Raw genomic sequence first — 126,688 nt, 5'->3', positions numbered from 1 at the left:
ACGTGACCATAAACCAATATGCAAACCGGGAATCTTTTATTTAAACCGAAAGAGACGTTAAAAGATAAGTTTGGAGGGAATATGCTGTCACAATACCCCTTGCTTGAGATCATCCTTGTCCTCAAGGATGGAATTGAGGATGCTTGGCGATGAAGTCTTTGTAAAACTCCCAAGTGGCTGACTCAGGTGGCTCGCCATTCCATTGAACCAGAACCTTAGTGACAGCTTCGTTGCGACGCTTAGCCATTTTTGTCTGCAGTATCTGCTTCGGTTCTTTTGAGGAACCAAGATCAACACAGAACTGAGGTAAGCCAGAGGAAGCAGCTTGAGGGTTTGGGCATAGCTTCAACTGGCTAACGTGAAAGACGTTGTGTATTGCAGCGTCAGAGGGGAGTTCCAAGCGGTAAGCAGATGAACCCACAGTGTCAATGACACGGAAAGGACCGTAGAAGCGAGGTGAGAGCTTGTGTGGTACCTTCTGTTTCTTAAGAGAGTTTTGTCTGTAGGGTTGGAGCTTGAGATAGACATAATCACCAATAGCAAAAGACCGAGGGGAGCGATGAGAGTCAGCGGCTTGCTTGTTTCGGTTCTGAGCTCGCAGGAGGTGAAACTTTAGCATAGAGATGATCTCTTCACGTTTCTGCAAGCTCCGATCAACCAGTGTAGATTTGCTCTCACCGGGGAGGTATGGGAGGTGGTTGCCCATAAACAATTTCAAAGGGCGTGCTCTTGATAGAGGAGTGGAAAGTAGTGTTGTACCACCATTCCGCAAGAGGAAGCCATTTGCTCCATGTGTGAGGTGCCTCAGCTGTCATACACCGCAGATAAGTTTCCAGTGTCTTGTTGGTTACCTCTGTCTGCCAGTCGGTTTGGGGGTGATAGGCAGTAGAGTAACGAAGATCAACACCATGTACTCGAAACAGTTCCTTCCAAACTTCGCTAAGGAATGTTGGGTCGCGGTCGCCGATGATGTCTTTGGGGAGGCCATGGAGTTTGAAAACGTTATCCAAGTAAGACTGAGCTACCTCGATCGCTGTGTAGGGGTGTGAAAGAGCAATGAAGTGAGCTTGCTTGCTCAGTTTGTCGATAACAACCAAGATGCAGTGTTTTCCTGCAGACTGCGGAAGCCCTTCGATGAAGTCTAAGCTTACTGATTCCCAAACTCCGTGAGGAACCGGTAGAGGATTTAGCAGGCCAGGCTTAGCAACGTTCTCATATTTGTTCTTCTGACAAACATCGCAGTTGCGTACATAGTTCTGCACTTCAAGACTCATCTTCGACCAGAAAAAGAGAGATTTAATTCGGTGAAGAGTAGCGTCTCTACCTGAGTGGCCGCCCACAGCAGAGTCATGTAGCCAACGAAGAATGTGTGTCTTTAATCCGACGTCATTCCCTACAACCAGCTTTCCTTTGAGGCGGAGCTCATTGTTGATGAAGGAGTATGAGGGATGAGACTTAGGGTCAGCTTGTGTAGCTCAGATATTATCTTGCTCAGTGTAGGATCACTCTGCCATAGCAATCTGAGAGAATCATAGAAGCCCTGATGTGCTTGAGACAGGGTAATGTTTAGCAACTGAGAACCAGAGACCCTTGAGAGAGCATCAGCGGCAACGTTTTCTTTACCCAACTTGTACTGGATTTCAAAATCATATCCCATCAGTTTTGAAAGCCACATGTGTTGGAAAGGCGTTGTAGCTTTCTGCTCAACCATGTACTTTAAGCTCTTCTGATCAGTTTTGATGATGAACCGCCGGTGAGCGAGGTAAGCGTGCCAAGCTTGAACGGCGTGAACAACAGCCATTAGCTCCTTCTCATACACAGATAAAGCTTGGTGGCGAGGGCCCAGAGCTCTACTGATGAAACAGATGGGATGGTTGTCCTGCATAAGCACTGCTCCGATCCCAGTGTTACTAGCATCTGTTTCGACCACAAAGGTTTTCTCAAAGTCTGGCAGGGTGAGGACCAGAGCTGTTGTAAGGGCAGATTTGAGGTTTCTAAAGGCCGTCTCTGCAGCTATGTTCCAACAGAACCCATCTTTTTGTAGTAAGCTGGTGAGGGGGCGAGACAGGAGGCTGTATCCTTTGATGAACCGTCTGTAGTAGTTAGCGAGGCCTAAGAAGCTTCTTAACTGCTTAACAGCGGTTGGAGTTGGCCAGTTGGTAATGGTAGAGATCTTAGCAGGGTCGGTGCTTACTCCCTCAGCAGATATAAAGTGCCCAAGGTACTCTATCACCGTTGCTCCAAAAGTGCATTTAGATGCCTTGAGATAGAGTTGTTGTTGGCGGAGGATAGAGAACACTTCATGAAGGTGTTGTAGATGAGTCTCCCAATCAGGGCTGTAGACCAGGATGTCATCGAAGAAGACCAAAAGGAACTTCCTAGAGATGTCGCGAAAGACATGGTTCATGAGGCTTTGAAATGTACAAGGCGCATTGGAAATGCCGAAAGGCATGACCAGGTACTCGTAGTGACCAGCATGAGACTTGAAAGCTGTCTTGTACACATCAGCTGGAGACATTCTGAGTTGGTGAAAGCCAGCGCGGAGATCGAGTTTTGAAAAGTACCTCGCGCCTCCAAGCTCATCCAGTAAGTCCTCTAGCAGTGGGATAGGGTACTTGTCTTTCACGGTTTGATTGTTGAGCCCTCTATAATCAACGCATAGGCGCCATGATCCGTCTTTCTTCTTCACCAGCACAATTGGTGAGGCGTAGGGGCTCGAACTACACTGTATTATCCCTTGCTGTAGCATATCTTTCAGCATTTCGTCAATGGCGTCTTTCTGCAGAGAGGAGTACCGGCAAGGGCGGAGGTTAACTGGATTAGAACCCGTCTGCAAAGGTATCTGGTGATCGATACCTTCTCGGAAAGGAGGGAGGTCAGTTGGTTCTGCGAAGATATCAGCAAATGACTCCAGTAGTTGTTGTAACTGTGGATCATTGGAACGTGCACTCTGAGGGGCTTCAATATGGCAGAAGAGCATCTCAGGTAGCAGTGGTGGTAGAGAAGAGCGAGGTTCAGCTACTTCACGCACTTGGAGCATTGCAATCTGAGGTTCTTGGAGCATGAGCTTGTTCAAGCTGGCGCCTTTGATCAGTTTGCATCCTGCTTTGGTAACTCCTCTGAGGTAGTGCCTGATACCGTTGAGAGTGAACTCCATACGTAGATTGAGGAAATCCCAAAGTATGGGTCCGAGGGTCGACAACCATTGAACACCGAGAACAAATTCGCAGCAGTCGAGGGGTAATGTGCGAATCTCTGAGGTGAAACTGTAGCCTTGAACTGACCAAGTAAAGTTACTGCACTTGAACTTAGTTACCAAGCTGTTGCCGTTTGCTGCAGCCACCGTCATTGGGCTGAAAGCCTCTAGGTGACATCCCAACTCCTGAGCAACCTTAACGTCAATGAAGTTATGTGTACTGCCCGGGTCTATTAGGATGAAGAGCTTGCGTTTACCGTACTGGCCAATCACACGCATACAATTAAATGTAGTTGAGCCGCTTAAGGCATTTACTGATATGGTGGGTGTTGGTTCAGTGGTTGTCTCTTCGAGGTTCTGTTCCATCAAGAGCTCAGCAACCTCGATGTCGATGCTCTATGCTTCATCTTCATCACCTTCCATTACGAAGATCTGAGAGCGTTTGTGTTTAAGTTGGTGACCTGGAGTAAAGGCTTCATCACAGAACATACAGAGACCTTTGGAACGTCGGTCTTGCATTTCTTGATAGCTGAACTTTCTTGCGGGTTTATCATTGTTGTTGCGGGGAATGAAAGAGGGTTTATTTTGGGTAGTGGGTAGTAGTGGGGTGGTGGTGGTGGGTGTTTTATAGGGTAGGTTTGTGGTGGGTTTTTGGGTGGGGAAATGGTTGAAGGGAGCTCGTTGGTACTTATGCGGTGTTTGGGCAAGTGAGGACTCGTGAAGGCTAGCGATCCTTGCTGCGTCAGATACCGTAGTGACACTGAACTGACGTACATGGAGGGAGAGGTGAGGGTTCATGTTGGTGAGGAAGAAACTGAGGGCGTGGGTTTCAGGTAGTGTTAGGCGGGTTCTGATGTTCTCGAACTTATCAAGGAACGTGATGATTGAGTCAGAACCTTGGTGGAGGGCCACCAGATCTGCAAGAGGGTCGTCAAAAAGAGCGCTGAAACGACCGGAGATGGCGATGACGTAGTCGGTCCAGGAGGGAACGATCCCGAAACGTTCCGTCATGAAGTTACGGTGCCATTGAAGGGCTCTTCCCCGGAGGTGCATTGCAGCAAGTCGAACTCTGAGCTCCGGTGAGGTGCTATCAAGGTCAAAGAACTGCTCGCACTGACAGATCCAGTCTCGAAGATCTGTACCGTCAAAGGTGGGGAAACCAACCTTCGTTAAGCGACCCGCAAGGCCGTTAGGGGCCTGGGTGGGTGTCTCTCTGCTTGCGCGGTGGTGGAACCCTTGTAGATCCGGTGGATCTGGGGGCCGATTTGACTCCGCCGAGACTGGGTCCATCATCTGAGAGCCGCCGGCGTCAGTGAAAGCTTGCTTTCCTGCTGCTTAAAGCTGAGAAATATGGTCAAAAACCAGTCTTTCCAGCTTGTTGTAGCGATCATCGAGCGAGTCAGAGCGTTGACGGAGCTCGTTGGTTTGTCGCTCTTGACCATTGCGTATCTCTTCGATCATTTCAAGCATCGATTTTTCTTGGTTTCGTGTCTCAACCATCGCTAGATCCGAGGATGTGAGAGGCTCTGATACCAAAATGAGACAGGAAAATGGATAGATAGGTTATCTTTCTGTAGAATCACCGAGAAACTAGAGAGAGATATAAATCAGGACCGGAAGGTGAGCTATAAGGGAAGAAAAGCCACACCTTGAAGTACAAGATTCAATGGAGGTAGTAATGGCGTAAGAGAGATTGATAGATTTGAGAGAATAACTGTTTTGATTGATTCCTTTAGGAAAGAAGACAAAGATGTACTTAAAGGCAAAGCTGGAATTGGTTTAACACGTGACCATAAACCAATATGCAAACCGGGAATCTTTTATTTAAACCGAAAGAGACGTTAAAAGATAAGTTTGGAGGGAATATGCTGTCACAGCACCAGAAACGAGTTGCGATGATTCTGCTTCCGTTCCACAAGCATCAGAGAGTAGACGGAGCGATGGAGTCGATAGGACGCGTTCCACGAAGTGAACAAACGTGTCTTGCAGCGAGCTCCTTTCTCCGTTGGGATTCTTGTGGATAGAGGACTCGGAGGAACGTCGCACGTTGTGACCAGTGAAGTTGAGAGTTTTTAAGTGAGTTGATGAACGATCCGAGAGGGAATGAGTCGTTGGCTTACGAGGAGAGAGTCGTTGAGAGCAGAGATGATGTCAACGCGACGCTTAAAGCGATGAGCAAATGCAATCTTTTCATCGTGGGGAGAAACGCGGCGGTTGCGTCGTTGGTTAGCAGTACGGATTGTCCGGAGTTAGGACCAGTTGGAGGTTTGTTTTCGTCGTCGGATTTTTCAACCACTGCGTCGGTGCTCGTAGTTTAGGGATACGATCCTGCGGCAGCTCATAGAGGAAGACGTTGACTACGAAGGTTCTTCCAGAGATATTTCAGACTCGACCGTCTGAACGAATCTAATCAGCTTATTATTACAGTGTGAAAACAAACAAAGAAACGTGTGTGTCTGTGTTTTTACGTTCGCCTCATGAAATGTTTTGGTTGGGACATGTTCTTTTCGTTGTAATGGTTGTCATTCTATTTATGCACATGAAAATCGACTTGGAATTTTTTAAAACTGAAATCAAACCTGCAAGTTTCTCTTAAACAACCAATTTGTAATGTTATTTTAATACCAAACTAGATATCGAAGCGCGAGTTATTTTGGATTATAATTTTTTTGAAATAAAATAGTATATTTTAATACAGATTTGGGTTTGGTCTAGGTCTAGAGCAAAGTAACTATTAGATATTTTTTGGACCCGCATGTGTTTGTCGAGTTCATATCTTTTTTTTTTTAGCAACTGATAAATTAATAGTAAAAACATGAACCCAAAGCATTAGTTCATACAGAGGCAGACTTTTGCCAAGGCATCAGCAGGCCCATTGAAACTACGGGAAATGAAAGAAACAGAAACAGATTGAAAATTAGAGGAGATAAGCGAAGCGACATCCGAGAGAATTCCAAAGAGTTCCATCGATCGTGTATTCAAAAATACCCAAAATATTTCGTGTATATTAGTTATATTTGAGAATTTCAACGAATAATTTTAGTTAACAGGTTTGTGTTTTCGGTTATAGTTTCGAGTTTCAGGTACAATTTCAAATTTTAAAATATAATATTAGGTATTTTTCGTTCCTCGGATCCGATTTCAGGTAAAATTTTGGATCTTTTTTGATATTTGAATATTTTGGGTATTTGTTTGAGTATTCGGATATGTCTTTGTGTTGTATGTTTTTCGATTTTTCAAATATTTTTGGGATTTTGGGTATTTCAAGTCTTTTTCGGGTATTAGATATCCGAACCGATCTAGACCCGTTATGTATCCAAAAAGTACATGTGTTTCACAGGTATTTCAATTATGGATTTGTACCGGAAAGGAACCAATCCGAACCTAAAATTTTCAAAATTAGTTCTAAATACATAAATTATTATATGAATATGTCTGAATATAATTTTGGTTTTGGTGATGTATTGGCCATCGATTAAAATTATAATATAGACACTACAAGAAAACAGCAAGGATACTGAGGGAAAAAATCGTCGGAATTTCGTCGGAATAACGTTATTCCGACGACATACCGACGAAACAAGTCCTCGGAAATAATTCCTCGGAATTTCTTCTTTCCTCGGAAATCCCTCGGAATTTTCCGACAGAATTCCGAGGAAACAAATTTCCGAGGAAATTCCGAGGATCACTAGTTTGTCGGAAATCTCCTCGGAATATACTGAGGGAGAACTTCGTCGGGATATTTCCTCGGAAGTTCATCGATCGATGCGTTTTTGGACATATATCCATCGATCGATCCGTTTATAAAAAAAAAGTTCGGAATATTCCGAGGAACGTGTCCCTCGGTATATTCCGAGGAAAGGTGTCCCTTGGTATATTCCGAGGAAGATGTCCCTCGGTATATTCCGAACGTTTTTTATAAACAGATCGATCGATGGATATATGTCCAAAAACGCATCGATCGATCGAGTAAAAAATATAATTAATTTCCTCGGAATGTAAAAAATATTAATTTTTTTTTAAAAATAAAATTTTTGAAATTTAAATTCGAAAATATAAAATTAAAATTAAAATTGAAATCATATTAATTAATATTCAAAGTTTCACAAATAAAAATAAAACATTCCGAGTTTTTGGAAAAAAAAAACTACGGGTCTGGCACGTCCGGGAACACCTCGTTCGGGTACATCCTCTGCATCATCTCCATCATTTGCTGGTTCAGCCTCCTCTGTGCCTCATAGCCCGCCAGTTGAGCCGCCATCTGGGTCTCCAACAAAGATATGCGATCATCCTTGTCCTTCAACTGAGCCGTAAGTACTTCTGGATCAACAAAAGGCGGTGGTGCAGAAGAAGGAGGAACCGACCGGGTGCGACGACCCAAACCGACCAAACGTCCCTTCTTCTTTGGAACCGACTGAATAGAAAATAGTCAAATTTACAAATTTAAACCAAGAAATAAATAAATACAGAAATATATAAATTAATTTTTTTTTAAAAAAAATCCCAAATAATTTAATCACAAAAAAAGATTTATAGATATTAAAAATATTTAATAAATATATAAAAATAGTTCTAATAAACAAAAAATAGTTTTAATAAATAAAAAATAGTTTAATAATTACAAAAAAATAGTTTTAATAATATATATATATATATTTAAAATATTTTTAAATCCCAAATAATAGTTTTTAATCACAAAAAAAGTTATATAGATATTAAAAATGTTTCGTAAAATCCAAAAAATCGAATTTATATACAAAAAAGATTTTGTAAAATCCAAAAAATCGAATTTATGTAGAAAAATCGTTTTGTAAAATACAAAAATCGATTTTATAAATACAAAAAAAATAAAAAAATTATAAAAAAATTCTAAATCAATTCAACAAAACAAATTATTCAACCAAATCAAAATTCTAAACCTATTATACAACCAAATCACAATCCTAACCAATCACCCTAACAAAAATCTATCAAAACTACACAAAAACCTAACAAATAGAACATAAGAAAGTGGGATAGGGTCATTACATGATTTGTGTAAGAGAAGGGGGAGATCGCCGGAGATATCGTCGGATTTCAGGGGGAAATCGCCGGAGAGAAAAGAGGAGTCGCGCAGAGGAAGAAGAGAGAAATGGGGAAGAAGAAGGGGCTCGTGGTTATAAAACCTAGGGTCCGACGGACATTATCCGTCGGAATTCCGTCGGAATTCTAATTTCAATTTTCGCGAAATATTTGCCCGGTAAAATGAAAATATTCCGAGGAAATTCCGACGGATAGTAAAATATCCGTCGGAATTTCCTCGGAATATTCCGAGGAAATATCGAGGAACTAGTGTTTGGGGTTTCAAAACATCAATTTTTTTTGCCGTATTTCATTTCTTATACAATTGTAATGCATACCAATGAGGATTCTTTGTATAGATGAGCATAAACCATGAAATAACAAATTTCAAAACTAATTGAAAGTATTCCCTTTACCGTTCATTAAAAGGTATAAGTGTTTCTCTTATGTTGTGGGATTTCGTTCTTACAATCGGAAAAGTGTTAATTATACGGTAAGGAACAAATTTTTGACTTCATAATGAACGTAAGACACTTAATAAGAGTTATATAGGTGTTATTCAAACCGCAAAACGTTGTTTTCGGTTTAAAAACCCTATTTCCTCGGAATTTCCTCGGATTATTCCGAGGGAATTCCGCGGAAACCCTTTTCTTCCTCGGAATTCCGTCGGAATATTCCGAGGAAATTCCGAGGAACTAGTGTTTGGGTTTTCAATACGTCAATTTTTTTTAAACGGATCGATCGATGGATATATGTACCAAAACGCATCGATCGATAGAGTATATCAGGTGTTCCTCGGAATTTTCTCAGAATATTCCGAGGCTTTTCCGAGGAAACAGGGTTTGGGGTAACAATGTGATCGATCGAGAACAAAATCTCGTACGTTTTTTTATAAACGGATCGATCGATGTATATATATCCAAAAACGCAACGATCGATCACTAAGATGGACCAAAGCGTAACAATGTGATCGATCGATTAGATTATCCCATCGATCGATCGAGAATCTCAAGCGTTCCTCGGAATGTCCTCGGAAAATCTTGTAAGTTTTTTTATAAACGGATCGATCGATGGATATATGTTCGAAAACGCATCGATCGATCACTAAGATGGACCAAAGCGTAACAATGTGATCGATCGATTAGATTATCCCATCGATGGATCGAACAAAATCTCGGGAGCCTTTTTTAAAACGCATCGATCGATCCGTATTTGTACAAAAACGCATCGAACGATGCGTGTGCGGGAAACAGAATTATATGGCAAAACCCGAACTTTTTGGATCAAAACCTCAGAACTCTCATCCCCTCCGATTTCCCCTATAATTCGACCCCCCCCCTTTTCTCTCTCTATAATCATCCGATTTGAACAATTTTTGGCTCTAGTTCCATTTAGGAATCTGCCATAACTTTTTCGGTTAATTTTGAACTTAGTTTTTTTTTTATTTTTTTTCTTAATTATGAGTTCGTATTTCTTTTACATGGTTTCTTCGTTTTATTTGGTTGTGTTTTGAGTAGTTTTTAATTCGTATTCAGCTTTGCCTTGCTAGATAAACCAAATAACTAATATCTGAGTACCATTCTTTCAGCTATCAACTGCAGGCTGTGAAACGTGGAAAAGCCACAAACATTGATCAACCAACAACATCCATGCTTTTAAGAATGTTCAAAGGATTCAAACTGACTGGCCACTCAATCTACTCAAATTTTCTCATCTTGGGGCTTGGTATACACTAGGTTCGCTAGTACTACCATGTTCATAATCAGTTTCCCCATGATGATACCAAATTTTGTAACTTCGTGTAAACCCACTCAAATATAGATGAGTCCAAACATCTCACTCTTTAATAACCTTTCTATTTTTACAATTAGAGCAAGGACATCTTAACATACCTGTTTTTGCTTCCGGTTGTCGGTGAACTAACCCCATGAATTCGGTTATACCTCGTTGGTATTCTTCCGTAAGCAATCTCGTGTTCGGATCCAAATGAGGTCGATCGATCCAAGAACGAAAATAATTTGAAGAAGGCATGTTTTTTATGAATCAAATTCGTGTGTAAAGAGAGTAAGAGGGAGGATGAAGACATGGAGTGAATGAAGAGGAAGAGGGGTGCTTGTATTTGTAGTTGAAATCCTGCCGACAGACCGAGGAAATTCCGACGGAATACCGACGGCAACGGCTCTTTCCTCAGAATTTTTAAAATCCTCCAACGGCTCTCTAACGGCTATAATATATCCTCGGAATTCATCAGTTTTTTCCGAGGAATACATAATTCCTCGGTATTCCATAAGAATATTCCGACGGATTGATATTTCCTCGGAATTCCGTCGGTATATTCCGAGGAAACCAAATTTTGTGTTTCCTCGGAAATTCCTCGGGATATTCCGAGGATTTCATTTTCCGTCGGAATGTCCGTCAGAATACCGTTGTTTTCTTGTAGTGAGACAATATGATTCACGTGAATTAATAGTGTATTATATGTTAACCATATGACTTAGTAAAATAAAGGTAATACTAAATAAGAATGATATTCTATGGATATTATCGTAGATTTTTATAGATAATATTCTAAAGATATTAATGATGCTCTAGATCAGAATCTTACATATAGGAGCTAATATTATTAGGAGATATTTAGAAAGATTATTTAGTTGGTCTAGGTAAATTAATGAAATGGTAAAACAACTTTGCTTAAGTAAATTTTTTAAAACTCCTTGTCTATTAATAGTATAGATTGACTAAAATTACTGTATATTCGGATCGAATCAACCGGTCTATTATATTCATTTATGAAAACTATTAATTTATCAGTTTGTTTCTCAAGTTTTCTTGTTTGCCAAGTTACTCTAGTTTCTATATTAAACTTTCTTGTCAAGTCATATTCCTTATATAGCCTTCGTTATTTCCTCAGACAATAATTTCCCTATTTCTCTTCTATATTTACAGGGAAAACTTCCTTTCCTATCGCATGGGCAGTAATAAAATTCTTTATTTTTATAAGCATTTTTTTACATTAAATTTCGTGAAAAGATTTAGTTTAATGAAACGAAAGAATTTTTACAAAAAAAACATATATTGTTTGATTTTCCCTAACAAGAAAAGGAGATATGGGATCATATATTAAATATTGTTTCCTTTTTAACAAGCATGAAATATATATAAATCGAATCCTATTATCAGAGAAATAATTTAGTAACTAGCTAAATAAAAAAAGAAGACCTAATGGATCTGCATGTTAGCAGCCTTGGGAACTAGAGTAAATACTCTCTCGTCTTCCACCTCAGTCTCTTGTTCGGTTCAGAGCCGTGTCTAAGAGATGGAACTCTCTTTTAAACAACAAGAGTTTCATCAACAAGCACTTGTCTCTCTCCCGTCCCCACTTCATCTTCCTAACCAAATCAAAGATTTGTTCAATAGACATCATCGATCAAACTATAGATGTGCGTGAGCTACACTCTTCTTGCAGCAGGGATTTAATTTCTGTATATGGAACCATCACTACTTGCGATGATGTCTTGTTCTGTAAATATCCATTCTTTTCGAAGAAGGAGACAGTGATATCTTGCATATTTACATTGTTTTAATTATCCTTTCTTGTGCACATTGGTCTTTTGAAATAGCATTTACACATGTTTAGGTTGCATTTCCATGCATTAGTCCTTATCAGGTGTTGGAGGGAGTTTCATGATGAACTCTGTGCCCCAAGGAGTGTTTTGATGCCCAAAGAATGTAGATGAGTCGTTGAAGGATCCTAGCGGCCAGGCGTATCGGCAAAGGCTGGTCGCTACAGAAGATAAGTACCGTAACGGGCGTGTGTAGCGGGATGGAGAGGCCGCTAGATTTGAAGCGCCTTCTACAGCGGCCAGCCATAGCGACTTTACGAGGTCGCTATGCGTTCAAGACTTCTAAAATTTCCCAAGTATCCTAGCGGCCACACGTAGCGGGCATGACAAGTCGCTACAGAGCGTAGTGACCTCTGGTAGCGACCTTTTCTGGTCAATACGGAGAAAAATATCTATGTTTTTGTGGGTTAACCCAGGTTTGTTGGGTTAACCCAGCTCGTTTTTAGACATCTATAAACACCTTTAAGACCTAATCTGGGGATTATCTTGTTTTGTATGAAGAACACAAGAACTCTTTAGAGAGAAAACTTGAATCTTTAGTTTCTTTTCTTCTTGTTCTCTTGAATTTGCTTGACTATCTTGATTACTAATCATGATTAACACCAAATCATCTTTGATTCTTGGGTTTATCATGAAGAGTAGTGAGTAGTTACCTTTGGATTCATGGGTTAAGGTAGATTAAGGTGATTAAGTGTAGATCTAGGGTGTTTTGTTGTAGATCCTTCTTATTCCTTGCTAGTAGAGTGATCTAAATGCTATTTTAGAGTTGGTCTCTCTAAGGTTGAGCTCTAGACATTTCATACCTGAAAAGTATTGATGAAATGTCTGAACCAACACTCCTAAGCTTTTAACACTCTTTACCAAAGAGATTTGTTGTTAAAGGTGTTAAGATGGCTAATAGACTTGATTTTAATGATTGCTTTGATAATATTCAACCAAAGAGATTTGATGCTTGAGTTATCTTAGTGAATGAACATTCATCTAGAGATAGAGTTTGTTTAGGATTGTGTCTAAGCCTAAGGTTGATAGATTGATTGAAAGGTACCACCTTTAGATTGAAACTTGATCACCCAAGGTCAATTCCCTTAGCCCATGGATTCTCTCATCTCATAAAACAAAAGAAAGCTTTGTTCTTATTTGCATTTTAGTAATATTTTAGTCCAAAATCATCTTACCACTTGATTGCACTTAGATTAAGTATGAACTTGTATTCTCTTTGATTCAGAATGCTTAGAAATGGATTGACATCTTAAGTACTACTTTGATTTGAAACATTGGACCCGAGAAAAGTCCATTTCAAATTTGGCGCCGTTGCCAATTCTAAGTTGTTTTGACATTGAGATTTGGTCCTTACTTGAGACTAAGTCTTACTTTTATTATATCTAGTTACTGATACTCTATCCTAGCCCTTTCGTATCTCAGGTGCATGAACTTGAGGAGCAGAGGCCCAACAAACCTAGTTCCACCAGTTGAAGACATTAAAGCACTTGAGAGGGAGATTACAAGGAGAAGAAGAGAAGAAGAGCAACAGTCTCACCTAGACAGATTGGGGTTTGTGATGGATCAACATCAGAATCAGCCTCAAGAAGGAGAGGCCATTACCCAAGGAGCTGCTAACCTTCGGCTACAACACCCACAGCGACAAACTAGAGCCATTGGCACCTATGATCAACCTAATATCCATGGGAACAGGATGGGCATTAGAGCACCAGCTGTGGAGAACAACAACTTTGAGATCAAATCTGGTTTGATCAACATGATAGAGAACAACAAGTATCATGGTCTTGCTTTGGAAGATCCACTTGATCATTTGGACAGATTTGACAAGTATTGTGGTTTGTCCAAAACCAATGGTGTTTCTGAAGATGCTTTCAAGCTGCGACTGTTTCCATTCTCATTGGGAGACAAAGCTCACACATGGGAGAAGAACATCTCAAGTGACTCTATCACCACTTGGGATGAATGCAAGAAAGCTTTCCTCACCAAGTTCTTCTCTACTTCAAGGACTGCCAAGCTTAGGAATGAAATCTCTGGGTTTCAACAAAAGAATCTTGAAAGCTTTGGGGAAGCATATGAGAGGTTCAGAAGCTACTTAAACAAATGTCCACACCATGGCTTCACCAAAGAGAGCCTGCTTAGTACTTTCTACAGAGGTGTCCTACCCAAGTATAGAAGCCGGCTTGATACCGCCAGCAATGGTTTCTTCTTAGGAAGAAATGAAACAGAGGCTGAGGAGCTTGTAGAGAACATGGTTCAGAGTGATTCAGTCTACAGTGATGAGCATAATAAGAGCAACAGAGGCAGTGGAGGTGATGACTCAAACACAAAGAGAGAGTTGAAGGCTTTACAAGACAAGATGGATCTACTTCTTATGGATAGAGCCAAACAAGAGAAAGTGAACTTTGTTAGTGAGCAGAAACAAGAAGAGATTGATGTTCTTAATGAAGTTGATGGTCTAGAAGGTCAAGAAGAGTTGTGCTTTGTGAATGCTAATGGGACATGGTACAAGAAGGAGCCTCACTTTCAATATCAAAACAACTACCAACAAAAGCCCTTCTACAACAACCAACAAGGAAGTTATCAAGCTAGCCAAAACTACTCTCACGGTTTCTCCTCCAAAGGAAATCAGTCTACACAAGGCCAAGCCGGATCTTCTACTCCTGCTCAACAAGAAAGTAGCACTGATGCAATGTTGAAACAGATCTTGGATTCTCAAACTACAAGTGAGAAGCACATTGGATATGAGTTGAAGAACCTTCACACCAAAGTAGATGGAAGCTACAATAATCTCAACAACAAATTCTCAAACCTTGCTTCTAACTTCAAGGCTTTGGAGAATCAGTTTACCTCTATGACTTCAACCTCCAAGCTCCCAATGGGATCTCTACAAGGAAAATCAGAGCAACACCCTAAAGAGTATTGCAATGCTATCCTCTCTACTTCTTCTAAGAGTGAGTTAAGTGATCATAGGAGAGAAGTAGATGAGCTTGAAAGACTCTTGTATGGAACAGAAGTTCTTGCCACGGTTGAAGCACATATTGTGGAGAAGGTTGAACACAAGATTGTGGAAAGGGTTGCGATACAAACAGTAAAGAAGGTTGAGGAAAATGTTTTGCAACCAGTTAGACACAAGGCTGAGAAACCGGTTATTGGGAAAGCTCTCACGCAACCGAAGGAGGTCCAGCTAGAAGAAGCTAATGCGGTTGAACAATCACCTTACGACAAGCTCCCATTTCCACAACGGTTCCTCACTAAAGCTCAAAAGAAGGTGATCTCTAAGTTCAGAAAAGACATGGGAGATTTAGGAGTCAAACTTCCACATATATCAAATAGGCATGAAGCTCATGTCCAAATGATGCTCATCAAGGACATTCTAGCTCATAAAGAAGAAGTCGGAGAGCTCCTAGACATCTCTACTATGCAGCTTGATCCACCAGTCACACCAAAGTCCCTTCCCAAACTAGAAACCCAAGGGAAGTTCACCTTGTCTTGCTCCCTTGGTAAGTTCACACTTGATGATGCTCTTGTTGATTCTGGTGCAAGTGTGAATGTGATCTCAATAGAGATGGTGAAGAGTCTTGGGATTGAAAACATGGAGCCAAACACATCTTTACTAATGTTTGGGGATTCCTCTTTTACAACCCCAATCGGTCTCATCAAGGACTTTCCATTGAAGATTGGAGCTTGCACCATTCCTATTGACCTCACTGTTTTGAAGATGGCAACTGAGAAGAGAGTCCCATTGATCCTTGGAACACCATTTCTCACAACAGTAGGAACTTGCATTGACTTTGCCAACAAGAAGGTTACACTTCTAAATATCAACAAAGCTGTCTCTTACCCAATCAAGTCTCCTTTGATGAATGTCGAGTATTGTGGAACCATCACTTGTGGAGAACTTCCACATGAGAAGATCAAAGATGAAGTGATGGCTAGTGAAAAACAAATTCTTGATGGAGATTCATCTCATGAGATATGTGATGAGCACTTGGAGGAGGTGGGTAGAACCACAAAGGCTACTCATGACAAGAAGAAGATGATCAAAGAACCTCATCCCACTCCTATTGAGAAATCTTCGCACATTCTCACTCTTTATCCAATCAAGATCAAAGATGGAGTGATTGAGTACAAGATCAAGTGCAAGGGAGAGTCTAAACCATTCTCAAGTGCAAGGGCCATCATAACTCCTCAGCTCCAAGATGATCCAATCAAGCTACAAGAGCTCCTCTCTCAAGTCTTCACCATCACCCTTGAAGGTGGGAAAGATCCTCCTCTTCACTAACCAATTGGAAGGAAAGTCAAGCTAAAGACTTAAAACAAGCTCACTTGGGAGGAAGTCCCATGGTATCCTTTGTATATATTTTTATATATGTTTTTCTTGCTTTAGTGTGTTTGAATAAGCTTAGGGACAAGTTTGGGGAATTCTCAAAAATTCCCAAAGATCATGTCAAAAATTCCAAGACGACAACAAGTCCTCCCTCCTCATTTCCCTTCTATCATGACAGCCAACTTCAAGTAAGTGCATTCCACCCTTGTAAATACTTAGTTCTTTCATCTTTTATTTCTCCTTTGATCTCTCTTTCAAGTTTACTCTCACACAAGAGACTGTGTGAAGTAAGTTTGGGGGAGAGTCTACTATCTCATATTGTGTTTTGTTTTGTCTACTTTTCATTGAGTCTCATGCATTCCATTGTGCATACCTATAAAAAAAAAAAAAAAAAAATGAAAAATTTCGAAAATCACAAAAAGAAGCATTTTGTTGCATCATTTGCATCTGTAGGATTGAGTCTAGAAACATTTAGATTGCATTCATGCATAGGGAGAAACCTTGTAAAGAACACATGTCTAGAACTCGATTTGACATCCTAGCTAAATATATCAAGTAGCTTAAGCATCTTTTGAAAAAGCTTGTAAGCTTCGAGCCTTGAAAACTCTTCTTGAAACATGTTGTTTGCTTGATGATTGACATTGTTTTTGAAACCAACTCCAAATGAACTAAGGCTTAATGAACTTAATTTCTCTTGCATATGGGCATTTGCATACTTGATCATGGATATTATACACATTTGGGTTATCTTTCTCTCCTTGTACCAATCTTTGTTAACCCAAATGGCACTCTCATACCCATTAACCCTCACCATTCTTTGAAGCCAACATTAATTTGCTTGAGTGAGGTCTTTTATTGATAGCATGTCATGTGCAAAATCTTTAGAGTATTAGGAGCGACAATGGGGTTGTTCTAATCTTTGGCTAGCATTGGGACTTCATTTGAGCTAGCCTCTAGGATTGTTTTTGGGTTTGTAAGCTTAAATTCTTTTGATCTTGGGAATGAGAGAGATTGAGCGAAAGAGATGAACCAAAAAGAGTGTTTAAGGTAAGGAACCCCTAGGGACAAAGAAAATTAGAAAGGAAAAGCTCTAAAGTATCAATAGAACCCCCTCCCAAATATAAAAAAAAAGGAATCAAAGAAACAATAGTTGAGTGGGGGAAAAGAAAAGAAGAGAGCTAAGTCTAAAACTTTAAATTCAAAAGAACAAGTCCCTAGTTAGTTAAATCAAAGGAAAGAAAGAAAGGAATTGTAGAACTTAAAGCTACTTAAGAAAAGGGTAGAATGATGAGAACAAGCATTGTATGCATGAATTGCTCATTTTCTTAGATAAAATTTGCATAATGATCTTGCTCATATTCTTGAGTGTGAGCCACTATAAATGATGCAATTGAAACTCATTTTTCTTAACACTAGACCACTCTTTCTCACCAAACCAAATGATTGAGATCAAATATCCATTTGCAAGAATTCACCTTGTGTGTGTGTGTGTGAATGAATGTGAGAGTTGGCTAAGGAACTTGTTGGTTGGATGACAATGAGCCTTGTGTAGAGATAAAAGAGTCTTAATAGGCCTTGAGAAACTAGAGTGCACTAGAGAGTTGCTCATGCTATTTGCTATGTTTCTTTTAGGATGTTGGGTTGAAGGCTAGAAAGTGTCTCTTTTGGTTATGTGTTTCCATTTTCAATTCCCTCCTCTTTAATTGATCTTGAATGTTTACTTGAGGACAAGTAAAGAACAAGTTCGGGGGAGTTGATATCTTGCATATTTACATTGTTTTAATTATCCTTTCTTGTGCACATTGGTCTTTTGGAATAGCATTTACACATGTTTAGGTTGCATTTCCATGCATTAGTCCTTATCAGGTGTTGCAGGGAGTTTCATGATGAACTCTGTGCCCCAAGGAGTGTTTTGATGCCCAAAGAATGTAGATGAGTCGTTGAAGGATCCTAGCGGCCAGGCGTAGCGGCAAAGGCTGGTCGCTACAGAAGATAAGTACCGTAGCGGGCGTGTGTAGCGGGATGGAGAGGCCGCTAGATTTGAAGCGCCTTCTACAGCGGCCAGCCATAGCGACTTTACGAGGTCGCAATGCGTTCAAGACTTCTAAAATTTCCCAAGTATCCTAGCGGCCACACGTAGCGGGCATGACAAGTCGCTACAGAGCGTAGTGACCTCTGGTAGCGACCTTTTCTGGTCACTACGGAGAAAAATATATATGTTTTTGTGGGTTAACCCAGGTTTGTTGGGTTAACCCAGCTCGTTTTTAGACATCTATAAACACCTTTAAGACCTAATCTAGGGATTATCTTGTTTTGTATGAAGAACACAAGAACTCTTTAGAGAGAAAACTTGAATCTTTAGTTTCTTTTCTTCTTGTTCTCTTGAATTTGCTTGACTATCTTGATTACTAATCATGATTAACACCAAATCATCTTTGATTCTTGGGTTTATCATGAAGAGTAGTGAGTAGTTACCTTTGGATTCATGGGTTAAGGTAGATTAAGGTGATTAAGTGTAGATCTAGGGTGTTTTGTTGTAGATCCTTCTTATTCCTTGCTAGTAGAGTGATCTAAATGCTATTTTAGAGTTGGCCTCTCTAAGGTTGAGCTCTAGACATTTCATACCTGAAAAGTATTGATGAAATGTCTGAACCAACTCTCCTAAGCTTTTAACACTCTTTACCAAAGAGATTTGTTGTTAAAAGTGTTAAGATGGCTAATAGACTTGATTTTAATGATTGCTTTGATAATATTCAACCAAAGAGATTTGATGCTTGAGTTATCTTAGTGAATGAACATTCATCTAGAGATAGAGTTTGTTTAGGATTGTGTCTAAGCCTAAGGTTGATAGATTGATTGAAAGGTACCACCTTTAGATTGTAACTTGATCACCCAAGGTCAATTCCCTTAGCCCATGGATTCTCTCATCTCATAAAACAAAACAAAACTTTGTTCTTATTTTCATTTTAGTAATATTTTAGTCCAAAATCATCTTACCACTTGATTGCTTTTAGATTAAGTATGAATTTGTATTCTCTTTGATTCAGAATACTTAGAAATGGATTGACATCTTAAGTACTACTTTGATTTGAAACATTGGACCCGAGAAAAGTCCATTTCAGACAGCCCTCTGGAATCCATGGTTGAGACAGGTTAACTGGATCAAGTTGTACGTGGACCAAAAGTTCAAAGTTGTCGGCTTAGAATACCAATACTGACAGTAGTGGACCACAAAAGTTTCACAAGATTTTACTCTACACAGGTTACGACCGCCAGAGAGTTGCGGTCTACGAGTGTGGTCCGGTTCGTTTGCTCACCCGGGTGATCCATCTGGGTGAAGATGCAATCGATGTTCGTTTTGTGCATTATAATGCTACATCCAGATAGATCACCCTGAATTTTTAAAAACTCATCTCAAATTCCCACTTAAATGAAAGTGTTTGATGGTGCATCTGGATGCAGATGCATCTACTTCAGTCCAAAATGATAAATAACAAAAATGACCTCTTAAACAATCAAAATATTATTTTCAAACCGTAAATTCTATTTTTTGCAAATACATTTTTCCGCCAGAACCAAAAAAATACATTTTCCCGCAAAACAGAAAAACACACTTTCCCGCCAAAACTGCAAAATGCGTTTTTCCTCAAAAAATGTAAAACATATATTTCCATAAAAACAAACTTTTCGGCCAAACCAGTAAAACTGCACTTTTCGGCCAAAACTGGAATAATACATTTTCCGCCAAAACCGAAAAACGCATATTCCTGCCAAAACCCCAAAAAGCAATTTCCGGCCAAAACCGCAAAAAGCATTTTCTCGTCAAAACCGGAAAAACGCAATTTTCCCGTCAAAACCGGAAAAACGCATTTTCTCGCCAAAACCGGAAAACGCACTTTCCTGCCGAAACTGGAAAACACATTTTTCCGCCAAAACCGGAAGAAACGCAGTTTCCCGCCAAAACCAAAAAACGCATTTTTCCGCCAAAACTTGAAAAACATATTTTCCCGCCGAAACCACAAACAATATTTTCTGCCAAAAACGCAAAAATGCACTTTTCCCGTCAAAAACGCAAAAAAATGCACATTTCCCGCCAAAACCGCAAAAATGCATTTCCCACCAAAAATCGCGAAAAAAACTTTTTCCATCAAACCCGCAAAACACACTTTTTCGTCAAAAACACATTTTCCGCCAAAACCGCAAAGCGTATTTTTTTCCGCCAAAACCGCAAAAACGTATTTTCCGCCAAACCCATAAAAACGTATTTTCCGCAAAAACCACAAATTGCACTTTTTCGTCAAAAACACAATTTTCCTCACAAACCGCAAAATGTTTTCCGCCAAAACCGTTAAAATGTTATTTTTTCGCCGAAACATAAAAAATATATTTTAGTCATTTTATTAACAAGTCCACCTGAATGCAGATGCATGCAAGTTAAAAAATAAAAAGCAAACGAACATAGCTGCATTCAGATGATTCATCTGGATGCATGGACAAAATGAAGAAACGAACAACACCTGGATAAGACATCTAGATCATCTGGATGCATCTTCCACTACAAGAAAACGTAGCAGTAACAACGGCGGTTTACGGCGAAATTATTTCCTCGTAACTTTACATGGGCTTTACAACGCAATTACGACGAGACATTATTTCGTCGTAAACTCCATGGTAATTTACGACGAAAGGATTTCGTCGTAAAGTCAATGTAAGTTTACGACGAAAGTACGTGGAATGCGAAATAGTTGTAAACGTTACATCTACATTACAACGAATCATGTTACCGTTATATAAAGGTGAAAACGTGTATTCAATGTGCTTTAACTTACCTAAATTCGTTGTAAAGTCGTTGTAAATGTTCCATGTAAAATCCATGTAAAACTTTTCTTGTAAAATCATTGTTATATTTCTCTATATATATATGTCATTTCCCACAACTCTCTTCTTCACAACACACAACTCTCTTCCTCTCGAACCTGATGGCGTTTAGACTCTGTTCCTCATTCAGCCACCAATTACTATTTCGAAGATGACGATAAGGAACATGAGTCATTCGTCTGTCTGCCAATTCAGTGGAGCGACAAGGAGAAGTGGACGGAAGTGCAGTTGGTTTATACTTGAAAGGAACCTCCGACCATCGTCAAAGGTTCCTCTCAAGTACAAACCAGCTGCACTTCCGTCCACTTTCTCCTTGTCATTCCACTGAATTGGCAGACAGACGAACGACACAGGTTCCTTATCGTCGTCTTAGAAATAGTAACTGGTGGCTTAACAACGCAATTACGACGAAACCAACGAAACCAAATTTCGTCGTAAACGCCATGTAATATTACGACGCAAGTACGTCGAAAAGTAAACTTTACATCGACATTACAACGAATCATGTTACCGTTATATTTAGGTGAAAACGTGTATTCAATGTGCTTTAACTTACCTAATTTCGTCGTAAATTCGTTGTAAATAATATGTTAAAACCATGTAAAATCCATGTAAAATATTCCTTGTAAAATCGTTGTTATTTTTCAACTACCCAACTCGAAAATTTCTCTATATATATGTCATTTCCCACAACTCTCTTCCTCACAACACACAAACGGGAGAAAAAAAATCCGAAAAAAAATCAGAAAAAAAAAGATTTGAAAAAAAAATCTAAGAAAAAATGGCCGGTGGCGGTGTAATATATGTCTCTGATGTTGTATTTCTCTATTGTAACGTATGTTTAAAGAAATATTGTTTTTTTACCATCCTAATGTATGTGTAACAAATGTTGTTTTATATAATATGTATTTGTGTTAATTTTAAAAAAATTATTTGGAGTTTTAGGGTTTTAGAGTTTAAGTTGGAGAAAGAGCACAAAGTAGTAGAGAAGAAGAGATATGATGTTAGATGATATGTGACTTTGGGGTTTAGGGATTTCATTCTCGGTGTTTAGGGTTAAGCGTTGTAAAATCGTCGTAAACCGATTTTTCGACGTAATTTCGTCGTAAATGGAAAAACGCGGGCCTGGTAACTTCGTCGTAAACGTGGGCCTTGTAAATTCGTCGTAAACCAATCTTTCGACGTAATTTCGTCGTAAATCGAAAAACACGGGCCTGGTAACTTCGTCGTAAATTAAAAAACACGGGCCTGGTAACTTCGTCGTAATGTTACGAGGAAGTTACGAGGAAACCGTTTTTATATATATGGGAGAAGTCTTTCAGACGAGCACTGCTCGTATCTTCCTCCCTAACTCCTCTCCCCCTCTAAGGTAACTTTCTCTCTCTATCTCTTTTTTTTTTTTTTTTATAGTTTAGGTTGTTAGTTTAGGTGATTAGTTTAGAGAATTAGTTTAGGTGATTAGTTAACGGAATTAGTTTAGATGATTAGTTTAGAAAATTATTTTAAACAATTCGTTTAGGATATATATTAATTTTTATTTTTTTTAATTTTTCTAGATGGCTCCTAGACCGAGACCAGCAGCTCCTGCACCTACGTATGCGGATTTGTTTGGCGATGGATCTTCCTCTAGCGGTCCATCGTCTTCTTCCGGGACAGTTCCAGACTCTCACACATCTTGGAGAGTTCCTTCGACCCCTCCTCCTCTTCCATCTCAGATGCCTCCCCCACGAGCTCCACCTGTCGCCCCGGATCAGCCTGCCCCACCGGCTGCAGTTCATCCCGATTTGCGGGTGCCAGCTCATGCACCATTCGCAAGATACACCGTCGAGGATTTGCTTGCCCAGCCAGGACGAGAGGGTTTACACGTTCTGGACCCCGATAGACCCCCGGGTACTTATTGGTAAGTACATAAAATTATTAATTTTAAATTTAAAATCTTTGATCAATTTTTTTAACAAATTTGTTATATTTGCAGGTTTGGGGCTAACAACCGTGTTAGCCGGAGCGTTTCAGAGACGATGAAGGGATATTATGACGGCCCTTATCCCAACTGGACCATGACTCCCGATCACGTCAAGACGACGTGGTTTAAATGTTTTGCGGTAATTATATTTACATATTATTAATATTTATATTGTTAATTAAATAATTATTTTTTTTTTTCAAATCTTTTAAAATGTTTGTTTTTTCAGCAAAGGTGGAACTGGTCCGTAGGAATCACCGAGAGGGTGAAGAGCGAATTTATTGCAAAGGCGAAAACTCGTCTTTGCAACACCGTCTCCGATTGGAAGGACAAGTGGGAGATTTACGGCTATGAGGGGAAGCCGAGCGGGGTCACAAAGGAAGCATGGGATGGCCTCATCACCTATTGGAACGAACCCAGCTCCATCCGCAAAGCCAACTCCTGTTCCGCTTCCCGAAGAACGAGTGATAAAGATGGCCATTTGCCCATGGTTCATAGATCCGGCCAAAAACCCCATGCCGGAATTCGTCTCGAAGCTGTAAGTTTTATTTAAATTTATAATTTTCATTATTTTAAACTTATATTTATTAATTATATTTAATTTATTTATTATTGTTGTTTATTAGTTGGAGAAGACGGGAGTTTTGCCATCTCTCTCAGACTTATTCAAGATGACTCACGCCTCACCAGATGGGGTTTTTGTGGATCCTGCATCCGAGAAACTCTTCAACGCTGTGGCGTCTCGGGTTGAAGAGCAAGAGACGCAACTTACCCAACAGTCTGCTGATGGATTACCCGTCAAGTTGTCAACCGTAGAGGTCGACCGGATCTTCGAGGAGGTAAAATTTAATAATTTTAATTTTTTTTCTTTATTTTATTATTAACTCTAAATACGGTTTTATATATATACATATAGGTGGCTCCTAGAAAGAAGGGAAGGACGGTTGGAATAGGTTCCGTTAACGAAGTTGCAAGGGCGACTTCGTCATACTATTCGAGACGGGACCAGGACAACGACCGGATGCAGGCTCGCATGGATACCCAGCAGCAGCGTTTGGACTCTCTCGAGGGTTTGCTGGATGTGATGGCGGTGGGAAATCCAACTTTGCAGAGAGCTTTGGCGGAGAGACGAGCAGCTCTCGGGATGAGCCAGCCGGATCCCGAAGCAGGAACGTCTACAGACCCGAACCCCTCAGCCAACTACTTCGATGACCATGATGTTGGCCTTTAGTTTCCTTTTTTAATTTCTTTTGTTTTGTATAAAAAATTTAAATTCTATTTAATTAATGAATTTATAGTTTTTTTAAAAAAATTATTTGGTTTCATATTTAATTTTATTTCAAATATTTTAAATTTTAAAATTATTGTTTTATAAAATTTATATAATTATTATAATTAATTAATATTTTAAATATGGAGATGTAAATTCGTTGTAAAATTCCATGTTAAGTCCTCGTAACGTTTACGAGGAATTTACATGAAGTCGTTGTAAAGTCCTCGTAAAATTTACATCGACTTTACGTGGAAGCCTTACGTGGCTTTTACAACGAACTATTACGAGGTATTTACATCGTCATTTACGAGGGCATTACGACGAATAGTTTCCTTCCGCTTTACGAGGAATTGACTTCCTCGTAAACGTAACTAGGACTTTACGACGAAACCTCCGTTACGACGAGCGTTTAACAACGAAACGCGTATCGATGTTAATTCGTCGTAAAGCCCCTATTACGACGAATTTACAACGAATACCGCCCTTGTAAAAAATATGTTTTCTTGTAGTGTTCCATATGTACAAACGAACAGTACCTATGCCTCTCACGCGTTGAGGTTTATTGAAACTATAGAACTTAAGAACTCAAATATAAGAGACACTCTTTCTTATTAATCACTTCGACGCTTTAGAAAATTAGCTCAAAACTAAAGCTCAATCACAATTCACTTGACAAAGCCATTGCTCGACTTTGTCTATTTATATATATCTATAAGTAAATCCTATTCCTAGTAGTAAAACACACGCACACGTTATTGATCCTTATCTCTAAGAATCCAAATCAATCTAGGAATAGATTTACTTGTTGCTCAAGTCTTCAAGCTAACTCCAACATTCCCCCCTTTAAGCTTGAACTCACTCACATCTTCAATGCCAATAAGACTCCTCATCTCCTTGAACTTGATCCTACCAAGTGACTTGGTTAGTATGTCTGCTCTTTGTTCATTGCCGGGCACATGCTCCACTTCAACTTGTTCGTTCTCTACACACTCTCGTATGAAGTGAAACCTCCTATGTATATGTTTACTTCGACCATGAAATACAGGGTTTTTAGTAAGTGCAATTGCAGACTTATTATCGACCCGTATTGTAATCTTTACACAAGCCTCTCCGACCACCTCACTGAGTAACTCTTGTAGCCAAATAGCTTGCTTAGCAGCCTCTGTAGCAGCCATGAACTCAGCCTCACATGATGACAAGGCTACAATCTCTTGTTTCTGTGAACACCATGTGACTGGAGCTTCATCAAGATAGAAAACGTGGCCGGTAGTGCTTTTTCCATCATCATCGTCAACATTGTGTGAGGCGTCACTGTATCCTATCAACTCACGTCGTGTTGATCGCTTGAAGTGAAGTCCAAGCGAGGTTGTACCACGCAGGTAGCGTAACACTTGTTTCAATGCAGCTCCATGAACTTCCTTGGGCTCTTGCATGTATCTGCTGAGTACTCCTACGCTATAGGAGAGATCGGGACGTGTGTGTAGAAGGTAGCGAAGGCATCCAATGCTTCTACGGTAGTCTCGCTCGTTGATGTTTGTTTCTTGTGTTGCTTTGGAGAGCTTTACGTTTATATCCATAGGTGTTTGTACAAGATTGCAAGTACCCATACCAGTTTCCTCAAGAATCTTACATGCATATCGATCTTGTACCAACGTAATTCCTTCTTTTAGTTCTCCATGTAAGAACGCAGTTTTAACATCGAGGTGATGTATTTCCCAGCCTTTTGACGCAGCAAGCGCAATAACCAACCTGATTGTCTCAACTCGTGCTACTGGTGCGAAAACTTCATCGTAATCAATCCCATGCTTTTGAACATATCCCTTAGCTACCAGTCTTGCTTTGTATTTGTTGACACTCCCATCAGCATTCCTTTTTACTTTAAACACCCACTTTAAGCCTATTGGTTTAAAACCCTTTGGCAAGTCCACGAGCATCCATGTATTATTACTTTCGATAGAGGATATCTCCTCTTTACATGCATCAACCCACACTTTCAGTTCCTTTGCTTCATCGAAATCCCACGGTTCATTATTGATCACCATCAACAGTTTTTCACACTCTATATCTGCAAGTAGAACATAATCCTCAAGGTAAGATGGCTTTGAAGTTACTCTTGTTGATTTTCGAACGGCCATTGGTTCATCATGTTCTTCTCTGTCTTCTTCATTATTTTCATAATTATTTGTATCATTCTCAGTCTCAGCATTACTATCTTCCTCAAGATCACCTATATCAAGCGTAAAGGGTTCTGAATTCTCGACAAAACTCTCATTGCTCCAGTCCCATTCCTTGTCTTCGTTAAATATCACATCACGGCTTACTACTATCTTCTTAAGAGAAGGGTCGAGTAGCCTATAAGCTTTGGTACCGGGTTCTGTTCCTAGATGTACTAGTATTCTTGAGCGATCATCAAGCTTTTTCCTTCCTGCAGCCTCAGTTCTCGCGTAACAAACACAGCCAAATATTCTGAGATGTTGAAGATTCGGTTTCTTCCCACGCAAGCATTCGTATGGCGTCATTCCTTCCAGTGATCTTGTCCCAATCCGATTGATCAAATAGGTAGCGTGTCTAGTTGCTTCTCCCCACAAGACATTGGGAACATTTCTATGCTTCAAAATACTTCTCGTCATCTCCAACAAAGTTCGGTTTCGACGCTCAACTACCCCGTTCTGTTGTGGAGAATATGGGGCTGTCAAGTGTCGATTGATTCCGTGCTTTTCACAGAAGCTAGCAAAGTCGTGTGATGTGAACTCACCTCCCCTGTCTGTTCTGAACGTTTTCAGTACCATCTTTGTTTCTTGTTCTGCAACTGTCCGAAAGCGCTTGAATTTGTCAAGTGCTTCGCTTTTCTTTTCTAGCAACACAGTCCACATGTACCGTGAATAATCATCAATCAACACAAATACATAGCGTTTCTGTCCTGGTGTTGACGGTGTAATGGGTCCACAGAGATCTCCGTGGACTAATTCGAGAGGACAAGATGCTCTGTACGTGGTTGACTGTGGGAAGGACTGCCTCACCTGCTTGCCTCGCAAGCAGGATACACACGTTTCTTTGGTGACTGCAATCTCCGGCATTCCAATAACCAGTTGCTTGTTTATCATAACCTTCATTGTATCTGTGTTGACGTGACCCAAACGAGCGTGCCATCTCGACGACTCACTACCGAGTGATATCTGTAGGCATTGAATATCAGCCTGCAAGACTACCTTATATAGCCTATTCTTTGCACGTGTGGTCTGGATCATTAGGTGTCCTGTTTTATCAAACAACATTAGCTGATTATCCTTCATCTTTACTTCACAGCCAACCTCTGTTGCTTGACCTAAACTTATGATATTGCTTCTTAGCTTCGGAATATAGTAGACATTGTTAAGTATTTTCTTTTCTCCTCCATCAAGTAGGAACAGAATTGATCCTTTTCCTCGAATGTCTACTAGTGAATCATCCCCAAAACGAACCTTTCCTGTGATGTCTTGGTCAATCTCTTTAAAGAACGCTTGATTCCCACACATATGATTGCTCGCTCCATTGTCCAGATACCATAGATTGCTCATATCCTGCTTGTTCTCAAATAAGCTAGGGTTTACCTTTTGTTCGTTAAGATAAACTACCTCTTGCATCATTAGTTCATCGGCCTCCTGTGTATTATCCTCCTTCTTCTCCACGGTTTCCTGTATCTTCAGCAGTCTATCGGGACAGTCCACAGCATAGTGTCCCTGTTTGTCACAACGAAAACATGTAATGTGAGCCGTGCTTTTCTCAGAGTTTTGTCTGTACGCTTCTCTCTGGTTTTGATACGAGCCATAGCCATATCTTCCTCTCCCACGTCCTCTCCAGTTTGATCGTCCACCTCGCCCTCGACCTCTACCTCCATTAAAATTTTCTGTCTGCGACTCTGTATTAGCATACATTAATTTTCCTGGATCATCTTGTTCTTCTTCCTCATCTTCGCATATTCTTTCTTCGTACGCTTTGAGTCTGCCAACAATATCCTCGAAGCTAGTTGAATTTAAGTCCAAGACTTGCTCGAGTGAGGCTACCATATGAATGTATTTCTTTCTTGGCAAACTCTTGAGAAATTTCTTTACAAGCTTCGGTTCCTCTATGATTTCACCAAGAGAAGCGGATTTAGCCGAGATCTCGGATAGCTTGCCTACGAAGTAATCGATTGTGTCAGCTTCCTTCATCTTCAATCTATCGAATTCCGCCATTAATGTTTGCAATCGAGCTTCTCTAACTCTCTCTGCTCCAACGTGTCGAGCCTTAATGGCGTCCCAGACTGCCTTAGCATCCTCCAGATCGCCTACCTGCAATGTCAACGCTTCTGGTATCGATTGGAACATTAAGGCAATTGCCATGTTGTTCTTTTCTTCATGTTTGCTGCCAGGTTCAATGGTTTCCCAGACTTTATTGACCTTGAGTGCGACTTTCATTCTCATAGCCCATACGGTGTAGTTGGAGGAGTTTAACATCGGGAATTTTATGGAAGAGGGTTTGGTTTCCTTGATAGTCATATCGATTGTATCTTTGTCATCCGCCATTGTTCTTACTTGATAAGAACGGTTTTGTTCTCAGGTTCGTAGATGGCTCTGATACCAAATATAGAACTTAAGAACTCAAATATAAGAGACACTCTTTCTTATTAATCACTTCGACGCTTTAGAAAATTAGCTCAAAACTAAAGCTCAATCACAATTCACTTGACAAAGCCATTGCTCGACTTTGTCTATTTATATATATCTATAAGTAAATCCTATTCCTAGTAGTAAAACACACGCACACGTTATTGATCCTTATCTCTAAGAATCCAAATCAATCTAGGAATAGATTTACTTGTTGCTCAAGTCTTCAAGCTAACTCCAACAGAAACACCTAACAATAACATGCACATATCTGAAAATGCTAAACGGTCACATGTGTCCTTGAATGGAAATTTGTATTGGATTCGCCAGACTCATGAATATTTCATCCAAAGCTTTGATTTTACTTGGGAGATTTTCCAACCCGTTTGTCTCGTTCCCTTTCAAGATAACCATTTGTCTCGATGAACATCTCCTTGCGGTTTGGAAAGGAGATCGGTTTTCGTTGTTAAAGCAATCCTTTTTAACAAGAGAGATTGAGATTTGGGTAATGAAGAATAAGATTGATGATAAAGAGAAAGTGGTTTGGTAAAACTTGATGACTTTAACAGCAAGTAACTTGCCAAAGTTTTTTGATAAGATTTATGGCTTTAGTTATTTCATCTATGGCAAGACCCTATTTAGGTGTTGTGGCGACGATGAAACTAGAGAGCCTTGCATCTACATATTGAAGGGAGACGTGTGCAATAAGATTCAGATAGGTTGTGGCCAGGTCGGTTGGTTTTCTCACTGTGCCTATGTTCCAAATTTGATCTCGGTTCCTTAGAATTTCAGATTTTGAACGAATTGTTGCAAGTAGAGTGTTATCAGTTTTTCTTCTAAGTTGTTGCATGTCTTTTGTTATTTGAAGTTTTAATGTGATTTGTAAGGTTTATGATGTCTCAGTTTGATACAAAGACTAAACAAAAGATCTTTCTTGGATGATAGTACACATGACATGTTGAAATTTAAAGTTGTTAAACGTCTGTTAATATTAGCTAAATATAGTATTAACTTATATGTATCATCTTCACAAAACTTTACAAAAGGGAATTATGAGTTAAGTCGAATGTTTTTTTCTAGTCGTCCCCCAACACGGTAAAACCGAATCTCATCCATCTTCGAAGTTACCTCCCGGAGAGTTTTGAATGCAAGCAAAAGGGACCACAACCGCCATTTTCACCCACAAGAGTCCAAAGAAAGCGTAATAAATAAACTAACACATTTTCGGACAAGAATACATAACGTAACGTTAACATTCACTCACTATGACGCACTCTCTATTTGTTCATTATAACTCTCTCGCACGCCCTATACTCTCTTTCTTTAAAACCTTTCACCAAACTAAAACTAACAAAAAGAAAGAAGAAGATACTTAAAGAATTTAAACCATGAGCTACACTTTCTTCCTTCTTTTGCTCACTCTCATCCACTCTACTTTCTATTCATTAGCTCGTATGGACCGAGCCGATCTTAAATCCATCAGAGACTCTTTAACCGACATGCCAGGCTCAGCCTTCTTCTCCACTTGGGACTTCATAGTCCCTGACCCTTGGTCATCCTTCTCTAGTCTCACTTGCACTTCTCTAGGCCGCCTCACCGCCTTAACTCTTGGCCCCAATCTCTCCGGTTCGCTATCTCCTTCTATCTCCAAACTAGCCCATTTGACCCAAATCGTTATCAACCCTGGTTTAGTCACCGGTCCTCTCCCTTCTCGGTTCGATCTCCTCCCTCTCCTTATACTAATCTCCTTGACTAGAAACAGCTTAACCGGTCCTATACCCAATTCTTTATCATCTCTCTCAAACCTCCACAGTCTTGACCTTAGCTATAACCAACTCTCAGGCTCTCTTCCTCCTTTTCTTACTACACTTCCTCGTCTCAGAGTCCTTGTTTTAGCCTCAAACAACATCGTATATATACTAGATTGTTTTCTTTTTGGACAAAAAAGATATAATAGGATATAAATGGTGACGGAGGGAATTAAAATGAATAATCAATTCCTACTCGTTCTTTAAAATTTACACAATTTATTAAGAATATTTGTTGCGTATGATTTCTTATCATTCCTTAAACTTTAAAGAACTAAAGAAAAATAATATTTCTTATCAAAATAGATATGACACAAAAATAATAAATATTCATTTTCATTCATTTTATTTTGTTCATGTTCATTTTTTTCATGCATGCTCATTCTTATTCATATTTAAATGGTCACCAGTTAGAGCATTTGTATTAAAAAAAAGAAAAAAATATATACTGAATCTTATATGATATATTGTTCCCTTTTGAGAGAAAAGATATATTGTATATGAATATTGGATCTTATATGATATATTGTTTCCTTTGGGAGAAAAGGATATATAAGACCCTATTATATCAAAGTTTAATAAAAAATCAGAATATCTAATGGTTCTGCATGTTATGCTTCCATGGGAACTGGAGGAAGAAATACTCTATCGTCTTCCACCTAAATCTCTTGTTCGATTCAGAGCAGTGTCTAAGAGATGGAACTCTCTTTTCAACAACAAGAGTTTCATCAACAAGCACTTGTCTCTCTCCCGTCCCCAGTTCATTTTCCTAACCCAATCAAAGATTTATTCGATAGACATCATCGATCAAACGATACATTTGCGTGAGCTGCACTCTTCTTGCAGGGAGTTAAATTCGGAATATGGTACCATCAGTACTTGCGATGGTCTCTTGTTCTGTAAATATCCATTTCACTGGAAGAAGGAGACAGCGCTTTGGAATCCATGGTCGAGACAGGTAAACTTGATCAAGTTGTCTGTGGACAGAGACTTCACTGTTTTTGGCTTAGGATACGACAATAGTGGACCCCAAAAGGTTCACAAGATTTTACTGTACTACCCCCACCCCGAGGAAGTTGCAATTTACGAGTGTGCCTCTCACGTGTTGAGGTATATTAATACACTTGAGCAGGACATGTACATATGTGACATGTCTAACGAAGCCAAAGGGTGGCCACATGTGTCCTTGAATGGAAATTTGTATTGGATTGCTTACAATCGCCAGACTTGTGAGTATTTCATCCAAAGCTTTAATTTCTCGAATGAGATTTTCAAACCCGTTTGTCTTCTTCCTCCATTTGAAGATGACCATTCTTGGAATGAACATCTCCTTGCGGTTTGGAAAGGAGATCGGTTTTCGTTGTTACAACAATGCTTTTTAACAAGGAAGATTGGAATTTGGGTAACTAAGGATAAGGCTGATGATAAAAAAGAAGTGGTGTGGATAAACTTGATGACCTTGACAGCACCTAACTTGCCATTCTTGTGTAATAAAATGTATGGGGTTAGTTACTTCATCTATGATAAGACCTTATTCATGTGTTGTGGCGATGGAAGTAGTCAGCCTTGCATCCATATTGCGAAGGGAGACATGTGCAATAAGATTCAGATAGGTTATGGCGAGGATGGTTGGTTTTCTCACTGTGCATATGTTCCAAATTTGAACTCGGTTCCTTTAGAATTTCAGATTGAGTGAACTGTTGCAAGGCTAATGTTATCAGTTTTTCTTTTAAGTTGTTGTATGTCTTTTTTTTTTTTTTTGTCAAACCTTGTATGTCTTTTGTTTATTTGAAGTTTTAATGTGATTTTTTGTAAGGTTTATGTCTCACTTTTGCTCACTCTCGTCCACTCTACTTTCTCTTCATTAGCTCCTATGGACCGGGCCGCTCTTAATCCATCATAGACTCTTTAACTGACATGCTCCGTTTAGTAACCACTTGTCCCTGACCCTTCTTCCTCCTCTAGTCTCACTTGCACATCTCTAGGCCGCGTTGCCACCTTATCTCTTGGCCCTAATCTCTCCTTGTGTCTCCAACTTAACCTATTTGACACAGCTAGCTTGTTCTCTGCTCTGGTTTAGTTACCGGACCTATACCCAATTCTTTCTCATCTCTCTGATACCTCCATACTCTTGACCTTAGCTATAACCAGCTCTCTTCCTTCTTTTCTAACCACACTTCCACGTCTCAAAGTCCTTGTTTTAGCTTCAAACCAATTCATCCAATAACCTTAAACATGTGTCTAGTCCCTTGTTCCATTTAGACCTCTAAATATGAACCAAATCTCCGACTAACTCCCCCCTTCTTTCCCCATCACTCTCAGGTATTTAATTCTATCCAAGAACTCAATGAAAGGCACGATCAACGCCCTAAACAAAGCTAATATACATCGATCTTAGTATGAATCAATCCCTAACTCACTCTTTGGTACCACTCTTATCAATGTTCCTACAAAGAAACAACTCACGTCAATCTAGACAAACAAACAAAAAGAAGAATAGTGTTTATGTGTTCTTACTTTCGCCTAACGAAATGTTTTGGTATGCACATGATGGCCTTGAAATTTCTTAAACCTAAATCAAACCACCAATTTTCTCTTTTGAAAGCAATTTGTAATGTTATTTCAATACCGAATTAACTAAATTTCCTTCAATGTAAATATATTCGGATTCAATCAACCGATCTACTAAATTCATTTATAAAAATGTAAATTTACTTATTTTTAAGCTTTCTTGTTTCCCAAGTTAATTAATTTCTGTACTTAACTTTTTCTGTCTAATCATATATTCCTATATATAGCCTTCATTATTTATTGAGAAAATAATTTCCTTAAATCTTCTATATTTATAGGGAAAACCTTCTATAAAATTTGTTATTCTTATAAGCATTTTTAACATAATTAGTTCGTGAAGAGATTTGGTTAGTAAAAGATGTGTTAAAAAAACATTTATTGACTAATTTTCTCTAACAAGCAGTGTTTCAAAACACGGCATGTATGTGGTTGAACTGGCAAATCCAATAAGCCAATATGTAAATCTAATTTGGGTTTTAAGGAAAAACTATTTTTAAAACCCAATAAAAATCATTAAAACCCGAGATCAACTGATTTGGGTTCTTTCTTAGAATTTTTTAATTATGTTGTTAAAATCTACTTTTTATTCTAAATAATAAGTTAGACATTTGTAGTTTTGCTTTTGTTTTTATTTTTGATTTTTAGATTTTGACGAAGGTTTCATTATGTCACACGAAAAAAAATGAAATGAAAGATTGGAGAGAGAGAACCAAATTTAGTTATGTGATTTGGTATTAATGAATACTAGTTAGTGACATGAACCTGCTCATGATGAGATATTTTAAAAATTATTTATGTTACGTAATTATAGTAACGTAAAATATAATTTAGTTTTACATCATAAATTTTTACAGTTATTAAATGTTATAATATTGGACTTTTTGCAGAATTGACCTATAACTTAAAGTCAAACAGAAAACTAACCTCTTTTTTTTTTAAAATTGGTTTTGCCCTATTCACCCCACAAGTTCATATAATTTACGAAAATGCCATCAATTTTTTTTTTCTTTTTTTTTCCGAAAATGACATTTTTACTCTCTCACCCTCATCATCTTCAAGTAATTACAAGATTGCCATTGTCATCAATACCACAACCACCATGAACAACCAATTTGAAGCTCTTAATGCTCCAAAAATCGATTTACCCTTCTTCTTTTTCCATTCTTGTGAACTAAACACCACATATCTCTCACTTTCTCTCCACAATGAGCTAAAAAAACCCAAGATTTTGATTCTAAATTTTTTATGGTTCATAGAGTCATAGAAGCTAACGATTCTGGGTGGGTTGTTTTCGTTTGTGATTCTGTGTGCTTGGAGAAGCCTTATGTATGCTAAGGAACTTATCTCACCAATTTAAGGTCTGACATCGAGTTTTTTTCCAGATCTGTTCGTCAGACGACTTACTTGGGAAGTCGTTTGGCTGTAGACAACTTACCTGGAAGTCGTCTGGTCAACGCAGAGGTTATTTTTGCAATTGACTTTGAAATCTGTAACCTGAGACGACTGAAAGTTAAGTCGTCTGTTTTTGTTTGGTTTCAAAAAAATTTCCAAAGAACCAAGACGACTTACATTTCAGTCGTCATAGGTTAATTTTGCATTTGACTGGATAATTTCAGAAGTTTGACTTCCCCAGACGACTTACATTTCAGTCGTCTGGCGAAAATTAAAATAATAATATATTTTTAAAAGTAGACGACTTACAGTTAAGTCGTCATAGGTTAGTTTTGCAATTGAAAAAAAAAACTTCAAAATTTAATTATACACAGACGACTTATAATTCAGTCGTCCACGAGACGACTTACTTGTAAGTCGTCCAGGATTTTTTTCCGAGATTCTGGTCAAACCTCGTAAATCCTGGACGACTTACATTTCAGTCGTCTCGTGGACGACTGAATTATAAGTCGCCTGTATATAATTAAATCTTGAAGTTTTTTTTTCAATTGCAAAACTAACCTACGACGACTTAACTGTAAGTCGTCTACTTTAAAAAAAATATTATTATTTTAATTTTCACTAGACGACTGAAATGTAAGTCGTCCTGAAAAGTCAAACTTCTGAAATAATCCAGTCAAATGCAAAACTAACCTATGACGACTGAAATGTAAGTTGTCTAGCTTTTTTGGAGTTTTTTTTAGCCAAACAATAGTAGACGACTTATTTTTCAGTCGGCCGAAATAACAGATTTCAAAGTCAATTGCAAAAATAACCTCTGCGTTGACCAGACGACGTATAGTTTAGTCGTCTGGACAACTTAGATTGAAGTCGTCCGCGTCTTCTCCGCTAGTTTTTAAGTCTTCTACGTTAGTTTTTGAATAACTTGTATTTTTAAGAGTGATAAGTAACTTCAAGATATGTAAAACTCATATTTACAAAATATGTTCTCTCCCTTAGTTTTACTAAATTTGACTAAGTTTTTCAACGCAAACTTATAATAAAATATGATATGCTTTGACTAGTTACTATTGTTTGTTTCCATCTCTTAAGTATTATTGTTATAGACAATAATGATGACTATTTTTATGAGTTGGAAGAAGGGTTAAAATGCTTCTTAAAATGTTGTATCAATATAAAGCTACCAACATTCTTGTTTATTAAGATGAGAAAAAGGCCATTGGAGTTTATTATTGCATATGAGAGATCCAAAGATAAGAAAAAGGCTACTGAAGTCTATTATTTCATTGATTTGTAAATGTGTAAACACATTGTCAGCACATTTAATACATCTTGGAAAACATTATTACTGATTTTACAAAAAATTCACAACTAAAAGAGTAGACATGCAATTCACAAAACAGACCACAAACAAAACTATTATAGATCATTCCTCTACAAAGACAAGCTTGGATTCCACTTGAGTAGACAAGACCACACGACTTTTAAGAAGTCCAGACGACTTCTAAGAAGTCCAGACGACTTCCAGGAAGTTCAGACAACTTTGTCAGAAGACTTTTAGGAAGTTCAGACGACTTCCAGACGACTTTACAGGAAGTCCAGACGACTTTGTCAGAAGACTTCCAAGAAGTCTAGACGACTTCCAGACGACTTCCAGACGACTAACAGGTAAGTCGTCCCAGAAGTCTTCCAGATCTGAAAAACCTGCATATTAAATCCAGATCTGAAAAACCTGCATATCCAAAAACGTTCAAATGGCTTAAAAACAGAAAAAATGAGTGAAAGATTAGATAAATCTACCTTTACAGAACACACAAAAATACATATCTAAAAATAATATATCTACCTTTAAATTAGTGGAAGATGAGTACCATCTAATTAAAAACCTGCAAAAAAGATAGATTAGTAAGAAAGACATGAGACAAAACTGGAAAATTCATATAAAGTTTGGTGTTTTCAAGTCAAAGAGATTAGAGTGGGTTTGGAGAGTTTTAGTTTGGGAAAAAAGTAAGAACTTTATACAACAAGAAGTTACCAAATGAAGAAAAATCAGACATAAGAACTTACTAAAACGTTCAGATCTATTATGAAAGGGAGACTTCGTCAGAAGACTTCCATAAAGTCCAGACGACTTCCTGGAAGTCCAGACGACTTTGTCAGAAGACTTCCCAGAAGTCCAGACGACTTCCAGACGACTTCCGGACGACTAACAGGTAAGTCGTCCAAGAAGTCTTCCAGATCTGAAAAACCTGCATATCAAATCCAGATCTGAAAAACCTGCATATCCAAAAACGTTCAAATGACTTAAAAATAGAGAAAATGAGTGGAAGATTAGATAAATCTACATTTATAGAACACACAAAAATACATATCTAAAATTAATAGATTTACCTTTAAATTAGTGGAAGATGAGTACCATTTGATTAAAAACCTCCAAAAGAGATAGATTAGTAAGAAAGACATGAGACAAAACTGAAAAATTCATATAAAGTTTGGTGTTTTCAAGTCAAAGAGATTAGAGAGAGGTTGGAGAGTTTTAGAATGATGAACATTACATTTTTGTTGCAGCCATTTGAGAGGAGGAGAGAGAATGTGTAAATTTTTCTTTATATAGGGAGACAAAAAATCCAATTAGGTTAAATATTTTTGACTCAGACGACTTCCTGGACGACTTACATTTCAGTCGTCTGGTGAAGAAATTAAAACAGACGACTTACATGTAAGTCGTCCAGAAGAGTTTAATATTTTTAGCGGGAAATTAAATATTTTTAGCGGGAAACTAAAATAGAAGACTTTCCAGACGACTTACAAGTAAGTCGTCTGGTTTAAATTATTTAAGCGGGAAAATAATTTTTTTAAAAAAATTTAGGCGGGAATATTTGGACGACTTACATGTAAGTCGTCTGTTTTAATTTCTTCACCAGACGATTGAAATGTAAGTCGTCCGAGTAAAATGATCCGGTTAGGTTAAAACGTGCATTGGTAAAATTAAAGGTTCGGTACGATGTGGACGACTGAAATATACGTCGTCCGAGTAAATTATTCAACAGACGACTGAAATATAAGTTGTCCACACCCTAAACATAACTCCTAAACTTAATTATCTAGTTAAAGACTTCATAAAATCAAATCAAACTTGAAAAGTGTTTACTATACACATAAATAAACACATATAGGTGAAAATTAATTTTTGAAAAAAACATTTTAGTTTTCCAAAATCTAACCCTAACAATACATACAATACTACAACATATGTTTGCCAAACTCCTAAACCAAAGTATTTCATGATTCACTACTTCCACTCATCTATCTTCAAAACAAATCAATTTTATCATATCTTAATTTATATCACTTAAAACTGTTTATAATTACTTGATTTTTATTTTTCACGCATCAAAATATTTTTTTACAAAATTTATAAATTATTTTTAAAATAAACCGGTACCAGACGACTTACACTTCAGTCGTCCAGGCGACTTCCAACATCTCAGACGACTCAGACGATTTACTAGGGCTATATTCGTAAAAATGACTTCTGCTTTTTTGTTTGGTCACAAGGGGCTGAGCTGTAATTTCACTAGGCTTTTAGGTTAATTTTGCATTTGATTCAAGTTTGGGTATAGGTTTGGGTTTAAATCAAGTTGTGGGTTAGTTTTGGCAAAAAACCCTATAATATTTGGGCTTCTAGTACATATAAGACTACAAAAATCATATGACCACACAGATATTTACGTAATTGTTACGTACCTAAAATTTAGTGATTAATATATAGATTACAAATATATGGTATGTATTTAATGTGAAATCTCATTCTAAATTGCTTGGATACTACTCCAAGTAAATATAAAGGATATACATATTTATAAAACCACTTGGAAATATGAGGAAGTCATATATCATATGATTTCTCTAGAAATTGAATTTTGGACTTAAATTTTTTTCAATTGATTCATATTCTGCCACGTAAGCCAAATTGACATCCTAATTGAGTGATACCTCCTCAAGTCTCTTTTGTAATTAGTACAAAATATATGTTACAATTTTTTTAATGATTCTCTATTAATATATAGGAGATTGTTATCGATAATCTATGGTCTATCACAATCCTAACTTGTTACGAAAAAATTGTTCAGAAGTCTAAAGTAATTTTTGATATTTTGTATGTGAAATTAACAAAACTAAATTTAAGTATTTTTTATATTTTTTAAAAATATTAAATATGTTTTATATTTTCAATCAATCAATCTATCTATATATATAAAAGAAGGTTTATTCTCTCCTGTGAAGACACGTCAGCCCCGTATCAATAAGTCCAGTTATCTGGGTGCTAAATGTGTCCAATCTCTTTATACTCTGCTTTTCATTAACGTAACCATCCACAGCTGTGGGATATTTTTGGATGTGGGTTTTATGTTTGCCTCAAGGAATCCAGCCAACGAGAAACCCTAATGATCTCATTCAAGATTTCATCCCAATCTTTCTTCTCAGCCATCCGAGAGATTTAGATTTTTAGTTTGCATGATGAAGAATCCTGTGATGAATCTCTTCGTAGGGTTTCGATCGTGTCGCTTGATCTTCATTTTCATTAACCAAAACGTCTCAGTTACAGATTCATCGCTTTAAACCCCTTCTTAACTCCATCAACCACGATCTAGACTTCAATGCGATTTATTCTTTTGCTAGGCGGTGTATCTGCGATTACAAGTATAAATAGGTTAGCCTTCCTCCTCTCAAAACCATCTTCTCAGCGAAGTAAACTTATTATTCTTTCTGATTTGAAGTCTGGTGGGTGTTCTTTCACTGTTAAGGTTAGCTTGCTGCAATTATGTGAGGCCACAAATGTCAAACGCGGTAGGGACGTCTTCCTCGCGTATTTAAAGCCTTAAAGGTACATCCTCTCCCACAAAAATCATCTATCCAATCCTCTTCAATCATAAGCTTCTCAGAAAATCCAGAGAAAATTGCTAACTTTGCTGTCCTTCTCGCAATTAAATCGGCGCCGTTGTAGCTCCTCCATCGTGGTTCGACGACTCACTCTTGCGACAATCATTGAAACCTGTCACAACTTCCTCATGTGACGATCATTGAATCACCTCCATCTTGCGTAAGATCTCTATCTATCAGTTCATTATAATCCATATATTTTTTTAAACTTTATTTTTTTGCCTGAGAAATTATGCTTATGAGTTGCTCAATAGATGCTCACCAATTTCGTCACTGGAACAATTGCAGAAGCATCTGAAAAAATAACACAGGCTGAAACAAGGTTATTGTATGTTTCTGTAACTCTTCAACTATGTTATTAACTGAACCATATTAGATTTGAAAGGGCTGACTTTTCTAGAAGATAGATCTGGAACTTGTGTGTTGGTACATGCTGAGCATGCTCTTGACCCCTCACTTGCTAAAGTAATCTGTGTAAGTAAATACAGAAAACCTACTTCTATCCCATCTTAATTGGTGCAAACAAGCTCTTATTCTTGTGGACCCTTTAATCCAAATTGGTTCGGTTGATGTATTGTCTCTCACTGTGCAATTAAGGTGATTAATTTGAGATGAATAATGGATCGCTGAGTTTGGTTTGAGCTCTGTATTTCTCTTCTCATGTCAAGTTTTTTTAATTTTTAATAGGGGCCCTTGAGTATGAGATGTGTGATGCTCATATTGCTATCCTAGCTAGAATGATTAGCCAAGCTTTGCATAAAGTGAGCCACTCTTTGTATAACACTTATCATCTTTATAAATCAGGTATAGAACTTTTGTATGTAATATTTAAAGAACTATGTTAGTTTCAAGAGCTCGGTATATTTCATGGTCGCTCCCCCGCAGTGTTATCATGTAGTCTGAATGTCTGATGCGTCTTCTGCTAGTAGCATCAAACATTCTTACAATTTCAAATGTCTTTTTTTTTGTCTTAAAGCCTTTAGTCTTTGATTTTCAGACAAGCTATTCTCTGTTCGGAGACTTCATTGCGGCCAGGTGTGAGGAACCAGTTTATCGGAGGTAAATCATAAGAGGCAGCGTGAGGTTGACTCAGTCATGGCAATTTATTTGCTGAGGTTCTGATATTTAAGGCACATGTTTACGTTTCGTTACACCAGAGATTTTGGTCATGCTGAACCACTCTCCCTCGAAATGACAGACTCATATAAATAATTTATATAAAAAAAAATTGAACAAGGTTCCAGTTCCTCACACCCGGAAACAATGACACTTTTGTTGTACTCTACATCTGAGGATCATATTACTTTATTATTATAAAAATATCTGGGTTTTGTTATTTCAGTTGCTCAGATTTTCAAGGTGGGTATAATCAAATGGTCTGAGACTCTGAGGATCAACAATACATTGAAGATTTTTCTTACTCTGCTGATCAAGTGTCTGATGGAATAGCTAAAAGATTTTATTAGTTTTTGATTTATCATGTTGTCTTAGGGTGTTGTACTCTTTACTGGTGTACGAAATCTTACTGCCTTTTCGTTTTTTTCTCAATGATATTCGATAGGTTAGTTAATGTCGATTTGCTCCTCATCATTTGTTGCAGGAGGGTGAAGGGTTATGCTTAACCTGCGTCGAATGCTAAAAGATTGTTGAAAAGGATGAGCCTTAACAGATTCTTTTTTGGTGCCAGTACTATTATATTGCTTCTTTCGTTTGTAAGGCCATTTGTGTGTCAGAAAAAAACTTATTTTAAGTGACTATCCATTACATGATATTGGTAACTTGCTTGACAATTTATGAGGGGGTTGGTGATGCTTTTGTTTCGTAGTACATATTTTAAACCGGGGTAAGTATATATTTAATGTTATGACAAACACGAGACTAAAGTCCAAATTTGGGTGAATAAACATTGATTAATCTGAAGTTTAGTAAAATTTATTTTAACATGATATATATGTATAAAAGAAATAGTATTTTAAATAAATGATAGTCTAATAATTTTTTTAAACAGAATACAGTAACCTTATCTTAAAAATAAATTAATTATATATAAGAAATAAAAAATACATAATTAATGAGTAAAATATTTTTACAAAACCTAATCGGGTTATTGGATGATATTGTTTATTTAGTCATCAAATATTCAGTCATATATTTATTTAAATATTAATAATTAGAACTATGTTTTCACCATGTCTTTTTTTTCTTTCAAACGGACAGTTCCCTATTACAGCGAATTATATATTCATTTATGCATTATTTAAATTAGTAATTTTCAAAAAACAAAACTACAAATACATTCACAAATATAAAATAATCAATGTTTGGAGTGTTAAATTTAACCACAACAATAAAAAACTCCATTCTATTTACCATATATATATATATATATATATATATAAAGAGTTGAAAAAATATTTAAGAAAATGTATAACAATTGCAATAATTGAAAATCGTTTCATACTAATATAAAATTAGAATAAGTAAATATACAATATAAGAAAAAAAAAAGTAAATATACAATATAAGAAATTGAAAAACTAAATTAAAATCTATGTGAAAGTCGTATAGTAAAATAAATAATAAATATAAAATATAAGAAATAAAATATTACATTAAACATCTATTATACTATTAGAATAAGTAAATATAAAATATAAGAAATAGAAAAACTACATTAAACATCTATCTGAAAAAAATGTATGATAAAATAAATAATAAGTAAATATACAATTTAATAAATAGAAATATTACATTAAAAATCTATCATAATATTACAATTTGATAGAAAAGCAAAAAAATTAGAATAGGTAACTATATAATATAGTAAAAATAAATAATAAGTAAATATATAATATACGAAGTGGAAAAATTACATTAAATATCTATCTGAAAAATTTATAGGTTTATTTCTCAATATTTTTATATTTAAATATAAATAAAAAAAACAAGCACATAATATATAAAAAAATATATTACATTAAACATCTATCATAGTATTATTATTTGATATAAAATCAAGAAAGCTATAATAAGTAAATATACAAAATAAGAGAAAATAAACAATAAGTAAATATACAATTAAGAAATTAAAAAAATTAAATTAAACATCTCTCTGAAACATGTATAGTAAAATAAATAATAAGTAAATATACAATATAAGAAATAGAAACATTATATTAAACATCTATTGTAATATTAGAATATGTAAATATACATGATATTAGGAGTTTTCAAGGCTCCTAAGACAAATGTTGTAGTATAAATGATTGTCGAACCAATTCCAAGGGATTTCAAGCACTTAGAATGCAAGTACTTACTTAATCTAAGTGCAACCGATGATTTTAAAGGTTTTCTAAACTAATGATTATTACTAATGCAGTTTCAGAATAATAAAAACGGTTAATGAGTTGACTTTCTTAACTAAGGAAATGAGAACTCATGGGCATAGGAATTAGACCTTGGGTGATCTAGTTTCGAACTAAGGATGGCAAACGAACAATCAAACTATCAACCTTAAGCTTAGACACGATTCTAAACAAACTCTATGTCTAGATGAATGTTCATTTACTAACACATTTCAAACAACAAATGTCTTCGGTTGAATAATATGGAAGCAATCGTTACTAACAGGTCTAAGGCTATCTTAGCATTTCTAACAACAAATGTCTTTGGCAAAATATGCTAAAAGCTTAGAAGAGTTGTTTCAGGCATTTCATCGAACACCTTTTGGGTGGGAAATGCCTAAAGATCAACTTTTGAGAAGCTAACTCAGAAGATGCATTATGATTACTCTACTAGCAAGGTTTTGTAATGATCTACTCTAAAACATCCTAGCTCTAACCTAATCACCCTTAATCTTCCTAACCCATGAATTCAAAGGGTGATTACTCACTACTCTTCATGATTCCTCTTAAACCCATTTTGGATTTCAGATTAATCATACAGAGGGATACCACAACGAATTGGAAACACAGAATTGCAATAACTAGATGAACAAAGATGATTCAAGAGATGAACTTTCCAAAGGTTTTTTTCTTAGAACAAAGATAATTTGTCTGATGGCTGCCAAGAGTACTTAAAACATAGGTTTTCAGAAGTAAAAACGTGCATAATAAAATGACCAAAAGGCCCTTGAGTAGAAATGAATTCGAGTAATCAGACGTCGTGCAGCGACCTCCAGTAGTCGCTCCGAGAGGTCGCTCCGAGAGGTCGCTCCAGGCTTCGGGAGCGACCTGGAGGGGTCGCTGCAAGACGTCGCTCTGGGTCGCTCTTCGCGAGCGACCTCGCTGCGTCGCTCCGAGTGATGGAAACGCGAGCGACCTCGCTGCGTCGCTCCGGTCAAGTTGCTCCGGGTGATGGAGACGCGAGCGCCCTCGCTGCGTCGCTCCGGTCAAGTCGCTCCGGGTGATGGAGACGCGAGCGACCTCGCTGCGTCGCTCCGGTCAAGTCGCTCTGAAAGGGTGTCACAGCGACTTCACGGTGTCGCTCCGGTGAGGTCGCTCCCATGCACTGCTCGTCCAATGATAACCTTTTTCACCTCTTTTGAGCTCCAAATGCACCCAAATGTCTCCAAGAACTCCATGTGGTACTCCAATACCTGATAAGGACTCATGTATGCAAAATGCAACCTAAACATGGCTAAATCCTAGTCTATATGATCAAAATGCACATGGGTGAATGTATAAGACAATGAAAATATGCAAGATATCAACTCCACCAAACTTGTTCTTTTACTTGTCCACAAGTGAACTTTCTAGAACTCATAGGGAGAGAGGTTTGAAGGTGGGAGCTCATAGCCAAAAGAAACACAACTAGCACTCGATTCAACATCTAATCTAACATGAGCACACTCTCTTATTACACTCTAGCTTCTCTAGGCCTATCTCAACTCTTTTTGCCCTTATACTCATCATCAAGCATCCACACATTCAAATCAACCAACTCTCACATTCATTAAGCATAAAACATCAAGTAAATTCTTGCAAATGGTCAATTGGTCCAAATCATTTGGTTGAGTAAGGGAAGGCTTTTATTCAAGTGGGTCAAGAGGTTCGAAATCCATGATCTTTTAAAGTGGTTTACTCTCGAAACGAGTAGCCTTGACATTGCACATAATATATCTAAGAAAGGGACCAACTCATGCATACAATGCTCAATCTCCATTGTTCTACCCTTTTCCCAAATATACAAGTTACACAATCACTTCATAATGTCGAACCCAACTCCCATCTCTCACCAAAAGACCTCAAGAACACTTTGCACATAAAACTCTTTTTCTTTGAAATCTATAAAGGATTTTCTTAACTTCTAAACAAATCTTAGCTCTAAACGACTTTGCTAGCCCCCTTTTCTTTTTTTTTTCTTTTTTTTATTCTTTTCTTCTTTCTTTTTCTTTTTTTTTCTTTTTTTTCTTTTTTTATTTTGTTTTTGTTTGGGGGCCAAGACTTTTCACAAATCGAGCTAGAAGTTTCTCTACTTATCCCATAAAGACTAGTCAATTAAACACAAGAGTTCACTTTTTTCCTTCAACTTTCTCATACTCCCAAATCGAACTTCACAACACTCACCCCCATCCTATGGCTAGACAATAATGTGCCTAATCTAGCAAGAATGAAGATCAAGCATCGTCGTTCCCGATACTCTCAACATTATGTGCATTTAAGACTTTCCGAAAAAGACCTCACTCATCAATCAATGAAGGCTTAAACAGAGGAATGGATTTTGGGGAGAGGTCTACCACTAGAGGTTGTCAAAAAAGATTGGCATAAAGGATGTGACAACTCAAGTGTGTATATCCATGATTCAGTACAAAAGGGACCATGAGCAAGATGCATTAAGTTCGTTCAGTTCAAATAAGGTTGTAGTTGGCTTTAAAGACTGAGTTTCAGCAATCAACAAGTTTCAGGAAGAGTTTTCAAGGCTCGAAGCATACAAGTCCTTTTGAGAGGTGCATAAGCTACTCAGGTGCAAAGTAGTGTTCTTTACAAGGCATTTAAAATCATTGCTCCCAATGCAAGTGAATGCAACCTATATGTTCTAGACTCTCCTAGAAATGCAAATGATGCAGACTAAATGATTTTTTTTTATATGCAAATAGATATGCAATGCATGACTCAATGAAACAACATCAAAGCAAACATGATCAAATACTTGGTACCTCCCCCAAACTTAAATGACACAGTCTCTGTGTTGTCAAGGAGAGGGAGATACCCAAAAAGAGAAAACTAATATGCAAAAACGAAATGGTATATACAGGGGAAAGTAGAGAAATACCTTCAAGGATAGTAAGTGGGGGCAGATGCCCCAGCATCATCGTCGTCCGGTGGAAACGTGGCGTAGTAACCTCCATGTCCTGAGCTGTAGTCTCCATACCATTGTTGGCTCTGAACTTCTTCAATCTCAGCTTCACTTTCTGAAGAGGCTAGGGATGGAGACTTGTTTCCAGAGGCGGAAGGCTGAGTGGGTGGGTTCCTCCGTTGTCGCTGGAGCTGTCTATCAGTGAGTGGGAAACCAAGATCAGTGGGGTGAGGTGGGGGCTGGGGGACTGATGTGTTCGCGAAGGCGAAGTCCGCTGAGCTACATCCAGCTATTCCTCCTCTGGTCAAGACATCGGCCACTTTCTTCATGAACTTGGCTGAAGTCTTTGCTTGCTTCTTCACCGTCGCTCAGCGCCTTGCACTTGTCCTTCAGCTTTTCGATCGTTCTGTCTTGTGCCTTGTTCCATCGCTGAAGTCGGCTAATGTGTTCATGAGCATCACGAAGCGCACCAGGGGGAAGGACTCCATCATGCGGCTTGAAGTAGTAGCGTGGAGGTCCATAGATGGGTACAGATTCTTCCCTAGGAGGTTCTGTGAAGTCGTGTCTCGTCGGAACACTCCTTTTCCTTGGTGCAGCAATGGGACCGAGAGACCTGTGTTCTCCAAGAAAGTCTTCTTGGGATAAGTTGAAGCTGATAGCTCCAGGTCCTTCCCATACATCCCACTGAAATAGGTGGCAATCCTCAAGTAAGTGCCATCGATGAACTTAGGCCCTGCTGCGTCCTTTCCCAAAGGAACATTCAGAAACTGGAGCAGTGGCGTGATCATCCCGCCTATCCCGACCTTTGGTTGCGAATCAGTTGTGTACCATGCCCAGTCTATGTAGTGCTTGAGACGATTCACGAAGAAACTGACCATCCCGAAGGAAGCATAGATGTCGTTGCTTGGAAGGGGCAACGTTCTAGGTGGGGCATAGGGGCGGATAGCCGGGCAGAGCAGGCGCATGTCTTCCTCGGTGACACTACCAGCTTGCTTCCGTGGGTAGAATGCATGGACGAGCATCCTATGGAGGTAGCGTACAGACGGGTGCCGTATATGTGAGTTCTTGTCAGCCCCGGTAGAGTGTTTGTTTCCAGTGATTAGCTTCCAAAGCTGAGCGGTGAGGTTTTCACACTTGGGAAGGGAGTACTCTGCCAAGTCTTGGAAACCCATGACTCTCCCAATGTCTTTGAAATTCATGTTGTACTCTCTCCCATTGACCCTGAACTTTATTTTGCCCCATCCCTGCCTCACGTGCGGATCGTCATGGTAAGTGACCTCAAGGGAAGACAAGAACTGACAGGAGACATCCCGGTAGGTGGGGTAGGCCATGGTGAGGAGTTTGGGCATCTTTCAGGTGCCCCAGCATTGCCTCAATATCAGAATAGAGACCCACCTCTTTCAGCAAATCAAGGTCAGCGAATCTGGTCGGAGTCCAAGTTACCTCATTCAACAAATGGTGATACAGCTCTTCCTCTGATGAAGTTTTCGTTCTGTCTCTATCCTCAGCAACCTCTTCCCCTTTGGACATCTTGGCCCTCTTTGTAGGAGCCTGCTCATCTGCACTTTCATCGCCACTCTCTTCATCTGTGGCAACTGCTATACTCTTCCCTGTCCTCATCTCTTGCTCCTTTGCCTTCTTTGCAGCCACGGTTTTCTGTCGAGAAGTCTTTTGTGTCCCAGAACCAGCTCGTTCCGAGGCTAAAGCCTTTCCTCTCAACGAAGACTCTTGACTTTCAGGTTCCTGCCTCTCAGCATCCAACTTTCCCTTTGTTTTCTTAACCATTGTACCTGAGAAATACAAAACTTGGAAAGGAATAAGTCGATTGATTTTGCAAATGTAGACTTCAAGAAGGAACGTAAAAAAAAACACAATTCTCAATCTTTTCATCATGTGAAAATTATAATACAAGTAAAATTCAATAATCAAAGTTATTCTAGAATGAGAGGGTTCTCTAATCAAAACTTTCAACACCTTAACATACTAACTCACCCACTAACACACTCAAATAGGATCAATTTCGAAAAACCCCAAATCCATGAACCCTAATTTTGCCAAAGTTCAAATTAAGCTCAGTTCCACCTTCAATTCAACAACCCAACTTGATATATAAGCTTTCCCTAGTCTATTTCACCACAATCAAGCAAGAAAATGACCAAATTTCGATTTTCAAATTCTAGGGCTCATGGACCTACGAATTTGAATTTAAAAACACAATACCTTGCTTTGGATGGAAGGAAATGGGGAATGGGTGGTGAGGAATAGACTGTTGGGGCGAAAGCTTAGATTTAGAAACAAGAACTAGGAGATTTGGGTGAGAATTGAGAAAGTTAGGAGATTTTTGGTGTGGGTTTGTTTGAGAGAGTATGAGTGTTTGTGAGAGGAAAAGAGAGTGAAAGAGATGAAGGTCGTGGTATGGGTAGTTCTAGGGTCGTCCGGTTAGGTTTAGGGCTTGTTAACTCGAATTAAACTGGACAAAATTGAAAAGGGACTTACCTGGACCGGTTCGGGAGCGACCTGGAGTGGTCGCTCTTATGGGTCGCTCCGTGTCGCAGTAAACGCGAGCGACCTCACTTGGTCGCTGCGTCACGTCGCTTCCAGCGACAGAAAACGCGAGCGACCTCACGTGGTCGCTGCGGGACGTCGCTCCGAGGGCGATTCTGGAGCCTCGGAGACATAAAACGCGAGCGACTTAGCTGAGTCGCTCTAATCACGTCGCTCCCAGCGACAGAAACGCGAGCGACCTCACGGGGTCGCTGCGGGACGTCGCTCCCAAAGCGACTCTCGAGCTCCGGACACCGAATGTGCGAGCGACTTAGTCGAGTCGCTCTGATCACGTCGCTCCCAGCGACAGAAACGCGAGCGACCTCACGTGGTTGCTGCGGGACGTCGCTCTTATCATGTCGTTTCCAGCTAGAGCGACCTCGTGGCGTCGCTGCGGAACCTCACTCCCACGCTCGAGTCCTTGCCTTGACCGGATCGATGAACCACCTGAACAATACTTCAACACTTTCCCTTTTTTTTTATGAAATATGAAGAAAATGAAAATAACAATGCAATATGTACAAGGATACGCATGAGACTTCCTCCCAAGTGAGCTTGTTTTAAGTCTCTAGCTTGACTTTGCTTCCTTTTGGACTAGGCTGGGGTAGGATCAGATAGTGGAGTTGAAACTCCATCTTCCTCAGGTGCATCAGCCATGTAGAGCTTAACCCTTTGCCCATTGACAGTGAAGTCTCTTTCATCTGTACTCCACAAAACTATTGCTCCATATGGCTTAACCTCTTTGACTTTGAAAGGGCCGGACCACCTTGACTTAAGCTTTCCTGGAAACAACTTCAGTCTTGAGTTGTGGAGAAGAACTTGATCTCCTTCTTTAAACTCTCTCTTTAGGATATTCTTGTCATGGAAAGATTTAGTCTTCTCCTTGTAGATCCTTGAGTTTTCGAAGGCATCAATTCTTATCTCATCAAGCTCATGTAGCTGAAAAAGCCTTTTCTCTTTGGCACTCTTGATGTCAAAGTTCAGCAACTTTACTGCCCAAAGCGCCTTGTACTCAAGCTCCACTGGTAGATGGCAAGCTTTCTCATACAATAGGTTGAAAGGTGTGGTCCCCAGAAGTGTCTTGTAAGCTGTCCTGTAAGCCCAAAGCGCATCATCAAGCTTAACTGACCAATCCTTCCTTGTAATCCCCACAATCTTCCCCAGAATGGACTTGATCTCTCTGTTAGAAATTTCAATTTGACCGCTTGTTTGAGGATGGTAAGGAGTTTCAACCTTGTGCTTAACACCGTTCTTCCTGAGAAGTCCCTCAAGCAGTTTGTTGATGAAATGAGACCCTCCATCACTGATTACAACTCTTGGAACTCCGAACCTTGGAAAGATGGTGCTCTTGAACATCTTGATTACCACTCTTGCATCATTGGTGGGACTTGCAATAGCTTCCACCCATTTTGAGACATAATCAACAGCTACCAGGATGTACTTGTTGCCATGTGATGATGGAAATGGCCCCATGAAGTCAATACCCCACACATCAAACACTTCAACTTCAAGGATTGGATTCTGAGGCATCTCATTCCTCTTGGTGATGTTTCCCCTCCTTTGGCATGAATCACACCTTGAAACAAAGTCTTGTGTGTCCTTGAACATGTGTGGCCACCAGAATCCAGTTTGTAACACCTTAGCAACAGTCTTGAAGGTGGCAAAGTGGCCTCCATAAGATGATCCATGACACTGTGTAAGGATCCCATCAATCTCCTCATTAGCAACTACTCTCCTATAAAGTTGATCTTTGCAGAGAATGTAGAGGTAGGGCTCATCCCAATAGTATCTCTTCACATCCTTGTAGAACTTCTTCTTGGCATAACCCACAAGATTCAAAGGCTCTTTTCCTGTGGCTAGGTAATTCACCAAATCAGCATACCAAGGTTCTTTCTCTTCTGTTGCCTTGACTTCTTCAAGCTTCCTTCCAGTCTCACAAACTGCTATCACTGCTCCAATAGCCATGATCTGTTCCTCAGGGAGTCCTTCGTCAATGGGAATGCCACACTCCACTCTCAGCCTGGAGAAGTGATCAGCTACACCATTCTCAACTCCTGGCTTGTCCTTGATCTCTAAATCAAACTCTTGCAGCAAAAGAATCCATCTCAAAAGTTCAGATAGCTCAGTTTCAGTAAGTTCACTACTCACAATGACTGGATAAGTTCCATTAGGACCAAGAAATGCATACCTTACACCATTGGGGAGAGGTTTAAGCTCCACCTTAGGCGCCTTAAGTTCGCTCCAGTCGTTTTGCTGGGTGTTTCCTTGTTGAATGACCGAGGCTTCCTGATGGACAATTTGAGGCAGTTCCTCATACTGATCCTTACTACCAAATCTTCTGTGTGAATCCAACATCATCCCATAGGCAGCACTCTCCAGGTTCTGAATCACTTCAGCTGGCCTCTCTATCGTCAAAGCATGCTGTAGAGGGTCTTCTATTGACAATTCTTCAAGGAGCTCATCAGCAAGGGCATCCATCTCTTCAATGTAGAAAACTTGCCCTTGAACTGTTGGTTTCTTCATTACCTCCTTGATGTCAAAGTGAAGAACATGCCCTTTACCCAAGTGGAGATCAATCTTGCCCTCTTTCACATTAACAATTGCTCCTGATGTAGCTAAGAAAGGTCTTCCAAGGATTAAAGGATCTGCAGCTTCCTCACCCATCTCAAGCATCAAAAAGTCTGTAGGGATCTCCTATTTTCCAACCATAACGGGGAGGTCCTCCAAGATACCCACCGGGTACTTCACTGAACGATCAGCCAATACCAGAGACAATCTACACTTCTTGTACTGAGTGAAACCAAGCTTCTTAGCAACAGATAAAGGCATCAAGCTGACACTAGCTCCCAAATCGCAGAGACATCTATCAAATACCATAGGTCCAAGAGCACAAGGCAATGTGAAGCATCCTGGATCTTCTAGCTTCTTTGGAACAACAAGCCTTTGGATGATGGCACTGCACTCATGAGTGAGAATCACCATGCCCTCCATCTCCTTCTTCTTTGCAACTACGACATCTTTCAGGAACTTACTATATTGAGGAATTAGCATGAAAGCATCAATGATGGGCATTGTGACTTGAACTTCACTCATTTGCTTCTCAAATAGAGCTTTGTACTTCTCTAGCAGCTGCCTCTTGAATCTACCAGGGAATGGTAGTTTGGGTTCATAAGGAGGAGGAACAAAAGAATTTTCACTTGCTGGAGCAACAACTTCACCATCTTTCACTGTTGTCTTCTCTTCCCCAACCTTTCCTTTACCTTTCGCTTCCACAATCTTCTCCAAGATTTCATCATTGATTTTCTCATCAACAATCACCACTTCATCATCTATGTTGATGGCAACGCCCTCACCTTGTTTCTCAGCATCCTTGGTGAGAGCTTTCTGAGGTAACTCCTTACCACTCCTGAGGGTGATAGCTTTCATGGTCTCTTTGGGGTTTTGCTCAGATTTTCCAGGTAAAGAACCTTGTTGGCGATTTTGTTGAGTGTTCATGGCAGCAAACTGGTTCTCCAAGGTTCTGAACTTGTTGTTGAGCTCATTGTAGCTTCCATCAATCTTTGCGTGAAGGTTTTTCAACTCATAGCCAACATGCTTCTCACTTCTTGTCTGAGACTCCAAGATTTGTTTTAGTAGGGCATCAGTGCTGCTGACTGGAGGAGTAGAGGTAGAAGTAGTAGGTTGTAGTTGGGCAGGTTGTTGTCCTTTGTTGTTGAAACCGGGAGGAGGGTTTTGTTGAGGCTATAGCTGCCTTGCTGGTTGTTCCGAGGCTGATAACCACTCTGTTGGTTGTTTGGGTAAGATCTCTGTTGGTAGATGTTGTACTGAAAGTTTGGCTCTTTCTTGTAACAGCTACCATTGTTGTTGATGAAGCACAGCTCTTCTTGCCCTTCCAAACCATCAACTTCCTGGACAACAGGTGTGGCGTCTTTGTTTGGGTTACCAACATAGTGCAGCTGCTCTTGGGTGGCCTTATCAGCAATGAGAATGTCAATCTTATCCTGGAGAGCCTTTAACTCCCTCCTCATCTGCTTGTCATCTGTTCGACTGCCTCTGTCGTGGTCTCCACTGTAGACAGCATCACTCTTTACCATATTGTCAACCAGCTCTTCTGCATCTTCCTCAGTTCTCCCCAAGAAGAACCCATTGCTAGCTGTATCCAGTCTGGCCCTGTACTTAGGAAGAGCACCACGGTAGAATGTGCTCAGCAAGCTCTCTTTAGAGAAGCCATGGTGTGGGCATTGAGCTTGGTAGCCCTTGAATCTCTCCCAGGCTTCACTGAAGCCTTCCAAGCCTTTTTGTTGAAAACTGGAGATCTCATTTCTCAGCTTAGCAGTTCTTGAAGTAGAGAAAAACTTCTCCAAGAAAGCTTTCTTGCAGTCATCCCAAGTAGTGATTGAGTCACTTGGCAGAGACTTCTCCCACTGTCGTGCCTTATACCCCAGAGATAAAGGGAATAACTTCAGCTTTAAGGCATCCTCAGACACACCATTGGTTTTTGACAACCCATAGTAGCTGTCGAACCTGTCCAAGTGATCAAATGGGTCCTCTAGAGCCAAGCCATGATACTTGTTGTTCTCGATCACGTTGAGGAGTCCTGATTTGATCTCAAAGTTGTTGGCTGCTACAGCTGGTGCTCGGATTCCCAATCTATGACCATGAATGTTGGGACGGTCGTAAGTGCCAATGGGTCGAGCTGCTCGCTGTTGGTTTTGAGGAACGTTGTTGGCATCATTTTGATGTATGTCTCCCATATCAGTATCCAATCTCTGCAAGTGAGACTGTTGCTCTTCTTCTCTTCTCTTTCTAGCACACTCTCTCTCTAAAGCTCTGATGTCTGCGGCTCTTGGAACTAGGTTTGATGGACCCCTGCTCCTCAAGTTCATACACCTGTAAATTAAAGGGAGGTGAAGAAGGAGAATCAGTAACTAAAGAAAATTAAAATGACTTAGTCTCAAGCAAATGACTAAATCTCAATGTTCAAATCTACTTGGAATTTGGCAACGGCGCCAATTTGATATTAGGAGTTTTCAAGGCTCCTAAGACAAATGTTGTAGTATAAATGATTGTCGAACCAATTCCAAGGGATTTCAAGCACTGAGAATGCAAGTACTTACTTAATCTAAGTGCAACCGATGATTTTAAAGGTTTTCTAAACTAATGATTATTACTAATGCAGTTTCAGAATAATAAAAACGGTTAATGAGTTGACTTTCTTAACTAAGGAAATGAGAACTCATGGGCATAGGAATTAGACCTTGGGTGATCAAGTTTCGAACTAAGGATGGCAAACGAACAATCAAACTATCAACCTTAAGCTTAGACACGATTCTAAACAAACTCTATGTCTAGATAAATGTTCATTTACTAACACATTTCAAACAACAAATGTCTTCGGTTGAATAATATGGAAGCAATCATTACTAACAGGTCTAAGGCTATCTTAGCATTTCTAACAACAAATGTCTTTGGCAAAATATGCTAAAAGCTTTGAAGAGTTGTTTCAGGCATTTCATCGAACACCTTTTGGGTGGAAAATGCCTAAAGATCAACTTTTGAGAAGCTAACTCAGAAGATGCATTATGATTAATCTACTAGCAAGGTTTTGGAATGATCTACTCTAAAACATCCTAGCTCTAACCTAATCACCCTTAATCTTCCTAACCCCTGAATTTAAATGGTGATTACTCACTACTCTTCATGATTCCTCTTAAACCCATTTTGGATTTCAGATTAATCATACAGAGGGATACCACAACGAATTGGAAACACAGAATTGCAATAACTAGATGAACAAAGATGATTCAAGAGATGAACTTTCCAAAGGTTTTTTTCTTAGAACAAAGATAATCTGTCTGGTGGCTGCCAAAAGTACTTAAAACATAGGTTTTCAGAAGTAAAAACGTGCATAATAAAATGACCAAAAGGCCCTTGAGTAGAAATGAATTCGAGTAATCAGACGTCGCGCAGCGACCTCCAGTAGTCGCTCCGAGAGGTCGCTCTAGGCTTCGGGAGCGACCTGGAGGAGTCGCTGCGAGACGTCGCTCTGGGTCGCTTTTCGCGAGCGACCTCGCTGCGTCGCTCCGGTCATGTCGCTCCGAGTGATGGAGACGCGAGCGACCTCGCTGCGTCGCTCCGGTCAAGTCGCTCCGGGTGATGGAGACGCGAGCGACCTCGCTGCGTCGCTACGGTCAAGTCGCTCCGGGTGATGGAGACGCGAGCGACCTCTCTGCGTCGCTCCGGTCAAGTCGCTCTGAAAGGGTGTCACAGCGACTTCACGGTGTCGCTCCGGTGAGGTCGCTCCCATGCACTGCTCGTCCAATGATCACCTTTTTCACCTCTTTTGAGCTCTAAATGCACCCAAATGTCTCCAAGAACTCTATGTGGTACTCCAATACCTGATAAGGACTCATGTATGCAAAATGCAACCTAAACATGGTTAAATCCTAGTCTATATGATCAAAATGCACATGAGTGAGTGGATAAGACAATGAAAATATGCAAGATATCAATACAATATAAGAAAAACTAAATAATAAGTAAATATACAATATAAGAAATATAAATATTACATTAAAAAATTACCGTAATATTACCATTTGATATAAAGAAAAAACATTAGAATACATATATATACAATATAAGAAATGAAAATGACGGTTTTTTTTTGTATCTAAATGAAATGAAAATAGTCTATATTTATAGATAAAAGAAATCTTGAATTCTGATATAATTTCTATATTTTTTAAAATTTTTTATTTATTTAATAAATGCTTTCAAATTACCGGGTGAAAATAAAAATCAAAAGAAATCTAAGCAACTAATGAGAAATTTTTTGTCGAGTAATAAAGCGACATGTGGCAGCCCTGAGTCACAAAACTTTTTATTTTAACAGTTGAAACTTTACAACTGTTGTTGAACTCACATAGATAGACACAATATTTCAACATCCTCATTAGAAGGGTTTTAACAATTGAAAGTAACTTTCAGTAGCCCGTTGTATATGGTCTTAGTATTTTTTTTTTAAGAAAATCTAAGATTTGTAAAAATGTTGTCCTCACGTGTAAATTAGAATGTAGCGCAATCTATAGATGGGTCCCGTTTCTTATTTTTTCATTTTATATTAAGTAATGTTATGCCATTTTTAGTTGATAAATAGAAAAAAAAAAAAGACACCATTTGGTTTTCTTTCTCATATTAATTCTTTGCCTTATCTTCAACTAGAATTATCTTTTAATAATAAAAGGTATAGACTTTTATTCAGTTTGTGGTCTGGAGAGCACTGAGTAATCAATATACTGTTTATATATAAGATATTTATTAAAGTTCCAAGCTTGTTGGATAGGGATGAGTTTAAGAACTTGTTTAGAACTTAATAATGATGTTGATTAACAAGTTAAATTCCAGGTAATTAGCTATTTACAGACATACCGACAAAGAATCTTAAGTAATAAAGAAACACCAAAGCTATATCTGATTTGTCAGAATGTTATAAAAAACAGAGTCCAAGTTGACAACTTTCAGCCTTTGATTTTAGTTCTCATCAATAATACTGTCCTTACTTAACTTTCTCACCACCTCGTTTTTTTTCTTAGATCTAAGAAACAGAGAGACAGGTAAGATGAGAAAGGCGTGTCTAAATCCAGACAGAGTTGTGGAACACGAGTTGCAGGAAGCTGGGTTTAGTCCAGAATCTGAGAAGGCGACGAATAAGCATCATGAAGAGGAAGAGGAAGAGGAAGAGGAAGAGGAGGAATCTGTGGAGAAGATCTTTGAAAGCAGAGAAGTACCTTCTTGGACAAAGCAGCTGACTTTGAGGGCTTTTGTGGTGAGCTTTGTGCTAAGCATCTTGTTTAGCTTCATTGTTATGAAGCTTAACCTCACGACGGGAATCATACCGTCGCTCAATGTCTCAGCTGGTCTTCTGGGTTTCTTCTTTGTCAAGACGTGGACCAAGATGCTTCATAGGTCTGGATACTTGAAACAGCCGTTTACTCGCCAGGAGAACACTGTTATTCAGACCTGCGTTGTTGCTTCTTCCGGCATTGCCTTCAGCGGTAAGGAGAACACTCATCTTCATATGCTTTCTCTCTATCTCTTCCTGCTTATGTTTATGGTCTTTTTGTCATCTACAGGAGGGTTTGGGACATACCTATTTGGCATGAGTGAACGAATTGCAAAGCAATCAGGAGACGTTGCTCGTGGCGTCAAGAACCCTTCATTGGGTTGGATTATTGGTTTCCTCTTTGTTGTCAGCTTTCTTGGCCTCTTCTCAGTTGTTCCCCTTAGGAAGGTTTGGTCTCAGCTTTGTTAATTTGAACCAAAAAGGGACAATGAGTTGAAGAGATCAGTTTCTATGTGTTTGCAGATAATGGTAATAGACTTCAAACTAACATATCCAAGTGGTACTGCTACTGCTCATCTTATCAACAGCTTCCATACACCTCAAGGAGCCAAGCTAGCCAAGTACTGTCTCTTTTCACTTCACTTTAGACTCACTAGTCTTGAGTTCTCTGCTTTTTTTTTTTAACTTCATGCTGCTTTTCTGCATCAGGAAACAAGTGAGGGTATTGGGGAAGTTCTTCTCCTTCAGCTTCTTGTGGAGTTTCTTCCAATGGTTCTTTACCGGAGGAGAAAATTGTGGGTTCTCCAACTTCCCTACCTTTGGACTCAAAGCTTATCAATACAAGTAAGCTCAATAAACAACTCACTCACTCAAACAGAAAGAGCATTGGCTTATTGGAGTTTCTTTCTGGTGAGAGCCTGATGTACAAATAGGTTCTACTTTGATTTTTCAGCAACATATGTGGGTGTTGGCATGATATGCCCATACATAATCAACATCTCTGTTCTCTTGGGAGGGATCCTCTCTTGGGGTATAATGTGGCCTCTCATTGAAACCAAAAAGGGAGATTGGTTTCCTGCAGATGTCGAACCTAGCAGCATGCATGGTCTCCAGGCTTACAAGGTACACTAAACTCAGGGCCGATCCTTAGATTTTAGGTGTTATAGACGATTTAGTAAAGATTTCAATTTTTTTTTTATTTTTTTTTACAAATTTAGAGTCCTATGCATATGCATGTAATTTTCTTCAAAAATTTTGGAAGCTAGATGCCAATGATTCATTCGTGACTTTGCTGGACCGGCCCTGACTAAACTCTCTACAAGTTCCTCTTTTTAGTTCTCTCTATGAATCCTTTCCTGCTTTATTGTTCCTTTTCAGGTGTTCATAGCTGTTGCTATAATCCTAGGAGACGGCTTATACAACTTCTGCAAGGTGCTGAGCCGGACACTATCAGGACTATTTGTACAGCTCCGAGGTACTACTACTCCATCTTTCTCAAGAAGATCTTTCACAGTCCAAGAAGAAGAAGACCCTCATGCTTCCCCACAAACCCCAAAAGAATCATACGACGACCAACGCCGCACGAGATTCTTCCTCAAAGACCAAATCCCCACTTGGTTCGCCGTCGGAGGATACATCACCATCTCCGCAGCATCAACCGCCATACTCCCGTACATGTTCCACCAGCTCAGATGGTACTACATCCTCGTCATCTACATCTGCGCGCCGGTCCTAGCCTTCTGCAACGCCTACGGAGCCGGACTCACAGACTGGTCCTTGGCCTCAACATACGGCAAACTCGCCATATTCACGATAGGAGCGTGGGCGGGCTCCGAGCACGGCGGCATGCTGGCTGGACTAGCTGCGTGCGGCGTCATGATGAACATAGTCTCCACAGCTTCGGACCTCACGCAGGACTTCAAAACAGGATACCTCACTCTCTCATCACCCAAGTCAATGTTTGTATCCCAAGTGATTGGCACGGCGATGGGCTGCGTCGTCTCACCTTGCGTGTTCTGGCTGTTCTACAAGGCCTTCGAGGACTTAGGCATCCCGAACAGCGAGTACCCCGCCCCGTTCGCTACAGTTTACCGAAGCATGGCCAAGCTAGGAGTCGAAGGTGTTGCTTCTTTACCAAGAGAGTGTTTAGTTCTTTGCTACGCGTTTTTCAGCGTGGCGATTCTTGTGAACATAGTGAAGGATAGTTTGCCGAGCAGGTGGGGGAGGTTCGTGCCGCTGCCGATGGCGATGGCGATACCATTTTTCTTGGGGCCGTACTTTGCGATTGACATGTGCGTGGGGAGTTTGGTGCTTTTCGTTTGGGAGAGGGTGGATGCGGCCAAGGCTGAGGCGTTTGGGACTGCGGTGGCGTCTGGATTGATATGTGGAGATGGGATTTGGTCGTTTCCGAGCTCGGTGTTGGCTATAGCTGGTGTGAATCCTCCTGTTTGTATGAAGTTTCTCTCTGCTGCGACTAATTCGAGAGTCGATAGCTTTCTGAAAAGATCGTGAAGCTCATAAGGCATTGGTAAAGTGTATTGTTGTATAGATCATAGATGTGGAGGAGTTTGTTTGGATTTGTAATTGCACAATACATGCTTTATAAACAGCTGTTTTTAAATCACAAAAAGACACAAACTTGCAAACATAGAAACAGAGTTTTGTAGTGACACATTAAGGTTAGAAGAGAGGAGAAGCTAACCTGAGGAATGATTGTGGTAAAGAACGAGACTTTTGGGGGAAGAAACGGTCAACATCACTGATGATGAGGTCGGTGAAGAGAAATCAATTTCGTTTCGGTCTCTTCCTCTGTTTTTGACCCTTGCACTGTCTCTAACGTCTTCTCCTCCGCTTATTAATTGTTTTAACAAAAATAGAGAGCGAGAGAGAGATGAGGTGTCGCAGTCTCAAGATATATAAAAGGGTACGAGAAACTATCTTGCCTCCTTCTCTCCTTGAAGTCCGTTCTTCCTTGTGATCGATCATTCTCGCTTTCTGCTACAAACTTCCTCTGTTTTTTTTTCTTTTTCTTCTTCTCTCTCTGTGATTATCTTTTTTTTTTTTTTTTTTTTTTTATCAGAATGAACGGGAAGGCCTCTGTTTCCAAGGAGCTCAACGCCAAACATTCAAAGGTTCCACATATTTTTCTATGATCACCATTGATCTCTATTGTCCCCGATGACAAATGGTTGCCTTAGAGAATTGTTTTTGTTTCTTACAGATATTGGAAGCACTTTTAAAGCAACCAGACAATAGAGAATGTGCAGATTGTAGATCAAAGTAATCATCAAGATAACATCTTTCTCTTTTTGGTCATTATCATCATTCAACAGAATGATAAGAGGTTTCGTGTGTTGTTGGATCTACAGGGCACCGAGATGGGCAAGTGTGAACCTTGGGATATTCATATGTATGCAATGCTCCGGTATCCATCGCAGCCTTGGTGTTCACATCTCTCAGGTTCCACCAAATCTTCTTTACTATTAATTGATTATGTTTGAACATGAATCATACAACTTAGTGATGGTTCTTGAAAACAGGTAAGGTCTATAACTCTGGATACATGGCTTCCAGATCAGGTTTCTTTCATGCAATGTAAGCTCCTCTTTTTGTAGTGTACTACAATGAACCCATTTAGTAGTTTCAATTCAATAATATCAATCTTATTACTTGATCATTATTACTCTCTATCTAGCTACTGGTAATGCTAAGGCAAATCAATACTGGGAATCAGAGTTGCCTCTTCATTTTGAGAGAAGTTCAAGCGACTCGTTTATAAGAGCCAAGTAATTGCTTCTTTTCTATTGCTAAAAAGTGTTGTTGCCTTTGCTGCTTCTTCATATGCTACCAGCTTAGATCTTTTTTTTGGTTTTTCTTAGATACAATGAGAAGAAGTGGGTTTCACCGGGAGGGATTCAACCTTCTCCTATAGCTAGCCAGCTAAGCTGCAAAGTTAGTCACTTGGTAGAGAGCGGTTATAAGCCTGCAACTCCAAAGAAAGCAAGAACTCTTTCCCTTGATGAAGACCTCCTTCTTAAGCATGTTCTTCAAGTTACACCTCCAGAAACAAGAATTCGAGCGGTATGGTAGTTCAGTCAAATGTCATGTGGCAAGAACCAAGAATGCTTTCTTAGTAGGATCATGAACCATTTTGATAAAACTGTTTCTGCAATGCAGGGTTCGGTAGATATGAAGGAGAATGTATATGCTCTACCTCTACCAGTGGGGATGGAAGCTAAGAAACCAAATCAAAAGAATGAGATTTTCTCCGGGGAAATGTATCAGAATAGAAGTACCACCATAGCACCACCCTCCAGCTGGGCTACTTTCGACTGTAAGGCGAACTTTTCTTTTTTTATCTTATATATGAAATGTTATGATTCTAAATCTATAAATGTGAATGAAACAGGAAGAGGAAGAGATGAAAGAATGAGAAGATGGAGCTTTTAATTACGGTCAACAGGTTGGCAGATATGAATTCAAAAGCCAACAGTAGAAGTTCTTCTACTTTTGTGGTCTTTAAATATATTTCAGTTATGTATCTACTTTTGGTTGCTTGTAACTAAATCACTTAAATACAATGGAAGAGAGACATCTTGAGTATTCTGGACCAAAAGGAAAAGCAATACAACTCACCCATTTGTATTATGATTTTGAATTGTTAAAGAAGGTAACATCAGTTGATTGCTCCATACTCCTCAATACTATAAACTATATCAAGCAACAGACAACAATGATGACTTCCAACAACCCATTTTCAGAAATTTCGGTTTGTACTTTGTATGTTTGTATCTCAATGTTGGTGACTTGAGGGCCAATTCTAATACAGGCCCAATAGAGATATGGGCCTTAAGCCGAAGATAGTAGATTGACTAGGAACAGAGAAAGGGAATAGATTTTCAGTTGTGTCGGCTGAAGAAGCACACAGATGGCGGCGAGCGCGTGTCTCCGGCTGCCGGCGGCGATGGCTGTCCGGCGAGAGGAAGGCGTTCCGAATTCAAAATCTTCGCAGGAAAAACCGAGAATTTATCTCAACAAACCTTCATGGATAGTCACAACTCAGGTGAAAAATTCTCCTCAACTTCTATCTCCAGAGTTTGATAATAAAACGAGAATAAGCTTTGAGCTCTGAGATTAACAGTGTGGCGCTAAGACGAGTAGAAAGGAGAAGGGTCGATGCGTAATCTGCCATGGAACTGGAAGAGTCGACTGTTTCAATTGTAGCGGGAAAGGTAACTAACTAGAAATCTTCTCTCTGTTTCTCAACTCTTCAATTGTCTCATCGTGTTGTATGATTCAAAGGGAGGACTAACTGCGTGGATATGGAGATGCTTCCAAGAGGAGAGTGGCCCAAATGGTAAAAACATGTTGTTGAGTCTTTGTATTGTATCTCTCATGTTTGATTCAGAAAGTTAAAGACTTTTTGGGGTGTTTGGTCACAGGTGCAGGAGCTGTGGAGGGAGTGGTTTATGTGAATGCTCTCGCTGTCTTGGCACCGGAGAGTACAGATACATTATGGGTTTCCGCTTCTTGAACAAACACGATGACGTGGATCCACAGTTATGAGTTGCTGAAACGGTGGTGGTGATGTTTCCTTACCAGTTTCTTTTTGTATATGTTCAGTGAAGACTTTAGTATGTTTTGATATGTTTGCTCCAGACTTGTTTGGTTTTAGTGTGTTAAATGTCTGTCACTTTTAAGTGTAATTCTTTTCTCTGTAAGAACGCTACAATAATTAATGTCTTCTCTTTACTTGGGTAGAAGAGTTGCAATATTTAGCTTCTGGCCATTCCATAGTGGCCGTCCACGGCACATATGAACCAGTGCTCTCCAGCCTCTGGTATAACTATTGAGTCATTGCATGTGTGAAGAGAGAGATGTAATTGAAAAGTGTTGAAGAATCATCTTTGCGGATGAAACATTGTCATCTCTTTCCCTTTGTTCTCTTTTTTTTTTTTTTTCCAAAATTCAGTGTAGGTTTATAGCAGTAGCATTCTGTGGGTGGGAAGATCATGGAATTGTTTTGTTTACTAGATAAGTTAGTCATGTAAACCATACATTCACACTCGCATATAGTTTGCAGTCTGAAACAAACTGTGCATTAGGACGAGGCACTGTAACTGTACAGCAACTTACACAGTCATGTATGATAGATAGTTTACTAATACAACAAAATATAGACGTAGGCAAGTTGAAACTGCATCATGATGGAGTAGCAGCAGCTGATGGGTTAAGGCTGCACTTTTAGGGTTAATTTGTTGAATGACTATATTGAAGAAAATATTAGTTTTGTAGTAAGAGGGTAGAGAAAGAAAGGAAGAAAAAAGAGGAATTAAGGAGTGAAATGGTTAGTTGATGAAATATAGTTTTTTTTTGTTATAGGTTCAAATTTCTTTTTTAAAACTACGGGAGGTGTAAGAAGGTGTTTCTAAAATTCTTGGAATGCATATTAATTTTTGAGGAGTGGTTTATAAATTTTCAGCAAATGGTCCATAACATTTATAATTGGTCTTTTAACATTTAAAAATACTTTGAAACTTATAATGGTTTGAATATTAAATATAATGATTATAAATATGTTGAAATGGTAACAAGCATGCCACATTTGGCGATATTATATCTTTAATTTAATGTTTGACATTAGTCTTTATTATGACGTGTTTTGGATTTTTTTTTTTGTGTGTATCATAATTTATGATATTTTACTATTTTATTTTATTATTATTTTCTGTTTTTTAATAAAACAAATTTTTATATTCATATATGTTTGACCAAATTTACCTAAATCTAACTAATACTAAAAGGGTTATATGAGGAGTAGAGAAGCTATCCACGTCCTCATTTTAAATTAGCCAATAGGGTGAGTTTATTTGTCCACGTCACACTGGTGTTGTGCTGCTTTTTGCTTGATCCGTAAATTGAAGTAGTTGGCCCATAAACCCAATTCGAAAGAAACCCTAAAACAGCCGAGGCTGAGTCGATGAATTCATATGTCTTCATCGTTCCAAATTCCTCCAATCCTGACCGTTTTACTCGCAACCCACTCTTAATTATTCCTTTATGCTCCTTCCACCTTCCTCTCTTGCTCTTATATAAACCCGTCGTCAAAGCTTTCATGGAATCATATTCAACAACTTGGATCGATGGCCATGAAATCAGTTCAATCCTCCGGCAAGTCTCCTCTTGCATTGTAATTCAACAATCTCACACCATGTTAGAGTTTTTATTCTTTACCGAAGCTTGAAAGAGAATTTAAACGTCCTCAGCCAGCCATGTCGAATACATAAGTTCAAAAGAATATGAAGAGCCCATCGTATGTTTCCTTGGATTTATCTGTTTCATCTTTTTGTTTCAACTGCTTTCTCTCTATATCCTGACAAATTCAATTTCTTTTCACAGCGGCTCCAGATTCCTTGCCTTTAGTCTATTCTGGCTCCTTTTGTGTATGTTTATAATGGTATAGTCGTTTCCATAATATTTGAAGATATTTTTGATGTATTTTCACGTACCAGTTTCTAAGAGTCCTTTTTAAAGACAGAGGGATGTTTGTGTTGGTTGTTTAGTTAAGCTACTACGACGCCGTACAAGTGGAGTTCTGGTGATTTTCATTCCAGTTCATGTGAACTTAGGAAGCCATTTTCAAAAGGTAGTGAAGATCTGGTAAAAGCTCCGGCTACAAATCCACCCGCCAAAGGTATAGTGAATTTTGAAATCAATAGTTCAGTCTAAATCTGAACCAAGCCTTTCCATTTTCTAGATCTAGAAGTATATACTGTCAATATCGGCCAGATCCCCTCAGCGCTAGCGTCATGGACTACCGAAGCAATCAACAGTGGATCCTTCTGCCGCATAGATCCTGACATGGAAACATGGTAACAATAGCTGGGTTTTATTTGAAAACACGATGTTTGCAATTTGATGTTTTATTAATATGTCTCTTATATTTCTTCTGTGTAGGCTGATCCCTAAACAGAAGCTACTAGACATAGCAGAAAGCAAGAGCTCATGGCTCGACATGGTACTATATTTTTTCGTAACCTTCACTTATGCCGGTTTTATTTTTTCAATTGGGAAATTTTTCATTTTAAAATATTTTTGCCTCATCTTGAACTAACCTAATTAGAAGGGGGATTCATGGAATTCATCAATGTAGAATCCAGATCAAGACAGAGAACCAGAAGATGCTAAAAAGTGTGTGTGTCTATTAGTTGAAGGAAATTGATTTGATTCCCCATTTTGGAACTAATCTATTCTCTGACTGGAACATATGTATAAGGAAGCTGAGGACCATAAACAAATGATGCTTAGTCAAATGTTGTGTTCCCAAGCCTGAGAGAGAAGTAAGTCCCATCTAAATGCTTGGAGTTCATCTATTTTTTTCTTCCTTTGTTTCTTTTGGGTCTGAATTGTAGTTTTATCCGTGGAATATTGTAACTGGTTCTAAGGCTAGCGTGGATGCATAGGTTCTTGGGAATGAAGAAGCTTTTTTTTTTGCACCAGAGAGCTTTGGTTGTTGTTGTTACCATTTCAAACCAGTTTATTTATTTGTAGATGTTGTAGGCCACATACAGTCTGTCCAAGGCTCGGCTCTCAACAACGTCACCGCAACTACTCGAGTTGTAGTCCATTTTCTCATTTCCCCGTAAGCCCTCATCAAACATTTTGTTGCTTTGATTTTCACTTATTCGGTCAAATTTTAAAAATAAATTGAACACACTCCTTCAACAGAACTGTGGTGGTGTACTTTTAGGAGTTCAGTATTATACCTAGCTCATGGTTCCGAACTTGCTGTGATTCTGGTCATAGATGCAACTATTGGTGCTTTTGAAGCGGGCTTAGATAATTTGAAAGGGCAGACAAGGAGCATACACGGGTTCTTATAGCTTTTGGTGTGGAGCAAGTCATAGTCACAGTCAACAAAATAGATATTGTTGCGTATTTAACGGCCATATTTGATTTGATTAAGCTAGCATTAGTTGGTAATCAAGCCTATAAGACGCAGTCAAAGCTTGGAGAAGCAAAGAGCAAAGCTGAGAATTTAAAGAATTAAGCTCAGGAATCACAAAACCATTGTGTTGGGGTCCAAAAAGTAAAGAGTTTCAAGAAGAGAGTAATAATGACCATAATGGTGTAAGAAGACACTATTATATGGAGTTCTTATCTTTGTGCTTGCAGGAAAAGTTGAGGTTGCTCAGCAAGCAGTAAAATGTTTGATGAACCTGGATCCAGATGACACTTGTGGTTATGTGCTCATGTCTAATACTTATTCTTCTTTTGGGTTGTTAGAAGAGGCGGTTGGACAGAGGGTTTTGATGAAGGAAAGGCAAATGGAGAAGGAAATAGTGTGCAGTTCAATGGAAACGAAGTTCACGACTTTGTTTCTTGCGGTGAAAGTCACCCTGAATCCCCAGAGATTTACAGTTTACCCGGTGTGTTAACTGGGAAGCCTCTGCTCTAAAATCAGAAGGTACTTCTCAGTTTAGTGACCATCTTGGTTATTTAAAAGGCACCATATGATCTGATGCCATCGCATAAGAATCAAAACAACAAATTCAGTGACAAAGTATAATCTGAATTTTGAGCTGGTGGACGAAGAGGATTGCTGTTACTTCCAAGCAACCAAAAAACACGTTGTACAAGCTCGAGGTGGAGACATCTTTGATGTTTACAGAAAGAAAAGAGTCAACCAGAAAATTTTGAAACTTTGTAGAGCGTTTTTCTCATGACTTTTTTTCTGTATGCAATTGTTGGAGACTTGGAGTTTATAAGAAAAATAATGTTTGTTCAACGACAAGTACTGTTGTTTGGTTTGTCTGGATTCATCATTCATGTAATTATTATTATTTCTTCTTTTATGTGTTTCCTCTTATAAATGTACTTGAATTTCTCTTATGCTAGAAATCTGCAACTAGAATGGGTTTCACTTGGCTAACAAAGAAATTATCAGTCTTATAGTTTTGGGATGTATTCAAAGGTTGTCTTTAGGAAATGACAATTCAGTAATAGTAATTACATACAAGATTCCCCCTCTTCTAAACATAGCAAATAAACATATTCTGCAGAATTATATACGACCTTCTTTTGATAGTTTGTGGTTTATCTACCAAAGTTTCACATATTTTTCTTGATAGCTTGGCATAAGTACATGGCAGATAACCTTCAGCTTATTCAGCCTATATAAGGTTTTTCTAGCTACTATTCAGCAAAAAAAAGTAGTTTTTAATTCTAGGTAGTTAGAAAACGGAATAAGAAAATATACTATGATGTTAATGTAATAGGCGTATTGACCTTTTTGGCATTTTCTCATGAAATTACCCAATAACAAATATAAGAAATGGCCAGTGTGTATGATTCTTGACATGTTTAAGTTGTCAGAAATTACTTTAACCAGTAACATTCACTTGGGAGTTGGATCAAGGATAAAAACACAATAATCAAAGAATATAGAAATCTGCTTAAGCTCTCAACAACAACTTCTGTTTTTGTAAGTTTCTTCTGACTACTATTGCAAGTACAAAACTACATATATATTTTTGGATAAAATGTATAGCTACATATGAAAATTAGTTTCAGTTATTTTACCATGGTAATGGTTCACTCTACTTACACAAAATCTAAAGTTTAATATTTGACATTGAACTCATGAACTTGAATAACTCATAATTTATTACAATTTAATATTTTATTAATGTAGATATTTTAATAAGTTCATTATTTGGAACATTCAAGCAAATTTTAAAATGTATTTTAGCTATGCTATATTAGATAGAGTCTCCACGTAGGTGAAAATAATCGGCCAATGAGAAACTATATTTTTGCCATGTCACCTACTCTATTTGTTTTTACAAAATGATCCTTTAACTTTTTACTTAAACAATTATAACCGAAAATTTTTTTTAGTGAAATATATTATTTATATAAATATAATTATATTTTTTTATTTACATAATAGTTTGTAAAGAAATATTTAGTGTAAATAATATCATAATTTTATAAAATACTAAAATAAATTGGGCTGGTTTTCAACTTTCAGAAATAAAAAATATTATTTGTAAACTTAAAAAAGAATATATCAAGAATATTTTTTTTCAGGAGAGAAAATAGGAAAATGCATCGGAGACAATCCATCTCTATTATGAAATTCCTCTATTTTAGAGAAAAAAATAGAGGAATACATTGGAGATGGTCTAAAGCATGGCCGACGTAAATGATCGACATTGAGATTTCAGCTTTTCTGATTCTTATGAATGTTTCAATATGATTTGAATATTTTCTTTGTTTTATAATATAATGGTTTAAAAGTATTTTTTGTTTCACTAAATAAATTGTTTTTATATTTCAATGTAACTTTATATTTATTGGATATTGTGTGGCCAATTAAATTATGTAAATTACTGTGTAATTGATTAAATTTATATATTAAATGATAGTTTTCTAAAGTAATAACTTTTAAATATTACACATTTTAATTAAAACTGATTACATTTTGAAACATATAGAGTAATCTATAAACTAACTCTATATAGATATGAGGACAAAATTGTAAAGTGGTATCACCTTGAATTTCTCTCATTCTGTGCATTCCTAATTGGAAGAAGATAATCAACATCTAATATTATGTTACTCTCAGTATATTAGAAATGGTCGAACCATAAACCAATTAAGGATAATGTAAGGAAGACATAAAGATGTATTTCCAGTTATCACAAATATAGAATCAATTGATAACAACTTAATTATGTCCAGCGTAGGACAACAGAGAAGAGTTTCCATACCTTCTAATATTATAATATCTCACTATATTAGTGGCTAAATCAGTTTTCTCTAGCACAAATATTCACTCCATTGTTGGAGTTTAAACTTTTCTATCTCATGATATTAGTAGTTTGATCCAAAAAAAAAAGAAACAGTCAAACTGTACATTGTAATTAGAGAAAGAAAACAAACAAAAATCAACCGAAGACTTTTAAGGTATATGAAACAAAAATTAAAAATAGCAATTCTCTGCAATTAAAGAATAAGGCAATAAAATTGTAAAAATACAAAATAAAACAAAAAATATACACAGAAAGAAAGATTTAGTAAAATAAAATCATAATATAATTTTCATAACTGAAAGTGCTCAGTTACACTAAAAAGTCTAGATTTACAACATACACAATTTTATTTACATCTTTAAACATATTATCTAATTAAAATGATTCTAAAAAAGTGTCAGCATGAAGAGTTAGAAAATATACGATAAAAAAAATACATAACGTTAAAAATACATTATCACTGATCACTAAAAAATCATGTTAGTAGTAATAAAAAATGAAATGACAACACATTTATTAAAACCATAGAACGGCACGCAACAAGGTATTAAATATACAAACTACAAATTAAATATGCTCAACGCAAACACACATAAAAATGAGACATCATATTTGGATATATATATAAATAAATAATTTTAAATATATTATATTCTTGATAATTTTAAAATTACTTGTAAATTATTAAAAAGTTAATATACAAATTAAAATAAAGCAATATTTTGTAACGTCAAAATAATAAATGAATAAGAAATATATTATGTTAATAAAATAGATTTTAGATTTTAAAGACTTCTAATTCATGTAATCTTACAAAATTCAAAAATTTGTTAATTACAATTAATATTTTACCATTAGATATATTAAAATAATATTCTAGATCGATATTCAATTGTCATTTTTCAACTATTACACGTAAAATAAATATTATTAAGTACGCTTTTTTCTTGAAAAGGGGGTTTTATAGGATTGAAGTACTTTTTTCGTTTCGTGAATTTATTCGAGATGAGATTCCGATCTTTTAAACTAAGATAATTTATGTTCTATACATAATTTTAATACATAACTCTAAAATCTCGGACTTAATTCTTCATATTTTATTAGTTAATTGTGTTACATATAATAAAAATATTTACTTTAAACTAAAAATATAAAAAAATAAAATTTAAAAACTAATTATATATAATTTAATATACAAAAATTTTCATACAAATAAAAATGATAAATATAACAAATTTAAATATATTATCCGCGCGTAGCGCGGAGAAAGGATCTAGTAGTAGTTAAAAATAAGATGATGTCAAAAATGATTAGTGTGAATATGGTGCTATGTCTTCGATTTAACTTATATTCTCAATATTTCACTTTCCGTGGTTTTATATTGTATATGTAAAATATATTGATTTAAGTACTACATGAATTTTGATTTCTTCATATATTTTTCTTCATTGAATATATGTAAGTTTGGTGGTTTCTATCATTCGATTAGGTACAATATTTTTAATGGTGTTGCTTACATCATGAAGATTTTATATATATTATATCAATGTTATGTAATCAAAAAAAATTATTGGTTACTTTATTATTATTTCTATTTGACAGTTTTATTTAAACTTATCCGAAGATTTACGCTAAAATTCTCAAGTAAGCTTTTTATCATAATTTAATAATGTTATTTTCTTAGTTTTCATCCTTAAGTTACATATATGCGACAAAACAATTTTTATTTATTTATGAAAAGAATCATGAAGGAAAAAACACAAAATAGTATAATCTATTTCCCTTTATTTTCAAATATTTATTAGATAGTAACCTCTTTATTTATTCTCATTAAAGGAACCAAAAAGGCAGAACCGTAATAAAACGAACAAAGAAATAAAAAGTCAGTCTTCGCAGATATTTTTTTTTTGTCTTTGTAGTTTATTTATTACTATATATTTTGTTTGCACATGCAGACATAAATATTTTATAATTATTTATTAATATATATATTACTAATTAAAAGATTTATTTAGTCAATTGCACAGAAAATAGTAGATAATTTCAAAATTTGCAACGATAGAAAAAACTGAAAATATGGGTCAAACTCAACTCAAAATGGTGTTAAATGACACTGATAACTCTATGTCTCATGTATTTAATAAAATTAATTATTATGTATATATACGATAAAGATAAAAATAAATTTCACAAACATTGTTTCATTCTCTCTCTACCGTAACTATCTTCTTCCTTAGTCATTTTCCCCAGCTTCTTCATCTTAACAAAACGGAAAAATATGTTTAATCACATTCATTCACCATCACAAACCAAACAAAGATTTTCCGTTATCTTTTCTGAAGTTTGTCATTTTTTTTGTTCCTCTACATTTGAAGATTTTCAGGTCGAGTCAAACTTTACAAAACGAATGTGAAAACAAATTTAGTCAGATGAACCTTTTTGAACAATAATTAGAAAAAATCTGGAAAGAAATTTTAATAGGGTCATATATATATAAGTCATAAAACAGACGAAGTTAATTATCAAAACATAGGAAAAAAACAATTTGATGAAAACAAAAAACAAAGAAAAGAAACACATGAAGAACTGGATGAGAAAATTATTTTCCATGGTTTTAGTAATCGTAAATCAATAGTTGAAGAAGAAAGGGAAAGTGTATGAGCACTAAGTAAATCTGACTATCTTTGTTAGGGTATAGAATAAATTAATATCTAGTTCATATGTAAGTTAGCATGGTTATATTTTCACTTATATGGATTCTTTTTAAATTAGCATTGTTTATGCTGATTTACATGGATAATTTACATGTTAGCCGGTATTCAATTTATATTTACCGGCTATTTGATCCATTGATGGTTGTTATTTTGTATCATTTCGGATAAAAAAAATTAAATGTCTAATAAATCACAAAAATATGATTAGATTTACGTGTTTGGCTAACATAGAATTAGCTTTTTAACAAATCTTAATGTATATGATTAAAATGGTAGTTTAGCCGGATATAACTTTATAAGTATGACTATTCTAAATATTACCTTTCATTCCAAAACAACATACAATTCCTATTTGGTGTCTCGGCAAGGCCACCGACGTTGTGATTCTCCGCCAAATCCGATCTCTCCACCGAAAATGTGGTTCACACCTCCTACCTACTCACCTCCGTCTACCTATGATTCCCTTTCACTGCTCCTTACTCTATGTGGCAAAACTCAAGCGTTGACTACAACCTTAATCTTATAATTCAAACACATTTCTTGTCATTCTCTCTTCTTTTCCCATGTACTCGGTAAGAGCTATATCTATTAGAGGAAGAATTCTCAATCAGTATAGTTAACATCGCCTTTTAGATCTAACATGAACCAGAGAACAAATTAAGAAACGAAAAAGAGTTTTAAAGAAAGAGAAAAACCCAGAAGAATTAAATATTAAGCAATCTTTTGCCAAAAAAAAAGAGTCAATTGAGTGAATATACCCATGAGAAACAAAAATTAGCTACATACCCATATGCGTGAAAAACTCAATTTTTCTGTAGCTATTTTCTCGTGTTTCCGATTCTATCATTTTTGCTTGGCCACGTTGACAATTATAGTACAGCCGTAAGTGGTCGAGGGATATGGTCTAGATATATGATAGGTTTCTGTTCAGATATAGTTTTGCTTGTTGGTTGATTTTACACCACATATTATTTCATGAATCATACTATAGACTGTAGAAGATTTTGCCATATTTGGTTGAAAATATCTTATGGCAGACTACCGATTAGGCTTGTTGCTGAAAATATACATATATGTTGATGGTAACTGTATACGCATCATGTATATTTATTTATTAAAGGCTTTTAACTAATCTGTTAACGCCTAGTGATATAAATTGTTGTTAATATGTGAAATAGCTTCTTCAGTTAAATGTTAGTGGATAAAATTATTTTTATCTATTATGTGGAAGAGTTAATATAACTTGAGTCATTATGACTACAATACAAATGTCATTTTTAACTTATATAGATAGGTGGTACGAGAAATTGGAAGACTTAAAAATTAGCTACAATGCTGGAACAAAGTTGTTAATAATATATATCTAATAGTGGTTTATAACAATATAGACAAAGATAAAAAATTACTGGATACACTTGATTATATTAATGTAGGTGTATGTGGTACAAATTTCACTTTCAAATAACTAATTAAGTAGATAAGAAAGATCATCAGTACTTTCCAGATTGATAAATTAGTGTTGTGAACATAAATTATATTTTCAGACAACTTGACGTATTGGTACTAACATGATACAAATTATTCGACAACCATAATACTTGAGGTACCAAAGCTACTTGTGACTATTAATAGAAGTTATAGATAGCGATGACATGCATACGACAAAGAAATTTATAGCTGCTAAGTGCTTAAGACATAACAATATAATACAAAGATGGGTTACAACATAAATGGTTCAACAAAGGAAATCTAACACATAGAGGGGTGACCCATAGGACACTATATGTAATATAGGGCCATCCAGTTTCGGCTAACCAGCAGCCACATCTTGATACATCATTGTGGCTCCCTTGCAGCACTAGGGAGAACATAAGTGTGTCCATAACCTACACGAATGAGAATGAATGAATGGTGGAAAGCCAACTCATTTCTCTGCTACTTCTAACAACTAACTTGACTTCTAACAATGATGTTACTGTCTACTACAGCTACTATAGTTATACATACAGTATAGTACATGCTACGCATGAACCTTAATGTCTAACTATATTAGTTATACATACAGTATAGTACAGGTTACGTGTAAACCTTAACATATAACTATGCTGTTACGGCTTGCAACTATTATTACCGTTTTCAGATACAGTTACCGCCTACAATTATTATTTCTACGGCATCTACACAACATATATATCATCAAAGTTAAAGCAAAAGGAGAAACAGTAATCGTTATAATGCAAGTTGTTGTTTAATCAACAAGTTATCACTATAGAACATGTTTCTCCTACCAAATAACATATAAGTACTGTTAAAGAGTAGAAAGAATGTTATTGGCTAGGTCGCATTCCTAACATGTATCATAAACGAGAAAATAAGCTCTTAGGATATACTAATATAATTTATCAATAAACTCAAAATATCAACACTGAATTATGAGTCGCAGAGACACTAACCAGTGAAATCATCCAACGTACCGTGCATTCCTCATCCAACGTACCGTGCATTACTCATCCAAAAAGTTTAGAGATCCAAAAATTTCCCCACATAAAATTTTCTCGTTGATAGGGTTCTTCCGGCGGCGAAGTTGTATTTAGGGAAGCACACTATGCACATCTTCCATCTATGACAATGAATCAGCTACAATTGGAAATTATTCCCCCCAGAAAATAGAAATAATAAGAAGCGAGAACAATTAACGGAATAGGTTACTTATGCGTAACCCTCTTCAATTTTGGAACAAAAAGCTCATCGACGGCTGTAAATGGTCACTACAAGAAAACATCAAGGATTCTGAGGGAAAAAATCGTCGGAATTTCGTCGGAATATCGTTATTCCGACTAAATTCCGACGAAACACGTCGTCGGAAATAATTCCTCGGAATTTCTTTTTTCCTCTGAAATCCATCGGAATTTTCCGACGGAATTCCGAGGAAATAAATTTCCGAGGAAATTCCGAGGATCCCTTGTTTGTCGGAAAAGTCCTCGGAATATACCGAGGTAGAACTTCGTCGGGATAATTCCTCGGAAATTCATCGATCAATGCGTGTTTGGACATATATACATCGATCGATAGGAGTATACCGACGGACTTTTTCCTCGGTTTATTCCGAGGAACTGTTCCGTCGGTATATTCCGAGGGATCCGTTCCTCGGAATTTTCCGAGGGAGTTGTCCCTCGCTATATTTTAAAAAAAAAACGGATCGATCAATGCGTTTTTGTTCAAAAACGCATCGATCGATCTAGTGAAAAATATAATTAATTTCCTCGGAATGTAAAAAATATTAATTTTTTTGAAAAAATAAAATTTCTGAAATTTAAATTCGAAAATATGAAATTAAAAGTAAAATTGAAATCATACTAATTAATATTCAAAGTTTCACAAATAAAAATAAAACATTCCGAGATTGGGGAAAAAAAAAACTACGGGTCTGGCACGTCCGGGAACACCTCGTTCGGGTACATCCTCTGCATCATCTCCATCATTTGCTGGTTCAGCCTCCTCTGTGCCTCATAGCCCGCCTGTTGAGCCGCCATCTGGGTCTCCAACAAAGATATTCGATCATCTTTGTCCTTCAACTGAGCCGTAAGTACTTCTGGATCAACAAAGGGCGGTGGTGCAGAAGAAGGAGGAACCGACCGGGTGCGACGACCCAAACCGAACAAACGTCCCTTCTTCTTTGGAACCGACTGAATAGAAAAAAGCCAAATTTAGAAATTTAAACCAAGAAATAAATGAATTGAACTTTAAAAAAAAAAGAACTTACGGATTCAACGATTTCGTTGATTCGAAACCGGGACAAGTTGGTCGAAGCCGTCGAAGCGTCATCCTCGGTTTGAAGCTGAGACACTTCGTCTACCACCTGAGTTTGGACCAGGTCGACCACGTCCCTCACAAGACCGTCATCAATCTGGCCGGTCTTCTTGTTGGTATACGCCCTCCTCATTAGGGCGAGATCATCGACCGGCTCGCCATCATTTTCTTCCGCCTTGAAAAAAAACATAAAATTAAAGAAACATTAGAAATTAGAAGAAATGCACAATAAATTTAAATTCTGAAACTCAAATAATTGAAGAAAAAGCGGTTGAACTTACCATGCGATCTCCGAGAGTGGCAATAGATTGAGCACCCAAGTTATGCTTGTAGATGCCCTTTCCTTTACGGTCGCTCCTGCGGTTGGTGGAGTTGGTGGAAGAAGTTTCTTTCGTCTCCTCCTTATCCCAATGCGCACACAACTCCTTCCAGACCGTGTCGTTCATCGACTTTGGGACCTTTTAATTAAAAAAAAAGAAAAAGTTTAATAAATTAAAAAATAGTTTAATAAATTAAAAAATTGTTTAATAAATTAAATCGAACCTTATTGATTTCCCACTTCTTCTTCCACTCGTGGATCTGCTTCCCATAGTTGTCCATTACTTTATGGACGAAGTGGTGATAGATAAAGAGCGTCTCATCGGAATTCCAGTTGAACTCTTGCTGAAAAAAAAACACAATTAGTAGAAAATTTATATTAAAGATTAAAAATATAAGTAAAAAATTAGAATACTTACCGCAAACTGACGAAACCACAGAACCTGCTTGTCGGTTGGGAAGTGAGTGAAAGTCGGATGTCCACTGTCGAGGGCCGAGTACATCATACGGTTGATCCATGCGCTGATCCCGTTCCCGGATCGGTTGAACCTTATTAAAAGAACAAACGGTTAATAATGAATCCAAATTTAAAGAAAAAAAAATGTTTAATTACCATGTTTGACCCCGTCCATGTGGATACGGAGTGAGATACGGAAGATGGTCACGACCGGGCTGTTGAACCAACTCCGCAACCCTCATCACTCCCGGAGGACCCGGAGGAACAGGAGCGGATGCAGCAGCGGGAGCGAGAGGAGCATGAGCGGGTGCAGCAGAGGGAGATGTATGGTTGGAGCTGTGGGGCGAAGGGGAATCCTGAAAATGGCTGGAATCCCGAGACTGGCTCCCCGTACCACCACGACCACGACGCTGTCGAGGCCGGGTCTGATCATCATGAGACCTGTAAATTAAAAAAATATATTTAATAAATACAGAAATATATAAATTAATTTTTTTTATTAAAAAAAATCCCAAATAATTTAATCACAGAAAAAGATTTATATATATTAAAATTTTTTAATAAATATATAAAAATAGTTCTAATAAACAAAAAATAGTTTTAATAAATAAAAATTGTTTAATAATTAAAATGTTTTGTAAAATCCAAAAAATCGAATTTATATAGAAATTTTTTTTTGTAAAATCCAAAAAATCGAATTTATATAGAAAAATCGTTTTGTAAAATACAAAAATCGATTTTATATACAAAAATCGATTTTATAAATACAAAAAAAAAAAAATTATAAAAAAATTCTAAATCAATTCAACAAAACAAATTATTCAACCAAATCACAATTCTAAACCTATTATACAACCAAATCACAATCCTAACCAATCACCCTAACAAAAATCTATCAAAACTACACAAAAACCTAACAAATAGAACCTAAGAGAGTGGGATAGGGTCCTTACATGATTTGTGTAAGAGAAGAGGGAGATCGCCGGAGATATCGTCGGATTTCAGGGGGAAATCGCCGGAGAGAAAGAGAGGAGTCGCGCAGAGGAAGAAGAGAGAAATGGGGAAGAAGAAGGGGCTCGTGGTTATAAAACCTAGGGTCCGACGGACATTATCCGTCGGAATTCCGTCGGAATTCTAATTTCAATTTTCGCGAAATATTTGCCCGGTAAAATGAAAATATTCCGAGGAAATTCCGACAGATAGTAAAATATCCGTCGGAATTTCCTCGGAATATTCCGAGGAAATACCGAGGAACTAGTGTTTGGGGTTTCAAAACATCAATTTTTTTTGCCGTATTTCATTTCTTATACAATTGTAATGCATACCATTGAGGATTCTTTGTATACATGAGCATAAACCATGAAATAACAAATTTCAAAACTAATTGAAAGTATTCCCTTTACCGTTCGTTAAAAGGTATAAGTGTTTCTCTTATGTTGCGAGATTTCGTTCATACAATCGGAAAAGTGTTAATTATACGGTAAGGAACAAATTTTTGACTTCATAATGAACGTAAGACACTTAATAAGGGTTATATAGGTGTTATTCAAACGGCAAAACGTTGTTTTCGGTTTAAAAACCCTATTTCCTCGGAATTTCCTCGGATTATTCCGAGGGAACTCCGAGGAAACCCTCTTCTTCCTCGAAATTTCCTCGGAATATTCCGAGGAAATTCCGACGAACTAGTGTTTGGGGTTTCAAAACGTATTTTTTTTAAAAAAACGCATCGATCGATGCGTTTTTGAACAAAAACAAATCGATCGATTACTAAGATGGCCCGGGCCGTAAGATTGTGATCGATCGATGAGAGTATCACATCGATCTATCGACAATCTGAATTGTTCCTCGGAATTTCCTCGGAAAATCTTGTATGTTTTTTTAAAAATGCATCGATCGATGCGTTATAGAACAAAAACGCATCGATCGATTACTAGGATGGACCGGGCCGTAAGATTGTGATCGATCGATGAGATTAACCCATCGATCTATCGACAATCTGAATTGTTCCTCGGAATTTCATCGGAAAATCTTGTATGTTTTTTTAAAAATGCATCGATCGATGCGTTATAGAACAAAAACGCATCGATCGATTACTAGGATGGACGGGGCCGTAAGATTGTGATCGATCGATGAGAGTAACCCATCGATCTATCGACAATCTGAATTGTTCCTCGGAATTTCCTCGGAAAATCTTGTATGTTTTTTTAAAAATGCATCGATCGATGCGTTATAGAACAAAAACGCATCGATCGATTACTAGGATGGACCGGGCCGTAAGATTGTGATCGATCGATGAGAGTATCCCATCGATCGATCGACAATCTGAATTGTTCCTCGGAATTTCCTCGGAAAATCTTGTATGTTTTTTTAAAAACGCATCGATCGATGCGTTATAGAACAAAAACGCATCGATCGATTACCAAGATGGCCCGGGCCGTAAGAATGTGATCGATCGATGCGTTATAGAAACAAAACGCATCGATCGATGCGTGTTCGGAAAACAGAATTATAAGGCAAAACCCGACCTTTTTTGGATCTAAACCTTAGAACTCTCATCCCCTCCGATTTCCCCTATAATTCGCCCCCCCTTTCTCTCTCTATAATCATCCGATTTGAACAATTTTGGGCTCTATTCCACTTGATTTTTCGAGCTCTACCTGATTCCTACACTCGTCTTCACCCTAAGACAGGTATACTCCGCGAATCTCCACATTCTGAAATCGTGTTCTTGAGCAATTTTTTGGGTTTTGTGAATTTCTTATTTCCGTGTTGATTCCTTGATCAAATATGCATGAAACAGATGTTTAAACATGGAATAGAACACAATTGTCTGTGATCAACGAGTTTGGAACATGATTTGAGATGATTTAGGGATAGAGAATTTTTTTCAATTTCGTTTTTTTTTATCACAACTCGATTTCGCTTTTCATTTTCATGTTCAGCTTTGCCTTCTTAATTGATTATAACCATGTTGAGAGCAATGATTCTATTTTGTAGAGAATGAAGCGCACGAAAACATCAGCAAAGAAAAACACACAAGAAGCGGGTTCGTCACAGCTGGAGAAGCAAAGGCCAAAGAAGTGGGATAAGTCTGATACCACCCACTACAACAACATGAAGAAGGTAGCCGTTCCGGCTACACAACTAGCATGTCCTGAGACGATGACAATATTGGGAATCAAAGCAGACATTGAAGGACTGTTCCAGAACATGGGTCTAGGCCAACTATGCAACCTCAAGGAACCCACTTATCCGGAGTTGGTACGCCAGTTCATAGCATCCGCATACGTCACCCGTCCCGATGATAGCCATCAGGAAGGTTTTCTGGCATTCGTAGTGCAGAAAGTATACTATGAGGTATCTTTCACAGACCTCTGCGGACTATTTGGATTGAGTGCGGGGGAGAGGACATATGGTCTTTATTGGACTTCAGAGCTGTTGAACTTCTGGGAAACGATTGGCACAGGGGTTTATAGATCTTCTCAGGCAAAGGAGTCACTTATCCGGAGCCCAGTACTGAGATATGCGACACGCCTCATTGGCTCATTGCTATACGGGACAACCACAGCCGCATCAGTCACGCAATGGGAGTTGTGCCTCCTGTACCAAGGTGTGAGGCATTTGCTACCGGCATTTGGAAACTCTACATTCCCACCTGCTACTGCCTTCAACATGGGAGCGGTGCTGGCCGCAAACTTAGCAGGATACAAGGGGAAAGTAACCAAATCCAAGAGCAATGCATGTGGATTTGGTGCAGTGATTACTCGGATCCTTAGACATGTGGGTGTAGACTGTGAGAACCACCAGGTAGCACTGGACAGATCGAACAACATTGCTTGGAACTACCTGGATGTCATTTCTCTAGTAAGTAAGGAGTTCATAGCTGGTCCCCACTCGAGGATCGATCGGGATGGTCCTTACGTCTACGTATTCCAGGACCGAGCGAAGAAAACACTCTACTGCCACCTGCCTCAGATCGGCCTGACTGCTCTACTTTCAGAGGCTGCAGTTGAGTTCCTACCCCCTGCTACCGCACTAGTAGACAAGCCATCCTTCTTCACGCCAAAATATCAGACCAAAGGCAAGGGCGTGGTTGATGAAGAAGGACAAGATGAGGCTGCACAAGCCATTCCAGATGATTCACAACCCCATCAGCTACTCCCATCAGACTCCAGCCAGTACAAGCTGCAAGAGCTTCCACCGAACGCCACTTCGCGCCAGCAACAACATTGGAGAGATCAGAGCATAAAGACAAACAACGACATGCTACACAAGATCTGGGCTGCCATTTCACGTATCAGGCCGTGTCGTTGCCAAAAGGATGATGTAGTTCATCGGGACAACTCTCCATCCAGCTCTGGTTCGGGTTCGAGTGGTACACACAGGGTAAGAAAGAGGTCCAAGAGACCCAACGATGCAGGAACATCTGGAGCAGGAGACGAGGAGTAGGAGCTATCACCGGCTATTTTATTTTCTTTTCTATTCTAACGTTTTATGGTCTTATTTTCTGTTAATTTTGAACTGAGTTTTTTTTAGGTTTCTTAATTATGAGTTCGTATTTCTTTTACATGGTTTCTTTGTTTTATTTGGTTGTGTTTTGTGTAGCTTTTAATTCGTATTCAGCTTTGCCTTGCTAGATAAACCAAATAACTATTATCCGAGGAAAGAGGTTATATCAAGTGTTCCTCGGAATTTCCTCGGTATTTCTTAAAAAAAAAAAAAAATAAGTTCAATGGTAGTCTGTTTCCGAGTCATCATCACCAGATGAATCTGAATCTGGATCTTGGTGAAACTCTCCAATTACTGGTTCATCCTCTACGTGAACGACGGCTTCCTCTCCAAAGTCGGTTAAATCGACTACAAGGCCAACTCCAGCTAAATCTTCTGCTGCACTACAGTTGCCGGATGTGCTTGGTTGTAGTGGGTCTTCCAGCTCAGAACTTCCCTGAACTCGGCCTCTCGGGTTGAGTCTTGTAACAGTAACCCATGGATCATCTCTGTTCCTTACCCGGGGGTACTTGATATAACAAACCTGTAACATTTAGAAAAATTATAAATTAATACACATGATGATGAATCATTCTGAATAATTAACATTTAATTACCTGATCGGCCTGGGAAGCAAGAATGAAAGGATCATAATATTGCAGCTTTCGCCTCGAATTTACTGATGTAACACCAAATGCATCTGTTCTCACACCTCGATCTGGGGTGTTGTCGTGCCAATCACAATAGAAAACAGTACAGCGCAATCCAACCATGCCCAAATACTTGATTTCCAAAATCTCATGTATGTGTCCGTAGTATACATCATCTCCTGATGCAGAACAAACGCCAGCATCATAAGTCGTACTCGAACGTCTCCTCTTCTGAGTTGTGAATGCATATCCTCGAGTACAAAATCTCGGATATGACTTCACAACAAAGTTTGGTCCAACGACCATCTCACGTATCCAATCGTCAAATGTTTCACCTCTGGCCAAACCAGCAGACACCTATTAATAGCACATATATATATTATATCAATAAATGTGAATTAGTATAAATATGTGATAAAATATATTTTAATTTGTTTAAAGCACTCACATAAGTAAACATCCATCCAGTAAATTCTCTCTGCTTCATTTCTTCTAGTTCGTCCTCTGTGGCGTATCTATACTCGAACCGCTTTTCTGCCATGAAAATCCTGTATATGATGACAATAATGTAATTAATTAAGATTTAAATTTCAACTTGTTAAAATAAAAATTTGTAAGCTCATTTATTTACCTCTCATATTGAAGAACGTCTTCGCAGTTGGTGAGCAAATATGTTTGCAAATGACTGCGCTCCTGCTCAGTAAGTCGACGGTCCTTTGGTTTTCCGCTAAGTCGTCCAACGTCTGTGAAAATGTCTGGAACCGTAACATGATATGTTGCCCGTTCGCCTCTATCATCATGCCGAGCAGGTCTTCTGTTTTTGGTCTGAACTTCTGCTGGAAAGTAGTACTCGGCAAAGTTTGAAGTTTCTTCATTGATCATCTGTGCGACTATAGAACCTTCCACCCTACTTAAATTTTTCACCATCTTCTTCAAATGGAACATATACCGCTCATACAGATACATCCATCTATACTGCACAGGACCACCAAGTTCCAATTCTCTTGCCAGGTGAATAACAAGATGCTCCATAACATCAAAAAATGAGGGAGGAAATATCTTCTCAAGGTTGCACTGAATCACGGCTATGTTAGTCTTCAAATTTTCAATACCTTCAAGAGTCACTGATCTCGTGCATAAATCGCGGAAGAAACCACTTATCCCTGCAATTGCTTCATGAACATTTCGTGGTAATATTTCCTTGAAGGCGAACGGAAGGAGGCGCTGCATCATTACATGGCAATCGTGGCTTTTCAAGCCAGTAAACTTTCCTTCCTTTCTGTCGATACAGTTACGCAAATTTGATGCGTAACCGTCTGGAAATTCCACATCGTTTGAAATCCAATCAAAGAACGCATCTTTTCCCGCTGCATCAAGTCGGTATATGGGAAAAGGAGCCCTACCATTCTCATCAACATGAAGTTCTGAACGAGCACATATATCGACTAAATCCAGTCTTGACTTCAAATTATCCTTTGTTTTACCTTGAACATTAAGGATCGTGTTCATGAGATTGTCAAAAAAGTTCTTCTCAATATGCATGACATCTAAATTATGCCTTAGCAGATGATCCTCCCAGTATGGCAGATCCCAGAAAATACTTTTTTTGTGCCAGTTATGTAGTTCTCCAACAGCATCTACCGGAAAACGCTCATGTCCACCGACTTCTGGCGTCCTTTCTGCACCAAAATCTCTTAGTTGTATCTTCAAATCTTTCCCACAAATTTCCGGAGGTGGACTGTCAAACACCCTCTTGTTCTTCGTAAACAAATTCCTACTCCTACGATATGGATGATCAGGTGGTAGGAATCTCCTGTGACAGTCAAACCAACACGTTTTCCTTCCGTGCTTTAGTTGGAAAGCATCAGTGTTATCTTGACAATATGGACATGATAGCCTTCCATGCGTTGTCCATCCAGACAACATACCATATGCTGGAAAATCACTTATTGTCCACATTAGTACTGCCCGCATTTGAAAGTTTTCTTTACACGAAACATCGTATGTTTCAGCACCTTGAGCCCATAGTTGTTGCAACTCATATATTAGTGGCTGAAGAAACACATCAAGTGATCTCTTAGGATGCTCTGGTCCGGGAACGAGAATCGAGAGAAACAAAAACTCTCGTCGCAAGCACAAGTTTGGGGGGAGGTTGTATGGTGTAAGAATGACGGGCCATAGAGAATACTGTCTTCCACTCTTGCCAAACGGACTGAAACCATCAGTACATAATCCAAGGTAGACATTTCTTCTCTCATACGCAAAGTCGGGATACTTTGATTGGAAATGCTTCCACGCTTTTGCATCTGAAGGATGTCTGATCTCACCATCTGTTGAGTGCTCCGCATGCCATCTCATTGGTTGCGCTGTGCGTTCAGACAGATACAACCTCTGCAACCTTTCCGTCAAAGGTAAATACCACATCCTTTTATATGGCACTGGAACTCTTCCAATTGTATCTTTATAACGAGGCTTTCCACAAAATTTGCATGTAACCCGCTGTTCATCCACCCTCCAATAAATCATGCAGTTGTCGCTGCATACATCTATTACCTGATACGATAAACCAAGACCAGCTACGAGTTTCTGAACCTCGTAGTATGAACCAGGAGCTACATTATCCTCGGGTAGAATACCTTTTACAAAATCAGCAATCGCATCCACACAGTCTTCAGCCAAATTATAATCTGTTTTAATGCCCATCAATCTTGTAGCAGATGATAAAGCTGAATGACCATCTCTGCAACCTTCGTACAATGGTTGCTTTCCAGCATCCAACATATCATAAAATCTCCTAGCTTCTGCATTGGGTAAATCTTCCCCTCTAAAATGATCATTTACCATCTGCTCAGTACCTACACCATAATCTACATCCGTTCTAATTGGTTCTTCTAATCTAACCGCTGGCTGAGGTTCACTAGTACTACCATGTTCATAATCAGTTTCCCCATGATGATACCAAATTTTGTAACTTCGTGTAAACCCACTCAAATATAGATGAGTCCAAACATCCCACTCTTTAATAACCTTTCTATTTTTACAATTAGAGCAAGGACATCTTAACATACCTGTTTTTGCTTCCGGTTGTCGGTGAACTAACCCCATGAATTCAGTTATACCTCGTTGGTATTCTTCCGTAAGCAATCTCGTGTTCGGATCCAAATGAGGTCGATCGATCCAAGAACGAAAATAATTTGAAGAAGACATATTTTTTATGAATCAAATTCGTGTGTAAATAGAGTAAGAGGGAGGATGAAGATATGAAGTGAATGAAGAGGAAGAGGAGTGCTTGTATTTATAGTTTAAATCCTGCCGACATACCGAGGAAATTCCGACGGAATTCCGACGGACAAAACTAGTTCGTCGGAATTTCCTCGGAATTTTGTAAAATCCCCCAACGGCTATAATATTTCCTCGGAATTCATCGGTTTTTTCCGAGGAACAGAGTTTTCCTCGGAATTTCCTCGGAATATTCCGACGGACTGTAGTTTCCTCGAAATTCCGTCGGTATATTCCGAGGAAATTCCGAGGAAATCCAATTTTGTGTTTCCTCGGAATTTCCTCGGAAATTCCTTGGTATATTCCGAGAATTTCATTTTCCGTCGGAATGTCCGTCAGAATATCGCTGTTTTCTTGTAGTGGGTGGGAGATTATTTGGTAGGAGTCTGATGTGTTGTCTGATTACCATGGAATAAGATGAATACGGTCCTCATTCTCTGAAAGAAGAACACAAAAAGAAAATGAAGAGACAAATAATGGAGAGGTGGGAACGTGACACTGACACACAACGTTGAGGATATAGGTCTCACAGTGTATCTTAGACCAAATATTAAAAGAACATAGTACTGTAGGGGTAATTTAGGATTAATTAAAAATCAACAGTGGTTAGAATAGGAGTTGGGCAGTTACTTAATTTTGGACTTTCATAGGCATACGCAGCCTAAATACTCAAAAAAAAAGGGAGAGAAAACAATCGTTGTTCTTTTAAATGATGTAGAGATATATTGAAATAAATGAATATATCATCTTTTTTTTTTTTTTTTTTTTGATATCCGTGGGGGATCCCAGGCGGTAAGCCCAGACTAATCCCCACGAGGCCTTCCATCCGGGCATGCACGGTTATAGGCGGGAAGGTGGCCAAGGATGAATATATCATCTTGTTTACATGACAATGGAGATAAGAGAGACATATCTTTCGTTTTACACCACAAAAATATGAAAGAGAGTGTTGAATCAAGTAAAAAGTTAAATATTTTTTAAAAATATCTAGAAGTTACATGAAAAATAGTTTATAGAATAGAAGTTTTGTTTTAGAAGAATAAGGGTAGAATGTCTAGTGTTTCAAAAAAAAAAAGGTAGAATGTCAATTAAGAAAAAACAGCTCAGCGAAATAGTATGTTTTCAATTTCTGCAAATATTGTGGTTATTGGTGTATTGGGAATGTAGTTTCTCTAAATTGTTCTTTATGTTTTCAATTGAAATTTCTTACGTATTATAATTCTTACGAAAATCTCTTTGTACACTATATTCATAAAATTAATATTCTGATTAATATTTAGTTATGTGTTTTCTGTATTTGAATTTAAATTTTTTTTATTAAAATAGATTTTTCGGATAACAACACAGTATATATAGGAATCATTTTTTATTTTAAAATGTATATTTTAGATTTTGGATAACTCTTATTGTTATTAATTTTAATAACTTATCTAATCAAATACATTTTAAATTCAGAAAGCTCGAATGCGAAAAAATCACTTTGCATATAATAATATAGATTTTATTACTGAAAATTACTTAAATACTTTAAATTGAATATCTCTTTTTCAGAAATACACTCAGTCAAAAATAATGTAACATTTAAACTAAACGTTTAGTTATTATTATTTAGAGTTTTGATATTTAGGAGGTGAGCTTGAATTTATAAATTTTTTATAGATTATTCTTAAACATTTATAAATGATTAAGGAGGGTTAATTTAATCTTTTTATCATAAATTTTAATTATTTCTTAAAACGTTTATATTTAAGTATAAATTTGAAAAGTGAAAAAACACAATTTTATTTTTTGAAAAATATAATTAAACTTGTAGTAAAATCTAAATTTATAATTTATTATAGTCTATGATAATTATTATATAACAGGACTATATGATTAACAATTTTATTTATAATTTGATGAATATTTAAGTTTAATTGATTATTTTTAATCACCGTATGAAAATCTATACATAATAGTTATATTTACATTATGTTAAATGCGATTTTTTCTCAATCTAATGTGTTACTAGATTTTGACCCGTATTAAAACGCGATGTTAGTTTTTACGTTGTTTTGAAAATTATTAAATAAGACTATTATAAACATTAAAATATTTGATTAGATATTTGGTTGTTTGGGTTTGTGTTACTAATATGAAGATCGATTTTGTCCAATTTTGTTTGTGATAACAAATCCAGTACGTTAATAACTGAAATATAATGAAACGATTTGTTATCCATAGATAATGCTTATATAAAATAACCGGGCGCTCACGGCTGTGAGTTCCGCCACCTAGGTTCGAGTCTTGGCCATCGTTGACTAAAATTAGGTGAAAAAGACGGCCTCCCTGAATTCATTCGGTGGGTTCCTCGGTTCAACTCTGGTGGACGGTCATCAGGCGCTAATAAGATTTTTTTCGAAAGCATATGGATATATATATTTATATATATATAATATTCTATTAATTTAAGTTTTATAATCTCTTACAAATATGCTTCTACACAATATTTGGGGGTTTTTGTAAGTATGACTCAGAACTTGAAGTCAAACACAAAACTAACACATGTTTGTTTTGGAACTTTGACTTGCCTCTTTCATCCCTAAAGTACATATTATTCACGAAAATGTCATCCTTTTTTTTTTTCGAAAATGCATATTTTACTCTATCACCCTCATCTTCCTCAAGTATTCACAATATTGCCATCGCCATCAATACACCAACCACCATGAACAACCAATTTGAAGCTCTTAATACACCTAAAAATCGATTTACACTCTTTTTTTTCTCAATTCTTATGAAATAAAAACAACATCTCTTTCACTTTTCTCCATATTCATCCAAAAAAACCCAAAATTTTGATTCTAATTTTTTTATGGTTCATAGAGCCATTGAAGCTTACGATTCTTGGTGGGTCACTTTTGTTTGAGATTTTGGGTGCTTGGAGAAGACTTGTGTGTGCTAAACAAGTTATCCCAGTGGTGCTTAGAGAAGACTTACAGGTTAGTCGTCCACCTTTGTTTGATAAAAAAAAAATCGAGATGACTTACATGTAAGTCGTCTAGGGAAAATAGGTTAGTTTTGCATTTGAATGGAATGTGTCAGAAATTTAACTTTTCCTGGACGACTTACAAGTTAGTCGTCCAATAGAAAATTTAAAAAATTAATATATATTTTTCTAGACGACTTACATGTAAGTCGTCTCAAGTTAGTTTTGCAATTGAAATATTAAACAAAAAAGATTTTTTTCTAGACGACTTACACGGAAGTCGTCCATCCGACGACTTACATGTAAGTCGTCCAGGATTTTATTTCTAGTTTTTGGCCAAATCTTGCTTATCTTGTATGACTTACAGGTTGGTCGTCTAGGAAAAAACTCGAGATGACTAACGTGTAAGTCGTCTAGAAAAAAAATTATTGTTTAATAATTCAATTGCAAAACTAATCTTAGACGACTTACAAGTTAGTCGTGTAGAAAAAACAAAATATTAATTTTTCAATTTTTTACTGGACGACTAACTTGTAAGTCGTCCAAGAAAAGTCAAATTTCCGACACATTCCGGTCAAATGCATAACTAACCCAAAACTAAGCCGTTTTTCCTGGACGACTTACCTGTAAGTCGTCTCAATTTTTTTTTTTATCAAACAAAAGTGGACGACTAACCTGTAAGTCGTCTAGGTTAAAAATCAATTGCAAAACTAATCTAAATGGACGACCTCCGTAGAAGTCTTCTGCATCAATGTTTAATAAACTTTCATTTTCTCTAAACCTATAAAGACTTTTTTAATATTTTTTTGTTAATTAATGTATATTAGTCAATATTAGGGCTTCTGAATGAAATTTATAACTTAATTGGTGATATTTATGAGGTTACCAACATTCACGTTAATTAAAGTTTCTAATATATTTGAAAGTCTTCTACGGTAGTTTTTAAGTCTTCTACGGTAGTTTTTAAGTCTTCTACGCTAGTTTTTGAATAACTTGTATATTTAAGAGTGATAAGTAACTTCAAGATATGTAAAAATCATATTTTCAAAATATGTTTTCTCCCTTAGTTTTACTAAATTTGACTAAGTTTTTCAACACAAACTTGTAAAAAATGTGATATGCTTTGACTAGTTACTATTGTTTGTTTCCATCTATTAAGTATTATTGTTATAGACACCAATGATGATTAATTGTTATGAGTTTGAAGAAGGGTTAAAATGCTTCTTAAAATATTGTATCAATATGAGGCTATCAACATTCTTGTTTATTAAGATGAGAAGAAGACCATTGGAGTTTATTATTGCATATAGGAGATCCAAAGATAAGAAAAAGGCTTTTGAAGTATATTATTTCATTGATTTGTAAATGTGTAAACACATTGTTAGCACATATATTACATCTTGGGAAACATTATTACTGATTTTGTAAAAAAAATCACAACTAAAAGAGTAAACATGCAAATCCCAAAATAGACCACAAACAAAACTATTATAGATCATTCCTCTACAAAGAAAAGCTTGGACTCCACTTGATAAGGAAGAAGACTTCGTCAGAAGACTTCCAAGAATCGTCTGGAAGACTTCCTGAAAGTCGTCTAGCGCATTATATTTTAGACGACTAACAGGTAAGTCATCCCAGAAGTCTTCCAGATCTGAAAAACATGCATATCAAATTCAGATCTGAAAAACCTGCATATCAAAAAACGTTCAAATGACTTAAAAACAGACAAAGTAAGTGGAAGATTAGATAAATCTACCTTTATAGAACACACAAAAATACATATATAAAATTAATAGATATACCTTTAAATGAGTGGAAGATGAGAACCATTTGATTAAAAACCTGCAAAAAAAAAGATAGAATAGTGAGAAAGACACGAGACAAAACTGAAAAACTCATATAAAGTTTGGTGATTTCAAGTCAAAGAGATTAGAGTGGGTTAGAGAGTTTTAGTTTGAGAAAAAAGTAAGAACTTTATACAACAGAAAGTTAACAAATGAAGAAAAATCAGACATAAAACTTACCAAAACGCCCAGATCTGTTATGAAAGGGAGAGACATGGGAGAAGACTCCACCAGAAGACTTCTAGGAAGTCCAGACGACTTCTTGGAAAAGTTGTCTGGAAGACTTCCTGGAAGTCGTCTGGAAGACTTCCTGGAAGTCGTCTGGAAGACTTCCTGGAAGTCGTCTGGAAGACTTCATGAAAGTCGTCTGGAAGACATCCTGGAAGTCGTCTAGCGCATTATATTTTAGACGACTGACATGTAAGTCGTCCCATACGTCTTCCAGATCTGAAAAACCTGCATATCCAAATCCAGATCTGAAAAACCTGCATATCCAAAACCGTTCAAATGGCTTAAAAACATAGAAAATGAGTGGAAGATTAGATAAATCTACTTTTATAGAACACACAAAAATACATATCTATAATTGATAGATCTACCATTAAATGAGTGGAAGATGAGAACTATGTGATGAAAAACCTGCAAAAACAAGATAAATTAGTGAGAAAGACATGAGACAAAAACAATAAATTGATATAAAACTTAGTGTTTATAAGTTCAAAGAGGTTAGAGAGAGGTTGAAGAGTTTTAGAATAATGAACATTACATTTTTGTTGCAGCCATTTGAGAGAATGGGAGATAATGTGTAAGTTTTTCTTTAGATAGGGAGACAAAAAATCCAATTAGGTTAAATATTTTTGATTCAGGCGACTTACTTGTAAGTCACCCAGAAGACTTTAATATTTTTAGCGGGAAACTAAAATATTTTTAGCGGGAAACTAAAATAAAAAGACTTCCTAGACGACTTACAAGTAAGTCGTCTGGTTTAAATTATTTAAGCGGGAAAATAATTTTTTAAAAAAATTTAGGCGGGAATATTTGGACGACTTACATCTAAGTCGTCTGGTTTAAATTATTCACCATACGACTTACAAGTTAGTCGTCTAGACCATAAACATAACCCCTAAACTTAATTAACTAACTAAACACTTCATAAAATCAAATTAAACTTCAAAAGTGTTTACTATACACAAAAATAAACACATATAAGTAAAAATTTAATTTTTAAAAAAACATTCAAGCTTTCCAAAATCTAACCCTTAGAATACATAAAATATTACAACATATATTGCCAAACCATAAAACCAAAGAATATCATGATTAACTACTTTTACTCATCTATGCTGAAAACTCTTCAATTTTATTATATCTTAATTTACATTACTTAAAACTGTTTATAATTACATGATTTTAGTTTTTCATTTGTCAAAATATTTTTAAATTTTTTTATAAATTATTTTTAAGATCAACTACACCTGACGACTTACTTGTAGGTCGTCTAGACGACTTCCAGCATCTCAGACGACTCAGACGAATTACTAGGACTATATTCGTAAAAATTGCTTATGTTTTGTTGTTTGGTCACAAGGGGCTAACTGTAATTTCACAAGGCTTTTAAGTTAGTTTTGCATTTGATTTAAGTTTGAGTATACTTTTGCAATCAAAGTAAAGTTTTGAGTCATATTTGGCAAATCCCTCCAATATTTGATACAAAATTTTATTTCAAAAATTTAATACTTAATATATTGAATCAAACACTTAATCTCAAACCCAAACTCTTTATTATTAACTCTCAATGCTTTAGAAAATAACCCAAAACTAAAGCTCTCAAATCTCACAAGTTATGCAACACTCTTGCATATCCTTATATATATAACTTATGTTCCTAAACTCATTAGGAAACTACTCTTATAGATCTCTAACATATGACTTTCCTAATCTCATAAGAAAGTGGTAGCTTGTTTCCTAAGCTACTTCAAATTCAGTTCAACATTCACCCCTTTGATCTTGAAGTCTCCATTTGATATATCTTGAATCCCAATTAGATCTCTCATCTCTTTAAATTTAATTCTCCCTAGCGCTTTAGTTAGAATATCGGCTTTCTGCTTCACAAGCTATATGTTCCACACTCACCAGATTCCTTTCAACACACTCTCTTATAAAGTGGAACCTTGTGTGAATGTGTTTACTGCGACCATGAAAAATCGGATTTTTGGCTAGCGCAATTGCGGACTTATTGTCTATACGGATCACCACCTTATCACTTGGCCGGCCATATACCTCCTCAAGAAGCTCCTGTAACCACACAGCTTGCTTAGCCGTCTCTGTTCCGGCCATGTACTCCACCTCACAAGATGATAAAGCAACAATCTCTTGCTTTTGAGAGCACCAGGTAATAGGGTTGCTACTGAGGTAAAAGACGTGTCCTGTTGTGCGCTTACCGTCATCCGGATCAACATTGTAGCTGCTATCACTATAGCCTATAATTCCTTCCTCCGATCGTGACTTGAACTCATGGCCATAGCTCAACATTCCTTGAAGATACCTCAAAACTTGCTTGAGTGCAGCTCGGTGTGACTCCTTCGGTGCGTGCATATAACGACTCAGCACACCAACACTATAAGCAAGATCAGGTCTCGTATGTATCAGGTACCTAGGACAGCCAATGTTTCTCCTATAGTCTCTTTCATCGACGCCACGCTCCTCCTCTGCTTTGCTTAGCTTCCACCATGCATCCATTGGTATGTGTACCGCATTGCATCCTTTCAAACCGGCTTCTTCAAGTATCGTAGTGGCATATCTCTCCTGACTGAGCACAATGCTTCCCTCTCGTTGCTTTACCTCTATTCCAAGGTAATAGCTTAAACGCCCGAGATCACTCATCTCGAACCTTATCGCCATATCACGTTTGAACTCGTGTATCAACTCCATATTTGATCATGTGATGAGTAAATCATCAACATACACAGCTACAACTAAGAGATCACCTTGCTTTTCCTTTCGGTAGAGTGATGGTTCTTTTAGACACCTTACAAACTTCAAGCCTCGAAGTACGGAGTTGAGCTTCTCGTTCCAAGCCCTTGGGGCTTGTCTCAAGCCATACAGCGCCTTCTTTAGACGATAAACCTTCGTTTCACTTCCTTTGATCTCATATCCTTCAGGTTGTGACACTTAAACCTCTTCTTTTAATTCTCCGTGGAGAAACGCCATTTTTACATCTAAATGATGCAACTCCCAGCCGTGTGATGCAGCCATTCCAATGATCAAACGTACTGTCTCTATTCTGGCAACCGGGGCGAACACCTCATCAAAATCTATGCCATGCTTCTGTATGTACCCCTTAGCCACAAATCTCATTTTAAACTTACTTATGCTTCCATCAGAGTTCTTCTTTATCTTGAAAACCCATTTTAGCCCAATCGCTTTACATGTCGGAGGCAAATCAGCTAGCGTCAAAGTGTTGTTCTTGACTATTGATTCAATCTCGTCGTCGTAATCATCTCTCCATACCTTTAGCTCTCGTGCTTGTCGTTGACAAGGAGCAACAGATGCTCACACTCGATATCGCAAAGAGTCTCATATTCATCTTCTTCACACAATAGCTCATAGTCTTCTAGATATTTTTGTAAGTGGCTTACCCGAGAGGAGCGTCTTAATGGAACTGGACTTTCTTCGATAGAAACCTCATCATTCCCTTCTTCTTTAGTGGCCTCGTGATCCTCAACTTCATCGCCTTGTATTGCTTGATCTCCAAGCAACTTGAACCCGAAATCTATAACCTCAGATTATGTATCCCCTGTTTTCTCTGTTTCACTCCACTTCCATCCTTGCTCCTCATCAAATACCACATCACGGCTTACAACTACCCTGCGTGTTGCTGGATCAAGCAACCTATATGCCTTGGAAACGGGTTCCGTACCTAAGTGAACAAGTGCTTTCGATCGATCGTCTAACTTCTTGAGATGAGCCTTGTGCACTTTCACATAACCAACACAGCCGAAGACTCTCAGATGATCGATGTTGGGCTTCTTTCCTTTATAGCTTTCATATGGAACAAGACCTTCTAGTGTTCTCGTTGATACTCTATTGATAAGATATGTTAAGTGTCGGACTGCTTCTCCCCAAAGCCAATTTGGGACGTTCATGTGCTTTAAGATACTACGAGTCATCTCAAGCAAGGTTATGTTTCTTCTCTCGACCACTCCATTCTGTTGTGGAGAATACGGTGCGGTCAGGTGACGTTTAAGCCCTGATTTGATGCAGAAATCATTGAACTCTTGAGATGTAAACTCTCCTCCTCTATCCGTTCTGAACGTCTTGATGGTTGTAACAGCTTCTTGTTCTACAACATTCTTGAACCTCTTAAACTTGGTGAAAGCTTCACTTTTTTCCCTCATTAGAATGGTCCACATATACCTCGAGTGATCATCAATTAGTACGAACACATATCTATTTCTTCCTGCTGTAGATGGTGTTATAGGGCCACATAGATCTCCATGAATAAGCTCCAATACACTAGTTGCTCGGTAAGAGCTTGCTTGTGGAAAAGATTTCCGAACTTGCTTGCCTTTTAAGCAAGAAACACATGTTTCTTTCTCGATTTGAAGTTGTGGCAGGCCGGTGACGAGATTTTTGGTAACCATTGTTTTCAGATTGTTCAGACCAGTGTGCCCTAAGCGCGCATGCCACTTTGTTGACTCCTTGAGATGCATCAGCTGCAAGCACTTGACGTTCTCAACTTCCATAATCACCTTATATAACTTTTTTCTCGACCTCTTTGCCTTGATCAAAAGTTTGTTGTCTCGGTCAAATAGAAACAACTCATCTTCTTTCATTCTAACTTCGCATCCCGACTCAGTGGCTTGGCCCAAACTTATGATATTGCTTTTCAGATCAGGTATATAGTAAACATCTGATAGTATCTTTCGTTCACCATTCTTTGTAGCAAATAGTATTGATCCTTTGCCTTTTATATCTATTTTTGAGTCGTCTCCAAACTTTACCTTTCCTGTTACTCTTTGATCAAGCTTAGAGAAGTAGGTGAGGTTATCTGTCATGTGATTACTAGCCTCATTATCCAAGTACCATAGATTCTCCACCGCCGAGCTTGACTCAAACATGCTTGGCATGAAATTACGTTCATTGAGTAACACCACCTCTTGCATCATCAATTCCTCTGCTTCTTGTGTTTTGTCTTCAACCTCTTGCGTCTCTTGGAGCTTCAAAAGGCGATCAGGACAGTTCTGAGCGAAGTGCCCTATTTTATCACACTGGAAGCATTCGACCTTAGATGCATCTCTTTCTTGCCGATAATAGCCATATTCATTTTGTTGATATCCGTAACGTCCACGACCTCTTCCACGATTTCCATATCTACCACCTCTTCCTCTACCTCTCCCCGACTCATATCTCTCTTGTTGTGGCTGTGAGTCGGTGTACATAAGCTTATCTTGGTCTTGCTCTTCTTGTTTCTCATCTTCTTCATCATGTATTGTTTCTTCATAGGCTTTTAACCTCCCCACCATGTCTTCGAAGTTTGTTTTGTTTAGGTCAAGCACTTGCTCAAGTGCTGCGATAATGTGTATGTACTTATTGCGAGGTAGACTGTTGAGAAACTTCTTAACAAGTTTTGGTTCTTCAATCTCTTCACCGAGAGAGGCTGACTTGGTTGATATCTCCGAGAGTTACCCCCGAAACTATCAATGGAATCAGTTTCCTTCATCTTCAATCTATTAAAGTCACTCATTAGGGTTTGTAACCGTGCTTCTTTCACTCGATCAGCTCCCATATGCCTGGATTTTATTGCGTCGACCCCAAACAGCTTTTGCTGTATCCAAGTTTCCCACCTGCAATATCAATGGCTCTGGTATAGACTGAAAGAGAAGGGCTCTCGCTATATCACTCTTCTCTGCTTCTTCCTCTCCTGGCTTGATGGTCTCCCAGACCTTATGAACCTTAAGCGCCACTTTCATTCGCATTGTCCAGACGGTGTAGTTTGTATCAGTAAGCATCAGGCATTGGATCGATGATGATCCAATCTTTGTTTTGGTGGTGGCAACGATCTCTCCCATTATCACCGAGAAGAATTTGACTCAATAGTGGCTCTGATACCAATTATTGAATCAAACACTTAATCTCAAACTCAAATTCTTTATTATTAACTCTCAATGCTTTAGAAAATAATTCAAAACTAAAGCTCTCAATTCTCACAAGTGATGCAACACTCTTGCAAATCCTTATATATAAAACTTAAGTTCCTAAACTCATTAGGAAACTACTCTTATAGATAACTCTAACATATGATTTTCCTAATCTCATAAGAAAGTGGTAGCTTGTTTCCTAAGCTACTTCAATTTCACTTCAACATAATAAATCAAGATAACCCCAACCAACTACACAATATTCGTTCATTCAACTTCTCTCTTTTATTTTCTTTGAAGTTTCTTAACTCATTCGACATGTATATCAACGACATGTATATCAAGGTTATGGTCTTTAATATATATTCTTTGAATTATTTAGATTATATACAATTATGTTTGTTTAAAATGGTCATCCTGTTTTGAAAAGTATAACATCTTTTGAAAGAGTAATATATTTAAGAGGAGCTATGTATGCTATATATATTGAGATTGATGATAAGCTAGGGGATATGTTTAAGTTGGGTAGAAGATGTGTGACCGGTGATCAAATGAACGAAGAGAAACACTATATACGTTCTTTAACATTTTTTAAATTTTTTACCATATAATAAAGAATAGATTTTTCTTTTCATTCATCTTCGTTCCTTTATTTGTAAATAATGATAGAACAAATCAATTCCTCATTAATTTTGATAAGAAACCATGGTTCCTAAAAATTTATTCCTACTTATTCCTTTCCTATACATTCATATTGTTCTTAGGTAACTGGCGATAATGTTTAGATTTAAGTGAATAGACTTTAGAATTTATTCTATATGTGAATTTGAATCATATTTTAGTAGTTAAGATATGATATCCGATTGTCAAGTTATATTTATGTAAGTGTCATCTTTTAATTTTAAAATTTTAGTGTTATCTTTTTTAAGTTTAAAATAAGTATTATAATAAATGTATTTATAATGATTTGAATACTTTTATATTGTCTTGTTAGACAATTTTAAATTTAAATGATAACATTTTATCAGTAGGTAAAAATAAGACTCTAAATTAATATATTAGACTAGGATAAGACCCGCGCCTTGCGCGGAATTAAGTTATTATTTTTATTATATTTTGGAGAATGAAACAATAGTTTGGCTTCATTTGGATTAGGGGTGTTCAATCCAGATATCAGATTGGTTTCGGTTCGGTTTGGTTTTTTTCGGTATTTTGGTTAGTAAAATATAACTACTATTCTAAATCCATATTTACTTTGACTTTAATCTTTCACATACTTTTGAAAGATTTCAACTCGACAACTAAATTGATCAGCCAATCTTGTTGCTTTAAATCATTAGTATTTATATATATATTATTTAGGTTGAATATTTACTAAATAAAAATTCATATGCGTTATATTTTATGATCATTTGTAACTTATTATAACAAAAAAAAAAATCTATTGATCACAAAATTTTCAGAGTGAGAATCTTCAAATTTCTAATAATATATAGACGTTTTGAAAAATTCAAAATATAACATATAAGAAAAAATATAAATGTTTTTATTATATATTTAATGTGATTTTTTAATATCTTTTAATAATATAAAATTTAAAAAAAAGAACTAAGATACCAAAATTGTTATCAAATATTTATTATTCATAATAATTAATTTTCATATATACGTTAATCATATTAGGTAATTTCGTAGCTTCTAATTAAGGAAAGTGCAAAAACAAAATTTGGTAGATTATTTATCAATTCGAATATTCGATAGTTAGTTTAATAAAAAATATAATGTAAGTTAAGATGGACCAGCCTATTTTTTTAAGAATAGTATATTTTATATAGTCATTTATTAAATGAGAATTTATAATCATACAGTTCTATGATCATTCATATCGTTTTATAACTGAATATTTAAATCATCGATAACAAAATTTTCAACGTGAAAACTTTAATAAGTTTATAATTTATAAATGTTTTTGAAAATTCATTGAAAGTTTTAATATTAAAATATTTATGTAATCTTATGGTATATAGTTTAATCTATATATATATATATATATATGTTTTATTATTAAATGATATTTTTTACTCATATGGTTTTAAAATCATGTGTATCTTCTTATAATATTAAATAAAAGTTCATATTAATACAATTTTATGATCATTTGTAACTTATTATGACAAAAAATAATAATCTATTGATCACAAAATTTTAAGAGTGGGGATCTTCAAATTTCTAATAATTTATAGACGTTTTGAAAAATTCAAAATATAACATATAAAAAATATAAATGTTTTTATTATATATTTAATGTGATTTTTAATATCTTTTAATAATATAAAATTTTTTTATTATATATTTAATGTGATTTTTAATATCTTTTAATAATATAAAATTTTAAAAAAGTACTAAGATACAAAAATTGTTATCAAATATTTATTATTCATAATAATTAATTTTCACATATATGTTAATCATATTAGGTAATTTCGTAGCTTTTATTTAAGGAAAGTGCAAAACATTTTTTGGTACATTATTTATCAATTCGATAGTTAGTTTAATAAAAAGTGTAATATAAGTTAAGATGGACCAACCTATTTTTCTAAGAATAGTATATTTTATATAGTTATTTATTAAATAAGAATTTATAATCATACGGTTCTATGATCATTCATATCATTTTATAACAAAATATTTAAATCATCGATAACAAAATTTTCAATCTGAAATCTTTAATAAGTTTATAATTTATAAATGTTCTTGAAAATTCATTGAAAGTTTTAATATTAAAATATTTATGTAATCTTATGGTATATAGTGTTTAATCTATATATATATATATATATATTTTATTATTAAATGATATTTTTTACTCATATGGTTTTAAAATCATGTGTATCTTCTTATAATAAAAATGTTAAATCATTGATCATTAATTTTTAACATAATAATTTTAATAGTTTTAGTCATTTATTGTCGTTTTTAAAAATTCAAAATATAACATATACGAAAAAATCTAAATTTTACTTTTATGGCTAATTTGATTGTTTAATTTATTTTAATAATATAAAATTAAACAAAAAATGATGAAGGAGATATAAATTGTTATCAAATCTTTATTATTAAAATCATTAATTGTCATATATATATTAATCATTTATGGTAATTCCGTAGGTTTTATTTAAGGAAAGAAAATAACATATCATATCATTATATCATATAGTTTGACCAACTTATGTATCTAACAACATATAAAAATCGAATGTGGACCTACTTATTTTTCAATTGAATGTAATTGACTACCTAATTGAGTGCCACCTATGCATTGGAGCCTATTTTAATTAATACAAAATTGAGGTTACATCTTTTCAAATGTTTCTCAATTAATATATAGGGGATTTTCTTATCTCTTTTTTTATCCACAGTTTTATTCATGTAAAATAGTTATTCATGATAATTAATTGTCTTCGTCTGAAAGGAAACACACAAATAACATAATTTCTTCAAATTATTTTACAATATTTATTTAAATAGCAACGTCCATCTATTTAATTCCAGTAAATGAACCAAAAAATCAAGACCGAAATGAAAAAGGATAGAGAAATAAAAAGTCAGTCTTCGCATGTCTTGATTTTTGTCTGGCTTAATATTCTTATAACTATCTTTGTTATTCTATTATAATATGATTAATAATGCAATGACGTTTTAGCTAAACGAACTCTTGGGTAATATATATTAAATCATCTGAAATAATGAAATGTGTCCCCGACTACATCTTATATATTAAAATAAAAGTCATGAGTTCTCATTCATGTGTGATTTTTTTACAAAAATATACTATCTACTAAAGTTGGTCACATTACATTTTCAATCATTAGTAATCTTTATATTAAATAAAAGACATTAATAAAAAAATCTTTTCGAGAGACATATAAATCTATAAATCTCTATGCGCTTAGATATAACTCTCTATAACTCACGAGAGTTTGTGGTTTTCATGTAAAGTTTGACATGAACAGACGTCTTCCTAGATTATCTGTTTAATCATTGTGTTTTTGTAGTGTTGTGTTTGCAGACAATATTTACTAAAGATTATTTGATTGTAAGCTCTGAACATTTGTTAATAATTTACTGAACACATTGATTAGTGTGGAGAAGATGAAGTTGGTCCATTGTTAACGTCCATTTATGTTTTTGAAGTCAATGAAAGCAGAAGACAATATTAAAATAATGGTCGCTTGATACAATTAAGTTCATTTAGTTGTCTTACCATTTGGATTGTAAGCTCTGAAACTATGTTAATAATTTACTGAAGACATTGATGCATTTGGAGAAGATGAAGTTGGTCCATTGTTAATGTCTATAAGAAATTTAGAATATCTACATTCAGTTGCAACAATAGATATCTACATCTATTCTGTTAACAATTCAAATTATATAAAGATTAATTCCTATTTGTTGTGAACAAGAGATGAAATCGTGTCTAATGTTCTATTATATTTCTGAATCAAAGTGTTCCCTTATATAGGGGATACAAGAGATAGATAAATGGAAAGTATCCAAATCATAATCCTAGAGTAAAAAGGAAAACCTCCTAATAGATAAACATGAAACATAAATGGAAACATTATCTACAAGGGGTGGCCGACTCTCTCTCCCCTTTGGGCCGCGGATACTCTCTCTCTCTATGGGCCACGGACAGGCCTCTTGGTTCCTAGCAATCCACATTTGTTCATAACACTCCCCCTTGGATGCTAGAACCATATGGGCTCGTATCATGCACGATGTTGCCTCGTTAAAACCTCTCTAGGAAAACCAAAAACCCAAGGTGGGAAAAAATGGAAACCGTAGACAGGAAAAAGAGTACAACGCATGACACTCCCCCTGATGAAGGCATCACTGCAGATCCTTCAGGCGGCGCATCCCTATCTGATGAACCAGCTTTCTGAACGTTGAGGTTGGCAGAGACTTGGTGAAAAGGTCGGCTGAGTTGTCGCTGGATCGGACTTGAACTACTTGGACCTCCTTTGCCTTCTGCAGGTCGTGGGTGAAAAAGAACTTGGGCAGGATGTGTTTGGTCCTGTCTCCTTTGATGTATCCTTCCTTTAGCTGAGCAATGCACGCTGCATTGTCCTCGTAGATGATCATTGGCTCCTCTTTCTTTTGTCCCTCGGACAGACCACTCTCTTTCAAGACATGGCCAGTCATGTTCCTCAACCAGACAAGTTCACGGCTTGCCTCATACATGGCTATGATCTCGGCGTGATTGGATGATGTAGCAACTAAGGATTGCTTTGTTGAACGCCAGCATATTGCGGCTCCACTATGTGTAAACACATATCCTGTCTGAGATCTAGCCTGGTGTGGGTCAGATAAGTACCCAGCATCTGCATATCCGACCAAGTTCTCTCCTGGCCGATTGGTGTAGAACAAACCAAGATCTTTTGTTCCTTGCAGATATCTGAACAGATGTTTCACTCCGTTCCAATGCCTTAAAGTCGGACATGATCCAAATCTGGATAGTAAACTCACGGCAAAGCTTATGTCCGGTCTAGTATGACTAGCTAAGTACATTAAGGCCCCAATGGCACTTAAGTAAGGCACTTCCGATCCGAGCGGTTTCTCGTCGGGTTTCTTTGGACCGAATGGATCCTTTTCAAGGTCTAAGGATCTCACGACCATAGGACACGGTAAAGGGTGTGCCTGGTCCATATTGAATTGCTTGAGTATTTTCTCTGTATAAGTTTCCTGATGCACAAGGATGCCATTGGCTTTATACTCAAACTGTAATCCCAAACAGAACTTAGTTTTCCCTAAGTCTTTCATTTCGAATTCTTTCTTTAGACACTCGACAGTTTGGGAAATTTCTCCTGAGGTTCCTATGATGTTCAGGTCGTCCACATATACAGACATTATAACAAAGCCCTTGCTGTCAAATTTCTTTATGAATATACATGGACTTATTGGATCGTTCTTATAACCCTCTTTGGTTAAGTACTCGGATAACCGATTGTACCACATCCGACCTGACTGTTTTAAGCCATATAAAGCTTTGTTCAGCTTAATACAATGTTGTTCTCGAGAACCTTTCTTATCTTTGAGCTCAATACCTTCTGGAACTCTCATATGTATCTCATTGTCCAGTGGTCCGTACAGGTATGCGGTGACTACATCCATTAGGCGCAAATCCATGTTTTCTTTCACGGCCAGACTGATTAGATATCTCAATGTAGTCGCATCCACCACAGGGGAATAAGTTTCCTCATAGTCTATTCCAGGTCTCTGTGAGAATCCTTGTGCTACAAGCCGTGCTTTGTATCTCACTACTTCTCCTTTCTCATTTCTTTTCCTTACAAAGACCCATTTGTATCCCACTGGTTTGACATCTCTGGGTGTCAAGATTATAGGGCCAAAAACGCCTCTCTTTCTCAATGATTCTAACTCCACGTTTATAGCTTGTTTCCATTTGATCCAATCTGATCTTAGCATGCATTCTTGTATGGACGTGGGTTCTAGATCCTCATCTTTATCCATGATCTCAAGTGCCACTTTATATGCAAATAAATCATCAACGTTGATATCCTTTCTGTTCCATTGTTTTCCAGACATCACATGGTTTATAGAGATCTCTTGATTGTCCGGCTCTGGTGTCCCATGAAGTCCAGCGTCCCGGACCTCACTTGGAGGGACGGCCGGATCATCGGGTGTGGTCGGTACACTCGGCTTGACCATTCTGGTCGGCTCGACCGATTCATCTATGTCATGGATGGTTTCCTTTATGCTCTCGGTTCCAGCACCTTTCTTGGATTTCCGAGGCTGTTTATCTTTGGAACCAATTGGTCTGCCACGTTTTAGACGTTGCTTAGACTCTGTAGCCACTTGACACTGTCCATCTTGGACGTCTAATCTTACAGGTGCATTACAAGCCGGGATATGTGATATTGTTACTCTATTTGGGTCAGCAAATGTATCTGGCAATCTATTAGCTAGCTCTTGTAGATGTATTATCTTTTGGACTTCTAAATCACAATCTTTAGTCCGAGGATCTTGCCAAGATGTCGATGGTCTAAACCATTCTAGTTCTTTTGTTATCAACCGGCTGTTATCTCCCCCTAAGGACGGATATGTGGACTCATCAAACTGTGAGTCTTCGTATCTGGCCTTAAACAAATCACCGGTTGTTGGCTCAAGATACTTTATAATGCTTGGGGATTCATATCCTACGTATATTCCCATCCTCCTATGCGGTCCCATCTTAGTTCTCTGTGGTGGAGCAATTGGAATGTAGACGGCACATCCAAACGTTTTGATGTGGGACACGTCTGGCTCATGACCCTTAAGTAATTGGGATGGCGAATATCTATGCTCACTAGATGGCCTGATGCGAATCAGTTCTGTTGCATGTAAAACTGCATGTCCCCATGCTGATACCGGAAGTTTAGACTTCATAAGTAATGGACGGGCTATCAGCTGGATACGTTTAATGAATGATTCGGCCAAGCCGTTTTGTGTATGGACATGTGCCACGGAGTGTTCTACTTTTACCCCCATGGCCATACAGTATTCATTAAACGCCTGGGACGTGAATTCACCAGCATTGTCTAGACGTATAGTCTTGAGTGGAAAGTCTGGAAAATGTGCTCTCAGTCTTATCATCTGAGCAAGCAGCCGTGCAAAGGCTAGATTCCGAGTGGACAACAAGCATACATGTGACCATCTGGTCGATGCATCAATGAGGACCATGAAATATCTAAACGTCCCACATGGTGGGTGTATTGGTCCGCATATGTCCCCTTGGATTCTTTCCAGAAAGTTCAAGGTTTCTTTATTAACCTTAGCTGGTGATGGCCTGGTTATGAGTTTCCCTTGTGCACATGCTGCACATGTGAGATTTCGTGGGATCACTCCTTTAAACGTGTGCCCTTGAGAATTCATCATCAATTTTCGCATCATTCCTGTTCCGGGATGGCCAAGCCGGTTATGCCATAAAGTGAATAGCTCTGAGGCATTTGCCTCGACCATACTGATCCGTGCATAGTAAAGACCAGTAGTCATTGCAGGCATGGTCTCTAGGATCTTTTTATTGCCTTTGGTGATCAAAGTTATGTTAAGGAATTCTTTGTTTCCTTCTTCCCATGTTTCAAGGTGGAAACCGTTCAACCTTATGTCCTTGAAACTTAATAAGCTTCTTCTAGAGCTTGGGGAATACAAGGCGGTTTTGATCTCTAGGTGAGTGCCCTTTGGCATCATCACATAGGCCTGGCCGTGACCTTCAATCAGGTTGGCCTCGCCCGCAATGGTTTGTACCTTTGCACTTTGCAATGTGAGATTCATGAAGTACCTTTTGTCTCTTAGGATCGTGTGACTTGTGCCACTATCCACCACAAGTACACTCATCTCATCATTCATTTCTATAAATAAAATTTCTAGACTTTAGAGATTTTAAAATCTTTTCATTAATGTAAATGTCATTTCATAAAGTGAAAACACCAAATCAAACACATAAAGCAATAAGACAATGTGATTCGAAAAAACTAGTCCTTTAGACAGTCGGATGTCTCAAAATCCATTTGGTCATCTTTGCTGTCCCTGTCGGATTCATTGTCAGCATCATATCCCTTGTCATCTTGACCGTTCTCTTGGATCATATTTGCCTCCGGGTTCTTGTTCTTGATACTCTCTTGATAGAGTTCGCACAAGTGCTTTGGAGTTCTACAGTTCTTGGCCCAATGATTGTCCATCCCGCATCTATGACATAAGGACTTGGACGTGTAAGATGGTTTGGAAATGCCACCTCGTCCACGGCCATAACTCCCTCGACCCCGACCGTAATTGGAACCACGACCACAGTTATTGTGGTTTCCACTTCGGCCGGTTGAGTAGCTACCTCTACCGTTATGATTGTCACGCCTACGACCCCTGTACCCACCACGGCCTTGACCGTATGGTTTCCTGTTGTCTTGGGCGTAGTTGGTTTCTTTGGGATCTTTCCTTTCCACATCATGGGCTTCGGGTAATGGTGCTGTCCCGACCGGCCTTGCTCCACTATTTTTCATAAGGAGTTCATTGTTTGCCTCGGCCAGGAGAAGACATGAGATCAGATCAGTATATGTGGCAAAACCTTTTGTCCTGTACTGCTGCTGCAACACAGAATTCGACTGGTTGAAAGTCGTATAGGTCTTTTCAAGCATCATGACATCGGACACTTCTTCACCACACAGCCTTAGTATAGAAACGATTTTGAATAAGGCTGAATTATACTCGTCCACGGACTTAAAGTCCATGAACCTGAGATGCATCCAGTCGTGTCTTGCCTTTGGAAGTAACACCATCTTTTGGTGATCGTATCTATGCTTTAAAGCATTCCAAAGATCGAGTGGACTCTCAATTGTCATGTACTGATCCTTAAGACCTTCGATGAGATGATGGCGCATATAACATATGGCTCTGTATCTATTCTTTTCATTCTCATCATTACCCTCAGTGATGGTATCACCGAGTCCCTTGGACTTTAGACTGATCCTTGTGTCTAGCGCCCACTGCAAGTAATTGCCTCCGGAGAGATTAAGGGCTGCATAGTCTCTGTTTGCTATTTTCGACATCTGATCCACATTATCATACAAGACATTAGGTTTACAATGGGATCACGTGGCCGCATGATATATGCAAGCTCGGCCACAACACGTCTTATGCATTCATGATATCAAACAATCCTAATCGACCATGGTGCTATCAAGCAAGCCGTACGGCTATATGAACACTCAATAGGTTCGGTTATGCAATTCTAACTTTACCATGGTGCGATCAATCCTAGAGTTCAATTCTACATGTATTAGAAAGATTAATGCCACACGGCCATGTATGTTTTAATGCAATCAAATTTAAGATCAAACGGTTTCTATATGCTGGCCGATCCTATCCTAATCAGTCGCGGATGCAATGCCAAGTTCGGATTTATGCAGAAACGTTCTAAGAACTTTCTTATGATTTCTAGGGTTCCAATCTGTCAACTTATGTTTAAGGTTTCAAGGCCTTAAGTATTCATGTTCAGACAGGTCGATTCAAGCAATCTAAACATTCCTAAACCTCAATTTAAATTAGAAATCAGACAATCAGAATCAATCTTAAAATCGGCTACTTGCTTCCTTTAGGGGTTAGGGTTTTCGATTCCATAAACTAGGGTTTGTCAATTATCAGATTCAATCAATCAACAAACAAAACAGGTTCTAGTTTTGGAATCAATTCATGTTTTTAGTTCCAAGAGGTTGTCGATTTTAATCTTAAGTTTCTTTTAGGGTTTCACGGTTTCTATAATAATGGAATTAGGGTTCTTTAGTTTCTATGTTCTCAGATCATGTTTATACCTTAGTTTCGTAGTGGATTAGAACCGGACCACCAGAGAATGGTTGAGACTTCAAGCTGAGATGATCGGACGGCTGCTGCCTCCTATCGGGTCGCGGATGAGGTTTATCGCGGCTGGAGGCGTCTTGGCTGTGAGCTGATCGGGTAGCGGATCGTCTCGGGACAGTCGCGGGGTTCGGGTTCGATCGCGAGCTGGACGGCGTTCTTCTCGGTCTGGAACGTGATCTGAGAGGCTGAGATTGATCTCCTGAGTTCTTGAAGGATTAAGAACAGGTTTGTGTTTAGGGTTTTGGTTATGGATCGCCGGCTTAGACTTTTGGGGTTTCGGTTTTGGTCTCAGGGTTCAGAGGCTATCGTGCTGATAACGTGTTGTGAACAAGAGATGAAATCGTGTCTAATGTTCTATTATATTTCTGAATCAAAGTGTTCCCTTATATAGGGGATACAAGAGATAGATAAATGGAAAGTATCCAAATCATAATCCTAGAGTAAAAAGGAAAACCTTCTAATAGATAAACATGAAACATAAATGGAAACATTATCTACAAGGGGTGGCCGACTCTCTCTCCCCTTTGGGCCGCGGATACTCTCTCTCTATGGGCCACGGACAGGCCTCTTGGTTCCTAGCAATCCACATTTGTTCATAACACTATTCTGATTATAACTAATCAAAGCAATATCTACTTTCAAAGAATATATAATTTTCGTGAGTGTACTAACATATAGGATATTCTAAGCATTTATTTTAAAGCTTGGAGATCAAGCTCACATATTTATTGTTGCCCTGACCTTCTCAATTTGTTTCCTATATTTTCGAAACAGAATCACGTAAATTTTTTTTTATTTTCCATAACAACCTAAACAATATCATCGATCTAATATACTTGATACCAGATTTACAATGAATATATCAATATTTACAATATAGGTAACTATAACAACCGATTCTTAATATCCTATATCTTATATATTAAAACATAAATCACAAACTTGATTCATGTGTGATTTTTAAAAAAATGGACCTAATAGATCTATTTCTAGAAAGTCATGTTACATTTAATATCTAATCTTATCATTTAAATTTTGGGCTTACCATAAATTTTTATTGGGCTATCAATAATTGGATTTACAGAATAGATGATCCATTGGATTTATAGATAGTATAAATTAAATAGATATAATTTAATGTTGTAATACTATCCCTTTATATGCTAAATATTTAAATATTTGTCGATGTTAACTTTTAAAATTATAAAGATTTTTTTTTAAATAACAAAAATCATATTATCTAACAATGATTAATCTTTACTACCTTAAACCAATGAAAACAAATTTTAAACTATATAGTTTATTTTAAAAATTAAACAAAAACTAAATGTTTAATTATTTACTTGATAATATAAATCTATGAAGCGAAAAGTTTAATTTTTTATAAACTTTCTAAATTTGTGAAATGTTACAATATCTTTGAATATTACAATAAAACAATATTTAATAATTTTTGTATATATAGTTACGATTTAAATAATAAATTAATAATCCGAAAATATATATATAGAAGAAGATACAAATACATGTGAAAGTTTAAAACAATCTATTCAATGAAAAAAATATACAGTAAACTTATTATGTTTTAAAAATTGATACACACATATATATTATAATATATTTCAATTAATAATTGAAAACAATATATTTATATAAAAATAAGTGAAAACAAAAATCCTCGCGGTTGCGCGGATCGTGATCTAGTAAACTCCTTAAAATATAGTATTCAATTCAACATACGGAATCTAACGTAGATCTAATTAAAAGTTTTTGGGGTCAATTGGAAATAGACCCAACCCATTTCCTCATAATTTCAAATTAGTACTTGAAATATTGATTCAGGCACGGTTTGAGCCGATTAAATATTTCAAAAATTCGAATTGATCCCAAGAACTTTTATTTAGATCTATTTGGACCCCGTATGTTAAATTGGATATACTTCAAAGAGCTTATATAGTTGGGGACACATTTCATTACTTTGTTTAAGATACATTACCCAATAGTTCGTGTAACTAGAAATCTTTTTTCCTTTTTATAACTGACAATTCCAATTTTTTATAAAAATCTATGTTTAATGGGATTTCACTTAAATCATTCTAAACTATTTTATGAAGATTTTAATGGTTCTAATTGCACCATATTGAAACTTTTATGTTAATATTTCTTTGTTATTCTGCAGAATAATTAATAAATTATAGAAACTCAGAAAAGAGAACATTCATCAGAACATCAAACTTACCAAAAAGGTTTTTTTTTTACCAAAAAGGTTACTTGGTATCCAAAGATAGAATCGTACAAAAAAAAACATTCTGGATAGAAGTGAGTCTTGCAACAAAAGAGAGGCCTCAGTCGTAATAGTCTACGTAATATTGTTATTTGTGGCTTCCACTTCCACAAACTTATCTTCTTTTATTCATACAATTTCAACTTGTAGATCCATTAATAATAAATAAATACACATGCATGACGTGATTTGATTCTTCAAACGACCATTTATGAGTCAGTCATCGGCTCAATCTCTCCAAAACTCTTTAAAATATCTGCTTCATCTTCCCGGTAACTCTCATAGCTTTCTTTTCTTCTTGAAACTTTTCTCTAGGTTCATACCAAAAAAAAAGAAAAAAACTATTCTCTAGGTGAAGAATTTGTCTCAAAATGGCTCCCCCCAACGAGAAAGATGATGTTCCCATGCTTCCAATCTCATCATCATCATCATCATCACGTACAAGGTCTTTCACTTCCAGGTTTCGTAGCACTTCCCTCGCAAACACTTCTTCCGCCATTGATGGATTCGACAGCTCCAATGTGGTTCTAGGCTACACAGGTCCTCTTCAAACCTATGGACGACCAGCATTTGTGCAAATGAGTGCATCTCTTCCCTCTACTCTCATTCCTGAGCCTCTCTTTCTTCATCCTACTCCTACTGGTGGTTCTTCTCATTCCATTGGTGTCTCCTCCTCTCAGCCAGAGAGCTGTCCTTTTGCTGCCCTCGAACAAAAAAACTCAGACGATGAACTCGGCTTGGGATCTGGACAATTGGAGGTGTGTAATGATCCTTACTGTACAACTTGCCCTTCTTATTACAACCCCAAACCTGCCCAAATCCCACCTTCCAAAGTACAGTAAAAACTCTATAAATGAATAATACTAAAATTACAAAAAAATTTGTCTTTTTAGTTTACAAAAAAAATTATAATATTTTATTAATTTATAAAGTTTTTTTCTTCTTTTTTTGGCTAGTTACATCATGCTATGTGTGATGATGCTAGAGGCTGGGCTACGCGATTTGTTACATCAATTAATAAATTCTTAACCGGAATCATCAATCCTCACTACAAATTCGTTCAGAGATGGACTAAATTATTTGCTTCATGGTTGGTTATTTTTATAGATCCCCTCTTCTTGTTCCTCATAAAAGTCAAAGAGGTATGTTTAGTTCTTATGTTTTGTATTCTTGCGTTTGTGTACCTTTTTCACAACCATCTTTCGTGTACTGCAGAACGACAAATGCATTATGATCGATTGGCCGGTGGCTAAAGCATTTATAGCTGTTAGAAGTGTAACGGATGTTTTATTCTTTGTAAACATTATGCTTCAGGTGTGTTAACTTTTGCTTACAGTCTTTGTAAATTGTAAATTGTAAATTGTAAATTGTCTATAGTTTTGGGAACACAGAAAATTTATCAAAGAATTTAGCAAAAAATATTTTTAGAATAATATAGGGGCTTACACTTATATATATATATATATATTAACTTTAATTTTAAAATTTTGGGAACCCAAAACTAGTGTTTTACTTCACTATATCCGAGACGAGTTCCGCTTCCATTTTGTTATAGGAGTAAGAGATTTTATTGGCTTTTATTGCTTTTTAATACTTTGTGCAGTTCCGTTTGGCCTATGCAACTCTTGAGTCTACAGTTGTTGGTGTTGGCCACTTATTTGATCATCCAAGAAAAATTGCTCGCAATTATTTGCGAGTCAAGTTTTTACTAGACTTGTTCATAGTGATGCCACTTCCACAGGTATTGTCGCATTTACAGCTACAACTGTTTATTATTAAAGGAGTATTTCGTACTCCCTCCGTTTCGTAATATAAGTAGTTTTGGCTAAAAACGCGAAGATTAAAAAAATTATTATGTTTTTAAAAAATATTTTATAATAAATAGGTTAGATATAATTTAACCAATAAAAAACAAGTCTATTTAATTTGATTGGTCACACTGTATTCAATAAATGTAAAAGTTATCTAGAAATACGAAAACTACTTATATTTTGAAACAAAAATATTTCCCTAAAACTACTTACAATATGAAACGGAAGGAGTATGACCACTGATTTCTAATTTTGTCTTTCCTCTTTTGGTTACAGATATGGATATTTTGGATATTACCAGTACAATTAGGCGCATCTGGGGACAACTATGCAAAAAACTTTCTAACCGCTGCAGTTCTTTTCCAGTACATTCCAAAGTTGTGTAGACTACTACCCCTTCTTGCTGGCAAAACACCGACGGTCTTCCTATTTGAGTCGGCTTGTAGTTTTGTTACTAACATTCTCACCTTCATGCTTGTTGGTCATGTTGTTGGCTCTTGCTGGTATCTTTTTGGTCTGCAGGTATATCAAAAGTCTCAAAATTTATATCTTTCACTTTAATCTAATATCCTTTTTGTTGCTTAAGCTACTTAGTTTGTCATAACCAAAAATGATGTATATCTTTCTAGTGATTTATATATCCCTCTCATTTTCTCTTTTTTCTCTTTCAGAGAGTTAATCATTGTCTTCGAGATGCTTGCGGTAATTCTCATCAAGAATGCCGAGAACTAATATACTGTGGTCATGGAAATAGTCATGTAGCTGCATGGAAAGATAATGCAAGTGCCATTGCTTGTTTTCAAGAGGATGGTTTTCCTTATGGAATCTATTTGAAGGCAGTCAATCTCACCAATCATTCTAGCCTCTTCACAAGATACATTTACTCACTTTTATGGGGTTTTCAGGTAACTGGATTTATCACACAGCTGTTCAACTTGTTTACATTGGTTGGTACATGTGGAACTCTTAGTGAATGTGATACTGTTTAAAATTCTCAAAAGCAAATCAGCACACTTGCTGGAAACCAAGTCCCAAGTTACTTTCTTGGTGAGGCCTCCTTTACTATGGTGATTATCGCACTAGGGCTTTTGCTCTTCCCACTTCTTATTGGTAATATGCAGAACTTCCTTCAAGCTCTTGGTGGAAGGTAACTAACTCCTATAATCTCAAGACATGCTACTGGGTGATTTCTATATCACAAAGTACTCTGTTGATTGTGTTTTGCCTACCCATCTTAGGAGTTTGGAAATGAGTCATAAACGGTTCCTAGAAGGTATAAGAGGGTATGTGAACGTGCCTCTTAAATGGTTCTGTAATGTCACTAGCTATGAAGGTAAGCGAATAGTTGTTTTAACAGGAGGGTGCGACTGGCTGAGTGGGTCAACTGGGCTGCTACCAGAGGATTTAACGAAAAAATTGTATTTGAGAATATGCCTAATGATCTTCAAAGAGATATAAGACGACACCTCTTCATATTTCTCAAAAAGGTAATTATCTGAGTCCAGGGGTGGAGCTACGTGATAGGTAGGGGCAGCTGCCCCTCACTGAAGTTTTTTGAAATATTAGAAATATAACCATAGTATATAGATAACGCTAACTATATTGGTTATTACCTCCATTAACTAAAAGTCTTTGCCTCCGTTCGTTTATGTTCTTTTGTTTATGTTTCAGTCATGTTTTATATTTTATATTTTTAAGACTTATTTACTTTCTAGCATAAATCAGAAACTATTTTTAAATTGACCTCTTTCATAACTGCATAATCTAACTTTCATTATGTTTCCGACATATTTATGATTTTTTGATAAATTCCCTCATATATTTTTTTTACCATATCTTGTTTTAGTCGTTTTTGCTTAATTATCTATTGAAAATTCTAACTTTATCTTAAAGTTGATGTTATCTTTCAAATCCCCTATACATTAATTAAGAAGCATTTGAAAAGATGTAACCTCAATTTTGTATTAATTAAAAAGACCTCTTGTTTATGTGGCACATTTAAATGCCTTCTAAATCTTTTTTTTCTAAAAATTCTAGAGCACCTAATATAAACTATAGTTTAATCTAGTATTGTTCCGTTTTTCCATAATTATATAACACTATAGAACATTATATTAACTTAAAATATAAGAAGTGTGTATTCTTTCCTTAAATAAAAGCTACCTAATTACCTAATATGATTTACATATATATGGCAATTAATGATTATGAATAATAAAGATTTGATAAAAAAATTGCATCCTTCTTCATTTTCGTTTAATTTTATATTATTAAAAAAATAAACAAACGCATTAACCATAAAATAAAAAAATTAGATTTTTTCTTATATGCTATATTTTGAATTTTTTAAAACGACTGTAATTACAAAAATGTAAGTTTTCCTTAAATATACGACTAAAAACATTAAAATGACATGTATCAATTTGATGGTTGATTTGAAAGCTTTCAAAACCATATGGAAGATAAAAGTCAAAATAATTGAACTGTGGAAAAAATACTGTTCACTTTTTTCAAGAATGTGTTCGACGAAAAAAATAAGGTTTTTATGTCATAATTTGTTTAATGTCCAATCCGATCAACCCATGATATATTAATTATAGTTTTGTTTCAATTTTTTAATAAAAATTTATCCGATCCACCGGAAAGAAATTATATAATAACAACAAAAAATATTGTATATGTATAAACAAAATGATCAAATATATAAAATAAATTATCGATAATATATACAAATAAACTCACTGCGCAAGACGCAGGTCTTATCCTAGTTATCTTAAATGATAATCATTTCCTTATAAATACGTTAAGTTTATTATGAAAATAACAAAATTATCTGTGTTAAATCAGTTATAAATTTTTAAGAATGATTTATACAAGTTTATATTCACCTAAGTACTAAATTTTTAAACAGTAATATTAAACCCAAATGTTAGAATTTTTTGATTAAATGTACTTTTGAAAAGTAGGGAGCAACTTAATGTATTTCAAACATTTTCTCATTATCTACTGAGTAACTATTTCTCAAAATGTAAATTTACTTTTAAAGAATCTGAAAAGGTAAACACATATATTATAATGGAGAAATCAATTTTGAAATAGTATATATATAATCATTCTTATTTTAATATTGTACGCTTTATATTTTAAATTTTAGATAATTAATGTTCTCTTAGGCCTCTCTCAAAAACTTCTGTGTATTAGAGGGGGTAGATTATTGAATACTAATGGGTTTGTAGGTGAGGGTATTTTCGAAGATGGATGAATTAATCTTAGATGCCATCCGTGAGAGGCTGACATATAGGAGATACATAAGTAGTAGCACGGTTTTGCACCGCGGAGGTGTAGTTGAAAAAATGGTATTCATAGTAAGAGGTGAGATGGAGAGCTTTGGAGAAGACGGTTATGTTCTTCCTTTATCAGAGGGAGACGTTTGCGGTGAAGAGCTCCTCGCTTGGTGCCTAGGGCGCTCTTCTGTAAACCCCGGTACATCCCTTGTTGAATCTATGTGCTTTGGGTTAAATACTTGAAACATTACACTGCATCTTGGAACTGAATATGTTTTGTGCAGATGGAACGAGGATAAGAATGCCATCGAAGGGGTTAGTAAGCAACCGAAATGTTAGATGCGTTACAGACGTGGAGGCTTTTTCCCTGAGTGTAGCAGATCTTGAAGACATAACAAGCTTGTTCTTGAGATTCCTAAGGACTCACAGAGAGCAAGGAGCCATTAGGTCTCCACATTGGAGGCTACGAGCAGCTAGGCAGATTCAAGTTCCTTGGAGACACCGAAGGAGACGGCTTCAGAGATTTTACTCTGCTCAGTCTAGTTACAGCCTTTAGATTGTAATCTCCACTCTTGATATGATGATATGTGCTTGGTAGTGTTACCACTGGCAGCATACAAAAATAGAAAGTGGCAAATGTGAAGAAAGACTTTAAAAGGAATTTAGGAAAAATATCACAAATTTTGGTAGTTGTTCCTGCGTGTTGCATCTGTGTCTCTTAAATCTCTGTGCACCAGTAAAAACTCAGTAAAGGTACGGTATGCCTTTTGTAGGTTTAGAAAATTTATTTTTTCTAGATAAGTATATATTCATAAAGGATAAAGGAAATCAGGTTTTGAGGCTGCTATAAATATGGGTCTAAGGGTTTATAAAATTATTCATTCACACAATAATAAGAAACCCTAAACTGTATTTGTCTCAATACGTTTTGTTCTCTATTGTCTTTTTGCTTAATTCGTGGCCGTTCATATTTATATTATCAAACCAAACAAAACCTTGTCTAATAAAAGTAAACAACTTACCACTTCTTGAACAAACACGGTGACGTTGATCCACAGTTATGATTTTCTGAAAACGCTGGAGATGATGATTCCTTACCACTTTCTTTTTGTATATCTTCAGTGATGAATAGTGAAGACTTTATGATTGCTCCAAACTTCTTTGGTTTTTTTTTTTTTTTGTCAAACAAACTTCTTTGGTTTTAATGTGTTAAATCTCTGCATATATTATTCAGATGGTGTTAATTCAAGTTTAGTTACATTACTTTAGTACTATAACAACAAGCTGCTAAAATTTTGATTATTACTCATAGACGATACTAAAGGAGCTACATCAATACTTAGCTTCTGACCATTCTCACAGTGGCCGTCTACTGCACAGATGAACCGGTGCTCACCAACCTCTGATATTGTAGAAGTCGGATAACCAGACTGAGATAAACAATATAACAAAAATAATACGTTAAGGAAATCGACGATTTGTAAAGCGAATACAAGAACGATAAGAAATCGTATTCGCAAATAAACATGGAGTCGAGATATAATCTCTTTCCTTAACTCTAAATATTCGCTCCGTTAGTGAGACGATACTGTACGAATATCGAGTCCCAGGATACCATGGTAGACGATTATGCTTCACTCGTGAATCGCCCTATCAAACTATAAATCTACGAAACACTCTCGAACTATAGACTTACGCTAAGGGATTTTCGGCAAAAACGTTGAGCTTAACTTGGTCCAAAAAGAATTTTATTGGGCCGGAGACCCTCCACCAAGGCCCAAGACCCAAGCCCAAGCCCACGCCGAGCCGCGCGTGGGGAGCCATCTCTTCCTCTGAGACGTTTGAAACAAGGTAAGTGTAGTAGCTTATATATACAACTCATCCTCAGCTCTTGTAAGCGATGTGGGATGTTTCCCAATCCTTCATCAACTTATTTATGCCATTAGGCTTTGATTACATTGGCCCATTGGCCCATTGGCCCATTTCTTTTCACACTTTAATTAAACCCATTTGGTTTAAATTGATCCAACAATCCCCCACATGAATAGAAATGACTCTTCTAAATATATGCAGACTAAATGCAGACTCGATATTCTCTATAAACTATACTTATTCTAATCCTGACTAGACTAGACAGACTTATCGAGAGTGTTTGCGAAAAATTCACTGTGTTTGAGTTGGTGGCATTTTTAAGCCTTGAACCACTCATAGTTAATATCTGTCGGGTTTACTTTACCAGAAGGTGAACATGATGTCTTGAACCAACCGGTGTTTTATGTAAACCGAGACAACATGCATAACGCAGCTTCATTTTCTCGTAGAACTTAGTTCTCTATTGTGTTCATTGTGGCCCTGAACTATTCATGGTTTTCATGAGTGAACTTAGAGAATATAGCCTTGCATTCATTCTCCTAGAAACGGCCCCATTTCACACTCATTAGGTGATTGACCATGAAAAGTATTGAGTAATACTCCGCTTTAGAAGCTATGAAATCATTAAAAGCTTATGCTTATCCTTATCACATTCTTTAGCACTTTATCATCTTAGGAGCTGGGAAGAGACTACTTTGTCTCAAGTACTTTGGTTAGATTCTGTTTGATTTTGTTTTCCCTTTGAACCTACGTCTTTGGATCTCCAGTCATGATAGGTAGGGTTGCAATCAAGCATCCTCATTCGTTATAGGCTTTAAACCCATTCCTTTTGATGATTTAGCAACAACATCTCGTGACAAACCTTTAGTAAATGGATCCGCTAGGTTGTCAGCCAATTTGATGTAGTCTATTGTGATTACACCAGTTGAGATAAGTTGTCTAATGGTTTTATGTCGTCTTCTGATGTGACGAGATTTACCATTGTAGAGATTATTCTGAGCCCGAGCTATAGCTGATTGACTATCACAATGTATCCGTATAGCTGGCACTGGTTTCTCCCACATAGGAATATCTTCCAAAAAATTTCTAAGCCATTCAGCTTCTTCTGTTGCTTTGTCTAAGGCTATGAACTAAGATTCCATGGTTGATCTGGCTAACATTGTTTGTTTGGTAGATTTCCATGATATTGCTGCTCCTCCTAGTGTAAAGACATATCCACTCGTGGATTTCAAGTTTTTAGAATCTGATATCCAGTTAGCATCACTGTATTCTTCTAAAACTGCTGGTTCTTTACCATAGTGAAGCCCAAAATCTTTGGTGTAGCGCAAGTAATTGAGTACCCTCGTCAAAGCTTTCCAGTGTGTATGACCTGGATTACTTGTATATCGACTAAGTATGTTTACTGCATGCGCTAGATCTGGTCTTGTACAATTGGTCAAGTACATGAGACTTCCGATCACACGTGCATACTCGTTTTGTGAAACCGCTTCACTTGAATTCTTTGTCAAGTGCATTTGGGGATATAACGGAGTTTTTGCCGTACTATTAGAGTAATTTTTAAATCTCTCTAATATTGTTTGAGCATAATGAGATTGGGTTAAGATAATTCCGTTTGAATTTCTTGTGACTTTAACCCCGAGAATTACATCTTCTAATCCCAAGTCTTTCATCTCAAATGTCCCTTTGAGCATGTTCTTTGTTTGATTGATAATGTCTTTATTGCTTCCAATAATGAGCATATCATCTACATATAGACATAGCAAAACATACACATTTTTGGTAGTTTTGTAGTATATGCATTTGTCACATTCATTTATTTTGAAACCATTTGACATCATTGTATTGTCAATTTTTCGTGCCATTGTTTAGGAGCTTGCTTAAGCCCATAAAGTGACTTTACAAGTCGACATACTTTGTCTTCCTGTCCGGGAACGACAAAACCTTCAGGTTGTTTCATGTAAATTTCCTCTTCTAAATCACCATTTAGAAAAGCGGTTTTTACATCCATTTGATGGATTTCTAGATCTCTTAAGGCTGTGATTGCTATCATCAGTCTTATTGATGTTATTCTCGTTACTGGAGAATATGTATCAAAATAGTCAAAGTCTTCCTTTTGTCGGAATCCTTGAACTACAAGCCTAGATTTGTATTTTCCACCAGGTTTTCGTGTCATTATCCATTTATTTCCTAATGCTTTGCAGCCAGGTGGTAAATCTGTTATGTACCTTGCATAATTTTGCATGATAGAATCAAATTCACTTATGACAGCTTCGTTCCAAAATGGAGCTTCTGGTGAAGCCATGGCTTTTGCCAAAGTTTTCGGAACATTTTCTATTAAAAATGCCATTAGGAAATCTTCACCAAAAGATTTTTCCTTTCGAGCTCTTTTGCACCTTCGAGGTTCATGTTTTTCTTCATTTTATGAAATATCATTTATAGAAATCTCGACGTTTGTCTCAGTTTCTGAGTTCTTTTCGTTGTCTCTTTCTTCTTGAGTTCGTTTTGAACCTTGTTTTTCCTTATATGGAAAAATATTTTCGAAAAAAGATGCATTTCTTGATTCCATGACTGTTTTTTCATGAATGTCTGATATTTCAGATTTACTTACCAGAAATCGATATGCATTACTGTTATGTGCATATCCGATGAAGATGCAATCCACTGTTTTAGATCCAATAGTGACCTTTTTTGGTGGTGGTACCGCAACTTTTGCCAAGCACCCCCACACTTTGAGGTATTTATACGAAAGTAAGTTACCTTTCCATAATTCATATGTTTTTCCAGTTACTTTGTGTGGAATTTTGTTGAGGATATAATTAGTGGTAAGCAACGCTTCCCCCCCACATGTTCTTGGGTAACCTAGATTCCTGCAACATTGCATTCATCATCTCTTTTAGAGTTCGATTTTTGCGTTCAGCAACTCCATTAGATTCTGGTGAGTAAGGAGCTGTAGTTTGATGGATTATTCCATGTTCTTTACAGAATGCATTGAATGGACCATCGTACTCGCCTCCTCTGTCGCTTCTAACTACTTTAATAGTTGTTTTAAGCTGATTTTCGACCTCGAGTTTAAATTCTTTAAAATTTTCTAAGGTTTCGTCTTTACTATGTAATAAAAATACATAGCAATATTTTGTGCAGTTATCTATTAAGGTCACAAAGTACTTTTTTCCACCTAAAGTTTGTATGTATATCACATCACATAAATTGGTGTGAATTAAATCTAGAGGTTTATTAGTTCTTTCAACACGAGGTGATGGCGTTTTTGTGACCTTAGCCTGTACGCATACTTCAAATTTTTGTTTACTTGTTTTGCATTTAAGAATTAGATTTAAATTCATTAATCTTTGTATAGATTTGTAGTTTACATGGCCTAATCTTTCATGCCATATATTAAAAGACTCAACCAAATATGCAACTAGCTCTTTCTTATTCATTGAAACTTTTGGAGCTACAACTTTCGGAGGGACTGTCATTACATTCAACTTGACAAGTCCACCCTTAACATACCCTCTTCCCAAATACATCTCATTCTTCCTAATCATGAGCTTGTCCGCCTCAAAACTTGTGGCAAATCCATTCTTGCTGAGCAAGGTTCCCGAGACCAGGTTCTTCCTCATGTCAGTCACATGCTTCACATTCGTCAGAGTGACCTCATGTCCAGATGTCATCTTCAAAATCACATTGTCGCGTCCTTCAATCTTGGAGACTGCAGTGTTCCCCATCCTGAGCTTCTCTTGTTCAGCACCTATTCCTTGGTGCAAATGTGGGTGGTTGCACCTGTGTCATACCACCATTCCTTGGGGTTGTTGCGTTCAACCATGTTGGCTTCAGTCACCACAGCAACGAGATCCTCCTCAGTGAGATTTGCCTGAGCCTTCTCATCCTTGATCTTTTTGCGACACTCAACAATCTTGTGCCCCACTTTGTGGCAGTAGTGACATTTCCCCTTGAACTTCTCCACATTCGCATTGATCTCAATTCCTTTGTTCTTGAAGTTTTTTCCAGAAGCCTTCAAGGCTGCAGCAGTTTTGGAAGGCTTGGCAAGAGAATTAGCGTGTGCCTTTCCTTTGCCTTTGTGCTCAGCCATGTTGACACTGTGCGCCTTAGCAGTGACCTTGTCACCAGTTCGGTTTCTGGATTCCATCTGAAGCCTCATGATGAGCTCCTTGAGCCTCATCTTCTTCTTCTTGTGCTTCAAGTAGTTCTTGAAATCTGCATAGCTTGGAGGAAGCTTTTCAATGAAGCTGAGAGTTGTGAATGTCTCGTAGATGGACATTCCTTCAGCAGCGATTTCATGGCAAATGAGCTGAAGCGGTTCCACCTGATCCATGATGGGTCTTGAATCCACCATTTTGAAGTCGTGGAATTTTGAGACCACATACTTCTGGCAGCCAGCGTCCTCACCTCGTTACTTCTTGTCCTGTGATCTCCATAGCTCTTTCGCCGTGGGGATCTCCCAGTAGACCCGGTACAATGGGTCAATGAGACGACCCAAAATGTAACCTTTGCAGATGAAGTCGGAATGCACCCATATGTCAAAAGTTGCGAGACTGTGAACATCATCAATCCCGTAAGGCATAAGGGGCTTGTCCTCCTGGATGAACTTGTCCAGCTTCATCGTTGTCAGGAAGAACATCATCTTTTTCTGCCACGTTTTGAAGCCTTTGCCATCAAACTTGTCTGGCATCAGTCCTTGAGTGAACACACTAGGGACAGCCGGAGGAGTTTGAACTGCCACCGGACCATTTGCAGTTGCTGAAACTGAACCCGTCTGATAAAGACCAGCACCGAATAGGCTACGGCGAGTGGTTTCATCAGTAGCATTTCCCGCAGGGAGGATAGTGCTTGTTGTTGCTACAGCGGTTGACGCTGTGATGTTTCCAACGTTTGTCACGGTTGCATCAGTTGCTGCAACGTTGAGTGGAGTCTGATTGACATTTGTGGTGTCAATGGGGGTGTTGTTATCGTTTGTCATTGTTTTTCCTATAGAGAAAACCATGAAGGCGAATCAGTACTCCATTCAACAAATAATATATTATTTTAAAGAAAAATAATAGTTTAAAATTGATGGTCATTTTTGGTGTTTGAACCAAATCATATCGATATTAGTCTGGAAAAACCGTTTCACAAACTCGCTTAGAGAAGCATTTGCAGCAACCGTTTTGTATAGACTTAGAATGTTTCATAATCTCGCTTAAGGAAGCGGTTATGGAAACGATTCATATTTTTTTTTTAAGAATAGTATATCAAAACTTTTCGAGATAATGCTAGAAAGCAATCCGCAAATCGTTATGAAATACATAGGAAACGTTTCGCGGAAGAGCTATAAAGCAATTCGAAAACACGTTTACAAAAGAACAAATAAACGTTTCGCGGATAAGCAAAGAGCAAATCGCAAACATCGTTTTGAACGAAACAAGAAAAGGTTTATATGAATCGCATATCAGCAAACAGAACGTTTCGCGGAAATGCTACAGAGCAAATCGCAAACAGCGTTCTAAAAACCGTTAACAAATCTTTGTTGAACCGTTTTTCAATCCGATTAAATTGCAAACAGCGTTCTAAAAACCGTTAACAAATCTCTGTTGAACCGTTTTTCAATCCGATTAAACGATTTAAATAGAAAGCGAAATTAGAGTTAAGATTGTAGAAGTCGGATAACCAGACTGAGATAAACGATATAACAAAAATAATACGTTAAGGAAATCGACGATTTGTAAAGCGAATACAAGAACGATAAGAAATCGTATTCGCAAATAAACATTGAGTCGAGATGTAATCTCTTTCCTTAACTCTAAATATTTGCTCCGTTAGTGAGACGGTACTGTACGAATATCGAGTCCCAGGATACAACCATGGTAGACGATTACGCTTCACTCGTGAATTGCCCTATCGAACTATAAATCTACGAAACACTCTCGAACTATAGACTTACGCTAAGGGATTTTCGCTGTTGGATTTTTGATACGGGAAAAGTTAAGAAATGAAGAAGGAAGAGAGTCAATATATAAAGAGGAAACGAGGAGCGGTTTTTCGAAACTGTTGCCAACGTTTTCCAAAAATCTCTCAAAGATCTCGGAGTGGAACGTTGAACAACTTTCTCCGCAAGTTTCTCTCTTGTTGACTCGGTTCTGATCCATTTAGAACAGATAAACTTCGTGTCGTTTTTAGACAAACTACATATCGTTTATACACAAATGTCATGCTGTTTTTTAGAAATTTTTAGAAATGAAATGGCAAAAAACATTGAGCTTAACTCTGGCCCAACACCGAGCCGGACGGCGGCGGCGCGAGCGTGGAGAGCCATTTCTTCCTCTGAACCGTTTGAAACAAGGTAAGTGTAGTAGCTTGTATATACAACTCGTCCTCAGCTCTCGTAAGCGATGTGGGATGTTTCCCAGTCCTTCATTAACTTACTTATGCCATTAGGCTTTGATTACATTGGCCCATTGGCCCATTTCTTTTCACACTTTAATTAAACCCATTTGGTTTAAATGGATCCAACAGATATAACTATTGAGTCATTGCCTTTGTTGAAGAGAGATATGTAATTGTCTCTTCCACAATCTACGTAGGCTGTAGAATTAACTTGCATAACATTATGCTGGTCTCTATTGTAGTTGAAAACTGTTTGAGAAGAGAGACAGATTTAGCAAGGTGGGTGTTGGAAACAATGGTTCACATGTAAGGGATGGGACTGTAACTTAAACTCTACTATATTGTGTAGGAATTAGAAATTTTACCTAAGACATCGCCGACATGAAACTCTCTTCCCTGTGTCCAGTTGGTATAGTTTGTGTAAAGTTCCCAACCAGAGCTGTCGCCAACTATATGGTTTGATCCATCGGATTTTAGCATGAATGACGACAGCAAGAACATGATCAAGCTGGAGAGCCATCTTTGCGGATGAAGCATTGTCATCTCTTTGCCTTTGTTTTCTCTACTTTTTTTTCCAAAATTCAGTCAAGGTTTATAGCAGTAAGCATAGGTGGGTGGGAAGGTCATGACATTGTTGTGTTTACTAGATTCGTTACTTAGTCATGTAAACCATACTTTTTTTTCATAGTCTACTAATACAACAAAGAATAGAGTAATTAGGCAAGTTGAATCATTAGACTGCACTTTGAGAAGAGGTCGTCATTGTTCAACCACTTGCATCCAGTTTTCTCTTCGGTTTTGTTCTCCTTCTTCTTGGCATTATGTTTATCCAGACCAAAGCAGCCGGCTGAGACCTTATCGTAGACTACGGGCTCAAGGTTCCATGATGCATGTGATATAGAATTTGGAAGGCAGATTATGTGGATTGACGAAGTCCCTAAATCATCGTCTTCATTAACGTTTGTATATTGTCATTAACTTCTGTAGATTCTAGACTTGTTCATCACTCTGTTCTCTCTGTATATAAACAGAGTTCCATTATCAATAATAATTATCATTCATACCAATCTAATAGCCTGAAGTGAATAGATATGGTTCTTGGAGAATGCTGACCTTGCTTTTTGGCGAATAAACAGACGTTAATTTAAACTCTATGATACGAAACATTCTAACCAATTGAACTATAGTTGGCGCATCCAATCATAACAAATATCCGTCACTTGGCATTTCAATAATTATGGTACGTTAAAATCAGTGTTCTAAAATACGGTTTAGTCGACGTTTAGGCACTATACGGTAGCCAACCGTACTATTTTTATATTATACAGTGTTTTATGCAGATTTATATAATTCGAGCGAATAATAGCGTTTAGGCGGACATTATCCGGTATACGCGGACGTCTAAAGAGATTTTAAGCATTAATATTCAAAAATAAACTATTAATATAATTATTATATTATATTAATGTTATTATTTATATTACTTCTACTTATTTTATGTATTTATATGATTATAGATATTATTATAATTGTTGCAAAATCATTTTAAATTTATCATCTTTATATATCTATTATTTAAAATGACTTTAATTTTTATAATTTAAAACTATTTATATAGAGAAAAAGACAAAAATAGCACTAAATCAAGTTTATGTTCCCAAACTAGCACTCAAGGTCAATAGTCACAAAAATAGCATTTAATGTTTTATCAAAAGTCACAAACTTAGGGTTTAGAGTTAAAGGGTGGGGTTTAGGATTTAGGGTTTAGGGTTTAGGGTTTAGAGTTTAGGGTTTAGGGTTTAGATTTTAGGGTTTAGGGTTTAGGGTTTAGAGTTTAGGGTTTAGGGTTTAGAGTTTAGGGTTTAGGGTTTAGAGTTTAGGGTTTAGAGTTGAGAAATGAGGTTTTGGGGATAAGATTTCAAATTTTGAAAAATAAAAAAATTAAAATTTTCAAAGGATAAACTTAGAAAGGTTCTATTTTGGTCATTTTAGTTTTTGAGTGCTATTTTTGTGATATAAACTTAGAAAGGTGCTATTTTTGAGATTTGCCCATTTATATATGTTAAACTATATACTTATACATAAAAGTGGATTTAAAATATATTTATGTTCAGTTTAAAAAAAATAATAATGTATATATTAATCATATACTTATATTTCGTGTAAAAGTATATATCCGTATATATCCCGTTTAGGCGTTCGTATATACGGCTAGACGTTATACTGTCATCTAACACGTAATGAACCGCCTAGCACGTTTTAGAACACTGGTTAGAATAGTAGTTGTAACAGAGCCCGCCTTGACCACAAGCTGGTCAAGCATGGGGTCGAGGGCCGGTAGGTTTATAAATACTGTAGGGGCCGAAAGAGAAATTTCGTTTCTGGTCTTACAAAACTATGTATTGAAAACATGGCGGACTGTTGGAGTGTTGGTAGTAGGAGCAAAGTCTGGACCCAGTTCACGTGGCTTTTGGTGTGAAAGGTATGACTTTCAACTTTCAACTTTCAACTTTCAACTTTCAAGGACATACCAAGGAGGGTTCAATAATTCAAAAGGATTTGCTTTCATTTTCTTCAGAAACGCGGCTTTGTTTATTCACTCATATTCGTTATTGTTCCTCTCAAAAATAATCTACTTCTTATCCTAAAAACAATACACAAGAAGAAAATTTCCTAAAATATCATATTTAAAAATAAAATAATAATACTCATATTTATAACTGAATAATTAATTAAATATATTAGTAGTTTAAAAAAAAATGTAAACTATGTAAACAATAAATTATACAATATATATATATATATATATTATATTTAGGTTTAGTGAACTTAAGATCTAGTATTGAGAAGTGGAATTAAAATTTTGATTTATCGTTTATGGTAATTTAGCTTTTTTTTGAAATTTTACTGTCATTGGTGTGATTTATGTGAAACGATAATATTTTAAAATTAACACAAATTGGAGCTTCTTAAGGTTTTCCCTCTTCCAACCTTTTTGCTTGACTTTTTCTTTTTGGTAAAATCCTTTTTTTTTGCTTGACTTATTAAAGAAACCCTTTGAAGTTTCGTTGATGGGTATCCTTGCACAAAGATCCAATATGTTACGTTATTTTCAATTTGACGAATCAAGCTTCCTGCAACCTTCCATGTTTTAAAAATTTTTTTTGCAAACATCCATGTTTTCGTTGTCTTTATAAAACTAACAAAGTCTTAATGAGCTAAACCCAAAAACTCAGTCTCTGTCCTCTCTTTCATTGTTTTGCTTCTTTGTCACGCTTACCCTAGGCTTTTGGGGGTATTCAGCTTCTCGTTCTTGATCTTGCAGAATGATTTCCCCAAACGAAAACGACCAAGTTTCCATTCCAGAAGCAACATCTCGTGCTCACACCGGGGCTTTCAATTTCAAGAACCGTAGCGTTTCCCTCTCAAATTCAACTTATTACATTGATGGATGTGACAAGTCAAAGGTGGCTTTGGGCTACACAGTCCCAATTCGAACACAGAGAAGACCACCTGGTCCTCTTTACTCTACTCTCAGACCTGAGTCTCTCCTTCCTCCATCTATTGAACCTCCTGATTCCTCCTCTACCGTTGATGTTCGATCTGAAGACGAATCCGTCGTGAAAAATGCAAATATCTTGACATCTGGACAACTAGGGATGTGTAATGAACCTTACTGTACCACTTGTCCTTCTTACTACAGCCACCAATCTGCTAATTTTCATACTTCCAAAGTTTCTGACTCCAGGGTATGTATGTATGTATGTATATTAATGCTTCTACTTAGCTTGAGGACCAAGTAAGTGTTAGACATAACTGATATGAATGTTATTTTTTCTTGTTTAGTTCCACACTGCTCTGTATGATGATGCTAGAGGTTGGGCTAAGCGATTTGCTTCCTCTGTTCGTAGATGCGTGCCTGGAATCATGAATCCTCATTCCAAATTCGTTCAAGTCTGGACTAGATTCTTAGCCTTTTCATGCTTGATGGCTATTTTTATAGATCCCACCTTCGTCTTCCTCTTATTAATCCGACATGTATGCTTCCTTCCTCTTCCACTATCAGTTTCTTGTTTGACTGTATCTTTTTTTCTTGAGTTTAAGATTACTGCAGGACAACAAATGTATAGAGATTGATTGGACAAAGACTACCGTACTGGTGTCTCTTAGGAGTATGTTTGATCTTATTTTCTTTATTAACATTCTGCTTCAGGTGTGTCTCCTTTGCACTTGTCTCCTGTGTAAGAAATGATTTGCTTTAATTATTCTTCTTGTCATATTTGTCGCAGTTTCGAATGGCCTATGTAGCTCCTGAGTCTAGAATAGTTGGTGCTGGCCAGTTAGTTGATCATCCAAGAAAAATTGCTCGTAATTACTTGCGAGGCAAATTTTTTCTTGATTTGTTCATAGTGTTACCCATTCCACAGGTTTTGTACTCTCAACCCTTGAAATGTTTCTTTGAGTTTTGTCAACTCGGAGATGTTTCTTTTTCTTACATTATATTTCACCTTTGTGTTTCAGATAATGACATTATCGATATTACCAGCACACTTAGGCACATCCACAGCAGGATTTGAGAGAAACATTACACGCAGCATATTTATAGTACAATACATTCCAAAGTTATATAGGCTTCTTCCTCTTCTTGCTGGCCAAACACCGACAGGCTTCATATTTGAGTCGGCTTGGGCCAGCTTTGTTATTAATCTTCTAACCTTCATGCTTGCTGGTCATGCTGTTGGATCTTGCTGGTATTTTTCAGGAATTGAGGTATATAAGTCAGTTTTTTAAGAAATACTTTATGTATGTTTTCAAAACTCCGAGTAGTTTTACTGATTCTTCTCTCTCTCTTTTTGGTTTTTTTCCAGAGAGTAAAAAAGTGTCTGTTGTATGCGGCTTGGAATAACTCGGTAGATGAACGTAGGAACCTTATAGATTGTGCTCGTGGGAACATGTACGCATCTGCGTCACTACGAGCTCTCTGGAGAGATAGTGACAGTGTCAATGCTTGTTTTCAAGAGAGTGGCTTTTCGTATGGCATCTATGCGAAGGCAGTCAATCTTACTAGTCATTCTAGTATCTTCACACGATTCAGTTACTCTCTGTTTTGGGGATTCCAGGTAACTTAGGCTCTATTAGGTTGATTGATGTTCAAACTATTTAGTCTCTTAAATCACTCTTAGCTAATGTGAAACTGTTTTTGCAACTCTGTAAGCAAATAAGCACGCTTGCTGGAAACCTATCACCAAGTTACTCAGTGGGGGAGGTTTTCTTTACAATGGGCATCACTGGACTAGGCCTTTTGCTTTTTGCGAGGCTCATTGGTAATATGCACAACTTCCTTCAAGCTCTTGATCGAAGGTATACCTACTCCATCAATTATGTTTCAAAAGAAAAACATTTGATCCACCAAGTGAGATTGATGATTTGTGCTTGTCTTTTTTTAGGAGGATGGAAATGATGCTGAGACGGCGTGACGTGGAGCAGTGGATGAGCCATAGACTGTTGCCAGAAGATATAAGAAAGTCTGTGCAGCTTTGCATCTCATTTGAATTAGTCTTTTTGGTCATACATTTCAGGCTATGTAATGGGACGGTCGATAGAACTAACTCAGTAGTTTGTTCAAAAAAATGCAGGAGGGTGCGAGAGGCAGAGCGGTTCAACTGGGCAGCGACTAGAGGAGTTAACGAGGAATTGCTCTTTGAGAATATGCCTGAAGACCTCCGGAGAGATATAAAACGTCATCTCTTCAAATTTCTCAAGAAGGTAATAAGCATAATACATTGCACTAGAACAGAATCCATTTCCTTCTGTATACTT

The 126,688-nt window shown here is 37.1% G+C and overlaps 7 protein-coding genes, 3 long non-coding RNA genes, 2 other non-coding genes and 1 pseudogene across 24 annotated transcripts in view; 10 read left to right on the top strand and 3 right to left on the bottom strand.

The window, feature by feature from the left end:
- Window positions 1-13,891: 13,891 nt before the first annotated feature.
- LOC125580993 lies at window positions 13,892-13,998 on the bottom strand. Its single transcript, XR_007318704.1, has one exon. It is a non-coding gene; the product is annotated as a small nucleolar RNA R71 (small nucleolar RNA).
- A 16,303-nt stretch (window positions 13,999-30,301) lies between these two features.
- On the top strand, window positions 30,302-30,935 carry LOC125580278 (leucine-rich repeat protein 1-like). Its single transcript, XM_048744577.1, has one exon. The coding sequence runs from the start codon at window positions 30,335-30,337 to the stop codon at window positions 30,908-30,910; it is 576 nt and encodes a 191-aa protein (XP_048600534.1). The 5' UTR covers window positions 30,302-30,334; the 3' UTR covers window positions 30,911-30,935.
- A 23-nt stretch (window positions 30,936-30,958) lies between these two features.
- Window positions 30,959-33,451, top strand: LOC106431881 (protein SUPPRESSOR OF NIM1 1-like). The gene has a single exon (XM_013872716.3). The coding sequence runs from the start codon at window positions 31,353-31,355 to the stop codon at window positions 32,448-32,450; it is 1,098 nt and encodes a 365-aa protein (XP_013728170.2). The 5' UTR covers window positions 30,959-31,352; the 3' UTR covers window positions 32,451-33,451.
- A 5,510-nt stretch (window positions 33,452-38,961) lies between these two features.
- Window positions 38,962-41,451, top strand: LOC111210842. Of its 8 annotated transcripts, XR_007318048.1 has the most exons (5): window positions 38,963-39,431; window positions 39,526-39,605; window positions 39,726-39,821; window positions 39,950-40,465; window positions 40,659-41,451. It is a non-coding gene; the product is annotated as an uncharacterized LOC111210842 (long non-coding RNA). The 8 variants fall into 8 exon arrangements; XR_007318045.1 differs by having other exon boundaries at window positions 38,962-39,431; window positions 39,726-40,465; XR_002662098.2 differs by lacking the exons at window positions 38,963-39,431; window positions 39,526-39,605 and having other exon boundaries at window positions 39,635-39,821.
- Window positions 41,452-52,726: 11,275 nt separating this feature from the next.
- Window positions 52,727-52,833, top strand: LOC125581237. Its single transcript, XR_007318937.1, has one exon. It is a non-coding gene; the product is annotated as a small nucleolar RNA R71 (small nucleolar RNA).
- Window positions 52,834-55,988: 3,155 nt separating this feature from the next.
- On the top strand, window positions 55,989-58,977 carry LOC106431882 (probable metal-nicotianamine transporter YSL5). 2 transcript variants are annotated; one of them, XM_013872717.3, is made up of 6 exons: window positions 55,989-56,559; window positions 56,638-56,795; window positions 56,871-56,968; window positions 57,057-57,191; window positions 57,281-57,470; window positions 57,726-58,977. In XM_013872717.3, the coding sequence occupies exons 1-6, from the start codon at window positions 56,124-56,126 to the stop codon at window positions 58,857-58,859; spliced, it is 2,151 nt and encodes a 716-aa protein (XP_013728171.1). In that variant the 5' UTR covers window positions 55,989-56,123; the 3' UTR covers window positions 58,860-58,977. The 2 variants fall into 2 exon arrangements, with proteins under 2 accessions (XP_013728171.1, XP_013728172.1); XM_013872718.3 differs by lacking the exon at window positions 55,989-56,559 and having other exon boundaries at window positions 56,777-56,795; window positions 57,301-57,470.
- Window positions 58,978-59,046: 69 nt separating this feature from the next.
- LOC106431883 (probable ADP-ribosylation factor GTPase-activating protein AGD15) lies at window positions 59,047-61,037 on the top strand. Of its 2 annotated transcripts, XM_048744576.1 has the most exons (9): window positions 59,047-59,271; window positions 59,428-59,479; window positions 59,569-59,627; window positions 59,717-59,807; window positions 59,888-59,942; window positions 60,043-60,133; window positions 60,227-60,428; window positions 60,525-60,681; window positions 60,757-61,037. In XM_048744576.1, coding segments are annotated over exons 2-9 (708 nt in total). In that variant the 5' UTR covers window positions 59,047-59,271; window position 59,428; the 3' UTR covers window positions 60,759-61,037. The 2 variants fall into 2 exon arrangements, with proteins under 2 accessions (XP_048600533.1, XP_013728173.1); XM_013872719.3 differs by having other exon boundaries at window positions 59,251-59,479.
- A 152-nt stretch (window positions 61,038-61,189) lies between these two features.
- BNAC01G34970D (protein PHOTOSYSTEM I ASSEMBLY 2, chloroplastic) lies at window positions 61,190-62,107 on the top strand. Its single transcript, XM_013872722.3, has 4 exons — window positions 61,190-61,410; window positions 61,489-61,579; window positions 61,650-61,704; window positions 61,790-62,107. Exons 1-4 carry the CDS (start codon window positions 61,276-61,278, stop codon window positions 61,911-61,913), a joined length of 405 nt encoding a protein of 134 aa, XP_013728176.1. The 5' UTR covers window positions 61,190-61,275; the 3' UTR covers window positions 61,914-62,107.
- A 1,033-nt stretch (window positions 62,108-63,140) lies between these two features.
- LOC125580277 lies at window positions 63,141-66,385 on the top strand. The gene is made up of 2 exons (XR_007318044.1): window positions 63,141-64,219; window positions 64,305-66,385. It is a non-coding gene; the product is annotated as an uncharacterized LOC125580277 (long non-coding RNA).
- A 4,672-nt stretch (window positions 66,386-71,057) lies between these two features.
- On the bottom strand, window positions 71,058-72,753 carry LOC106431879. Its single transcript, XR_001286289.3, has 2 exons — window positions 71,665-72,753; window positions 71,058-71,463 (listed from the first exon to the last, which is right to left on the bottom strand). It is a non-coding gene; the product is annotated as an uncharacterized LOC106431879 (long non-coding RNA).
- Window positions 72,754-103,360: 30,607 nt separating this feature from the next.
- LOC125580043 lies at window positions 103,361-104,260 on the bottom strand. Its single transcript, XM_048743992.1, has 2 exons — window positions 103,948-104,260; window positions 103,361-103,848 (listed from the first exon to the last, which is right to left on the bottom strand). Exons 1-2 carry the CDS (start codon window positions 104,258-104,260, stop codon window positions 103,361-103,363), a joined length of 801 nt encoding a protein of 266 aa, XP_048599949.1.
- A 2,731-nt stretch (window positions 104,261-106,991) lies between these two features.
- LOC106399987 lies at window positions 106,992-114,644 on the top strand (annotated as a pseudogene).
- Window positions 114,645-124,049: 9,405 nt separating this feature from the next.
- LOC106397099 (putative cyclic nucleotide-gated ion channel 19) overlaps window positions 124,050-126,688 on the top strand; it is a 3,547-nt gene continuing 908 nt past the window's right edge. The window contains exons 1-9 of one of the 4 annotated variants that reach the window (XR_002658109.2): window positions 124,050-124,617; window positions 124,715-124,906; window positions 124,983-125,081; window positions 125,158-125,295; window positions 125,390-125,638; window positions 125,737-125,988; window positions 126,084-126,229; window positions 126,316-126,393; window positions 126,486-126,634. Coding sequence is in view for 1 of the 4 variants with exons in the window: in XM_013837655.3 (XP_013693109.2) it covers window positions 124,195-124,617; window positions 124,715-124,906; window positions 124,983-125,081; window positions 125,158-125,295; window positions 125,390-125,638; window positions 125,737-125,988; window positions 126,084-126,229; window positions 126,316-126,393; window positions 126,505-126,634 (1,707 nt within the window). In the remaining 3 variants the exon portion in view is untranslated. The remainder of the gene's footprint in view (window positions 124,618-124,714; window positions 124,907-124,982; window positions 125,082-125,157; window positions 125,296-125,389; window positions 125,639-125,736; window positions 125,989-126,083; window positions 126,230-126,315; window positions 126,394-126,485; window positions 126,635-126,688) is intronic. The other 3 variants (XR_002658108.2, XR_007318043.1, XM_013837655.3) reach the window with 3 other exon arrangements.

The sequence above is a fragment of the Brassica napus genome, chromosome C1 (genome assembly GCF_020379485.1).
Source record: "Brassica napus cultivar Da-Ae chromosome C1, Da-Ae, whole genome shotgun sequence".
Taxonomy (NCBI): Eukaryota; Viridiplantae; Streptophyta; class Magnoliopsida; order Brassicales; family Brassicaceae; genus Brassica; species Brassica napus.
Note: the sequence above shows the minus strand (reverse complement) of the source record. Positions and strands in the feature narration are given on the sequence as shown.

Bases quoted from the DNA above. Each gene is read 5' to 3' on its own strand.
- LOC125580043 (XM_048743992.1), bottom strand. From the start codon at position 104,260: ATGCGCCATCATCTCATCGAAGGTCTTAAGGATCAGTACATGACAATT. The intron at 103,849-103,947 runs GTTTTGCCACAT...CGGTCGGGACAG, and splicing joins GCAGCAGTACAGGACAAAAG to CACCATTACCCGAAGCCCAT.
- LOC106431883 (XM_048744576.1), top strand. From the start codon at position 59,429: ATGAACGGGAAGGCCTCTGTTTCCAAGGAGCTCAACGCCAAACATTCA. The intron at 59,628-59,716 runs GTAATCATCAAG...TTGGATCTACAG, and splicing joins TGTGCAGATTGTAGATCAAA to GGCACCGAGATGGGCAAGTG. The intron at 59,943-60,042 runs GTAAGCTCCTCT...CTCTCTATCTAG, and splicing joins TCAGGTTTCTTTCATGCAAT to CTACTGGTAATGCTAAGGCA.
- LOC106431881 (XM_013872716.3), top strand. From the start codon at position 31,353: ATGGTTCTGCATGTTATGCTTCCATGGGAACTGGAGGAAGAAATACTC.
- LOC106431882 (XM_013872717.3), top strand. From the start codon at position 56,124: ATGAGAAAGGCGTGTCTAAATCCAGACAGAGTTGTGGAACACGAGTTG. The intron at 56,796-56,870 runs GTTTGGTCTCAG...ATGTGTTTGCAG, and splicing joins CAGTTGTTCCCCTTAGGAAG to ATAATGGTAATAGACTTCAA. The intron at 57,192-57,280 runs GTAAGCTCAATA...ATGTACAAATAG, and splicing joins CTCAAAGCTTATCAATACAA to GTTCTACTTTGATTTTTCAG.
- LOC125580278 (XM_048744577.1), top strand. From the start codon at position 30,335: ATGAGCTACACTTTCTTCCTTCTTTTGCTCACTCTCATCCACTCTACT.
- BNAC01G34970D (XM_013872722.3), top strand. From the start codon at position 61,276: ATGGCGGCGAGCGCGTGTCTCCGGCTGCCGGCGGCGATGGCTGTCCGG. The intron at 61,411-61,488 runs GTGAAAAATTCT...TGAGATTAACAG, and splicing joins CATGGATAGTCACAACTCAG to TGTGGCGCTAAGACGAGTAG. The intron at 61,580-61,649 runs GTAACTAACTAG...TATGATTCAAAG, and splicing joins TTTCAATTGTAGCGGGAAAG to GGAGGACTAACTGCGTGGAT.